The sequence below is a fragment of the Narcine bancroftii genome, chromosome 5 (genome assembly GCF_036971445.1).
Source record: "Narcine bancroftii isolate sNarBan1 chromosome 5, sNarBan1.hap1, whole genome shotgun sequence".
NCBI lineage: Eukaryota > Metazoa > Chordata > Chondrichthyes > Torpediniformes > Narcinidae > Narcine > Narcine bancroftii.
In genome coordinates this window covers 137,053,991-137,198,169 of record NC_091473.1, presented here as the reverse complement: position 1 = coordinate 137,198,169, position 144,179 = coordinate 137,053,991, and the positions used below count along the sequence as shown (strand labels likewise).

The 144,179-nt window shown below is 46.5% G+C and overlaps 1 protein-coding gene and 1 long non-coding RNA gene across 13 annotated transcripts; both read right to left on the bottom strand.

Moving 5' to 3' along the window:
- Positions 1-27,728: 27,728 nt before the first annotated feature.
- LOC138764004 (uncharacterized) lies at positions 27,729-43,067 on the bottom strand. Its single transcript, XR_011357957.1, has 4 exons — positions 42,975-43,067; positions 40,671-40,753; positions 36,161-36,258; positions 27,729-28,026 (listed from the first exon to the last, which is right to left on the bottom strand). It is a non-coding gene; the product is annotated as an uncharacterized lncRNA (long non-coding RNA).
- A 43,527-nt stretch (positions 43,068-86,594) lies between these two features.
- Positions 86,595-143,890, bottom strand: LOC138763999 (glycogen synthase kinase-3 beta-like). 12 transcript variants are annotated; one of them, XR_011357948.1, is made up of 5 exons: positions 143,426-143,883; positions 141,132-141,214; positions 136,621-136,718; positions 114,161-114,243; positions 101,213-101,480 (listed from the first exon to the last, which is right to left on the bottom strand). XR_011357948.1 is itself a non-coding variant. In XM_069939160.1 (5 exons), exons 1-2 carry the CDS (start codon positions 143,720-143,722, stop codon positions 141,164-141,166), a joined length of 348 nt encoding a protein of 115 aa, XP_069795261.1. In that variant the 5' UTR covers positions 143,723-143,890; the 3' UTR covers positions 120,921-121,691; positions 124,592-124,907; positions 136,621-136,718; positions 141,132-141,163. The 12 variants fall into 12 exon arrangements, 5 of the variants coding, with proteins under 5 accessions (XP_069795263.1, XP_069795261.1, XP_069795260.1 ...); XR_011357947.1 differs by lacking the exon at positions 101,213-101,480 and adding an exon at positions 109,717-112,210 and having other exon boundaries at positions 143,426-143,889; XM_069939160.1 differs by lacking the exons at positions 101,213-101,480; positions 114,161-114,243 and adding exons at positions 120,921-121,691; positions 124,592-124,907 and having other exon boundaries at positions 143,426-143,890.
- Positions 143,891-144,179: the final 289 nt, after the last annotated feature.

The window sequence follows — 144,179 nt, the reverse complement described above, 5'->3', positions numbered from 1 at the left end:
GTAGGAGAAAGGGATTAATCAAGAGAGCAAAAATAAATTACGAAAGTAAGCTTGTGGCAAATATAAAAACCGACAGCAAAAGCTTTTATAAATATGTCAAGAGGAAAAGATTGGTGAAATCCAGAGTAGGTCCTTTAAAGTCGGAATCAGGGGAATATATAATGGGGAATAAGGAAATGGCAGACCAATTAAATTCTTACTTTATTTCTGTTTTTACAAGAGACGATACAAATAACCTCCCAAGGATGTTGGGAAACATAGAGACTAATGCAAGGGAGGAACTGAAAGAAATCAGTATCTCTAAGGACATGGTCTTGGGGAAATTGATGGGATTGAACGCAGATAAATCCCAAGGGCCTGATAATCTGCATCCAAGAGAACTTAAGGAAGTGGACATTCAGATAGCAGATGCTTTAAGAATTATTTTCCAGAACTCGATAGACTCAGGATCAGTACCCATGGATTGGAGGGTAGCTAATGTTACCCAACTATTTAAAAAGGGGGGTAGAGAAAAAGCAGGGAATTATAGGGTGGTGAGCCTGACATCAGTAGAGGGCAAAATGATGGAATCCTTTATTAAGGATGTAATAGGGGAGCATATGACTAGCAGAGAAGGGATCGGACGGAGTCAACATGGATTTACAAAAGGTAAATCGTGCTTGACAAATCTATTGGAAATCTTTCAGATGGTGACAGGTAAAATAAATGGGGGAGAGCCAGTGGATGTGGTGTACCTGGACTTCCAAAAGGCCTTCGATAAGGTCCCGCATAAACCACTGGCTTCTAAAATCAAGGCTCATGGGATTGGGGGCAAAGTATTGATGTGGATTGAGAACTGTCTGGCAGGTAGAAGACAGAGAGTTGGGATAAATGGCTCGTTTTCTGAGTGGCAGGCGGTGACCAGTGGGGTGCCACAGGGATCTGTACTGGGACCCCATCTGTTCACAGTTTACATTAATGATCTAGATGAGGGGATTGGATGTAATATCTCCAAATTTGCAGATGACACTAAGCTAGGAGGGGTTGTGTGCACGGAAGAGGGGGTCAGGAAGCTCCAGTGTGATTTGGATAAATTGAGGGACTGGGCAGATCCATGGAAAATGCGCTACAATGTGGATAAATGTGAGGTTATCCACTTTGGTAATACAAACCGGAGGGCAGATTACTATTTGAATGGCAATAGATTAAGAGATGGGGAAGTGCAGAGAGACCTAGGGGTACTTGTACACCAGTATCCGAATGCGAGCATGCAGGTAGAGCAGGTGGTTAAAAAGGCAAATGGTATTTTGTCCTCCATATCAAGAGGGTTTTAACATAGGAACAAGGATACCTTACTGTATCTGTACAGGGCCTTGGTGAGACCACACCTGGAGTATTGTGTGCAGTTTTGGTCACCTTATCCAAGGAAGGAAGTTCTTGCAATGGAGGGAGTGCAGAGGCGATTCACCAGGCTGATACCTGGAATGGCAGGAATGACTTATGAGGAAAGATTCTGCGAATTGGGATTGTACTTGCTGAAGTTTACAAGATTGAGAGGGGATCTCATAGAGACATATAAAATTCTGGCAGGACTGGACAGAATGGATGCTGATGGGATGTTTCCAAGGATGGGAAAATCCAGAACCCGTGGCCATGGTTTAAGGATAATACGCAAACCATTTAGGACCGAGATGAGGAGGAATTTCTTGACCCAGAGGGTGGTGAATCTGTGGAATTCATTGCCACAGAGGGCAGTGGAGGCAGGTTCATTAAATATATTTAAGAGGGAATTAGATCTATTTCTTCAGTATGTGTTTTAAAGGTTATGGAGAGAAGGCGGGGATGGGGTACTGAACTTTAAGATCAGCCATGATCTCGTTGAATGGTGGAGCAGGCTCGAAGGGTCGAATGACCTACTCCTGCTCCGATGTTTCTATGTTTCTATCCTAACATTTCCCTCCCCCTTCCACATGTATTCACCAAGCACTTCACTTGTCCCTTCCCACATATATCCACCAATCAGCTCTCTCACCCTCTCCCACCTTCTGCTGCGGGTCTCATCTGGACGGGCAGGTCTGGGCGTAGGGTAGGGTGAGGTTGGGTCTGACCCACCCCCACCACTCCTGACTCAACATTGCTTACCTTGATCATCTCCACCAGCTGCTCCACCCCACTGTCCCTGGGGAAGATGAGCTGTCCCAATAACAGCTCAGCCAACACACAGCCAGCTGAATAGATATCTGCAAGAGAGGGAAGGCCTGGCGTTAATGTCACAGGGTGTCGAGGGACGTGAGAGACAGTGAAGTTGAGTGTGGGGACTGTCCAATTGAATAACCCGGGGTCAGACACAGGGTGAATGAAGCTCCATCTGCACCGTCATATCACACACTCTGAGGCACCTCAACCTCCCTTGCCATTGTACCTCTCCCTCCCTCTCCGTAGTCCTTCTTACCCTATATAACCATATAACCATATAACCCCTTACAGCACAGAACAGGCCAGTTCAGCCCTACTAGTCCATGCCATGACAAATCCCCACCCTCCTAGTCCCACTGACCAGAGCCCGGTCCATACCCCTCCAGTCCTCTCCTATCCATGTAACTATCTAGTCTTTCCTTTATGTAACCAATGATCCCGCCTCGACCACGTCTATCGGAAGCTCATTCCACATCCCCACAACCCTCTGCGTAAAGAAATTTCCCCTCATGTTCCCCTTATAATTTTCCCCCTTCAATCGTAAACCATGCCCTCTCGTTTGAATCTCCCCCACTCTTAATTGAAAACGCCTATCCACGTTTACTCTGTCTGTCCCTTTTAAAATCTTTTTTTTTTTGAAATTTATTTATAGTATCTCCAAACATTCATTTCAAATTGACTTAGTATAATATTACATAATAGATACTAAATAATTTTCAAATTTTCACCCCTCCCCCCCCCCACCCTACCTCCCCTAACCTCTTAGGAAACCACCTTGTGGTGGTTAATTCCCAAAAACCCAAATGGGTGCGGTTTAACCACAAGTGGCCTATGACTCTCGGGGGCAGATGTACCACTCCCTCCCCCCCCACTAGGCAGACAAAATACACGTATAAACCGAAAAATCATCAATTCTTATATCCATAAAACCCCGGTCTATCAATTTAACCAATCTTATTCATAAACTCTTTTTTTTGAAAATCCAAACTTGATATTAAATTTTGCACCCTTTCCACCCTCCCAACACTAAGTTAAACATTGTTTACAATCAATAAAACCTTTTTTTTTAATTTTTTTTTCAAGTCTTCCTGAATTTCATCCACTGAATTAAAACACCTCTGAACATCCCAGTTCAACACCGAATCTTCCATTCATCTCAGTCTCAAGTTGAATTTGTAGCTTACTTTCAAAAAAAGTTTTTTCTAATCTTTTAAAATTTCCTTGAACATAATTCCTTCGGTCTTGATCTTCTAAAGCATCAATGTTATTCATAAGTTCTTTCTTCTATGTTTCCCAATTTAATATCAAATTTTCCACTTTGTCAATCTGCTCAATGTTAAGTTGAAATTATTGTTTATTTTCAAGAAAAACTTATTCAAAATTTTTAACTCTTCTTGGACATTGCTCCTTCGACTTTAATTTTATAAATCATCATTCTTGTTCATAGTTTCTTTCTACTGAGTTTCCAAATTTAATAAAGTTTCTGTTTTTTCCAATATTGTCAATATTAAACTGATCTTGTTGTTTAGTTTAAAAAAAAACCTTTTCAAAACTATTAAAATCTGTTTGCAATGTATGCATACACACAGATAATAAATTCACTCTTCCAATATTCCATCCAAAAAAAAAATCACTGATAAACCTTATTGCAGGTCAAGGAGTTCCATATATATGTTTATCTTCAGAAAATATTTCAAATATTTCAAATCAACATTCATCGCCATCTTTCAAAAAGGATTCCGAAATCAACTTTAATAAGTTCTGTTCTTGAGAAAGTTCCAGCACCAACTCCGGCTCTGTCTGGGGAAATAGGTCAAATTTCTTCCAAAGTCTCCCCCAATCTTAATTGAAATAGCCTATCCACGTTTACTCTGTCTGTCCCTTTTAAAAACTTAAACATCTCTATCAAGTCTCCTCTCAATCTTCTACACTCCAGAGAAAAAAGCCCCAGTCTGCATAACCCTTCCCTGTAACTCAAACCTTGAAATCCTGTCAACATTCTTGTGAACCTTCTCTGCACTCTCTCTATTTTCTTTATATCTTTCCTATAATTTAGTGACCAAAACTGTACACAGTACTCCAAATTTGGCCTCACCAATGCCTTGTACAATTTCATCATAACCTCTCTACTCTTGAATTCAATACTCCGATTTATGAAGGCCAACATTCCAAATGCCTTCGTCACCACACCATCTAACTGAGTATCAGCCATGAGGGTACTATTTACCATCACTCCTAAATGCCTTTGTTGCTCTGCACATCTCAATAGCCTCCCATTTAATGCATATGACCTATTTAGGTTTGCTTCCACTCTCTGGCACCTCTATCTCTGGCACCTCTCTCATCCTCCCGCTCTCTGACACCTCTCCCCTCTTTCTCTGGCATATCCCTCATCCCTCTCTATGTCACATCTCTCCCTCGGATAACTCTGCCTCAATCTATCTCTTCCCACCTTGGATGAAGCTTTCTCTATTTTACATGAGAACACTCAACACGCACCCCTCCCTCCCTATTTGGGACATCACCATCTCAGTCATCATGGGATACTCTCTCCATCTCAATCTCTATGCCCAACACCCCCCAACCCGTGACATCAACTTCTTCCCTACGGGATAACCCTCTGTCTCTGTGCTGGACAGTTCTGCCTTTTTGCCTCAAGTGACAGGGCTGCCTTCCTAAAGTCTGGTTTATTACTCACCTATATTTGAGATGTCGTCAGGAGCTCTAAAGATGAGCTCTGGTGCTCGATAATACTGGGGCCAATCAAATCTATGTGGTGGAAAGCAGGGGTGGATCAACCGAAAATAGCACCTATGGCAGTGGTGGCCATCCTCTTGCAAGAGCAGGGCTTGATGGTGGCCATATTTTCTGTAGAGAACGAGAGGAAAGACTGAGCGTTTGTGTTCTTTGTACCTTTGATAGTGCCCCCATCCCCACCCATCCAGTGCCGGCCAAGTCATCCCACCCCCCCAACAACACACCGGCAAACTGTCGGGATTCCATGCCTGGGGGTCGATGAGGGATCAAAAGTTCCATGAAGGGGTTGATGGTCTAAAAAATTTGGGGATGTCCTTGAGACACACCAAGAGTCATAGCCTCCAGTCAGAGAGCCAGTCATCCACAACCACCCTCTGGTTTCTCCCACAAAGCTAATGCTGAAACCAATCTACGCATCACCAGAAATACCAAGCAACTGAACCTTCCTCCCATGTGGGAACATCTTAAATGCTTTACTCAAGTCCATGTAGACAAGTCTTTTCTTCATCAATGTTCCTAGTATGTGCACAAAGCAGTGTTGGCTGGTCCTTATTTGTGCCTAACTGTCAAAATACTTCTATATCCAATCTCTTAGAGCACCTTCTAATGACTTGTTTACTCCTGATATTAGGCTCACCGGCCTTTCATTTCCTAGGTTATTTTTGGAGCCTCTTTTTAAACAACGGGACAAGATGAGCTCCCCTCCAATCCTCCGGCACCTCACCTGTGGCTCAGGATGTTATTATATATATCTGCCAGGGCGTTTGCAATTTCTGCCCCAGCCTCCCTCAAATTCCAAGGCAACTAGGGATTTATCCCCCTTTATTCACTTTAAGACTACAAGCACTTCCTCCTCTTTATCTAGGTTCCCTGACCTCACTGCTTATATGCCTCGCTCCCCTAGACTCTGTGCCAGTTTCCTGAATAAAAAGAGATTTAAGAAAAATCTAGAAGATCTCCCCCATCTCTTGTAGCTTCATACATAAGTGATCACACAGATATACAAGAGGACCAATTTTGTCCCTCCAGATTTCCCTATTAATTTGGTCCTGCATTTTTTAATCCTCCTCTCAAGATCCTCATTTGCTCCTTGTTGCCTGTACCAGCTGTACACCACTCTCTTCTTTGGAAAATCAAGGTTCCCTCTGCGTCCTAATTTTGCCTTTAATCTTCACATGCAGACCTTGTGTTTCCACTTTGAAAGCCTCCCACTGACTGAACTCATTTGCCTGAGAACAACCTGTCCCAATCCATGCTTTCTAGACCCTTTCTCATTTCCTCAAACTTTCCCTTTCTCCAATTTAGAATCGCAACCCGAAGACCAGACCAATCCTTCTCACTGGAACCAAAATATTCCCCTCCATATATATATGTCCCGTCTTGTCTTGTTTGACAATAGGTGGTCCAGTACTGCATTCTCTCTGGTTGGTACCTCTATATATCGATTGAAAAACTTTCCTGGACACATTTGACAGACTCCAAGCCATCAGTCCAGGTCAATATGTGGAAAGTTCAAATCTACTATTCCACCCTTATGTTTGGAGCATAGGAACATAGGAAGTAGGAACAGGAGTAGGCCAAAAATGGCCCATCGATCCTGCTCCACCATTCAATACGATCATGGCTGATCCAATTTATGACCCAACTCCACCTACCTGCCTTCTCCCCATATCCCCTAATTCCTCTATCATGTAAAAATTTATCTTGCTGAATTTTAAATATGTTTAATGAGGCAGCCTCAATCACTTCCCTGGTTAGAGCATTCCAAACATTCACTGCACTCTGGGAAAAACTATTTTTCCTCATCTCTGTGCTAAATCTACTCCCCCGAATCTTGAGGCTGTGTCCTCTCGTTTTAGTTTCCCCGGCCAGCTCAAAAAACCTTCCTACATCTATCCTATCCATACCATTCATAATCCTATATGTTTCTATAAGATCTCCTCTCATTCTTCTGAACTCGAGCGAAAACAATCCTCGACGATTTAATCTTTCCTGCAACTCTCTGCTATTTTCTCCAGATTTGCTCCTCTAATTCTCATTTACTGATGGGCAGTCTATAATACAAGCCCATGAGTGTGGTTATCCCTTTCCCGTTTAACAATTCCACCCACAGAGCCTCAATAGACAAGCCCGAGGGTCTGTCCTGTCTGAGCACTGCAATAATATTTCATCTGATGTAACGCCACTCCTCTCCCTTTCATTCCTCTCCCTCTATCACATCGGAAACCACTGAAACGTCGTGCTGCCAGTACTGGGCTTCCTCCCACCAAGCCTTACTAATGGCTACAGTTTCTAAATTCCATGTGCCAATCCATGCTCTAAACATCTGCCTTTCTGACAATACCCCTTTCAGTGAAATAGATACACCTGAGAACATTTCCACCAGATACAACCGTTTGATTTCTGAATTGACACAGTCTGGACATCATCTTTCCCTCCTCCACTCCCCTATCTGCTCTGTCAGTCTGGTTCCAATCTCCTTGCAAATCTAGATTAAACATCACCCATCCCCCACCCCACCAGAGGAACACTAGCAAATCTTCCTGCAAGAATAATCATCTCCCTTAACTTCAGATTAACCGTCCATCAGAACAGGTTCCAACCTCCCTGGAAGACCGCGTCAAATTTGAAACTGGGTTTTGTGGCACCATTAATAGCCCCGGGCGGGCTAACTAGGCCAGTCTGGTCACACTGTGTCTTGAGCAGGATTGCTCGCCAAGAGGTGGTACGGTTAGTGTTGCGGTAAGTGCAATGGTGTTACAGAGCCAGCGACCGGGGTATGAATTCAGCACTGTCTCCCTGGCTTTACGTGGGTTTCCATCAGCTGCATAGTTACCTCCCACCCTTCAAAAACACATTAGGGGTGTAGGTCAACTGGGTGTAATTTGGTTGCAGGGGTTTACTTGATGAAAGGACCTGTGTGCATGCTGCATCTCTAAATTTAAATTTCAGGCTGTCCCATTTCTGAAAAACTGTTCTTCCCCCTCACCTTGAATCTTTGGCCCTGCAAGAACTTCGTGATGGTTATCAGCTCTCCACCATCCACCAGCCAGGCCTGGTACACCACACCGAAAGACCCACTGCCGATAATTTAAACATCTGCGTAGGGCACCTCCTTGATCCAGTGTGGCCACTACTCTTGTGGCCTTATTGCTATCCCCTGTGGGGCAGTTGCAGTAGCATTTACACACCCAGAGAGCACAGAACTGGCCATTTGTCCAAGATGGTGTCTATCCATCCCTCGAACTTTCTTCCAAACATCACCTCAATGTCAGAATTGATCCTCTGGTGGTTCGTTCCTGACTCTATTTTTTTTAAAATTTTATTGAAGAATTTTACAAAACCAAAATATATATAATCTAAAACTAACCCCTACTACCCCCCTCCTCCCCCATCCCCCCTACACCCTCCACACTTCGGAGCTTTTTTAAAACACAGTAAGACCGATTATGACAGGTTGCCGGATGGTGTGCTATGTTTTTACACCTTTTATCAGAAATAAAACTTTTATTTAACATCTAAACACATACGTTCCAAATACACTGTTGGGTAAGTCTCCAAAAATTGTGAAGGAAACCAAATTGGCAAAAAGAATAATTGAGTTGATGGGGGGTTTAAATTTGGTTGAAATATGGCGACGGATGAATCCCACTGAGAAGGATTATTCTTTTTATGTAGCTCGTCATGAGTCATCCTCAAGAATAGATTTTTTTGGGAATCAGCTCATTTTCAGGGTAAGATTGAACAAGCTGAGTACAAGAGTAGGATTTTATCAGTCCATTCATTGTTCTTAATTAAATGTAATGTTGCCGAGATGGTGGGAATTAACTATGGTTGGAGATTTAATGAGATGTTGCTACAAAGGCCTGAATTTATTTTGTATGTAAAAGATCAGATTAAGATTTTTCAGAAACAAATGCGGGATCAGTTCACAGTAAATTTACGTTATGGGGTTCTTTAAAAGGATTCTTACCGGGTCAAATTATTAGTTACACAGCAAAAGTGAAGAAGCAGCATAAAGCAGAACTTCAAGATTTAGAAAAAGAAATTGCAGTATTGGAGAAGATATTTCAGAAAGATGCAGCAAAAGAAAACAAGATACAGTTATCGACATCGAAGCTTCAATTATCATACACAGCAAACTATCATTATGAAGAACGACTTATCCTTTCCAAATGAATACATGATTGAATTTTGTTCTGCCTTCTTTGTATACTCAGTTCAACATCATTTTTCCAAGTGAACGCGAGACATTTTCTAGCGACTGCCAACCGTGGACGTATAAATGCAATTTGAGGTTTCTCCAATCGTAAACCTGTCATTATCGTATTCATATATCGCAATAAACATACCCATGGGTCGACATATAGATCTATTTTGAATAAACCTCTCAAAAAGTTAATTTTTTGTTCCCAAAAGAGCCTAACTTTTGTACATTCCCATACTGAATCTAAGGAAGTACCTGTCTTTTCACCAAACCGAAAACACCAATCTGACAGACTAAATCCATCTATTTCCAATTTTTCAGGACTTTAATATAACTGATGCAAAACATTATCATAAACCAAACTATATTGAACATTTATTAACTTCATAAAACTATCAAGACACTTATCAGATCACTCCTCCACAGATATAGGCACATAGAAGCATATATGTTTTAAATATATCCACATTGGTCATTTTTTCTTGTAGTAACATACATTTCTGAAACAAATCCCTTTTTGCCCTTATCAACAATAAATTTCTCAAATTTCAATTGACCAGGCAATACTAACTCTCATCAAAAACATTCTAACAAATAAATCTTGTACTTGATAATATGCATGTAAAGTGTTTGTGATACACCAAACTTCTCTCTAAGTAGAACCATCTCCCTTGGGGGCACAGGGTTCACAGCCATTCCTTTTGTCCACAACCCTCCTTCTCCAAGAGGGTCAGGTCACCCCTCATTCTCCAGCATGCTCCAAGTGAGATAGAACACTCTGAATTCCTCCCCAACTCCAAAAGCTCAGCAGGACTGAGACCTTCCACAACACAAACGAGACTTCGTCCCTGAAGACATCTCATGGAGTGGAAGGAGCCCCTTGCTTCATTGCTAAACGCTGTTGAGTCGCCACACCAGCAACGCTTTCCAGGACCTTGATCTGGGATTGTTGGTAGTGGGAGGTGGGAAAAGATGGAACAGGTTCTATAATCCGGTGTTGTGGGGTGTGGAAGGGCGATTCTGTCTCACAGTGGGAGAGATCGCATTCTGGGGTGAGGGGAGAGCTCTTTACCATTCCTGTTGGAAGGGCTACTTTCCCTCCCACTCCCGAGAGGGTGTTAAATGTGGCCTCCATTCTCTCTGGCCACACCGGGTGAAAGATGGTGCTGGAGGAGGCTCTGTCCCAGTAGTGGAGCCGGTGACAGGATCTTTATCTCACCCATGGGCCCTGGGCGCTTCCAAACACAACGCCGTTGCTCAGAAAGGGTCCCTGGGATGTTCCCTCATGCGGGCCTCATTGCCCTTCCAGGAGAGACATCCTACTTGTGCAGCTCTGCCCTGGTGCAGGTCAGCGATGGCAACACAGCAGGAGTTGCCCCACTCTGTGACATCATCTCCCCATCTGCGTCACCTCCCCTCTTTGTGACACCACTAGTGTAATGATATCGCCCCAAACCGTGCATCTTGGCACCTCACAGTTCGGTGGGCAGCAACCTCCTTTGAAGAAGACCGCAGAGCCCACCTCACTGACAAAAGACAAAGGAGAAAAAACCCAACCCCAACCAACCAATTTTCCCCTGCAACCGCTGCAACCGTGTCTGCCTGTCCCGCATCGGACTTGTCAGCCACAAATGAGCCTGCAGCTGACGTGGGCATTACCCGTCCATAAATCTTCGTCTGCAAAGCCAAGCCAAAGAGAAGAGATGGAAAAATATTAAAATGGATTTGATTAAATGGAAGGATCTTCCATCAACATTAATGTGTTGAGTAAATTGTATTAAAATGAATACTTTTCTTCGTATTCTATTCTTATTTCAGTCAATTCCATGTTCACTTTCAAATGGTTTATTTTCAGGATTTGAATAAGGTGGTGAGGAAAGTTTTATGAAAGGGAAAATTAGCTCGAGTGGCCTGACAGAAATTGACCTGGAAATATGAACTAGGTAGACTCCAGTTGCCTCATTTTCAAAAGTATTATGAAGCTGCACAGTTGAAGTTTGTTCGTGGAATGATGGATATTAATCAGCCTCCTAGTCGGGCCAAGGTGGAGTTAGCCTGCATTTCTGAATTTGATGTACACCAGTTTATATACAAGTGGAATTTGAATTTATTGCAGGGATAAGATCTGCCAGTATTAAAGATATGGGTTAAAAGAAATGATGTTATAGGAAGAACGGGTAAATTATCAATTCAAACTCCGTTACATCAGCTTATTCCTTTTTCAATGTTTCATAGGTATTTAAAGATATTGTATTTTCAGGGCATAAAAGTGATTCAGGATTGTTTTGAAGAGGGACAGTTTCTTTCTATAAATCAACTGAGGGAGAAATTTGGGACACCAGTAAATCCTTTATTTGTGTATTACCAACTTAGAGGTTTGATAAGAGATCATTATGGAAAGCAGATGAGTTTACCTAAGTTAATGTAATTTGAATCTTTGATTTCCTTTATACCAAAGAGAGGTTTTATTTCAAATATGTATCAATTGATACAGGAAACTATGGAAAACCCGAATTTGGAGAAATCTAGAAATAAATGGGAAAGCGATTTAACTTCTGCTATACCTCAAGAGGATTGGGAGGTTATAAGTCATGAAGCGATAACTAAACTGACTAAGGTAAGATATGGTTTGGTTAATTATAATTTTTTTGCACCAGTTATACTGGACTCCTGAGAAATTGAAAAACTACGGATTTAGTCATTCAGATTGTTTAGAAGTGGGTCAAGTTCTGGAACTTTTTTGCATGCAGTTTGGTCTTGAGATAGAGTACAAGCATTTTGGGAAAAGTTAGGTTGGTTTTGGAGAAATTATTGAAAATTAAATTACCATTGGATCCAGAGATTTTCTGTTGGGTGATATGGTTTGTTTGACTGGCTTAGGGTTGGATAAGTTTCAAATAGCATTTGTACGTTTGCCGTTATCTGTGCCACAAAAATGTGTAGCAATTACTTGGAAAGCCAATGCAGAGATTAATATAGTGGGTTGGAAGAATGAATTAAGATCTTGTATTTATATGGAGAAAATAACAATTTACATCATAATTTCTCTATTTTTGTTAAAATGTGATCATTCTATTTCGAATATATTTCTGTGCAAGAAATCAGAAGGGTTTGGAAATATCTTAAAATAGTGTATAGGTTTTATGTTTTTTGGCTCACATTGAGGGGGCTGGCTGAACGGGGGGGAAGGGGGGTTTACGAGATGTACAAAAACCATTTTTCCTGTTGCTATTGATTTTATCTTGTTCTTAAAAGTTTTTTTTTAAAGATGAGCTGAGACCTCCACTCAATCACCATGTTTGGACAACTGTGGGCACAAAAGTGCAGAGATGCTTAGTTCACCGCCTGCCCATTTACCCACGAGGCATGAACATCATCGTGAGAAGCGTGTTAGGGTTACCATACTCATCGCATGCAAAGAGGGATCCAGTTTGCTCCTCCGTCTTTTTGTATGGGGGGGCAAGCGCACGTGCATCATGCGTGCGGCCAGGGCAACGCACAAACACATCCAAGAAGCTGCAACTTAACAAATAATTAGCCTGTACCTGTGGACATGGGCATGCAAGATGACAAAAACAAAAGGTCAGGGCTCTAACTCACCAGAACTTGTGGTCAACAACCACTTGGAGAACTACAGAGTGTCACCCTTTGGATTGTAGGAGGCCGTTGGGTCCATGCTGGGTGTAATATTGGGAATATGTGACCCATCAATGGCGCCGGCACACATTGGGAAGCACCTTTCTGCAAAGCCATCAATTGTATCCTGGAGGTGAGTTCCACTTGGCAGGGAGATTAAATGCTTACCGAGGACACACTTCCAGGATCCTGTCACCTGCCGTACCACCATGCACAAAGTGCTGACACCTATGCCGAAGATGGCACTGATGGATCAATACTCACAAGACGTTGCATACCACCTAAGAGCCACAGCCAGTCGAATTCCCTGCTCCAATAGATGCTGCGCATCTGGTCTATGTGGATGCAGATAAGGTTCGATGAGCTTCAGCATGTTGTTGGTGCCACGCGTCATACGGAAATGTCTCATCCACTCGTCATTGTCAAATTTGGTGAGAATGTTACTCCAGAATCCAGACCCCTGAGATCTGTGCAACCACCATTAAGACCGATTTGTTATCACGGCTAATTGACTGAAAAGCAGCATTCGCCTCCGTCTGCGGCACCTAAACTTTACAAGCCTTTCCACCTCGAACTACCGCACTCTGGCCTACAATCCTTGCAGGGAAAATCCACTAATCTCACTTATGCGCTGTTCAGACCACATGGATCTGAGAAGAACCTCAACGTATTTCATGGTCTCAATGAAGCACATCTCGTCCTGGACAATGACACAGGCTGCCAACATCCCTATAAGCATTTCTCTTCTCTCCACCATGATCCTCATCTTATGTTCCTTCCAGCTTCAGCCACGACGCACTGCAAATGATGTCAAGGCAGCGTGGGTGTGACTAGGTCACAGTCAACAGGAGCCAGCATTTGCTTGGACACAGATCTCCATTTGCCTGCATATTCAGGTGACAGAAAGGCATCTTCTCCGTGGCCACCTGAAAGTCCCAGCTGCACCCCCCCAGCCGTGTCTCCCAGCGCATTATATGCGTCCATGCACCTGAAAGATGCTATAGGAATTTTCTCCTGCCACCTGCTAGTCTCGTCCTCACACGTGAGCAGATAAGTAGATACCTGAGATTGAGGAAGTAGGCCTTCCAAGCCACAAGGTGCACGTGCTGGAATTGGGTATCCAAAACAGCAAAGTCCCCCAGCTCGAATTTCAGGTGCATGAAGACTTTAGAGCATTGATCCAGCAAGCAGGTTCTTGCACAGAAAACAACATTCCGTTTAACATGAAGCCAGGTAAAATGTTCCTTAACTAGTTTGATTGATGCTCTTCTACCAAGTAGAAAGATAGTGAAGAGATCATTCTCCCACACAAATGGCCGAGGCCTTGTTGTGGAAATCAAAATCACAGACCAACCTTTCACTGGATTCATCCAGGGTCACATCATGAAGATGGAGACCAGAGTTGATCTGGTGACACTGGATAAGATCGGAATCAATGCACCGTGCATGAGCCATGGCAGTAAAATCAATGGCAGTAAATGTATGTAATGTCGCACCTGGATAGGACACTAGCCACAGCATTCACTTCTCCTCAGAGGTGCTGTATGTCCGATGAAAATTGTAGGATGAAGTCCAAGTGACGAATCTCTCTGGGCAAGTAGAGATGTGTGCTTCTTCTTGCAGTATGTGTAAGAGGCTGGTGGTCTGTATAAATGGTAAAAGGATGACCTTCCAATAAAAACCTGAAATAATGGATTGGAGATTGCGCTTCGTGAGAGACTTACAAAGAAACTTATTTCTAAATTGGATCTTCTACTTCAGGAGGAATCTCCAAACCAGATTTGAATAAATCAGAAGATGGGAATTGGATTTGGGAACTGATATTGGTCCTTTTTGCTGGTCTGACATTTCTTGGGACAGTAAGATGTATATATGTATATATCATGGGTCCTCTACCGGCACCACCTACGGCTCCTAGAACGCTTCCACCAGCGTTGTCTCCGCTCCATCCTCAACATCCATTGGAGCGCTTACACCCCTAACGTCGAAGTACTCGAGATGGCAGAGGTCGACAGCATCGAGTCCACGCTGCTGAAGATCCAGCTGCGCTGGATGGGTCACGTCTCCAGAATGGAGGACCATCGCCTTCCCAAGATCGTGTTATATGGCGAGCTCTCCACTGGCCACCGTGACAGAGGTGCACCAAAGAAAAGGTACAAGGACTGCCTAAAGAAATCTCTTGGTGCCTGCCACATTGACCACCGCCAGTGGGCTGATTACGCCTCAAACCGTGCATCTTGGCGCCTCACAGTTTGGCGGGCAGCAACCTCCTTTGAAGAAGACCGCAGAGCCCACCTCACTGACAAAAGGCAAAGGAGGAAAAACCCAACACCCAACCCCAACCAACCAATTTTCCCTTGCAACCGCTGCAATCGTGTCTGCCTGTCCCGCATCGGACTTGTCAGCCACAAACGAGCCTGCAGCTGACGTGGACTTTTTACCCCCTCCATAAATCTTCGTCCGCGAAGCCAAGCCAAAGAAAGAAGATGTATATAATTAAAGTATTTTTTATAGATTAGTTAATTATGAATTTATTTATCAATTATATTTAATGCCACATAAATTAATTTATTCCACCTTTTTCAAATTTATTTTTCAGATGTGGCACAGAAATTCGTACGTTTATACATTGTACCTGGTCATGTACCAAGGTAACATCAATTTGGAAAGATGTGGGCAAGTTTTTGGAACAACACCTCAGCTTATTCTTTTGGGAAATGTATATGATTCGGAACCCCAATTCAAGTTCTCAAAAAATCAATTATTTTTTGAAAGTTGCACTGGCGGCGGTCAGGAGATGTATAGCAATTACATGGAAATCTGAATCTCGTCTTAAAATTGATTGTTGGAACGAGAAGCAAAATTGTATTCCCTTAGAAAAGGTGACTTATAATATAGAAGTGGGAATGAAACATAATTAAAGATATGGAAAACATATTTAGAAAGTATGGGTTTGGATAGCTAATGTTTTCTCTTCTACACCCCACCTTTTCTTTAATATTAATGGTTGATCCTTATCGTGTTGCTTTAATTCTACTATTTTATTAATATACTGTCTTTCTTTTTGGGAGGGTAGGGGATGGAGGGGGGTATTTATTATAGTCGATTTGCACATATAATCTATATTCATTTTTCTTGTCTACGTTTTTTCTCTTCTCACTTTTATGTACAGTACAACCTTTTATTTTTTATTCTATTTTAATAATTATAAGTATTAATTCAATTTGATTCTATTATTATATTGCACTGTATACAAAGCTATAAATATATATTTTTCAAAAACTGAAATGTTTCACTTCAAGATCGATAGCTAAGAGTCTTCGCACAAACATATTATAATTTGCCTGAGTCGGTGAGAGCTTGGCTGAAAAAAGACACCAGAGACTCCAAATGCTCTCAGCCTCATCGTTCTAACACTGATCCCACAACACTAACAGATGCATCTGTGGTGAGAGAGCAAGGTATTGGGCTTCTGATGTACGAGGATAATGGAATTGTAAGAACAGTTTTCACATCATGGAAAGCAGACATAGCATTGTCTCCCAAAGTTAAGGCCATTTTTGGAAATGGACATCAGATCACTTTAGTAGTTCAGAAAGAGGTCATAGGGATACTGCGGCATTCACCAGGAAACAACAATAAAAATTCTTCATGCCAAAAAGAAATCACAACTGACCAAACGTAACAGGTGTAGGAAATTCTCAAATTCCACTCACTTTCGATTCATCAGGAAAAATACCATGTTGCGTAACTCTATGTCCCAACAATAGAAGATCAGCAGGCCTCAAAACACTTGACTGGGATTGATCACGATGCCAAATTCCTCAAACCTCTGGAACCATGAGAAAAGGTGGCACTGGTGCTCCTCTTCATCCACACTTGCAACCAGAATCTCCTCGATGAAATCAACCACCAATAAAACCCAAGGCCAGTGAGTCCGTGGTCCATGAACTGCCGGAATGTCTGAACTGCATTCCATAGACCGAATGGTATTCTCAGAAACTCAAACATGCCGAAAGGCGTCATCACTACAGTCTTCGTGACATCAGAAACCTCAAATGGAATCTAATAGTGAGCACGTACTCGATCTATTGTGTCAAATACATATTTGCCATTGAGGTTTGCTGAGAAGTCTCGGTAATTGGGAATAGGGTATCAGTCAGGCACGGTCAAATTGTTCAGGGCAGGATAATCACTGCAAATTTGCCAATCCTCAGTGTTTAGCCAGAACCATATGCAATGGTGAAAGCCAGCAGTTGTCAGATCTGTAAACTATGCCCATCTCATGCAATTCCAAATGTACGATTTTAAGATAATCCGGTGGTACAACGAGCTCCCGTCTCGTATACCCTGGGACTCTATATGGTAGCTTATTGCATGTCTGTATGGCAATACGATGGCGTCACTAGGCGAGGGAAACACTTGAGCAAGGCTTGCAAAGGGCAGAAGCCAGGTTGAAGGCTTGTCAGGTGGCAGATGATATTGGAGGGACAACAAATGCAGCTCACATGCATTCAAAAACTGCAGTCCACAAAACAGTGATTTTTTAAAATACATCAATGAAACATGAGAGAAGAAATCCATTCCCAAAATGGAATTTGCCACATTTACAACTAAAAACCACCAAAACAGTTTGTGAGACTGAAATGAAACACGAGTGACCTCTGGCCACGTTCTCTGACCACAAGGACAGGCCATTTGGCAAACAATGTCTGTGGTGACCAGGAAGCTCATTTCAATTCATTCCATCTGTCAGCACATGGTCCACACACATCATCCGTTCCCTGCTTGTTCATGTGCCCAACCAAATGACTCTTAAATCGTGGTGATTGCATCTCCTTTCACCACTGTCCTGGCAGCTTGGTCCAGACCCCCACCGCATTGTGTAAAATCTTGCCTCACTTCTCTCCTTTCCCCCTCTCATGTTCAATCTAGGCATCGTCGTATTTTTACATTTCCCACGGGGGTGGGGGAAGAAGAAATCTACCCTCTCTGGGACTACAATAATTTTTTAAGTTTCAACCAGGTCATTTCTCAGCCGCCAATGCTCCAGAGAAAACTTTCCACATTTGTCCAACCTCTCCTCAGAGCCAATACTCCAACCCAAGCAACACCCTGACAAACTCCTTTAGTAACCCAGCAACCAGAATTGCATGAAATACTCAAAATGTGGTCTAACCACATTTATACTTTAAGCCCTGCTCAATAAAGAATACTTTCTTTAACACCATACACTTGTGTTGCCACTTTCAAGGAGCTAAGGCTTACACCGCAAGGTCCCTCTTTGCAACACTACAGCAAGTCCTCTCAAAGTGCAAGACACTTGTCCAGATTAAACTCCATCTGCCATTTCTCTGCCCACATTTTTTAGTTATCTGGTTTGCAATGGAGAATACGAGGGGATGTGGGTGAATCAGCAGGAGATAGAATGAAACATGGGGGGGTGGGGTGGGCAGGTTACCATTGAGTCATAGGACTACACAAATGAAATAAGAGATGGTTCCTCTGGATTTGACCTCACCCGGACAGTGGAGGAGGCAATGGAATGGAACTTAAAGCAGCTTGTGACCATGAGGCAAGAGGGCCATGGTGATCAAATGGTGCTCAGCCAATCTGTCATTAACTCTGAATTGGATTTACTGCCATAGAGGAGGATACTTGAAGAGCACGGACATGGTCAGTGGAGATGAATGTGAAACTTACCCTGCAAGATAATGGTTCTTTATGCCCCTGGATGGTGGTGACTGATGCATGTTGCAGGGAAAAAATGCCCAGGAATGGAGAGGAAGGTGTGAGGAGAGATGAGCAAACTAGAAAGTCTGGATGAAAGCAGACCCTGACAAAAACAGAAAGTAGGGAGGGGATGATGTAACTCCATCGTGTTGTGGTTGGCCAAAATGATCAAGTTAATGGCTACAACACATGCTATGGATTGCATGTGGTAATGAGGAGTCTGTAATTTGTTGAAAGATCTCACTGCTAAATTCATCACCAATGAGTAGGAAAGCAGCTTCAGTCTAGTCTCCCTCTCAGAAAGATTTAGTTCATAAACAAAACAACCTTTCAACAGGGACAGGGGAAAAAGGGCTCTTCATTTTGTCTTACATTCAACATACTTTGAAGTTCCCCACTGTAAATGACTCCAAATTCAATTCTGGTGGAAGAGTAGGAGCCAAGGCCTTGCCAAATCAGATGAGCCTTATTCTGGGTATCTACTTCGACTTTCACACCATTAAATGCAAGCCCCAGTTATTGATTCCCAACCATTTTCTATACTTACCCTTATCCTGCAACAAATACAAATTATAATTTTGCAACCACCCCACCTGAAATTGAAACAAACAACAGCTAATTTTTCCATGTATAAATTACATATAAAATAATTTCCCCACATTTTAACTTCACTGTGGCCATTCATGGATAACTTCTGACATCAGGAAACTGCACCAGCCATTATTGACTCTTCTCCAATGTTACTGGCAGACATGAGATCATATTTAACACGCACAATATTTCTTTTCTCACTGACCAGAACTCTCAAGCACAGTGTAAAAATGAGAAAAGCTCAAGTCAACCACGAGATACGAACTCCCGTCCGCAATGTTGCTGAGCGCATTTGTTACAATATTGAAGTGTTTACGACAGATATTCACAGTCAAGCAATAACAGAAATAACAGAATATTACAGCATATTAGAAGCCCTTTGGCCCATGATGTTGTGCCAACCAAGATATTTCTACCAAAAAAACCAATTCTCTTTCATACAAGTATGCCCAAGAGTCTCTTAAATGCCCCTTATGTGATATCTGCTTGGATAATGACCTTGGGCCTGTTCAAAGTAGGACATGGCTTCTACCAGCAGGAGTTTCTATTTGAGGAAAATACTGATAGATGGCTGACCATATACGTTTCCTAAAAATTAATACCCTCTCCCTCTCTACAACACATTCAGCCCCGTGGCATCTTCCTGCGTTGCATTACTAGGATCACCAAAGACCGGACCCATTTCCCATGTCTCCTTGCAATGCCAATATGGCAGCTGCCATTGAGAACTGACCAATCACATTTTAATTCTGCAGGCAAGATGAAAATCATCCTGACATCCTGCTTCAAAATAAGGCTAAACAAACCTTCCCCATTTTGTAACTTCATTTTTAATTCGATTCCCATGGCACATTAACAAAAAATGTCCCATCCATTTGCTCACCAAATGAAGAGCAAAATCATGATGCCTGATATTGAAATCCCATAACCTTCTATGTTACACAGATAATCAAGGAAGTCTTCTGTCATAAAAGTGAATGAAACCTTGAAAATATTACCCCCTCACAAACACTGAGATTGGGGCGGGCTGAGCCACCGCGACCAAACAGTCTGAACCACCACAAAACGCGGTCAGTCCAACAGGACACAGGCTCCCCTTCACTGCAAAGAAGGAGCCAGCTATGTGCAGGGTAAAGAGCCCTTCACTTCCGCCTTGCAATGACGTCACTTCTGGAAGTTGGGAGGATAAGTCACCAGAAGTGGGCAGGCCAGCGAGCACACACGGGGAATTCAAACAAATAAAGCCAGTCTTTGTTTGACAGTCAGCTTGTGTGGACGTCTCTTTATTTGGGAGCGATGCCACTGCGGACGCTACAGTATGATGGATGAAATTCTTACTTGATGTGACCACACAGGTGCGCAAGTTACATCAATCTCAATAGAAAAAATGACCAGAAATCTTTACTATGTATTGTCAACACCGAAGTCCCTGTCGTTTTCAAGGCATTCTGACAAGTAACTTAGAAACATTACATTTTAAACACATGATATGTCAGGAGAAGAAGAATTGTTCAAGGAACACAAGTTTAAAAAATGACATCTAACTTTATTAAGAATGGAATACAACAACAGGAAAAACTGATTGAATCAGACTAATTCTATGAGCATTGTCGAGCAGAGAAAAATGGATTAGTTTTCCATCCCTTACGAAGCTCCCCCATTACCATTGAAGGTACTACCTGTCTTACGACCGTAATTAATGATGAAAGATCAGTTATATCTCAAAATGGGCGCAAGTTCGAATTTTGTCCCTGTGTGTGGAGCACTGAAGTTTTAGAGCAGATTTTTAAAATCAAATGTTGTATTTGACATAGCTTAACAGGGATACAGGGCACGTCAGAAACAAAATGTGCGTATTTACTTTGTTAGTCAGTGTCTCGAGGTCAATAGGCTGGGTGCAGCCGTCTTGATTCCTGTGCACATGCACCAATCTTCTGTTTGTGCTTGCACACTGGGTTCGCCGATTGGAACCCGTCACACATGTGCCAACAGATGGAGAGCGGGATTTTAACTAACAAAGTAAGTATCGCACCTTTTAGCTGACGTGCCCTGTATCCCTGTTAGAGTTTGTCAAAAACACTGTCAATTTTGTATTTTTTCTTCAATATATTGATAAAAATTTGGTCGAATATGCGGATTCACGCAAGTCGCATAGGGCGCAAGTCGGGGATTCCCTGTCATTGCTTTGGAGCAAAGGAAACTGTGGTACCAAACCAATAGAGTAGATGTTATAGGCCTAGCGAAAAGGAAGAGAGAGTGACTACAAACTCAATCTATTGAATGAATCAGTGGGAGAAAAGAATGGGAAGCAATTCAAGGCAAAACTCTTCATCAGAGAACAGGGTGGGAGGCCTGAGGCAGGGACTCTCACAGAATTGGCAAACCAGGCCAGGGTAAGACACAACAGACAGAGTCAGAAGGAGTAAAAATAAGGCCTAGTGATTGGAGTTAATAATGAAAAGGACTGGAGAAACCCAGCAGTTCCAACAGCACCCATAGTCGGCCAAGATATACGAGCAATGTTTTGGGCTAAGTTATGAACAATTGCTGGCAAGCACCGGAATTAAAAAGGTGGGGACAGGAGGGCAGGGGAAGGGGAGGGAGGGAAGCACAGCTGGACATGGATAATAGGGCAGGACTGAAAAGCTGTGAATCGATGAGGGGACAGGTGGGGGTCTGTGAATGCAGAGCTGGATGAAAGAAGTCAAGAGGGATAGGGAAAGAGAGAGACACAGGGTGGGGACTGTTCGAAAGGAGACATGGGGTTAGACAAAGAGAAAGCAGCAGTGAGATGACAAAGGGAGGCAGAGATAAAAGGTCAAGTGGGTAAGTGTGTGAAAAGGATGGTGTGGGTGGATAGAAGAACAAAGGCAACCTGTATGAGAATCTGACAAGTGGAGGTGAGAATGGGAGTAGAAAGAGAGAATAGGTCGAAAGTGAATCCCTGGCGGACTGTTACCTGGCACAGATCAGGCTTCCACTTTATGACAAGTCACTAGAAAATCTTTCATGTCCTCTTTGGGGTCTCCTCAAGAAGAACATTTGATGTATTATCACTGTTGCAACAAACAAAATATCACTGTCCCCTCCGCCTTGCCTGGCCCCCGTCCCCTCCCCTCCCCCACCCCCTCTCTCTTGCCAAGCCCCCTTCCACTCACCGTCCCCCTAGTCCCACTCCCCTCCCCCTACTCTTTGCACGGCTCCCCTCCCTCCCTCCATCTTTCACATCCCCCCCGGCCTTCTCCCTGCCCTTTCCCGGCCCCTCATCCCCTCCCCCAGCTCATCGTCCCCTCCCCGTCCCTTGCTCCTCCCCTTCCCCTCTTCTCCTTCCCCTAACGTGCCCCCACCCCTGGATCCTGCCTCTCCCCGTACCTTGAGCACTCCTACCCTTGAACCCCGCCCACCCGGCTCCCCGTAGACTCCCTCCCATTAACCGGCCATCCTCTCCACCCTCCCTCCCCGGCCCCTCCCCTCACCCTGCCCGTCCCCTCCCCTCCCTCTACCCGGCCCCTCCCACACCCCCTACCCGGCCCCTCCCACTCCCCTTTCCAGGTCCCTCCCCCTGCTCGGCCCCTCACCTTGCCCCGCCCCTCCCCATCCCCGTACCCTCATGACCAATCCAATCGCCGCCTCACTGAGTCAACCCATTGGCTCGCGCCACTGAACCAACCAATCAGCAAGTGAGGGAACTCACAGGTTCACCCAATGAGAAGCTCCAGTCAGAAAACAGAGGCTGGCGAAGGAGACCCTTCAGCCCTTCCACCTCAACTACCCCAACAACTCAATCCCATTCTGGTGAAACTCAGTTTCTCTTTATCTGAGCTCCAGGATTCCTCTGATATTAAGAAATACATTGAACTCCAACTGCAAGTGAGACTCTTGATTCTCTCACTTTGTTCCTTTTTATCACCACTTTCCATTTCATGTCCTCTATTTTTGTTCAAGTCTCTGCATCGAAGTTCCATGCATTTGTCCCCTCCACAAATGTGGACGGCAATAAACTCATCACAAGTCCATGGAACCCAATTTCAAACCTCCCGGATGGAGAATCCCAAGGATATTACATTTTCATTCAAGACATTCCTTAAAGTCGAAGCAGCCGAGAGGTGATTTGGAAATTGGGACACTTAGTTCCCGGTTCCTTTGCATTATCATCACTGGATCTGTGTTGGATTTGTCCTTTCTGGTTTCAAATTGATCAATAATATGTTTAAAAACGACCAGAGGTTCATCCACATGACCACGAGGGGCCGAGAGCATCAAAGGGGACTCCCTCCTGCTCTCCGCCCGCCCAAATATCAATGTGATCTACCGGGATCGTTGTCAAAATCGCCGAGGACCCCTTCCACCCGGCCAACAACATCTCCAGTTGTTCCCCTCGGGCAAGAGATCCAAGAATATCAGAGCCGGTACAAGCAGCCCCAGAAACAGGGCAGGGAGAATGTTAAACGATTGATGAATTGTTCAAATACACCACGATTTTACTATTTATTCAACAACACTGAGTTATTCTTCTGGATGGACCTCACCTGCATCATTTGTCTGTCTGTGTGTCGATCTGGTTGTGTTTTTACATGGGCTTCCCCCAAGATCGCGGTTTCATCGGGTTGTACTTGTGCAATCAAATGGTAATAAATTACCCCAGCCCCAAGAATGGATTTTATTCACAAATTATTTACAAAGAGGAAGACTGTTCCAAGATTTTTCACCTCCTCGTGTTGCATCCATACATTCCCTTCACTGCACGTTGCTGCAGAGGGACTCTGTTTAGCTTCATTGCCACAACCTTGTGGTTCCAATGTGATTTTCCTGCCTGAACCATGCAGATTTGGTCTGGGTGGATCATCTACCCTAAAGTAGACTTGACTCGATTGGTAAACGCCTTGGACAGGATTTTATACTTGGCTTTTAATTATGATATGGGTCTCCAACTCCAGATACCCTCCTTAAGACAAGGGTAATGATGTCCTTCCACATGGTCTGACATGCTGCCTGCCAGAAGCAAAGCATTGTAGAATTCCTGACCCACCCACTCCCAGATATGAACAACATAGCCAGTCTCCCCGAGCTGGGGGTGTCTGTACTGCTCCTCATCTCCTGCAATTGGGGCTTTCTTCTCCACCAGCCCCACAAGACAACCCAGACTCCTGGACAGAAGGCAGAGTTATGGAGAGATCACGGGTAGCTTGAGAAGGGTGGAGTCTATCCAGGAGCCCAATAACAGCAGGGAACCCAAGTGGAAGGGGGAGAAAGTGCATTCGATGGTGTGCCAGCAGGACGTTGCTGAGGGTGTGGATTCCCTCGGGCTCTGAGGAGAGAAGGTGCTGGTCGTTCCAATGGTTTAGGTGAGGCCAGGGCCCAAATGCGAAGGGGCGCAGGTCATCAAGGGCAGATCTAACAGTTGACTGGAAGTGTTGTGGGGATACTGAGGGCTGGTAGAGGAGCATAAGGAGGAGGCAGTTGTGTTTTGACAAGGGAGTGCTGAGGGAGAGGCCACATAGTTGGGACTTCGAAGCAATGCGCCTCTGATTGTCTGCAGGGATGGGACCTGTCAATAAAACTGCAGACATTAAGGACACAACGTCTTTGTCCCAGGATCATCAGGAAGGAGATATGGAGGAACAAAATCAGGACTGCCAGGCAGGGAAATAACTACTTCCCACAGGCTATGAGATGGAAAATGCAATGTGAGTTGGATGGGTCCGAAGAATGAAAAGGTGTCTTTACAAAAATGAAACCATTTTATTAATTTAATGACAATGGTAGAGAATAAAAGAGACAAGATGTCTGCCAAGCAGCAAACTTTGAAGGCACTTCCTGAAACGGAGACATTGAAATCACACGGATGGTTCTGGCCAGAATGAGGACGCCTTCTTCTGGAAGGAGGTGAGGTGAAGCAGGGGTAATGGGGAAGGCAGTCAGGGAATGGGCACAGGGAAGGGGAAGGTGGAGAAGAGGGCTTAGGGAGGGGGAGGAGTGCTTTTTGCGTGGTTGGGGAAGGGTTTGGGGATGGTGTTGGGGAGGGTAGTGAGAGGGGAGAGGAGGCGGTTGGGGAGGGGAGGGGAGGGGAGGGTATGGGGAGGGGGAAGGGGAGAGGGGAGGGGAGTGGAGGGGAGGGGGAGGAGGTGGGTGAGGGGGAGGGGATGGGGAGAGGGGAGTGGAAGGGGAGGGGGAGGGGGAGGGGGGAGGGGCGGGGGAGGGGCGGGGGCGGGGCGGGGGGGGGCGGGGGCGGGGCGGGGGCGGGGCGGGGCGGGGAGGGGCGGGGCGGGGCGGGGAGGGGAGGGGGCGCGGGGAGGGGCGGGGCGGGGAGGGGGCGCGGGGAGGGGGCGCGGGGAGGGGGCGCGGGGAGGGGGCGCGGGGAGGGGGCGCGGGGAGGGGGCGCGGGGAGGGGGCGCGGGGAGGGGGCGCGGGGAGGGGGCGCGGGGAGGGGGCGCGGGGAGGGGGCGCGGGGAGGGGGCGCGGGGAGGGGGCGCGGGGAGGGGGCGCGGGGAGGGGGCGCGGGGAGGGGGCGCGGGGAGGGGGCGCGGGGAGGGGGCGCGGGGAGGGGGCGCGGGGAGGGGGCGCGGGGAGGGGGCGCGGGGAGGGGGCGCGGGGAGGGGGCGCGGGGAGGGGGCGCGGGGAGGGGGCGCGGGGAGGGGGCGCGGGGAGGGGGCGCGGGGAGGGGGCGCGGGGAGGGGGCGCGGGGAGGGGGCGCGGGGAGGGGGCGCGGGGAGGGGGCGCGGGGAGGGGGCGCGGGGAGGGGGCGCGGGGAGGGGGCGCGGGGAGGGGGCGCGGGGAGGGGGCGCGGGGAGGGGGCGCGGGGAGGGGGCGCGGGGAGGGGGCGCGGGGAGGGGGCGCGGGGAGGGGGCGCGGGGAGGGGGCGCGGGGAGGGGGCGCGGGGAGGGGGCGCGGGGAGGGGGCGCGGGGAGGGGGCGCGGGGCGGGGCGGGCGGGGAGGGGCGGGCGGGGAGGGGCGGGGAGGGGCGGGGCGGGCGGGGAGGGGCGGGGAGGGGCGGGGAGGGGCGGGGAGGGGCGGGGAGGGGCGGGGAGGGGCGGGGTGGGGCGGGGTGGGGCGGGGAGGGGCGGGGAGGGGCGGGGAGGGGCGGGGAGGGGCGGGGAGGGGCGGGGAGGGGCGGGGAGGGGCGGGGAGGGGCGGGGAGGGGCGGGGAGGGGCGGAGGGGAGGGGGCGCGGGGAGGGGGCGCGGGGAGGGGGCGCGGGGAGGGGGCGCGGGGAGGGGGCGCGGGGAGGGGGCGCGGGGAGGGGGCGCGGGGAGGGGGCGCGGGGAGGGGGGCGCGGGGAGGGGGCGCGGGGAGGGGGCGCGGGGAGGGGGCGCGGGGAGGGGGGCGGGCGGGGCGGGGCGGGAGGGGCGGGGCGGGGAGGGGCGGGGCGGGGAGGGGCGGGGCGGGGAGGGGCGGGGCGGGGAGGGGAGGGGAGGGGCGGGGAGGGGCGGGGAGGGGCGGGGAGGGGCGGGGAGGGGCGGGGAGGGGCGGGGAGGGGCGGGGAGGGGCGGGGAGGGGCGGGGAGGGGCGGGGAGGGGCGGGGAGGGGCGGGGAGGGGCGGGGAGGGGCGGGGAGGGGCGGGGAGGGGCGGGGAGGGGCGGGGAGGGGCGGGGAGGGGCGGGGAGGGGAGGGGCGGGGAGGGGCGGGGAGGGGCGGGGAGGGGCGGGGAGGGGCGTGGAGGGGCGTGGAGGGGCGTGGAGGGGCGTGGAGGGGCGGGGAGGGGCGGGGAGGGGCGGGGAGGGGAGGGGAGGGGAGGGGAGAGGAGGGGAGGAGGGGAGGGGAGGAGGGGAGGAGGGGAGGAGGGGAGGAGGGGAGGAGGGGAGGGGAGGAGGGGAGGAGGGGAGGGGAGGAGGGGAGGGGAGGAGGGGAGGGGAGGAGGGGAGGAGGGGAGGGGCGGAGGGGAGGGGGCGCGGGGAGGGGGCGCGGGGAGGGGGCGCGGGGAGGGGGCGCGGGGAGGGGGCGCGGGGAGGGGGCGCGGGGAGGGGGCGCGGGGAGGGGGCGCGGGGAGGGGGCGCGGGGAGGGGGCGCGGGGAGGTGGCGCGGGGAGGGGGCGCGGGGAGGGGGCGCGGGGAGGGGGCGCGGGGAGGGGGCGCGGGGAGGGGGCGCGGGGAGGGGGCGCGGGGAGGGGGCGCGGGGAGGGGGCGCGGGGAGGGGGCGCGGGGAGGGGGCGCGGGGAGGGGGGCGGGCGGGGCGGGGCGGGCGGGGCGGGGCGGGGCGGGGCGGGGCGGGGAGGGGCGGGGAGGGGAGGGGAGGGGCGGGGAGGGGCGGGGAGGGGCGGGGAGGGGCGGGGAGGGGCGGGGAGGGGCGGGGAGGGGCGGGGAGGGGCGGGGAGGGGCGGGGAGGGGCGGGGAGGGGCGGGGAGGGGCGGGGAGGGGCGGGGAGGGGCGGGGAGGGGAGGGGCGGGGAGGGGCGGGGAGGGGCGGGGAGGGGCGTGGAGGGGCGTGGAGGGGCGGGGAGGGGCGGGGAGGGGCGGGGAGGGGCGGGGAGGGGCGGGGAGGGGCGGGGAGGGGAGGGGAGGGGAGGGGAGGGGAGAGGAGGGGAGAGGAGGGGAGGAGGGGAGGAGGGGAGGGGAGGAGGGGAGGAGGGGAGGAGGGGAGGAGGGGAGGGGAGGAGGGGAGGGGAGGAGGGGAGGGGAGGAGGGGAGGGGAGGAGGGGAGGAGGGGAGGGGAGGAGGGGTGGGGAGGATGGGAGGGGAGGAGGGGAGGAGGGGAGGGGTGGAGGGGAGGGGAGGAGGGGAGGGGAGGGAGTAGAGGGGCTAGGGCAGGGGATAGGTTAAGTGGAAGGGGGAAAGGCAAGGGGAAGTGTAAGGGGAATGGTTGAAAATGGGGTGCTTGCTCGTGGAAGGGGAAGGAGGAGGGATTCAGGCCGTCATGGGATTGTCCATCCCTCTTCACTGCAAGGCCAGATGGTTGTAGACACCTGGCTCGTCTCCATAGTTTGCTCCTTCTCCTGGGAAGAGAAGCATGTGTTAATGACGAACTGTTTCCTGGACCTGACCACGTTGACTGAGGAGGATCCAAATCACTCCCCCCAATCCCCACACTTCAGCCTTTCCATTTCCACTCCTTTTGATCTGGTGTGTGTGAGTAACCCACGATCTTGTCTCTTCTTCTCAGGCTCCCCATCATCCAAAACCTTGTTCACCACTTCATGGCAGCAAGGTGTTGGACAAATCACGGACTAGTTGAGCCCCTTCAGCTGTTCCATCCGAACCTACCCCACAACAATATAACTCTTCCTTCCCTCACATGAATTTATATTCACGTACCTATCTTCGAGTCTTTTCAATATCCCTATTGTACCAGTTTTGACCATCACCACTTCAACGCATTCCAGGGACCCACTACACTGTTAAAAAAACATATCGCTCTCGTCTCCGCTAAACGTTTCTCCTCTCATCTTATTTAGGAGTCCTCTGGTATTCTTGCCCCAGAATAAATGTGTTGGTTGTCAACCCAATCTGTACCTCTCATCATCTCGTGGGCCTCTACTTCACTCACCTCTCATCCTTCTTTGGTGTCCAGAGAAATGCCCTAACTCTGCTAACCTTGCCTCATCAGACCTTTTCCAATCCAGCCACCATCCTTGTAAATCTCCTCTGCACTCTCTCCAAAGCTTCCACGTCCATCCTGTCATGAGGCAACCAGGAATGCACGCAACAGCCCAGTGTGGTCTGACTCAAGATTTAGAGTTCTGCAACTTTACTTCTCCGTTCTTGAACTCAATTCCCCTGATTAATGAAGGCCAGCACTCAATACTCCTCCTTAACTAACCTATCAATTTGCGCAGCAACCTTGGGAGATCTATGGAGATGGACCTTAACATTTCTCTGATCTGCCACACTGTTAATAATGCTGCCATTAACCACGAACTCTGCCCTCAAGTACAACCTTCAAAAGTGCATCACTTCACATTTCTCCAGATTGATCACCATCTGCCAATTCTCTATGACAACGTTCTACATTGTCCACAACACCACTACCTTTGATTCATCCGCTGATGTCCTCACCCTTCCACGCCCATCGACATTCATAAAAAAAAAACACACAGCAGGGGTCCCAGGACACTGGAGCATTGGCCTCCAGGCATCATATGTTGCATATCATCATATAACCATTTATGGAGTGGAAACAGGCCATGTTCCATCTACTACTACTCTCTCCTTTCTGCAGGCAAATGAATTCTGAATCCAAACAACCAAGGCTCCATGGATTCCATGCCTCAGGACGTACTGAATAAGGCCACTGTGGTGACCTAGCCCAAAACCTCAAAAAAATCCACGTGTAGCACCCTTTTACCTTCCTCAATTTCCTTCATCACCTCCTTGGAAAACTCAATCATGAACATGGGGCGAGCCCTAGGACTGCGGTGTGGAGGCTTCCCTAAACAAGGAAGGCACTGTTCAATGGAGGAGTAACAAGCCTCCACTCATTCTCCAGCCCTGGCCCACACAAAGACAGGAGTGGGGTTCCATTCACAGTCCAGTGACCCATCATCCATCTCAGCCATGTTAACGGCTCCACTCACCAGAAAGTCCCGGACCCTCCAAACTCTCCCTCTTTCCCTTTCCACTGCCCATCACACCCACCGCGCCCTCCTCCAGTCAGAGAGAAACTTTCGCTGTCCTGACCATCTCCCGCTTGCTTCCACCGATCCCCTCATAACCCCACCTTCTCCACCACCAGCATCCACCAATCACCTGCCAATGCCATCTCACCCGCCTCCTGTATCAACCAATCACCTGCCAGTCCCCTTTCCCTGTATCCGCAAATATCTAGACTGATATATCTAGGAACCAACTCGGGAGCAGGCCATTTTAGATTGGGTATTATGCAATGATAAGGGGATAATCAACACTCTAGTTGTGCGAGGCCCTTTGGGTAGGAGTGATCACAATATGATCGAATTCTCACTCGACATGGAGAGTGATGAAATTAAAACCGAGACTAAGGTCCTGAATTTAACTAAAGAGAATTATGATGGTATGAGACGGGAGTTGAGTAAGATTGATTTCGTGGTTTATGGGGGAGTTGACTGTGGATAGGCGATGGACAGCATTCACAGATCTAATCGAGAAATTGCAAAAATCGTTTATACCGGTTTGGCATAAAAATAAACCAAAAAAGGTGACTCTATATAACCACTTACAGCACAGAACAGGCCAGTTCAGCCCTACTAGTCAAGGCCTTAGCAAATCCCCACCCTCCTAGTCCCAGTGACCAGCACCCGGTCCATACCCCTCTAGTCCCCTCCTATTCATGTAACGCCAGTCTTTCCTTAAACGTAACCAATGATCCCGCCTCAACCACGTCTGTCGGAAGCTCATTCCACATCCCCACCACCCTTTGTATAATGAAATTTCCCCACATGTTCCCCTTAAAATTTTCCCCCTTCAATCTTCAACCATGCCCTCTCGTTTGAATCTCCCCCACTCTTAATTGAAAAAGCCTATCCACGTTTACTCTGTCTGTCCCTTTTAAAATCTTAAACACCTCTATCAAGTCCCCTCTCAATCTTCTACGCTCCAAAGAAAAAAGCCCCAGTCTGCAATACCTTTCCCTGTAACTCAAACCCTGAAATCCTGTCAACATTCTCGTGAACCTTCTCTGCACTCTCTCTATTTTGTTTATATATCTCCTATAATTTAGTGACCAAAACTGTACATAGTACTCCAAATTTGGCCTCAACAATGCCTTGTACAATTTCATCATAACCTCCCTACTCTTGAATTCAATACTCAAATTTATGAAGGCCAACATTCCAAATGCCTTCTTCACCACACCATCCACCTGAGTATCAGCCTTGAGGTTACTATTTACCAGAACTCCTAAATCCCTTTGTTGCTCTGCACGCCTCAATTGTCGACCATTCAATGTATATGACCTATTTAAATTTGCCTTTCCAAAATGCAGCACCTCACATTTATCTGTATTAAATTCCATCAGCCATTTCTCAGCCCACACCTCCAGCCTTCCTAAATCACCTTTTAATCTACGGTAATCCACCTCACTGTCCACAACACCACCGACCGTTGTGTCATCCGCAAACTTGCTTATCCAATTCTCCACCCCTACATCCAGATCGTTAATATATTTAACAAATAATAGTGGACCCAGGACCGAACCCTGAGGAACTCCACTAGTCACCGGCCTCAAATTGGACAAACAATTTTCTACCACGACTCTTTGACACCTCCCATCCAACCATTGCTGAATCCATTTCACTTCCACCTTATTTATACCTAATGCCTCTACCTTTTTTCCTAACCTCCTGTGGGGAACTTTGTCAAAAGCTTTACTAAAGTCCAAATAGACAACATCCACAGCTTTCCCTTCATCAACCATTTTTGTAACCCCCTCGAAGAACTCAAAATGTTTTGTCAAGCATGATCTACCCCTGACAAAACCATGCTGATTACTCCCTCGCAATCCCTGAACCTCCAAATAATTGTAAATACCATCGCTCAGAACACTTTCCATCAACTTGCCCACCACAGATGTCAGACTCACAGGCCTAGAATTCCCAGGTTTACATTTAGACCCTTTCTTAAACAGCGGAACAACATGCACCACCCTCCAATCCTTTGGCACCACCCCCGTGGCCAGTGACATCCTAAATATCTCTGTTAATGGCCCCACTAACCGTCCACTAGTCTCCCTGAGTGTCCTAGGGAATATTTTGTCCGGTCCAGGAGATTTATCCACCTTTATCTTTTTTAACACAGCCATCAATACCTCCTCGGTTATCCTTATATGCTTCATGACCTCCCCACGATTCTTCTTTACTTCAACTGGTTCAACATTTTTTTCCTGAGTGAATACCGAGGCAAAGAAATCATTCAAAATTTGCCCCATTTCCTCTGACTTCTCACTCAGCCTACCCTCGCTATCTACAAGGGGACCAATTTTATCCCTCACTAATCTTTTACTTTTAATGTACTTATAGAAACCCTTTGAATTTATTTTTACTCTGTCAGCCAAAACCTCTTCATGCCTTTTTTTGGCCTTCTAATTTCTTTCTTAAGATTCCTTCTACACTCCTTGTAGTCCTCCTTCAACTTCTCAGCTCCCTGCTCTTTATACCTCTTGTACACCTCCCTTTTTCTCCTAACCAAATTTCCAATATTCCTCGAAAACCAAGCCTCCCTCTGACTTCCAGCCTTTCCTTTGATCCACACTGTAAAATAACTACGCTGTACCCTCAAAATTTCTTACTTGTATATCCTCCATTTTTCATTTACATCCATACCTGAAAATATCCTGTCCTGCTCAATACGCCCCAAATCCCTTCTTATTCCTTCAAAATTTGCTCTTTTCCAATCCAGAACCTCAACTGATCTATCACATCTAAAACAAATGTATCCAGGAATATTAAGATGCCAGTTGCAATATCGTGACCCCAAGTATCTGTCCATGCTCTCAGCTCATCTACCTTGTTCACTATGCTTCTTGCATTAAAATATATGCATCTCAGAGAATGACCCTCACATATTTTCTCTTTTTTACCTTCTACCCTAATCTCCATCCTACCTTTCTTATCTTTTTTATTCCTAGCTAGGTGGCCATACTCCCTGGACACTGCTCTCACACTCTGTTCCCGACCCCCCTGCCAAACTAGTTTAAACCTTCCCCCACAGCTCTAGCAAATCTGCTTGCCAGCACATTGGTCCCCCTCCAGTTCAAGTGGAGTCCGTCCCTCTTGTAACAGTTCCGACATTCCCCAGAAGAGATCCCAATGATCCAGAAATCTTATCCCTTTCACCCTGCATCATCTCTTTAGCAACGCATTCAACCTCCACATCCTCCTATTTCTACCCTCACTAGCTTGTGGCACGGGCAGCAATCCAGAGATTACTACCTTGGAGGTCCTGTTTTTTAACTTCCTACCTAATTCCACATAATCCTGGTTCAGGACCTCATCCCCACTTCTAACTAAGTCATTGGTCCCCACATGGACCATGACTTCTGGCTGTTCTCCTTCCCCTTGCAGAATGCAATGTACTCGATCAGAGATATCCCTGACCCTGGCACCAGGGAGGCAACAAACCAACCTGGATCCCCGATCTCATCCCACAAACCTTCTATCTGTCCCTCTGACTAATGAATCCCCAAGTACAAGAATCCTATCCTTATCCTTCTTTCCGATCTGAACCTCAGGGGCAGCCCCTGTGCCAGCGACCTGACACCCACGAATCGTCCCTGATAGGCTGTTCAACCCAGCAGTATCCAAAGCCAAATACATGTTGCTGAGGGGCACTTCCACAGGGGTACTCTGCACTGGCGCTCTCCCTCCTTTCCTCACAGTCACCCAATTCCCTGACTCCTGCCTTCTAGGGGTGACTGTCTCCCTGTAACTCCTCTCTATCACTGCCTCTGCTTCCCTTATGATCCTCAGTTCATCCATTTGCAGCTCAAGCTCCCGAACACGGTCACTCATTATATACAATAGGATGCACCTTTTGCAGATGAAGTCATCAGGAACAGCTGTGCAGTCTCTGATTTCCCACATCCCACAATTGGAACACTTAACTACCCCAACTGACTCCATTTCCTCCTTTCTTACCATAACACCCTTGACTAATAAGTTACTTCTTAGCCCCTACTCACCGAAGTCCCTCAAGCCAAAGTCCCTACTCCTTCACTGGGCCACTCCTCGAGCCAAAGTCCCCACTCCTTCACTGGGCCACTCACTCACTTCGACGCTCCACGCTGGCAGCTCCCTCCTTTTCTACTCCTTTTATTAGCCCCTTACCAATTAACCCCAATTAACTCCCGGCTCCTCCTCCTGCTCCTCCTCTCACCTGACACCAGGCACTGACTCACTGTCTCCTCCGACCCCAAGTCTGACCTGACCGTGGATAACAAGGGAAATTGGAGACAGTATTAGGTCCAAAGAGAGAGCATATCCATTGGCCAAAAAAATTACCACAGCCAAACAGTGGGAGCAGTTCAAGATGCATCAAAGGAGGACAAAGGGATTAATCAAGAGAGCAAAAATAAATTACGAAAGTAAGCTTGCAGCAAATATAAAAACCGACTGCAAAAGCTTTTATAAATATGTCAAGAGGAAAAGATTGGTGAAATCCAGAGTAGGTCCTTTGCAGTCGGAATCAGGGAATATCTAATGGGGAATAAGGAAATGGCAGACCAATTAAAATCTTACTTTAGTTCTATTTTTACAAGAGAGGATACAAATAACCTCCCAAGGATGTTGGGAAGCATAGAGAATAATGCAAGTGAGGAACTGAAAGAAATCAGTATCTCTAAGGACATGGTCTTGGGGAAATTGATGGGACTGAACGCAGATAAATCCCAAGGGCCCGATAATCTACATCCTAGGGTACTTAAGGAAGTGAACATTCAGATAGCAGATGCTTTAAGAATTATTTTCCAGAACTCAATAGACTCAGGATCAGTACCCATGGATTGGAGGGTAGCTAATGTTACCCAACTATTTAAAAATTGGAATAGAGAAAACGCAGGGAATTATAGGGCTGTGAGCCTGACATCAGTAGTGGGCAAAATGATGGAATCCATTATTAAGGATGTAATAGCGGAGCATATGACTAGCAGAGAAGGGATCGGACGGAGTCAACATGGATTTACAAAAGGTAAATCGCGCTAAACAAATCTATTGGAAATCTTCGAGATTGTGACAGGTAAAATAAATGGGGGAGAGCCAGTGGATGTGGTCTACCTGGACTTCCAAAAGGCCTTCGATAAGGTCCCGCATAAACCACTGGCTTCCAAAATCAAGGCTCATGGGATTGGGGGCAAAGTATTGATGTGGTTGAGAACTGTCTGGCAGGTAGAAGACAGAGAGTTGGGATAAATGGCTCGTTTTCTGAGTGGCAGGCGGTGACCACTGGGGTGCCACGGGGATCTGTACTGGGACCCCAGCTGTTCACAATTTACATTAATGATTCAGATAAGGGGATTGGATGTAATATCTCCAAATTTGCAGATGACACTAAGCTAGGAGGGGTTGTGTGCACGGAAGAGGGGGTCAGGAAGCTCCAGTGTTATTTGGATAAATTGAGGGACTGGGCAGATCCATGGCAAATGCACTACAATGTGGATAAATGTGAGGTGATCCACTTTGGTGATACAAACCGCAGGGCAGATTACTATTTGAATGGCAATAGATTAAGAGATGGGGAAGTGCAGAGAGACCTAGGGGTACTTGTACACCAGTCTCTGAAGGCGAGCATGCAAGTACAGCAGGCAGTTAAAAAGGCAAATGCTATGTTGGCCTTCATATAAAGAGTGTTTGAGTATAGGAACAAGGATACCTTACTGCAGCTGTACAGGGCCTTGGTGAGACCCCACCTGGAGTATTGTGTGCAGTTTTGGTCACCTTATCTAAGGAAAGAAGTTCTTGCAATGGAGGGAGTGCAGAGGCGATTCACCAGGCTGATACCTGGAATGGCAGGAATGACTTATGAGGAAAGATTGCGCAAATTGGGATTGTACTCGCTGGAGTTTAGAAGATTGAGAGGGGATCTCATAGAGACATATAAAATTCTGGCAGGACAGGACAGAATGGATGCAGATTGGATGTTTCCAAGGATGGGAAAATCCAGAACCCGGGGCCATGTTTTGAGGATAATAGGCAAACCATTTAGGGCCGAGATGAGGACGAATTTCTTTACCCAAAGGGTGGTGAATCTGTGGAATTCATTGCCACCCAGGGCAGTAGAGGCAGGTTCATTAAATATATTTAAGAGGGAATTAGATCTATTTCTTCAGTATAAGTGTATTAAAGGTTACAAAGAGAAGGCGGGGACGGGGTACTGAACTTAAAGATCAGCCATGATTTTGTTGAATGGCGGAGCAGGCTCGAAGGGTCGAATGACCTACTCCTGCTCCGATGTTTCTATGTTTCTATCCTGACAGTTCCCTTCCCCTTCCACCTGTCTTCACCAAGCACCTCGCTTTTCTTTTCCCACATATATCCACCAATCAGCTCTCTCACCCTCTCCCACCTTCTGCTGCAGGTCTCATCTGGACGGGCAGGACTGGGTGAAGGGTAGGGTGAGGTTGGGTCTGACCCACCCCACCACTCCTGACTCAACATTGCTTACCTTGATCATCTTCACCAGCTGCTCCACCCCACTGTCCCTGGGGAAGATGAGCTGTCCCAATAACAGCTCAGCCAACACACAGCCAGCTGAATAGATATCTGCAAGAGAGGGAAGGCCTGGAGTCAATGTCACAGGGTACCGAGGTTCGTGAGAGATGGTGGAGTTGAGTGTGGGTACTGTCCCATTGAACAACCCGGCGTCAGACACAGGGTGAAGCTCTGAGATGTGCAGAGCAACAAAGACAGTACCCCGCTTCCGCATGCTCTCCGTAATCTTCAATACCCTTATACATAAGAAATAGATCTAATTCCCTCTTAAATATATTTAATGACACACTCTGAGGCACCTCACCCTCCCTCTCCCTCGTACTTCTTACCCTATATAACCATATAACCACTTACAACACAGAACAGGCCAGTTCGGCCCTACTAGTCCATGCCGTAGCAAATCCCCACCCTCCTAGTCCCACTGACCAGCATCCGGTCCATACCCCTCCAGTCCTCTCCTATCCATGTAATGATCCAGTCTTTCCTTAAACGTAACCAATGATCCCGCCTCAACCACGTCTATAGGAAGCTCATTCCACATCCCCACAACCCTCTGCGTAAAGAATTTTCCACTCATGTTCCCCGTATAATTATCCTTCAATCTTAAACCGTCCTCGAGTTTGAATCTCCCACTTTCTTAATTGAAAAAGCCTATCCACATTTACTCTGTCTGTCCCTTTTAAAATCTTAAACACCTCTATGAAGTCGCCCCTCAATCTTCTACGCTCCAGAGACAAAAGCCCCAGTTTGCACAACCTTTCCCTGTAAATCAAACCTTGAAATCCTGTCAACATTCTCATGAACCTTCTCTGCACTCTCTCTATTTTGTTTATATCTTTCCTATAATTTGGTGACCAAAACTGTACACAGTACTCCAAATTTGGCCTCACCAATGCCTTGTACAATTTCACCATAACCTCCCTACTCTTGAATTCAATACTCCAATTTATGAAGGCCAACATTCCAAATGACTTCTTCACCACACCATCTACCTGAATATCAGCCTTTGAGGGTACTATTTACCATAACTCCTAAATCCCTTTGTTGCTCTGCACGCCTCAATTGTCGACCATTCAATGTATATGACCTATTTAAATTTGCCTTTCCAAAATGCAGCACCTCACATTTATCTGATTTAAATTCCATCAGCCATTTCTCAGCCCACACCTCCAGCCTTCCTAAATCACCTTTTAATCTACGGTAATCTACCTCACTGTCCACAACACCACCGACCTTTGTGTCATCCGCAAACTTGCTTATCCAATTCTCCACCCCTACATCCAGATCGTTTATATATATAACAAATAATAGTGGACCCAGGATAGAACCCTGAGGAACTCCACTAGTCACCGGCCTCCAATTGGACAAACAATTTTCTACCACGACTCTCTGACACCTCCCATCCAACCATTGCTGAATCCATTTCACTACCACCTTCTTTATACTTTATGCCTCTACCTTTCTTCCTAACCTCCTGTGGGGAACTTTTTCAAAAGCTTTACTAAAGTCCAAATAGACAACATCCACAACTTTCCCTTCATCAAACTTTTCTGTAACCCCCTCGAAGAACTCAAAATGTTTTGTCAAGCATGATCTACCCCTGACAAAACCATGCTGATTACTCCCTATCAATCCCTGTACCTCCAAAAATTTGTAAATACCATCCCTCAGAACACTTTCCATCAACTTGCCCATCACAGACGTCAGACATACAGGCCTATAATTCCTAGGTTTGCATTTGGACCCTTTCTTAAACAGAGGAACAACATGCGCCACCCTCCAATCCTTTGGCACCACCCCCGTGGCCAGTGACATCCTAAATATCTCTGTTAATGGCCCCACTAACCGTCCACTAGCCTCACTGAGTGTCCTAGGGAATATTTTGTCCGGTCCGGGAGATTTATCCACCTTTATCTTTTTTAACACAGCCATCACTACCTCCTCGGTTATCCATATATGCTTCATGACGACCCCACTATTCTTCTTAACTTCAACTGGTTCAACATTTTTTTCCTGAGTGAATACCGAGGCAAAGAAATCATTCAAAATTTCCCCCATTTCCTCTGACTTCTCACTCAGCCTACTCTCGCTATCTACAAGGGGACCAATTTTATCCCTCACTAATCTTTTACTTTTAATGTACTTATAGAAACCCTTTGGATTTATTTTTACTCTGTCAGCCAAAACCTCTTCATGCCTTTTTTTGGCCTTTCTAATTTTTTTCTTAAGATTCCTTCTACACTCCTTGTAGTCCTCCTTCAACTTCTCAGCTCCCTGCTCTTTATACCTCTTGTACACCTCCCTTTTTCTCCTAACCAAATTTCCAATATTCCTCAAAAACCAAGCCTCCCTATGACTTCCAGCCTTTCCTTTGATCCACACTGGGACATAACTACTCTGTACCCTCAAAATTTCTTATTTGAATATCCTCCATTTTTCATTAACATCCTTACCTGAAAATATCCTGTCCCACTCAATACTCCCCAAATCCCTTCTTATTCCTTCGAAATTTGCTCTTTTCCAATCCAGAACCTCAACTGATCTATCACATCTAAAACAAATGTATCCAGGAATATTAAGGTGCCAGTTGCAATATCATGACCCCAAGTATCTGTCCATGCTCTCAGCTCATCTACCTTGTTCACTTTGCTTCTTGCATTAAAATATATGCATCTCAGAGAATGACCCTCACATATATTCTCTTTTTTACATTCTACCCTTATCTCCATCCTACCTTTCTTATCTTTTTTATTCCTATCTAGGAGGCCATACTCCCTGGACACTGCTTTCACACTCTGTACCCCACCCCCCTGCCAAACTAGTTTAAACCATCCCCCACAGCTCTAGCAAATCTGCTTGCCAGCACATTGGTCCCCCTGCAGTTCAAGTGGAGTCCGTCCCTCTTTTACAGGTCGGACCTTCCCCAGAAGAGATCCCAATGATCCAGAAATCTTATCCCTTGCCCCCTGCACAATCTCATTAGCCACGCATTCATCCTCCACATCCTCCTATTTCTACCCTCACTAGCTCGTGGCACGGGCAGCAATCCAGAAATTACTACCTTGGAGGTCCTGTTTTTTAACTTCCTACCAAATTCTACATAATCCTGTTTCAGGACCTCATCCCCACTTTTAAGTAAGTCATAGGTCCCCACATGGACCACGACTTCCGGCTGTTCTCCTTCCCCTTGCAGAATGCAATGTACTCGATCAGAGATATCCCTGACCCTGGCACCAGGGAGGCAACATACCAACCTGGATCCCCGATCTCATCCCACAAACCTTCTATCTGTCCCTCTGACTAATGAATCCCCAACTACAAGAATCCTATCCTTATCCTTCTTTCCCTTCTGAATCTCAGGGGAAGCCCAGTGTCAGACACCTGACCCCCACGACTCGTCCCTGATAAGCTGTTCCCCACAGCAGTATCCAAAGCCAAATACATGTTGCTGAGGGGCAATTCCACAGGGGTACTCTGCACTGGCGCCCTCCCTCCTTTCCTCACAGACACCCAATTCCCTGACTCCTGCCTTCTAGGGGTGACTGTCTCCCTGTAACTCCTCTCTATCACTGCCTCTTCTTCCCTTATGATCCTCAGTTCATCCATTTGCAGCTCAAGCTCCCCAACACGGTCACTCATGATATACAATTGGATGCACCTTTTGCACATGTAGTCATCAGGAACAGCTGTGCAGTCTCTGATTTCCAACATCCCACAATTGGAGCACTTAACTACCCCAACTGACTCCATTTCCTCCTTTCTTACTATAATACCCTTGACTAATAAGTTCCTTCTTAGACCCTGCTCACCGAAGTCCCTCGAGCCAAAGTCCCTACTCCTTCACTGGGCCACTCCTCAAGCCAAAGTCCCCACTCCTTCACTGGGCCACTCCTCGAGCCAAAGTCCCCACTCCTTCACTGGGCCACTCCTCGAGCCAAAGTCCCCACTCCTTCACTGGGCCGCTCCACGAGCCAAAGTCCCCATTCCTTCACTGGGCCACTCCTTGAGCCAAAGTCCCCACTCCTTCACTGGGCCACTCGTCGAGCCAAATTCCCCACTCCTTCACTGGGCCACTCCTCGAGCCAAAGTCCCCACTCCTTCACTGGGCCACTCCTCGAGCCAAAGTCCCCACTCCTTCACTGGGCCACTCCTCGAGCCAAAGTCCCCACTCATTCACTGGGCCACTCCTCGAGCCAAAGTCCCCACTCCTTCACTGGGCCACTCCTCGAGCCAAAGTCCCCACTCCTTCACTGGGCCACTCACTCACTTCGACGCTCCACGCTGGCCGCTCCCTCCTTTTCTACTCCTTTTATTAGCCCCTTACCAATTAACCCCAATTAACTCCAAGCTCCTCCTTCTCCTCCTCTCACCCGACACCAGGCACTGACTCACTGTCTCCTCCAAACCCGAGTCTGACCTGCCTGAGCCCAAGTCCCGGTAAGTGCAGCTTTTATTTGACTCACCCTCTGATTCTGTCTCTTGGCTCCTCCTCCTCTCACCTGACACCAGGCACTGACTCACTGTCTCCTCCGACCCCAAGTCTGACCTGACCGCGGATAACAAGGGAAATTGGAGACAATATTAGGTCCAAAGAGAGAGCATATCAATTGGCCAAAAAAATTACCACAACCGAAGACTGGGATCAGTTCCAGATGCATCAAAGGAGGACAAAGGGATTAATCAAGAGAGCAAAAATAAATTACGAATGGAAGCTTGCGGAAAATATAAAAACCGACTGCAAAAGCTTTTATAAATATGTCAAGAGGAAAAGATTGTGAAATCCAGAGTAGGTCCTTTGCAGTCGGAATCAGGGAATATCTAATGGGGAATTAGGAAATGGCAGACCAATTAAAATCTTACTTTAGTTCTGTTTTTACAAGAGAGGATACAAATAACCTCCCAAGGATGTTGGGAAACATAGAGACTAATGCAAGGGAGTAACTGAAAGAAATCAGTATATCTAAGGACATGGTCTTGGGGAAATTGATGGGATTGAAGGCCCATAAATCCCAAGGGCCTGATAATCTACATCTTAGGGTACTTAAGGAAGTGGCCATTCAGATAGCAGATGCTTTAAGAATTATTTTCCAGAACTCGATAGACTCAGGATCAGTACCCATGAATTGGAGGGTCGCTAATGTTACCCCACTATTTAAAAATTGGGGTAGAGAAAAAGCGGGGAATTATATGCGGGTGAGCCTGACATCAGTAGTGGGCAAAATGATGGAATCCATTATTAAGGATGAAATAGCGGAGCATATGACTAGCAGAGAAGGGAATGGAGGGAGTCAACATGGATTTACAAAAGGTAAATCGTGCTTGACAAATCTATTGGAAATCTTTCAGATGGTGACAGGTAAAATAAATGGGGGAGAGCCAGGGGATGTGGTCTACCGGGACTTCCAAAGGCCTTCGATAAGGTCCCGCATAAACAACTGGCTTCCAAAATCAAGGCTCATGGGATTGGGGGCAAAGTATTGATGTGGATTGAGAACTGTCTGGCAGGTAGAAGACAGAGAGTTGGGATAAATGGCTCGTTTTCTGAGTGGAACCACGGAGACCAGTGGGGTGCCACAGGGATCTGTGCTGGGACCCCATCTGTTCACAATTTACATTAATTATCTGGATGAGGGGATTGGATGTAATATCTCCAAATTTGCAGATGACACTAAGCTAGGAGGGGTTGTGTGCACGGAAGAGGGGGTGAGGAAGCTCCAGTGTGATTTGGATAAATTGAGGGACTGGGCAGATCCATGGCAAATGCACTACAATGTGGTTAAATGTGAGGTTATCCACTTTGGTAATACAAACCGGAGGGCAGATTACTATTTGAATGGCAATAGATTAAGAGATGGGGAAGTGCAGAGAGACCTAGGGGCACTTGTACACCAGTCTCTGAAGGCGAGCATGCAGGTAGTGCAGGCGGTTAAAAAGGCAAATGGTATTATGTCCTTCATATAAAGAGTGTTTGAGTATAGGAACAAGGATAACTTACTGCAGCTGTACAGGGCCTTGGTGAGACCCCACCTGGAGTATTGTGTGCAGTTTTGGTCACCTTATCTAAGGAAGGAAGTTCTTGCAATGGAGGGAGTGCAGAGGCGATTCACCAGGGTGATACCTGGAATGGCAGGAATGACTTATGAGGAAAGATTGCGCAAATTGGGATTGTACTCGCTGGAGTTTAGAAGATTGACAGGGGATCTCATAGAGACGTATAAAATTCTGGCAGGACTGGACAGAATGGATGCAGATGGGATGTTCCCAAGGATGGGAAAATCCAGAACCCGGGGCCATGGTTTGAGGATAATTGGCAAACCATTTAGGAACTTCTTGACCCAGAGGGTGGTGAATCTGTGGAATTCATTGCAACAGAGGGCAGTGGAGGTAGGTTCATTAAATATATTTAAGAGGGAATTACATCTATTTCTTAAGTATAAGGTTATTAAAGGTTACGGAGAGAAGGCGGGGACGTGGCACTGAATTTAAGATCAGACATGATTTCGTTGAATGGCAGAGCAGGCTCGAAGGGTCGAATGACCTACTCCTGCTCCTATGTTTCTATATTTCTATCCTGACAGTTCCCTCACCCTTCCACCTGTATTCACCAAGCACCTCGCATGTCACTTCCCACATATATCCACCAATCAGCTCTCTCACCCTCTCCCACCTTCTGCTGCGGGTCTCATCTGGACGGGCAGGACTGGGTGTAGGGTAGGGTGAGGTTGGGTCTGACCCACCCCCAGCACTCCTGATTCAACATTGCTTACCTTGGTCGTCTGCACCAGCTGCTCCACCCCACTGTCCCTGGGGAAGATTAGCTGTCCCAATAACAGCTCAGCCAACACACAGCCAGCTGAATAGATATCTGCAAGAGAGGGAAGGCCTGGAGTCAATGTCACAGGGTGCCGAGGGACGTGAGAGATGGTGTAGTTGAGTGTGGGGACTGTCCAATTGAACAACCCGGGGGGGTGAGACACAGGGTGAAGCTCCCTCTGCACCGTCATATGCACATCACCCTCCCTTGCCCTGGTACCTCTCCCTCCCTCTCCATAGTCCTTCATACCCTATATAACCATATAACCCCTTACAGCACAGAACAGGCCAGTTCAGCACTACTAGTCCATGCCATAACAAATCCCCACCCTCCTAGTCCCACTGAGCAGCGCCTGGTCCATACCCCTACAATCCTCTCCTATCCATGTAACTCTCTAGACTTTCCTTAAATGTAACCAATGATCCAGCACCAACTCCGGCTCTGTCTGGGGAAATAGGTCAAATTTCTTCCAAAGTCTCCCCCAATCTTAATTGAAATAGCCTATCCACGTTTACTCTGTCTGTCCCTTTTAAAAACTTAAACACCTCTATCAAGTCCCCTCTCAATCTTATACACTCCAGAGAATAAAGCCCCAGTCTGCATAACCTTTCCCTGTAACTCAGACCCTGAAATCCTGTCAACATTCTCGTGAACCTTCTCTGCACTCTCTCTATTTTGTTTATTTCTTTCCTATAATTTTGTGACCAAAATTGTACACAGTACTCCAAATTTGGCCTTACCAATGCCTTGTACAATTTCATCATAACCTCCCTACTCTTGAATTCAATACTCCGATTTATGAAGGCCAACATTCCAAATGCCTTCGTCACCACACCTTCTATCTGAGTATCAGCCCTGAGGGTACTATTTACCATCACTCCTAAATCCCTTTGTTGCTCTGCACATCTCAATAGCCTACCATTTAATGTATTTGACCTATTTAGATTTGCTTCCACTCTCTGGCACCTCTATCTCTGGCACCTCTCTCATCCTCCACCTCTCTGGCACCTCTTTCTCTGGCATATCCCTCATCCCTCTCTATGTCACATCTCTCCCTCGGATAACTCTGCCTCAATCTATCTCTTTCCACCTTGGATGAAGCTTTCTCTATTTTACATGAGTACACTCAACACGCACCCCTCCCTCCCTATTTGGGACATCACCATCTCAGTCATCATGGGATACTCTCTCCATCTCAATCTCTATGCCCAACACCCCCCAACCCGTGACATCAACTTCTTCCCTACGGGATAACCCTCTCTCTCTGTGCTGGACAGTTCTGCCTTTTTGCCTCAAGTGACAGGGCTGCCTTCCTAAACTCTGGTTTATTACTCACCGATATTCGAGATGTCGTCAGGAGCTCTAAAGATGAGCTCTGGTGCTCGATAATACTGGGGCCAATCAAATCTATGTGGTGGAAAGCAGGGGTGGATCAATCGAAAATAGCACCTATGGCAGTGGTGGCCATCCTCTTGCAAGAGCAGGGCTTGATGGTGGCCATATTATCTATACAGATCGAGAGGAAATACTGAGCGTTTGTGTTCTTTGTACCTTTGATAGTGCCCCCACCCCCACACATCCAGTGCCGGCCAAGTCATCCCACCCCCCCAACAACACACCGTTAAACTGTCGGAAATCCATGCCTGGGGGTCGATGAGGGATCAAACGTTCCATGAAGGGGTTGATGGTCTAAAAAATTTGGGGATGTCCTTGAGACACACCAAGAGTCATAGCCTCCAGTCAGAGAGCCAGTCATCCACAACCACCCTCTGGTTTCTCCCACAAAGATAATGCTGAAACCAATTTACGCATCACCTGAAATACCAAGCAACTGAACCTTCCTCCCATGTGGGAACATCTTAAATGCTTTACTCAAGTCCATGTAGACAAGTCTTTTCTTCATCAATGTTCCTAGTATGTGCACAAAGCCGTGTTGGCTGGTCCTTATTTGTCCCTAACTGTCAAAATACTTCTATATCCAATCTCTTAGAGCACCTTCTAATGACTTGTTTACTCCTGATTTTAGGCTCACCGGCCTATCATTTCCTAGGTTATTTTTGGAGCCTCTTTTTAAACAACGGGACAAGATGAGCTCCCCTCCAATCCTCTGGCACCTCACCTGTGGCTAAGGATGTTATTATATCTATCTGCCAGGGCGTTTGCAATTTCTGCCCCAGCCTCCCTCAAATTCCAAGGCAACTGGGGATTTATCCCCCTTTATTCACTTTAATACTACAAGCACTTCCTCCTCTTTATCTAGGTTCCCTGACCTCACTGCTTATATGCCTCGCTCCCCTAGACTCTGTGCCAGTTTCCTGAATAAAAAGAGATTTAAGAAAAATCTAGAAGATCTCCCCCATCTCTTGTAGCTTCATACATAAGTGATCACACTGATCTACAAGAGGACCAATTTTGTCCCTCCAGATTTCCCTATTAATTTGGTCCTGCATTTTTTAATCCTCCTCTCAAGATCCTCATTTGCTCCTTGTTGCCTGTACCAGCTGTACACCACTCTCTTCTTTGGAAAATCAAGGTTCCCTCTGCGTCGTAACTTTGCCTTTAATCTTCACATGCAGACCTTGTGTTTCCACTTTGAAAGCCTCCCACTGACTGAACTCATTTGCCTGAGAACAACCTGTCCCAATCCATGCATTCTAGACCCTTTCTCATTTCCTCAAACTTTCGCTTTCTCCAATTTAGAATCTCAACCCGAAGACCAGACCAATCCATCTCCATAATAAACTTGAAACAAATGGCCTGATCATCACTGGACCCAAAATATTCCCCTCCATATATATATGTCCCGTCTTGTCTTGTTTGACAATAGGTGATCCAGTACTGCATTCTCTCTGGTTGGTACCTCTATATATCGATTGAAAAACTTTCCTGGACACATTTGACAGACTCCAAGCCATCAGTCCCAGTCAATATGTGGAAAGTTCAAATCTACTATTCCACCCTTATGTTTGGAGCATAGGAACATAGTAAGTAGGAACAGGAGTAGGCCAAAAATGGCCCATCAATCCTGCTCCACCATTCAATACGATCATGGCTGATCCAATTTATGACCCAACTCCACCTACCTGCCTTCTCCCCATATCCCCTAATTCCTCTATCATTTAAAAATTTATCTACCTGAATTTTAAATATCTTTAATGAGGCAGCCTCAACCACTTCCCTGGTTAGAGCATTCCAAACATGCACTGCACTCTGGGAAAAACTATTTTTCCTCATCTCTGTGCTAAATCTACTCCCCCGAATCTTGAGGCTGTGTTCTCTCATTTTAGTTTCCCCAGCCAGCTCAAAAAACCTTCCTACATCTATCCTATCCATACCCTTCATAATCCTAAATGTTTCTATAAGATCTCCTCTCATTCTTCTGAACTCGAGCGAAAACAATCCTCGACGATTTAATCTTTCCTGCAACTCTCTGCTATTTTCTCCAGATTTGCTCCTCTAATTCTCATTTACTGATGGGCAGTCTATAATACAAGCCCATGAGTGTGGTTATCCCTTTCCCATTTAACAATTCCACCCACAGAGCCTCAATAGACAAGCCCGAGGGTCTGTCCTGTCTGAGCACTGCAATAATATTTCATCTGATGTAACGCCACTCCTCTCCCTTTCATTCCTCTCCCTCTATCACATCGGAAACCACTGAAACGTCGTGCTGCCAGTACTGGGCTTCCTCCCACCAAGCCTTACTAATGGCTACAGTTTCAAAATTCTATGTGCCAATCCATGCTCTAAACATCTGCCTTTCTGACAATACCCCTTTCAGTGAAACAGATACACCTGAGAACATTTCCACCAGATACAACCGTTTGATTTCTGAATTGACACAGTCTGGACATCATCTTTTCCCTCCTCCACTCCCCTATCTGCTCTGTTTGTCTGGTTCCAATCTCCTTGCAAATCTAGATTAAACATCACCCAACCCCCACCCCACCAGAGGAACACTAGCAAATCTTCCTGCAAGAATAATCATCTCCCTTAACTTCAGATTAACCGTCCATCAGAACAGGTTCCAACTTCCCTGGAAGACCGCGTCAAATTTGAAACTGGGGTTAGTGGCACCATTAATAGCCCCGGGTGGGCGAACTAGGCTAGTCTGGTCACACTGTGTCTTGGTGCAGGATCGTTCGCCAAGAGGTGGCACGGTTAGTGTTGCGGTAAGTGCAATGGTGTTACAGAGCCAATGATCGGGGTATGAATCCAGCACTGTCTCCCTGGCTTTACGTGGGTTTCCATCAGCTGCATAGTTACTTCCCACCCTTCAAAAACACATCAGGGGGGTAGGTCAATTGGGTGTAATTTGGTCGCAGGGGTTTATTTGATGAAAGGACCTGTGTTCATGCTGCATGTCTAAATTTAAATTTCAGGCTGTCCCATTGCTGAAAAACTGTTCTTCCCCCTCACCTTGAATCTTTTGCCCTGCAAGACCTTCGTGATGTTTATTAGCTCTCCACCACCCACCAGCCAGGCCTCGTACACCACACCGAAAGACCCACTGCCGATAATTTAAACATCTGCGTAGGGCACCTCCTTGATCCAGTGTGGCCACCACTCTTGTGGCCTTGTTGCTATCTCCTGTGGGGCAGTTGCAGTAGCATTTACACACCCAGAGAGCACAGAACTGGCCATTTGTCCAACATGGTGTCTATCCTTCCCTCGAACTTTCTTCCAAACATCACCTCAATGTCAGAATTCCTCCTCTTGTGGTTCGTTCCAGACTCTATTTTTTTTTAAATTTTATTGAATAATTTTACAAAACCAAAATATATATAATCTAAAACTAACCCATACTACCCCCCTCCTCCCCCATCCCCCCTAAACCCTCCCCCCTTCGGAGCTTTTTTAAAACACAGTAAGACCGATTATGACAGGTTGCTGGATGGTGTGCTATGTTTTTACACCTTTCATCAGAAATAAAACTTTTATTTAACATCTAAACACATACGTTCCAAATACACTGTTGGATAAGTCTCCAAAAATTGTGAAGGAAACCAAATTGGCAAAAAGAATAATTGAGTTGATGGGGGGGTTTAAATTTGGTTGAAATATGGCGACGGATGAATCCGACTGAGAAGGATTATTCTTTTATGTAGCTCGTCATGAGTCATTCTCAAGAATAGATTTTTTTGGGAATCAGCTCATTTGCAGGTTAGGATTGAACAAGCTGAGTACAAGAGTAGGATTTTATCAGTCCATTCATTGTTCTTAATTAAATGTAATGTTGCCGAGATGGCGGGAATTAACTATCGTTGGAGATTTAATGAGATGTTGCTACAAAGGCCTGAATTTATTTTGTATGTAAAAGATCAGATTAAGATTTTTCAGAAACAAACGCGGGATCAGTTCACAGTAAATTTACGTTATGGGGTTCTTTAAAAGGATTCTTACCGGGTCAAATTATTAGTTACACAGCAAAAGTGAAGAAGCAGCATAAAGCAGAACTTCATGATTTAGAAAAAGAAATTGCAGTATTGGAGAAGATATTTCAGAAAGATGCAGCAAAAGAAAACAAGATACAGTTATCGACATCGAAGCTTCAATTATCATACACAGCAAACTATCATTATGAAGAACGACTTATCCTTTCCAAATGAATACATGATTGAATTTTTTTCTGCCATCTTTGTATACTCAGTTCAACATCATTTTTCCAAGTGACAGCGAGACATTTTCGACCTACTGCCAACCGTGGACGTATAAATGCAATTTGAGGTTTCTCCAATCGTAAACCTGTCATTATCGTATTCATGTATCCCAATAAACATACCCATGGGTTGACATACAGATCTATTTTGAATAAACCTCACAAAAAGTTAATTATTTGTTCCCAAAAGAGCCTAACTTTTGTACATTCCCATACTGAATCTAAGGAAGTACCTGTCTTTTCACCAAACCGAAAACACCAATCTGACACACTAAATCCAACTATTTCCAATTTTTCAGGAGTTTTATATAACTGATGCAAAAAGTTATCATAAACCAAACTATATTGAACATTAATTAACTTCATAACACTATCAAGACACATATCAGACCACTCCTCCACAGATATAGGCATATAGAAGCATATATGTTTTAAATATATCCACATTGGTCATTTTTTCTTGTAGTAACATACATTTCTGAAACAAATCCCTTTTTGCCCTTATCAACAATAAATTTCTCAAATTTCAATTGACCAGGCAATACTTACTCTCATCAAAAACATTCTAACAAATAAATCTTGTACTTGATAATATGCATGTAAAGTGTTTGTGATACACCAAACTTCTCTCTAAGTAGAACCATCTCCCTGTGGGGGACAGGGTTCACAGCCATTCCTTTTGTCCACAACCCTCCTTCTCCAAGAGGGTCAGGTCACCCCTCATTCTCCAGCATGCTCCAAGGGAGATAGAACACTCTGAATTCCTCCCCAACTCCAAAAGCTCAGCAGGACTGAAACCTTCCACAACACAAACGAGACTTCGTCCCCCAAGACATCTCATGGAGTGGAAGGAGCCCCTTGCTTCATCGCTAAACGCTGTTGAGTCGCCACATCAGCAACGCTTTCCAGGACCTTGATCTGGGATTGTTGGTGGTGGGATGGGGCGGGTGGGGGAGGTGGGAAAAGATAGAACAGGTTCTATAATCCGGTGTTGTGGGGTGTGGACGGGCGATTCTGTCTCACAGTGGGAGAGATCGCATTCTGGGGTGAGGGGAGAGCTCTTTACCATTCCTGTTGGAAGGGCTACCTTCCCTCCCACTCCCGAAAACTGCTCTCCCAAGATACCTCACCCGCGCCCCACGCCAATTCCTCGATCCTTTTTTCATCTCTCACCCAATACCACACTCCCAGTTCCTCAGTGCCTTCCATCCCCTCCAACCCCAGCTCTCCAGCTCAACCCTACTTCTGATCCAATCTCCCTCCGCCTGTGGTGCACCCCCATATTTTCGTTCTGCCCTCCACATAACCTCCACTGCTACAGACCACATCCCTGCATCCCTGCCCAAGCCACTGATCTCTCGCACCTGCCTAGAAAGCGCCTTGCATTCAGGATGGAGAGAGGGTGTTAAATGTGGCCTCCATTCTCTCTGGCCACACCAGGTGATGTATGGTGCTGGAGGAGGCTCTGTCCCAGTAGTGGAGCCGGTGACAGGATCTTTATCTCACCCATGGGCCTTGGGCGCTTCCAAACACAACGCCGTTGCTCAGAAAGGGTCCCTGGGATGTTCCCTCATGCGGGCCTCATTGCCCTTCCAGGAGAGACATCCTACTTGTGCTGCTCTGCCCTGGTGCAGCTCAGCTATGGCAACACAGCAGCAGTTGCCCCACTCTGTGACATCATCTCCCCATCTGTGTCACCTCCCCTCTTTGTGACACCACTAGTGTAATGGCCAGGGACATTCAGCTATTTCAATCCTCCTCAATTTTCCCAAGCGAGGGCTGTGGAGGGGGGTGGGGAGGGTGTCGTTCAACTTGTATAAATTACTTGAGTTGTTATCTCTTCTACCTCCTTGATATTTGATTCCATTTTGAGGACATTTTAGTTGACTATTTTATTGACATTGCCTGTAATCTCCCTTCATAAGTGACATGATTTTGTATTTATCCCAATTGATCTTATACCCAAAGATCTCCCCATTGTACTCCAGAGTGGAGCGCAACTTGGGCAACGAGTGTGTCAGGTCTGTCAGAACATCTCAGCAAATAAATTGGATTGATGCTCTTCCTGCCCTGTTCTGAATATTTTAATGACTGAATCCTGGCAAATGGCCACGGCTGATGCCCCCATGGCTCACAAAAACTGCGCTGGAGATAGCGGGAAACCCTGCCTGCATGATCTTTTCAGAGGGAAGGCTCAAGTAATTTGTCCATTGGTCACAAATTTAGCAATGGGCGCACGGTGAAACGCCCTTATCCAATGTATAAAAGTTGGCCGCAGCCCCAATTTTCCCAGCACTTAAATAATTCTCCCACTCTAACTAGTGTGAGAAACACAGCTCACTGATTAAATAATTTTGAAGTCAATAGGTGAAGCGATATAACCTTTGTATTCAACGTTCTTCCAAGAGCGGGTCTCGTTCAGAAAGGCACACACACTGCTATTCAACAACCTTTTTTTCTACATTTCTTTCTGTTAATAACCACTTAGTTTAATTGGTTAGTTCACTGAGTAATTGATAAGTTAGTTTAACATATCAAAAGATGTTCCTCTTCTTGTATTAAAGCCCGACCTAGTTTCCATCTCCTACTCCCCTTATTTCACTACCCCCTACCTTTATTTATTCTCATCCTTATCTGGTATGATGCCCAGTTCTTTCGCAATGTTTTTGGTATCATTTTGGCTTTCTCTGCAATTTTTTGCAGGAAGTGACCTTCCTTGGTAATCTAGCAGACCGCCCCCCCACCCCCGCCCTCCCCTTAAGGTACGCATCGGCTTTCTCTGGGCAACCATATTAACTCTGCAGAAACAGGCCTTTGGCTACTTTCCACAATCCCGCCTCCTCCTTTTCTATTTATTCTACTGTTTCTTCATCACTGGAGATAGAACCATAAAATGCCTCCAATTTGGATAACATCATCCCACGAGTCTCTTGCATTTTCTAAAGATTTCACTCTCAAGTCAATACAGATTATCCCGTGTTGACCCATTTGTTTAATAATTGCAGTTTCCATAAGCCGCTGTGTAAGCCCGTGCACACAGGGCATATATAATACATTATCCCACACCAGTTAGTACTCCTACCACCACTATTAAGGAGGGCAGTATGGAGACGTTTACTCCCTCCCATTTTCCAAAGTACAACTCCAGCCACCCAGTTAGTGAGGTGTCCACTCCTGAACTTTCAGCCAACCCCTCAGCCAGGGAGGAGAGGCCCTGCTACACTTTTGTAATAGTTCCATCTGGGCTGGATCGTGTGGGATAAAAGTACAGCAATTTCCACTTAGCATTACACAGTCTCCTCCTTTCTCTGCTCACACCAAATCTAGCGCTATTCTGTTTTCACAAGCCACGCGACTGGTGGCATCCAATTGATCAGTGATCCCCTTTACAGCATCCAGGATATAATTTATAAACCATTGTTGATTGTAGTAAATATAGTTTATCCAGTCCACGTTTTTTTATTAATAGTTTCCCACCAAAAGATAGTTAACTCAAACTCTGCTGCTATGTGACTGCGTGCGTTAAATTTATTAGGTACTCCCCTTGGCACCCCAATTGAATCAATATACATTTGGTTACATAAAGACGTTCCCAGGAACTCCCTCTTACTTCTCTTTATCCCTATTACCTTCTCCCATTCAAATTTCAAGGTGAAGGGTATGGCCAATTGAATGATTGCTCAGGTACCCTTCCAGTTGGGAGGAAGAATCAGTCTAAGGATCCTCCCTCTCCATAATCACCATAGATCCATTCAGGGTACATTCAAGGCTGAGTAGTGGCCTCCCCTCTCCTCTGTCACACCTCGTACCTTTATACATATTGTAGATTTCCTACATTCCTCGTGAACTGTCTTCCTTTTGTCTAGAAGTTCAGGCTGTGTGATTTCCTGACACAGCCGACAATGCCGCGGAATCCGGACATGCTTCTTCAGAGCAGGAGGGAAATCAGGGACAGAAATTTACAGGACTGGTTACCCCAGGCCATTTTATCCTGATACAAGGCCATCGTTCACCTCATTCCTTGTTTGTCTTTATCCCAACCCAGTGGAAATGGAATCAGCTGCCCTGTAAGTGCATGCATAGCAATTGCTCTTTTTTAAACCCTTCACTGTATATTTTACCTATTCTACCCAGACATTTGTATCGCCATAACTTGTCTCAATCGTCTGTCTAAGGTCCTCTACCTCCACTATCTTTACTACATTCAGATCATTGGATGGAGTATAGGGTTTCTCGCTGGGCATTATTGTGAAGGTACGATCAGTTGGATGAGTCTTGGATCCTTCTACGATTATTCTAAATCAACACGCCAACGGGTCCTTTTCCCTGATGTTTATCCCCATTCCAAATTGATTTCTCATCTAACCCCTTTCGAGTAGGTTTTTTCCATTCATTTCCTCAATCCCTGAGGTACGTTTAATGGACATATAGATAGGATACACTCTTTGTTCCTGCAGTTAATGGCAAAGGTCCTCTCCAGATTGATATCCGACATTTTACTACCAGATCTTGTACTAGGCGTCCAGCACCGGGTCTGGGTGGTCCACCATGCATCACACCAATAGGGACAGTGTCTATTAAGACACATATGTTTCTCCTGAACATGATGTCATCTCTGACTCTCAACCCCACCACATTTTATTAAGCTACAAGCATGACATTGAATCACCTGCAGTTTAGAACTCTCGGGGCTGGTCATGGTTAACTTTACTGGCCCTGAAGGCGTGAGAGTGGATTCTAATCCTCTCCCTATTGGGGTATGAATCTCATTGGACTCACCCTAGTACTTCTTACACAATATAACCATATAACCACTTACAGCACAGAACAGGCCAGTTCGGCCCTATTAGTCCATGCCGTAGCCAATCCCCACCCTCCTAGTCCCACTGACCAGCACCCGGTCCATACCCCTCCAGTCCTCTCCTATCCATGTAATGATCCAGTCTTTCCTTAAACGTAACCAATGATCCTGCCTCAACCACGTCTGTTGGAAGCTCATTCCACATCCCCACCACCCTCTGCGTAAAGAAATTTCACCTCATGTTCCCCTTATAATTTTCCCCCTTCAATCTTAAACCATGTCCTCGAGTTTGAATCTCCTCCTTTCTTAATTGAAAAAGCCTATCCACATTTACTCTGACTGTCCCTTTTAAAATCTTAAACACCTCTAACAAGTCCCCTCTCAATCTTCTACGCTCCAGAGAAAAAAGCCCCATTCTGCACAACCTTTCCCTCTAATTCAAACATTGAAATCCTGTCAAATTTCTCGTGAACCTTCTCTGCACTCTCTCTATTTTGTTTATATATCTCCTATAATTTGGTGACCAAAACTGTACATAGTACTCCAAATTTGGCCTCACCAATGCCTTGTACAATTTCATCATAACCTCCCTACTCCTGAATTCAATACTCAAATTTATGAAGGCCAACATTCCAAATGCCTTCTTCACCACACCATCCACCTGAGTATCAGCCTTGAGGTTACTATTTACCAGAACTCCTAAATCCCTTTGTTGCTCTGCACGCCTCAATTGTCGACCATTCAATGTATATGACCAATTTAAATTTGCCTTTCAAAAATGCAGCACCTCACATTTATCTGTATTAAATTACATCAGCCATTTCTCAGCCCACACCTCCAGCCTTCCTAAATCACCTTTTAATCTACGGTAATCTACCTCACTGTCCACAACACCACCGACCGTTGTGTCATCCGCAAACTTGCTTATCCAATTCTCCACCCCTACATCCAGATCGTTAATATATATAACAAATAATAGTGGACCCAGGACCGAACCATGAGGAACTCCACTTGTCACCGGCCTCAAATTGGACAAACAATTTTCTACAACGACTCTTTGACACCTCCCATCCAACCATTGCTGAATCCATTTCACTTCCACCTTATTTGTACCTAATGCCTCTACCTTTTTTCCTAACCTCCTGTGGGGAACTTTGTCAAAAGCTTTACTAATGTCCAAATAGACAACATCCACAGCTTTCCCTTCATCAACCTTTTTTGTAACCCCCTCGAAGAACTCAAAATGTTTTGTCAAGCATGATCTACCCCTGACAAAACCATGCTGATTACTCCCTCGCAATCCCTGAACCTCCAAATAATTGTAAATACCATCCCTCAGAACACTTTCCATCAACTTGCACACCACAGATGTCAGACTCACAGGCCTAGAATTCCCAGGTTTACATTTAGACCCTTTCTTAAACAGCGGAACAACATGCGCCACCCTCCAATCCTTTGGCAGCACCCCGGTGGCCAGTGACATCCTAAATAACTCTGTTAATGGCCCCACTAACCGTCCACTAGCCTCCCTGAGTGTCCTAGGGAATATTTTGTCTGGTCCAGGAGATTTATCCACCTTCATCATTTTTAACACAGCCATCACTACCTCCTCGGTTATGCTTATATGCTTCATGACCTCCCCACGATTCTTCTTTACTTCAACTGGTTCAACATTTTTTTCCTGAGTGAATACCGAGGCAAAGAAATCATTCAAAATTTGCCCCATTTCCTCTGACTTCTCACTAAGCCTACCCTCGCTATCTACAAGGGGACCAATTTTATCCCTCACTAATCTTTTACTTTTAATGTACTTATAGAAACCCTTTGAATTTATTTTTACTCTGTCAGCCAAAACCTCTTCATGCCTTTTTTTGGCCTTTCTAATTTCTTTCTTAAGATTCCTTCTACACTCCTTGTAGTCCTCCTTCAACTTCTCAGCTCCCTGCTCTTTATACCTCTTGTACACCTCCCTTTTTCTCCTAACCAAATTTCCAATATTCCTCGAAAACCAAGCCTTCCTCTGACTTCCAGCCTTTCCTTTGATCCACACTGTGACATAACTACGCTGTACCCTCAAAATTTCTTATTTGTATATCCTCCATTTTTCATTTACATCCTTACCTGAAAATATCCCGTCCCGCTCAATACTCACCAAATCCCTTCTTATTCCTTCGAAATTTGCTCTTTACCAATCCAGAACCTCAACTGATCTATCACATCTAAAACAAATGTATCCAGGAATATTAAGATGCCAGTTGCAATATCGTGACCCCAAGTATCTGTCCATGCTCTCAGCTCATCTACCTTGTTCACTATGCTTCTTGCATTAAAATATATGCATCTCAGAGAATGACCCTCACATATATTCTCTTTTTTACCTTCTACCCTAATCTCCATCCTACCTTTCTTATCTTTTTTATTCCTAGCTAGGTGGCCATACTCCCTGGACACTGCTCTCACACTCTGTTCCCGACCCCCCTGCCAAACTAGTTTAAACCTTCCCCCACAGCTCTAGCAAATCTGCTTGCCAGCACGTTGGTCCCCTCCAGTTCAAGTGGAGTCCGTCCCTCTTGTAACAGGTCCGACATTCCCCAGAAGAGATCCCAATGATCCAGAAATCTTATCCCTTGCACCCTGCATCATCTCTTTAGCCACGCATTCAACCTCCACATCCTCCTATTTCTACCCTCACTAGCTCGTGGCACGGGCAGCAATCCAGAGATTACTACCTTGGAGGTCCTGTTTTTTAACTTCCTACCTAATTCCACATAATCCTGGTTCAGGACCACATCCCCACTTCTAACTAAGTCATTGGTCCCCACATGGACCACGACTTCTGGCTGTTCTCCTTCCCCTTGCAGAATGCAATGTACTCGATCAGAGATATCCCTGACCCGGGCACCAGGGAGGCAACATACCAACCTGGATCCCCGATCTCATCCCACAAACCTTCTATCTGTCCCTCTGACTAATGAATCCCCAACTACAAGAATCCTATCCTTATCCTTCTTTCCGATCTGAACCTCAGGGGCAGCCCCTGTGCCAGCGACCTGACCCCCACGAATCGTCCCTGATAGGCTGTTCAACCCAGCAGTATCCAAAGCCAAATACATGTTGCTGAGGGGCACATCCACAGGGGTACTCTGCACTGGCGCTCTCCCTCCTTTCCTAACAGTCACCCAATTCCCTGACTCCTGCCTTCTAGTGGTGACTGTCTCCCTGTAACTCCTCTCTATCACTGCCTCTGCTTCCCTTACGATCCTCAGTTCATCCATTTGCAGCTCAAGCTCCCGAACACGGTCACTCATTATATACAATTGGATGCACCTTTTGCACATGTAGTCATCAGGAACAGCTGTACAGTCTCTGATTTCCCACATCCCACAAATGGAGCACTTAACTACCCCAACTGACTCCATTTCCTCCTTTCTTACTATAACACCCTTGACTAATAAGTTCCTTCTTAGCCCCTGCTCACCGAAGTCCCTCGAGCCAAAGTCCCTACTCCTTCACTGGGCCACTCCTCGAGCCAAAGTCCCCACTCCTTCACTGAGCCACTCCTCGAGCCAAAGTCCCCACTCCTTCACTGGGCCACTCACTCACTTCGACGCTCCACGCTGGCAGCTCCCTCCTTTTCTACTCCTTTTATTAGCCCCTTACCAATTAACCCCAATTAACTCCCGGCTCCTCCTCCTCCTCCTCTCACCTGACACCAGGCACTGACTCACTGTCTCCTCCGACCCCAAGTCTGACCTGACCGTGGATAACAAGGGAAATTGGAGACAGTATTAGGTTCAAAGAGAGAGCATATCCATTGGCCAAAAAAATTACCACAGCCAAACAGTGGGAGCCGTTCAAGATGCCTCAAAGGAGGACAAAGGGATTAATCAAGAGAGCAAAAATAAATTACGAAAGTAAGCTTGCGGCAAATATAAAAACCGACTGCAAAAGCTTTTATAAATATGTCAAGAGGAAAAGATTGGTGAAATCCAGAGTAGGTCCTTTGCAGTCGGAATCAGGGAATATCTAATGGGGAATAAGGAAATGGCAGACCAATTAAAATCTTACTTTAGATCTGTTTTTACAAGAGAGGATACAAATAACCTCCCAAGGATGTTGGGAAACATTGAGACTAATGCAAGGGAGGAACTGAAAGAAATCAGTATCTCTAAGGACATGGTCTTGGGGAAATTGATGGGATTGAACGCAAATAAATCCCAAGGGCCCGATAATCTACATCCTAGGGTACTTAAGGAAGTGAACATTCAGATAGCAGATGCTTTAAGAATTATTTTCCAGAACTCAATAGACTCAGGAGCAGTACCCATGGATTGGAGGGTAGCTAATGTTACCCAACTATTTAAAAATTGGAATAGAGAAAAAGCAGGGAATTATAGGGCTGTGAGCCTGACATCAGTAGTGGGCAAAATGATGGAATCCATTATTAAGGATGTAATAGCGGAGCATATGACTAGCAGAGAAGGGATCGGAGGGAGTCAACATGGATTTACAAAAGGTAAATCGCGCTAAACAAATCTATTGGAAATCTTCGAGATTGTGACAGGTAAAATAAATGGGGGAGAGCCAGTGGATGTGGTCTACCTGGACTTCCAAAAGGCCTTCGGTAAGGTTCCACATAAACCACTGGCTTCCAAAATCAAGGCTCATGGGATTGGGGGCAAAGTATTGATGTGGTTGAGAACTGTCTGACAGGTAGAAGACAGAGAGTTGGGATAAATGGCTCGTTTCCTGAGTGGCAGGCAGTGACCAGTGGGGTGCCACGGGGATCTGTAATGGGACCCCAGCTGTTCACAATTTACATTAATGATTCAGATAAGGGGATTGGATGTAATATCTCCAAATTTGCAGATGACACTAAGCTAGGAGGGGTTGTGTGCACAGAAGAGGGGGTCAGGAAGCTCCAGTGTGATTTGGATAAATTGAGGGACTGGGCAGATCCATGGCAAATGCACTACAATGTGGATAAATGTGAGGTGATCCACTTTGGTGATACAAACCGCAGGGCAGATTACTATTTGAATGGCAATAGATTAAGAGATGGGGAAGTGCAGAGAGACCTAGGGGTACTTGTACACCAGTCTCTGAAGGCGAGCATGCAAGTACAGCAGGCAGTTAAAAAGGCAAATGCTATGTTGGCCTTCATATAAAGAGTGTTTGAGTATAGGAACAAGGATACCTTACAGCAGCTGTACAAGGCCTTGGTGAGACCCCACCTGGAGTATTGTGTGCAGTTTTGGTCACCTTATCTAAGGAAGGAAGTTCTTGCAATGGAGGGAGTGCAGTGTCGATTCAACAGGCTGATACCTGGAATGGCAGGAATGACTTATGAGGAAAGATTGGACAAATTGAGATTGTACTCGCTGGAGTTTAGAAGATTGGGATGGGATCTCAAAGAGACATATAAAATTCTGGCAGGACTGGACAGAATGGATGCAGATTGGATGTTTCCAAGGATGGGAAAATCCAGAACCCGGGGCCATGGTTTGAGGATAATAGGCAAACCATTTAGGACCGAGATGAGGACGAATTTCTTTACCCAGAGGGTGGTGAATCTGTGGAATTCATTGCCACCCAGGGCAGTAGAGGCAGGTTCATTAAATATATTTAAGAGGGAATTAGATCTATTTCTTCAGTATAAGTGTATTAAAGGTTACGAAGAGAAGGCGGGGACGGGGTACTGAACTTAAAGATCAGCCATGATTTTGTTGAATGGCGGAGCAGGCTCGAAGGGTCGAATGACCTACTCCTGCTCCGATGTTTCTATGTTTCTATCCTGACAGTTCCCTCCCCCTTCCACCTGTATTCACCAAGCACCTCGCTTTTCCTTTCCCACATATATCCTCCAATCAGCTCTCTCACCCTCTCCCACCTTCTGCTGCAGGTCTCATCTGGACAGGCAGGACTGGGTGAAGGGTAGGGTGAGGTTTGGTCTGACCCACCCCACCACTCCTGACTCAACGTTGCTTACCTTGATCATCATCACCAGCTGCTCCACCCCACTGTCCCTGGGGAAGCTGAGCTGTCCCAATAACAGCTCAGCCAACACACAGCCAGCTGAATAGATATCTGCAAGAGAGGGAAGGCCTGGAGTCAATGTCACAGGGTACCGAGGGACGTGAGAGACGGTGGAGTTGAGTGTGTGTACTGTCCCATTGAACAACCCTGGGTCAGACACAGGGTGAAGCTCTGAGATGTGCTGAGCAACAAAGACTGTACCCCGCTTCCACATGCTCTCTGTAACCTTCAATACCCTTATACTTAAGAAATAGATCTAATTCCCTCTTAAATATATTTAATGACACACTCTGAGGCACCTCACCCTCCCTCTCCCTAGTACTTCTTACCCTATATAACCATATAACCACTTACAACACAGAACAGGCCAGTTCGGCCCTACTAGTCCATGCCGTAGCAAATCCCCATGCTCCTAGTCCCACTGACCAGCACCCGGTCCATACCCCTCCAGTCCTCTCCTATCCATGTAATGATCCAGTCTTTCCTTAAACGTAACCAATGATCCCGCCTCAACCACGTCTATCGGAAGTTCATTCCACATCCCCACCACCCTCTGCGTAAAGAAATGTCCACTCATGTTCCCCTTATAATTTTCCCCCTTCAATCTTAAACCGTCCTCGAGTTTGAATCTCCCCCTTTCTTAATTGAAAAAGCCGATCCACATTTACTCTGTCTGTCCCCTTTAAAATTTTAAACACCTCTATGAAGTCGCCCCTCAATCTTCTACGCTCCAGAGACAAAAGCCCCAGTTTGCACAACCTTTCCCTGTAAATCAAACCTTGAAATCCTGTCAACATTCTCATGAACCTTCTCTGCACTCTCTCTATTTTCTTTATATCTTTCCTATAATTTGGTGACCAAAACTGTACACAGTACTCCATATTTGGCCTCACCACTGCCTTGTACAATTTCATCATAACCTCCCTGCTCTTGAATTCAATACTCCAATTTATGAAGGCCAACATTCCAAATCCCTTCTTCACCACACCATCTACCTGAGTATCAGCCTTGAGGGTACTATTTACCATAACTCCTAAATCCCTTTGTTGCTCTGCACGTCTCAATTGTCGAACATTCAATGTATATGACCTATTTAAATTTGCCTTTCCAAAATGCAGCACCTCACATTTATCTGTATTAAATTCCATCAGCCATTTCTCAGCCCACACCTCCAGCCTTCCGAAATCACCTTTTGATCTACGGTAATCTACCTCACTGTCCACAACACCACCGACCGTTGTGTCATCCGCAAACTTGCTTATCCAATTGTCAACCCCTACATCCAGATCGTTTATATATATAACAAATAATAGTGGACCCAGGACAGAACCCTTAGGAACTCCACTAGGTACAGGCCTCCAATTGGACAAACAATTTTCTACCACGACTCTCTGACACCTCCCATCCAACCATTGCTGAATCCATTTCACTACCACCTTATTTATACTTTATGCCTCTACCTTTCTTCCTAACCTCCTGTGGGGAACTTTTTCAAAAGCTTTACTAAAGTCCAAATAGACAACATCCACAACTTTCCCTTCATCAAACTTTTCTGTAACCCCCTCGAAGAACTCAAAATGTTTTGTCAAGCATGATCTACCCCTGACAAAACCATGCTGATTACTCCCTATCAATCCCTGTACCTCCAAAAATTTGTAAATACCATCCCTCAGAACACTTTCCATCAACTTGCCCATCACAGACGTCAGACATACAGGCCTATAATTCCTAGGTTTGCATTTGGACCCTTTCTTAAACAGAGGAACAACATGCACCACCCTCCAATCCTTTGGCACCACCCCCGTGGCCAGTGACATCCTAAATATCTCTGTTAATGGCCCCACTAAGCGTCCACTAGCCTCACTGAGTGTCCTAGGGAATATTTTGTCCGGTCCGGGAGATTTATCCACCTTTATCTTTTTTAACACAGCCATCACTACCTCCTCGGTTATCCATATATGCTTCATGACGACCCCACTATTCTTCTTAACTTCAACTGGTTCAACATTTTTTTCCTGAGTGAATACCGAGGCAAAGAAATCATTCAAAATTTCCCCCATTTCCTCTGACTTCTCACTCAGCCTACTCTCGCTATCTACAAGGGGACCAATTTTATCCCTCACTAATCTTTTACTTTTAATGTACTTATAGAAACCCTTTGGATTTATTTTTACTCTGTCAGCCAAAACCTCTTCATGCATTTTTTTGGCCTTTCTAATTTTTTTCTTAAGATTCCTTCTACACTCCTTGTAGTCCTCCTTCAACTTCTCAGCTCCCTGCTCTTTATACCTCTTGTACACCTCCCTTTTTCTCCTAACCAAATTTCCAATATTCCTCAAAAACCAAGCCTCCCTATGACTTCCAGCCTTTCCTTTGATCCACACTGGGACATAACTACTCTGTACCCTCAAAATTTCTTATTTGAATATCCTCCATTTTTCATTAACATCCTTACCTGAAAATATCCTGTCCCACTCAATACTCACCAAATCCCTTCTTATTCCTTCGAAATTTGCTCTTTTCCAATCCAGAACCTCAACTGATCTATCACATCTAAAACAAATGTATCCAGGAATATTAAGGTGCCAGTTGCAATATCATGACCCCAAGTATCTGTCCATGCTCTCAGCTCATCTACCTTGTTCACTTTGCTTCTTGCATTAAAATATATGCATCTCAGAGAATGACCCTCACATATATTCTCTTTTTTACATTCTACCCTTATCTCCATCCTACCTTTCTTATCTTTTTTATTCCTATCTAGGGGGCCATACTCCCTGGACACTGCTTTCACACTCTGTTCCCCACCCCCCTGCCAAACTAGTTTAAACCATCCCCCACAGCTCTAGCAAATCTGCTTGCCAGCACATTGGTCCCCCTGCAGTTCAAGTGGAGTCCGTCCCTCTTTTACAGGTCCGACCTTCCCCAGAAGAGATCCCAATGATCCAGAAATCTTATCCCTTGCCCCCTGCACAATCTCATTAGCCACGCATTCATCGTCCACATCCTCCTATTTCTACCCTCACTAGCTCGTGGCACGGGCAGCAATCCAGACATTACGACCTTGGAGATCCTGTTTTTTAACTTCCTACCAAATTCTACATAATCCTGTTTCAGGACCACATCCCCACTTTTAACTAAGTCATAGGTCCCCACATGGACCACGACTTCTGGCTGTTCTCCTTCCCCTTGCAGAATTCTATGTTGTCGATAAGAGATATCCCTGACCCTGGCACCAGGGAGGCAACATACCAACCTGGATCCCCGATCTCATCCCACAAACCTTCTATCTGTCCCTCTGACTAATGAATCCCCAACTACAAGAATCCTATCCTTATCCTTCTTTCACTTCTGAATCTCAGGGGAAGCCCCTGTGTCAGACACCTGACCCCCACGACTCGTCCCTGATAAGCTGTTCCCCCCAGCAGTATGCAAAGCCAAATAAATGTTGCTGAGGGGCAATTCCACAGGGGTACTCTGCACTAGCGCTCTCCCTCCTTTCCTCACAGTCACCCAATTCCCTGACTCCTGCCTTCTAGGGGTGACTGTCTCCCTGAAACTCCTCTCTATCATGCCTTTGCTTCCCTTATGATCCTCAGTTCATCCATTTGCAGCTCAAGCTCCCCAACACGGTCACTCATTATATACAATTGGATGCACCTTTTGCACATGTAGTCGTCAGGAACAGCTGTGCAGTCTCTGATTTCCAACATCCCACAATTGGAGCACTTAACTACCCCAACTGACTCCATTTCCTCCTTTCTTACTATAATACCCTTGACTAATAAGTTCCTTCTTAGCCCCTGCTCACCGAAGTCCCTCGAGCCAAAGTCCCTACTCCTTCACTGGGCAATTCCTCGAGCCAAAGTCCCCACTCCTTCACTGGGCCACTCCTCGAGCCAAAGTCCCCACTCCTTCACTGGGCCGCTCCTCGAGCCAAAGTCCCCATTCCTTCACTGGGCCACTCCTCGAGCCAAAGTCCCCACTCCTTCACTGGGCCGCTCCTTGAGCCAAAGTCCCCACTCCTTCACTGGGCCACTCCTCGAGCCAAAGTCCCCACTCCTTCACTGGGCCACTCCTCGAGCCAAAATCCACACTCCTTCACTGGGCCACTCCTCGAGCCAAAGTCTCCACTCCTTCACTGGGCCACTCCTCGAGCCAAAGTCCCCACTCCTTCACTGGGACACTCCTCGAGCCAAAGTCCCTACTCCTTCACTGGGCCACTCCTCGAGCCAAAGTCCCCACTCCTTCACTGGGCCACTCCTCGAGCCAAAGTCCCCACTCCTTCACTGGGCCACTCCTCGAGCCAAAGTCCCCACTCCTTCACTGGGCCACTCCTCGAGCCAAAGTCCCCACTCCTTCACTGGGCCACTCCTCGAGCCAAAGTCCCCACTCCTTCACTGGGCCATTCACTCACTTCGACGCTCCACGCTGGCCGCTCCCTCCTTTTCTTCTCCTTTTATTAGCCCCTTACCAATTAACCCCAATTAACTCCAAGCTCCTCCTTCTCCTCCTCTCACCCGACACCAGGCACTGACTCACTGTCTCCTCCAACCCCGAGTCGGACCTGCCTGAGCCCAAGTCCCGGTAAGTGCAGCTTTTATTTGACTCACCCTCTAATTCTGTCTCTTGGCTCCTCCTCCTCTCACCTGACACCAGGCACTGACTCACTGTCTCCTCCGACCCCAAGTCTGACCTGACCGTGGATAAGAAGGGAAATTGGACACAGTATTAGGTCCAAAGAGAGAGCATATCAATTGGCCAAAAAAATTACCTCAACTGAAGACTGGGATCAGTTCAAGATGCATCAAAGGAGGACAAAGGGATTAATCAAGAGAGCAAAAATAAATTATGAATGGAAGCTTGCGGAAAATATAAAAACCGACTGCAAAAGCTTTTACAAATATGTCAAGAGGAAAAGATTGGTGAAATCCAGAGTAGGTCCTTTGCAGTCGGAATCAGGGGAATATATAATTGGGAATAAGGAAATGGCAGACCAATTAAATTCTTAATTTAGTTCTGTTTTTACAAGAGACGATACAAATAACCTCCCAAGGATGTTGGGAAACATAGAGACTAATGCAAGGGAGGAACTGAAAGAAATCAGTATATCTAAGGACATGGTCTTGGGGAAATTGATGGGATTGAAGGCCAATAAATCCCAAGGGCCTGATAATCTACATCTTAGGGTACTTAAGGAAGTGGCCATTCAGATAGCAGATGCTTTAAGAATTATTTTCCAGAACTCGATAGACTCAGGATCAGTACCCATGAATTGGAGGGTAGCTAATGTTACCCCACTATTTAAAAATTGGGGTAGAGAAAAAGCGGGGAATTATATGCCGGTGAGCCTGACATCAGTAGTGGGCAAAATGATGGAATCCATTATTAAGGATGTAATAGCGGAGCATATGACTAGCAGAGAAGGGATCGGAGGGAGTCAACATGGATTTACAAAAGGTAAATCGTGCTTGACAAATCTATTGGAATTCTTTGAGATGGTGACAGGTAAAATAAATGGGGGAGAGCCAGGGGATGTGGTCTACCGGGACTTCCAAAATTCCTTCGATAAGTTCCCACATAAATGACTGGCTTCCAAAATCAAGGCTCATGCGATTGGGGGCAAAGTATTGATGTGGATTGAGAACTGTCTGGCAGGTAGAAGACAGAGAGTTGGAATAAATGGCTCGTTTTCTGAGTGGCAGGCGGAGACCAGTGGGGTTCCACAGGGATCTGTACTGGAACCCCAGCTGTTCACAATTTACATTAATGATCAGGATGAGGGGATTGGATGTAATATCTCCAAATTTACAGATGACATTAAGCTAGGAGGGGTTGTGTGCACGGAAGAGGGAGTCAGGAAGCTCCAGTGTGATTTGGATAAATTGAGGGACTGGGCAGATCCATGGCAAATGCACTACAATGTGGATAAATGTGAGGTGATCCACTTTGGTGATACAAACCGCAGGGCAGATTACTATTTGAATGGCAATAGATTAAGAGATGGGGAAGTGCAGAGAGACCTAGGGGCACTTGTACACCAGTCTCTGAAGGCGAGCATGCAGGTAGTGCAGGCGGTTAAAAAGGCAAATGGTATTTTGTCCTTCATATAAAGAGTGTTTGAGTATAGGAACAAGGATACCTTACTTTAGCTGTACAGGGCCTTGGTGAGACCCCACCTGGAGTATTGTGTGCACTTTTGGTCACCTTATCTAAGGAAGGAAGTTCTTGCAATGGAGGGAGTGCAGAGGTGATTCACCAGGCTGATACCTGGAATGGCAGGAATGACTTATGAGGAAAGATTGCGCAAATTGGGATTGTACTCGCTGGAGTTTAGAAGATTGAGAGGGGATCTCATAGAGACGTATAAAATTCTGGCAGGACTGGACAGAATGGATGCAGATGGGATGTTCCCAAGGATGGGAAAATCCAGAACCCGGGGCCATGGTTTGAGGATAATTGGCAAACCATTTAGGAATTTCTTGTCCCAGAGGGTCGTGAATCTGTGGAATTCATTGCCACAGAGGGCAGTGGAGGCAGGTTCATTAAATATATTTAAGAGGGAATTCGATCTATTTCTTAAGTATAAGGTTATTAAAGGTTACAGAGAGAAGGCGGGGACGTGGCACTGAATTTAAGATCAGCCATGATTTCGTTGAATGGCGGAGCAGGCTTGAAGGGGCAAATGACCTACTCCTGCTCCTATGTTTCTATGTTTCTATCCTGACAGTTCCCTCACCCTTCCACCTGTATACACCAAGCACCTCGCATGTCACTTCCCACATATATCCACCAATCAGCTCTCTCACCCTCTCCCACCTTCTGCTGCGGGTCTCATCTGGACTGGCAGGTCTGGGTGTAGGGTAGGGTGAGGTTGGGTCTGACCCACCCCCACCACTCCTGACTCAACATTGCTTACCTTGGTCGTCTGCACCAGCTGCTCCACCCCACTGTCCCTGGGGAAGATGAGCTGTCCCAATAACAGCTCAGCCAACACACAGCCAGCTGAATAGATATCTGCAAGAGAGGGAAGGCCTGGCGTTAATGTCACAGGGTGTCGAGGGACGTGAGAGACAGTGAAGTTGAGTGTGGGGACTGTCCAATTGAACAACCCGGGGGGGTGAGACACAGTGTGAAGCTCCCTCTGCACCGTCATATCACACACTCTGATGCACATCACCCTCCCTTGCCCTGGTACCTCTCCATCCCTCTCCATAGTCCTTCATACCCTATATAACCATATAACCATATAACCCCTTACAGCACAGAACAGGCCAGTTCAGCACTACTAGTCCATGCCATAACAAATCCCCACCCTCCTAGTCCCACTGAGCAGCGCCTGGTCCATACCCCTACAATCCTCTCCTATCCATGTAACTATCTAGTCTTTCCTTAAATGTAACCAATGATCCCGCCTCGACCACGTCTGCCGGAAGCTCATTCCACGTCCCCACCACCCTCTGCGTAAAGAAATTTCCCCTCATGTTCCCCTTATAATTTTCCCCCTTCAATCTTGAACCATGCCCTCTCGTTTGAATCTCCCCCACTCTTAATTGAAAAAGCCTATCCACGTTTACTGTGTGTCCCTTTTAAAATCTTAAACACCTCTATCAAGTCCCCTCTCAATCTTATACACTCCAGAGAATAAAGCCCCAGTCTGCATAACCTTTCCCTGTAACTCAGACCCTGAAATCCTGTCAACATTCTCGTGAACCTTCTCTGCACTCTCTCTATTTTGTTTATTTCTTTCCTATAATTTTGTGACCAAAACTGTACACAGTACTCCAAATTTGGCCTCACCAATGCCTTGTACAATTTCATCATAACCTCCCTACTCTTGAATTCAATACTCCGATTTATGAAGGCCAACATTCCAAATGCCTTCGTCACCACACCATCTAACTGTGTATCAGCCCTGAGGGTACTATTTACCATCACTCCTAAATGCCTTTGTTGCTCTGCACATCTCAGTAGCCTCCCATTTAATGCATATGACCTATTTAGGTATGCTTCCACTCTCTGGCACCTCTATCTCTGGCACCTCTGTCATCCTCTCGCTCTCTGACACCTCTCCCTTCTTTCTCTGGCATATCCCTCATCCCTCTCTATGTCACATCTCTCCCTCGGATAACTCTGCCTCAATCTATCTCTTTCCACCTTGGATGAAGCTTTCTCTATTTTACATGAGAACACTCAACACGCACCCCTCCCTCCCTATTTGGGACATCACCATCTCAGTCATCATGGGATACTCTCTCCATCTCAATCTCTATGCCCAACACCCCCCAACCCGTGACATCAACTTCATACCTACGGGAAAAACCTCACTCTCTGTGCTGGACAGTTCTATCTTTTTGCCTCAAGTGACAGGGCTGCCTTCCTAAAGTCTGGTTTATTACTCACCGATATTCGAGATGTCGTCAGGAGCTCTAAAGATGAGCTCTGGTGCTCGATAATACTGGGGCCAATCAAATCTATGTGGTGGAAAGCAGGGGTGGATCAATCGAAAATAGCACCTATGGCAGTGGTGGCCATCCTCTTGCAAGAGCAGGGCTTGATGGTGGCCATATTATCTATACAGATCGAGAGGAAATACTGAGCGTTTGTGTTCTTTGTACCTTTGATAGTGCCCCCACGCCCACCCATCCAGTGCCGGCCAAGTCATCCCACCCCCTCCACAACACAACGTTAAACTGTCGGAAATCCATGCCTGGGGGTCGATGAGGGATCAAACGTTCCATGAAGGGGTTGATGGTCTAAAAAATTTGGGGATGTCCTTGAGACACACCAAGAGTCATAGCCTCCAGTCAGAGAGCCAGTCATCCACAACCACACTCTGGTTTCTCCCACAAAGATAATGCTGAAACCAATTTACGCATCACCAGAAATACCAAGCAACTGAAACTTCCTCCCATGTGGGAACATCTTAAAGGCTTTACTCAAGTCCATGTAGATAAGTCTTTTCTTCATCAATGTTCCTAGTATGTGCACAAAGCCTTGTTGGCTGGTCCTTATTTGTCCCTAACTGTCAAAATACTTCTATATCCAATCTCTTAGAGCACCTTCTAATGACTTGTTTACTCCTGATATTAGGCTCACCGGCCTATCATTTCCTAGGTTATATTTGGAGCCTCTTTTTAAACAACGGGACAAATGAGCTCCCCTCCAATCCTCCGGCACCTCACCGGTGGCTAAGGATGTTATTATATCTATCTGCCAGGGCGTTTGCAATTTCTGCAACAGCCTCCCTCAAATTCCAAGGGAACTGGGGATTTATCCCCCTTGATTCACTTTAAGACTACAAGCACTTCCTCCTCTTTATCTAGGTTCCCTGACCTCACTGCTTATATGCCTCGCTCCCCTAGACTCCGTGCCAGTTTCCTGAATAAAAAGAGATTTAAGAAAAATCTAGAAGATCTCCCCCATCTCTTCTAGCTTCATACATAAGTGATCACTCTGATCTACAAGAGGACCAATTTTGTCCCTCCAGATTTCCCTATTAATTTGGTCCTGCATTTTTTAATCCTCCTCTCAAGATCCTCATTTGCTCCTTGTTGCCTGTACCAGCTGTACACCACTCTCTTCTTTGGAAAATCAAGGTTCCCTCTGCGTCCTAACTTTGCCTTTAATCTTCACATGCAGACCTTGTGTTTCCACTTTGAAAGCCTCCCACTGACTGAACTCATTTGCCTGAGAACAACCTGTCCCAATCCATGCTTTCTAGACCCTTTCTCATTTCCTCAAACTTGCCCTTTCTCCAACTGAGAATCTCAGCCTGAAGACCAGACCAATCCTTCTCCATAATAAACTTGAAACAAATGGACTTATCATCACTGGACCCAAAATATTCCCCTCCATATATATATGTCCCGTCTTGTCTTGTTTGACAATAGGTGATCCAGTACTGCATTCTCTCTGGTTGGTACCTCTATATATCGATTGAAAAACTTTCCTGGACACATTTGACAGAGTCCAAGCCATCAGTCCCAGTCAATATGTGGAAAGTTCAAATCTACTATTCCACCCTTATGTTTGGAACACAGGAACATAGGAAGTAGGAACAGGAGTAGGCCAAAAATGGCCCATCGATCCTGCTCCACCATTCAATACGATCATGGCTGATCTAATTGATGACCCAACTCCACCTACCTGCCTTTTCCCCATATCCCCTAATTCCTCTATCATTTAAAAATTTATCTACCTGAATTTTAAATATCTTTAATGAGGCAGCCTCAACCACTTCCCTGGTTAGAGCATTCCAAACATGCACTGCACTCTGGGAAAAACTATTTTTCCTCATCTCTGTGCTAAATCTACTCCCCCGAATCTTGAGGCTGTGTTCTCTCATTTTAGTTTCCCCGGCCAGCTCAAAAACCTTCCTACATCTATCCTATCCATACCCTTCATAATCCTAAATGTTTCTATAAGATCTCCTCTCATTCTTCTGAACTCGAGCGAAAACAATCCTCGACGATTTAATCTTTCCTGCAACTCTCTGCTATTTTCTCCAGATTTGCTCCTCTAATTCTCATTTACTGATGGGCAGTCTATAATACAAGCCCATGAATGTGGTTATCCCTTTCCCATTTAACAATTCCACCCACAGAGCCTCAATAGACAAGCCCGAGGGTCTGTCCTGTCTGAGCACTGCAATAATATTTCACCTGATAAAACGCCACTCCTCTCCCTTTCATTCCTCTCCCTCTATCACATCGGAAACCACTGAAACGTCGTGCTGCCAGTACTGGGCTTCCTCCCACCAAGCCATATTAATGGCTACAGTTTCAAAATTCTATGTGCTAATCCATGCTCTAAACATCTGCCTTTCTGACACTACCCCTTTCAGTGAAACAGATACACCTGAGAACATTTCCACCAGATACAACCGTTTGATTTCTGAATTGACACAGTCTGGACATCATCTTTCCCTCCTCCACTCTCCTATCTGCTCTGTTTGTCTGGTTCCAATCTCCTTGCAAATCTAGATTAAACATCACCCATCCCCCACCCGACCAGAGGAACACTAGCAAATCTTCCTGCAAGAATAATCATCTCCCTTAACTTCAGATTAACCGTCCATCAGAACAGGTTCCAACTTCCCTGGAAGACCGCGTCAAATTTGAAACTGGGGTTAGTGGCACCATTAATAGCCCCGGGTGGGCGAACTAGGCTAGTCTGGTCACACTGTGTCTTGGTGCAGGATCGCTCGCCAAGAGGTGGCACGGTTAGTGTTGCGGTAAGTGCAATGGTGTTACAGAGCCAGCGACCGGGGTATGAATCCAGCACTGTCTCCCTGGCTTTACGTGGGTTTCCATCAGCTGCATAGTTACCTCCCACCCTTCAAAAACACATCAGGGGTGTAGTTCAATTGGGTGTAATTTGGTCGCAGGGGTTTATTTGATGAAAGGACCTGTGTTCATGCTGCATGTCTAAATTTAAATTTCAGGCTGTCCCATTGCTGAAAAACTGTTCTTCCCCCTCACCTTGAATCTTTTGCCCTGCAAGACCTTCGTGATGGTTATTAGCTCTACACCACCCACCAGCCAGGCCTCGTACACCACACCGAAAGACCCACTGCCGATAATTTAAACATCTGCGTAGGGCACCTCCTTGATCCAGTGTGGCCACCACCCTTGGGGCCTTGTTGCTATCTCCTGTGGGGCAGTTTCAGTAGCATTTACACACCCAGAGAGCACAGAACTGGCCATTTGTCCAACATGGTGTCTATCCTTCCCTCGAACTTTCTTCCAAACATCACCTCAATGTCAGAATTCATCCTCTGGTGGTTCGTTCCAGACTCTTATTTTTTTTTAAATTTTATTGAAGAATTTTACAAAACCAAAATATATATAATCTAAAACTAACCCCTACTACCCCCCTCCTCCCCCGTCCCCCCTACACCCTCCCCCCTTCGGAGCTTTTTTAAAACACAGTAAGACCGATTATGACAGGTTGCTGGATGGTGTGCTATGTTTTTACACCTTTCATCAGAAATAAAACTTTTATTTAACATCTAAACACATACGTTCCAAATACACTGTTGGATAAGTCTCCAAAAATTGTGAAGGAAACCAAATTGGCAAAAAGAATAATTGAGTTGATGGGGGGGTTTAAATTTGGTTGAAAAATGGCGACGGATGAATCCGACTGAGAAGGATTATTCTTTTTATGTAGCTCGTCATGAGTCATTCTCAAGAATAGATTTTTTTGGGAATCAGCTCATTTGCAGGGTAGGATTTAACAAGCTGAGTACAAGAGTAGGATTTTATCAGTCCATTCATTGTTCTTAATTAAATGTAATGTTGCCGAGATGGCGGGAATTAACTATCGTTGGAGATTTAATGAGATGTTGCTACAAAGGCCTGAATTTATTTTGTATGTAAAAGATCAGATTAAGATTTTTCAGAAACAAATGCGGGATCAGTTCACAGTAAATTTACGTTATGGGGTTCTTTAAAAGGATTCTTACAGGGTCAAATTATTAGTTACACAGCAAAAGTGAAGAAGCAGCATAAAGCAGAACTTCAAGATTTAGAAAAAGAAATTGCAGTATTGGAGAAGATATTTCAGAAAGATGCAGCAAAAGAAAACAAGATACAGTTATCGACATCGAAGCTTCAATTATCATACACAGCAAACTATCATTATGAAGAACGACTTATCCTTTCCAAATGAATACATGATTGAATTTTGTTCTGCCATCTTTGTATACTCAGTTCAACATCATTTTTCCAAGTGACAGCGAGACATTTTCGACCTACTGCCAACCGTGGACGTATAAATGCAATTTGAGGTTTCTCCAATCGTAAACCTGTCATTATCGTATTCATGTATCCCAATAAACATACCCATGGGTTGACATACAGATCTATTTTGAATAAACCTCACAAAAAGTTAATTATTTGTTCCCAAAAGAGCCTAACTTTTGTACATTCCCATACTGAATCTAAGGAAGTACCTGTCTTTTCACCAAACCGAAAACACCAATCTGACACACTAAATCCAACTATTTCCAATTTTTCAGGAGTTTTATATAACTGATGCAAAAAGTTATCATAAACCAAACTATATTGAACATTAATTAACTTCATAACACTATCAAGACACATATCAGACCACTCCTCCACAGATATAGGCATATAGAAGCATATATGTTTTAAATACATTGGTCATTTTTTTTTGTAGTAACATACATTTCTGAAACAAATCCCTTTTTGCCTTATCAACAATAAATTTCTCAAATTTCAATTGACCAGGCAATACTTACTCTCATCAAAAACATTCTAACAAATAAATCTTGTACTTGATAATATGCATGTAAAGTGTTTGTGATACACCAAACTTCTCTCTAAGTAGAACCATCTCCCTGGGGGGGACAGGGTTCACAGCCATTCCTTTTGTCCACAACCCTCCTTCTCCAAGAGGGTCAGGTCACCCCTCATTCTCCAGCATGCTCCAAGGGAGATAGAACACTCTGAATTCCTCCCCAACTCCAAAAGCTCAGCAGGACTGAGACCTTCCTCAACACAAACGAGAGTTCGTCCCCCAAGACATCTCATGGAGTGGAAGGAGCCCCTTGCTTCATCGCTAAACGCTGTTGAGTCGCCACACCAGCAACGCTTTCCAGGACCTTGATCTGGGATTGTTGGTGGTGGGATGGGGGGTTGGGGAGGTGGGAAAAGATGGAACAGGTTCTATAATCCGGTGTTGTGGGGTGTGGAAGGGCGATCTGTCTCACAGTAGGAGAGATCGCATTCTGGGGTGAGGGGAGAGCTCTTTACCATTCCTTTTGGAAGGGCTACCTTCCCTCCCACTCCCGAAAACTGCTCTCCCAAGATACCTCACCCGCGCCCCACGCCAATTCCTCGATCCTTTTTTCATCTCTCACCCAATACCACACTCCCGGTTCCTCAGTGCCTTCCATTCCCTCCAACCCCAGCTCTCCAGCTCAACCCTACTTCTGATCCAACCTCCCTCCGCCTGTGGTGCACCCCCATATTTTCGTTCCGCCCTCCACATAACCTCCACTGCTACAGACCACATCCCTGCAACCCTGCCCAAGCCACTGCTCTCTCGCACCTGCCTAGAAAGCGCCTTGCATTCAGGATGGAGAGAGGGTGTTAAATGTGGCCTCCATTCTCTCTGGCCACACCGGGTGATGTATGGTGCTGGAGGAGGCTCTGTCCCAGTAGTGGAGCCGGTGACAGGATCTTTATCTCACCCATGGGCCCTGGGCGCTTCCAAACACAACGCCGTTGCTCGGAAAGGGTCCCTGGGATGTTCCCTCATGCGGGCCTCATTGCCCTTCCAGGAGAGACATCCTACTTGTGCTGCTCGGCCCTGGTGCAGCTCAGCTATGGCAACACAGCAGCAGTTGCCCCACTCTGTGACATCATCTCCCCATCTGTGTCACCTCCCCTATTTATGACACCACTAGTGTAATGGCCAGGGACATTCAGCTATTTCAATCCTCCTCAATTTTCCCAAGCGAGGGCTGGGGAGGGGGTTGGGGGGGGGGGTAGTTCAACTTGTATAAATTACTTGAGTTGTTATCTCTTCTACCTCCTTGATATTTGATTCCATTTTGAGGACATTTTAGTTGACTATTTTATTGACATTGCCTGTAATCTCCCTTCTTAAGTGACATGATTTGTATTTATCCCAATTGATCTTATACCCAAAGATCTCCCCATTGTCCTCCAGAGTGGAGCGCAACTTGGGCAACGAGTGTGTCAGGTCTGTCAGATCTGTCAGAACATCTCAGCAAATAAATTGGATTGATGCTCTTCCTGCCCTGTTATGAATATTTTAATGACTGAATCCTGGCAAATGGCCACGGCTGATGGCCCCATGGCTCACAAAAACTGCGCTGGAGATAGCGGGAAACCCTGCCTGCATGATCTTTTCAGTGGGAAGGCTCAAGTAATTTGTCCATTGGTCACAAATTTAGCCTTGGGCGCACGGTGAAACACCCTTATCCAATGTATAAAAGTTGGCCGCAGCCCCAATTTTCCCAGCACTTAAATAATTCTCCCACTCTAACTAGTGTGAGAAACACAGCTCACTGATTAAATAATTTTGAAGTCAATAGGTGAAGCGATATAACCTTTGTATTCAACGTTCTTCCAAGAGCGGGTCTCGTTCAGAAAGGCACACACACTGCTATTCAACAACCTTTTTTTCTACATTTCTTTCTGTTAATAACCACTCCTCCGTTAGTTTAATTGGTTAGTTCACTGAGTAATTGATAAGTTCGTTTAACATATCAAAAGATGTTCCTCTTCTTGTATTAAAGCCTGACCTAGTTTCCATCTCCTACTCCCCTTATTTCACTACCCCTACCTTTATTTATTCTCATCCTTATCTGGTATGATGCCCAGTTCTTTCGCAATGTTTTTGGTATCATTTTGGCTTTCTCTGCAATTTTTTGCAGGAAGTGACCTTCCTTGGTAATGTAGCTGACTGCCCCCCCACCCCCGACCTCCCCTTAAGGTACACATCGGCTTTCTCTGGGCAACCATATTAACTCTGCAGAAACAGGCCTTTGGCTACTTTCCACAATCCCGCCTCCTCCTTTTCTATTTATTCTATTGTTTCTTCATCACTGGAGATAGAACCATAAAATGCCTCCAATTTGGATAACATCATCCCACGAGTCTCTTCCATTTTCTAAAGCTTTCACTCTCAAGTCAATACAGATTATCCCGTGTTGACCCATTTGTTTAATAATTGCAGTTTCCATAAGCCGCTGTGTAAGCCCGTGCACACAGGGCATATATAATACATTATCCCACACCAGTTAGTACTCCTACCACCACTATTAAGGAGGGCAGTATGGAGACGCTTACTCCCTCCCATTTTCCAAAGTACAACTCCAGCCACCCAGTTAGTGAGGTGTCCACTCCTGAACTTTCGGCCAACGCCTCAGCCAGGGTGGAGAGGCCCTGCTACACTTTTGTAATAGTTCCATCTGGGCTGGATCGTGTGGGATAAAAGTACAGCAATTTCCACTTAGCATTACACAGTCTCCTCCTCTCTCTGCTCACACCAAATCTAGCGCTATTCTGTTTTCACAAGCCACGCGACTAGTGGCATCCAATTGATCAGTGATCCCCTTTACAGCATCGAGGATATAATTTATAAACCATTGTTGATTGTGGTAAATATAGTTTATCCAGTCCACGTTTTTTTATTGATAGTTTCCCACCAAAAGATAGTTAACTCAAACTCTGCTGCTATCTGATTGCGTGCGTTAAATTTATTAGGTACTCCCCTTGGCACCCCAATTGAATCAATATAAATTTGGTTACATAAAGACATTCCCAGGAACTCCCTCTTACTTCTCTTTATCCCTATTACCTTCTCCCATTCAAATTTCAAGGTGAAGGGTATGGCCAATTGAATGATTGCACAGGTACCCTTCCAGTTGGGAGGAAGAATCAGTCTAAGGATCCTCCCTCTCCACAATCACCATAGATCCATTCAAGGTACATTCAAGGCTGAGTAGTGGCCTCCCCTCTCCTCTGTCACATCTCGTACCTTGAAACATATTTTAGATTTCCTACATTCCTCGTGAACTGTCTTCCTTTTGTCTAGAAGTTCAGGCTGTGTGATTTCCTGACACAGCCGAGAATGCCGCGGAATCCGGACATCCTTCTTCAGAGCAGGAGGGAAATCAGGGACAGAAATTTACAAGACTGGTTACCCCAGGCCATTTTATCCTGATACAAGGCCATCGTTCACCTCATTCCTTGTTTGTCTTTATCCCAACCCAGTGGAAATGGAATCACCTGTCCTATAAGTGCATGCATAGCTATTTCTCTTTTTTAAACCCTTCACTGTATATTTTACCTATTCTACCCAGACATTTGTATCGCCATAACTTGTCTCAATCGTCTGTCTAAGGTCCTCTACCTCCACTATATTTACTAATTTCAGATCATTGGATGGAGTATAGGGTTTCTCGCTGGGCATTATTGTGAAGGTACGATCAGTTGGATGAGTCTTGGATCCTTCTGCGATTATTCTAAATCAACACGCCAACGGGTCCTTTCCCCTGATGTTTATCCCCATTCCAAATTGATTTCTCATCTACCCCTTTCGAGTAGGTTTTTTCCATTCATTTCCTCAATCCTTGAGGTACGTTTAATGGTCATATAGATAGGATTACACTCTTTGTTCCTGCAGTTAATGGCAAAGGTCCTCTCCAGATTGATATCCGACATTTTACTACCAGATCTTGTACTAGGCGTCCAGCACCGGGTCTGGGTGGTCCACCATGCATCACACCAATAGGGACAGTGTCTATTAAGACACATATGTTTCTCCTGAACACTATGTCATCTCTGACTCTCAACCCCACCACATTTTATTAAGCTACAAGCATGACATTGAATCACCTGCAGTTTAGAACTCTCGGGGATGGTCATGGAGAACTTTACTGGCCCTGAAGGCTTGAGGGAGGATTCTAATCCTCTCCCTATTGGGGTATGAATCTCATTGGACCCACCCTAGTACTTCTTACCCTATATAACCATATAACCACTTACAGCACAGAACAGGCCAGTTCGGCCCTACTAGTCCATGCCGTAGCAAATCCCCACCCTCCTAGTCCCACTGACCAGCACCCGGTCCATACGCCTCCAGTCCTCTCCTATCCATGTAATGATCCAGTGTTTCCTTAAACGTAACTAATGATCCCGTCTCAACCACGTCTGTTGGAAGCTCATTCCACATCCCCACCACCCTCTGCGTAAAGAAATTTCACCTCATGTTCCCCTTATAATTTTCCCCCTTCAATCTTAAACCATGTCCTCGAGTTTGAATCTCCTCCTTTCTTAATTGAAAAAGCCTATCCACATTTATTCTGTCTGTCCCTTTTAAAATCTTAAACACCTCTAACAAGTCCCCTCTCAATCTTCTACACTCCAGAGAAAAAAGCCCCATTCTGCACAACCTTTCCCTCAAATTCAAACATTGAAATCCTGTCAAATTTCTCGTGAACGTTCTCTGCACTCTCTCTATTTTGTTTATATATCTCCTATAATTTGGTGACCAAAACTGTACACAGTACTCCAAATTTGGCCTCACCAATGCCTTGTACAATTTCACCATAACCTCCCTACTCTTGAATTCAATACTCCAATTTATGAAGGCCAACATTCCAAATGCCTTCTTCACCACACCATCCACCTGAGTATCAGCCTTGAGGGTACTATTTACCATAACTCCTAAATCCCTTTGTTGCTCTGCACGCCTAAATTGTCTACCATTCAATGTATATGACCTATTTAAATTTGCCTTTCCAAAATGCAGCACCTCACATTTATCTGTATTAAATTCCATCAGCCATTTCTCAGCCCACACCTCCAGCCTTCCGAAATCACCTTTTAATCTACGGTAATCTACCTCACTGTCCACAACACCACCGACCTTTGTGTCATCTGCAAACTTGCTTATCCAATTCTCCACCCCTACATCCAGATCGTTAATATATATAACAAATAATAGTGGACCCAGGACCGAACCCTGAGGAACCGCACTAGTCACCGGCCTCCAATTGGACAAACAATTTTCTACCACGACTCTCTGACACCTCCCATCCAACCATTGCTGAATCCATTTCACCACAACCTTAATTATACCTAATGCCTCTACCTTTCTTCCTAACCTCCTGTGGGGAACATTTTCAAAAGCTTTACTAAAGTCCAAATAGACAACATCCACAACTTTCCCTTCATCAAACTTTTCTGAAACCCCCTCGAAGAACTCAAAATGTTTTGTCAAGCATGATCTACCCATGACAAAACCATGCTGATTACTCCCTATCAATCACTGTACCTCCAAAAATATGTAAATAGCATCCCTCAGAACACTTTCCATCAACTTGCCCACCACAGACGTCAGACTTACAGGCCTAAAATACCTAGGTTTGCATTTGGACCCATTCTTAAACAGAGGAACAACATGCGCCACCCTCCAATCTTTTGGCACCACCCTCGTGGCCAGTGACATCCTAAATATCTCTGTTAAAGGCCCCACTAACCGTCCACTAGCCTCCCTGAGTGTCCTAGGGAATATTTTGTCCGGTCCAGGAGATTTATCCACCTTTATCTTTTTTAACACAGCCATCACTACCTCCTCGGTTATCCTTATATGCTTCATGACCTCACCACGATTCTTCTTTACTTCAACTGGTTCAACATTTTTTTCCTTAGTGAATAGTGAGGCAAATAAATCATTCAAAATTTGCCCCATTTCCTCTGACTTCTCACTCAGCCTACCCTCGCTATCTACAAGGGGACCAATTTTATCCCTCACTAATCTTTTACTTTTAATGTACTTTTAGAAACCCTTTGGATTTATTTTTACTCTGTCAGCCAAAGCCTCTTCATGCCTTTTTTTGTCCTTTCTAATTTCTTTCTTAAGATTCCTTCTACACTCCTTGTAGTCCTCCTTCAACTTCTCAGCTCCCTGCTCTTTATACCTCTTGTACACCTCCCTTTTTCTCCTGACCAAATTTCCAATATTCCTCGAAAACCAAGCCTCCATATGACTTCCAGCCTTTCCTTTGATCCACACTGGGACATAACTACTCTGTACCCTCAAAATTTATTTTTTGAATATCCTCCATTTTTCATTAACACCCTTACCTGAAAATATCCTGTCCCACTCAATACTCCCCAAATCCCTTCTTATTCCTTCGAAATTTGCTTTTTTCCAATCCAGAACCTCAACTTTAGGCCTCTCCTTGCTCTTCCCTAAAATTACCCTAAAACTTACAGAATTATGATCACTAGACCCAATTGGATCTCCAACATTAATGTCCGCCTCCTGACCTCGCTCGTTCCCAAACAGGAGATCCAGTATTACACCATCCCAAGTCGATTTTTCTACTAACTGATTTAGAAAACATTCCTGAACACATTTAACGAACTTCAGCCCATCCAGCCCTCTAACTGTATGGGTATCCCAATCAATGTGTGGGAAGTTTAAATCTCCCATGATCACTACCTTATGATTTTCACACATATACGTTATCTCCCGACAAATTTGTTCCTCTAATTTTCTTCGCCCATTTGGTGGTGTGTAATACACCCCTATTAGCACCCTCTTGCATCCTCCACCCCTCAATTCCACCCAAACAGCCTCACTGGTCGATCCCTCCATACCATCCTGCCACCTCACGGCAGTAATGTCCTCCTTAACAAGCAGAGCAACTCCTCCTCCTTTTTAACCCCCTGATCTATCACATCTAAAACAAAAGTATCCTGGAATATTAAGTGGCCAGTCCTGCCCCTCCTGCAGCCAGAACACACTAATTGCCACAATATCGTGACCCCAAGTATACGTCCATGCTCTCAGCTCATCTACCTTGTTCACTATGCTTCTTGCATTAAAATATATGTATCTCAGAGAATGACCCTCACATATATTCTCTATTTTACCTTCTACCCTTATCTCCATCCTACCTTTCTTATCTTTTTTATTCCTATCTAGGTGGCCATACTCCCTGGACACTGCTCTCACACTCTGTTCCCCACCCCCATGCCAAACTAGTTTAAACCTTCCCCCACAGCTCAATCAAAACTGTTTGCCAGCACATTGGTCCCCCTCCAGTTCAAGTGCAGTCCGTCCCTCTTGTACAGGTCCGACTTTCCCCAGAAGAGATCCCAATGATCCAGAAATCTTATCCCTTGCCCCCTGCACCATCTCATTAGCCACGCATTCATCCTCCACATCCTCCTATTTCTACCCTCACTAGCTCGTGGCACGGGCAGCAATCCAGAGATTACTACCTTGGAGGTCCTGTTTTTTAACTTCCTACCAAATTCCACATAAACCTGGTTCAGGACCTCATCCCCACTTCTAACTAAGTCATTCGTCCCCACATGGACCACGACTTCTGGCTGTTCTCCTTCCCCTTGCAGAATGCTATGTACTCGATCAGAGATATCCCTGACCCTGGCACCAGGGAGGCAACATACCAACCTGGATCCCCGATCTCATCCCACAAACCTTCTATCTGTCCCTCTGATTAAATGAATCCCCAACTACAAGAATCCTATCCTTATCCTTCTTTCCCTTCTGAACCTCAGGGGAAGCCACTGTGCCAGATACCTGACCCCCACGACTCGTCCCTGATAAGCTTTTCCCCCCAGCAGTATCCAAAGCCAAATACATGTTGCTGAGGGGCACTTCCACAGGGGTACTCTGCACTGGCACTCTCCCTCCTTTCCTCACAGTCACCCAATTCCCTAACTCCTGCCTTCTAGGGGTGACTGTCTCCCTGTAACTCCTCTCTATCACTGCCTCTGCTTCCCTTATGATCCTCAGTTCATCCATTTGCAGCTCAAGTTCCCCAACACGGTCACTCATTATATACAATTGGATGTACCTTTTGCAGATGTAGTCGTCAGGAACAGCTGTGCAGTCTCTGATTTCCAACATCCCACAATTGGAGCACTTAACTACCCCAACTGACTCCATTTCCTCCGTTCTTACTATAATACCCTTGACTAATAAGTTCCTTCTTAGCCCCTGCTAACCGAAGTCCCTCAAGCCAAAGTCCCCACTCCTTCACTGGGCTACTCCTCTAGCCAATGTCCCCACTCCTTCACTGGGCCACTCCTCGAGCCAAAGTCCCCACTCCTTCACTGGGCCACTCCTCGAGCCAAAGTCCCCACTCCTTCACTGGGCCATTCCTCGAGCCAAAGTCCCCACTCCTTCACTGGGCCACTCCTCGAGCCAAAGTCCCCACTCCTTCACTGGGCCACTCCTCGAGCCAAAGTCCCCACTCCTTCACTGGTCCACTCACTCACTTCGACGGTCCACGCAGGCCGCTCCCTTCTTTTCTACTCCTTTTATTAGCCCCTTACCAATTAACCCCAATTTACTCCCATCTCCTCCTTCTCCTCCTCTCACCCGACACCAGGCACTGACTCACTGTCTCCTCCAACCCCGACTTTGACCTGCCTGAGCCCAAGTCCCGGTAAGTACAGCTTTTATTTGACTTACTCTCTGATTCTGTCTCTTGGCTCCTCCTCCTCTCACCCGACACCAGGCACTGACTCACTGTCTCCTCCGACCCCAAGTCTGACCTGACCTTGGATAACAATGGAAATTAGAGACAGTATTAGGTCCAAAGAGAGAGCATGTCAATTGGCCAAAAAAATTACCACAACCGAAGACTGGAAGCAGTTCAAGATGCATCAAAGTAGGACAAAGGGATTAATCAAGAGAGCAAAAATAAATTACGAAAGTAAGCTTGTGGCAAATATAAAAACCGACAGCAAAAGCTTTTATAAATATGTCAAGAGGAAAAGATTGGTGAAATCCAGAGTAGGTCCTTTACAGTCGGAATCAGGGGAATATATAATGGGGAATAAGGAAATGGCAGACCAATTAATTCTTACTTTATTTCTGTTTTTACAAGAGACGATACAAATAACCTCCCAAGGATGTTGGGAAACATAGAGACTAATGCAAGGGAGGAACTGAAAGAAATCAGTATCTCTAAGGACATGGTCTTGGGGAAATTGATGGGATTGAACGCAGATAAATCCCAAGGGCCTGATAATCTGCATCCTAGAGTACTTAAGGAAGTGGACATTCAGATAGCAGATGCTTTAAGAATTATTTTCCAGAACTCGATAGACTCAGGATCAGTACCCATGGATTGGAGGGTAGCTAATGTTACCCAACTATTTAAAAAGGGGGGTAGAGAAAAAGCAGGGAATTATAGGGTGGTGAGCCTGACATCAGTAGAGGGCAAAATGATGGAATGCTTTATTAAGGATGTAATAGGGGAGCATATGACTAGCAGAGAAGGGATCGGACGGAGTCAACATGGATATACAAAAGGTAAATCGTGCTTGACAAATCTATTGGAAATCTTTCAGATGGTGACAGGTAAAATAAATGGGGGAGAGCCAGTGGATGTGGTCTACCTGGACTTCCAAAAGGCCTTCGATAAGGTCCCGCATAAACCACTGGCTTCTAAAATCAAGGCTCATGGGATTGGGGGCAAAGTATTGATGTGGATTGAGAACTGTCTGGCAGGTAGAAGACAGAGAGTTGGGATAAATGGCTCGTTTTCTGAGTGGCAGGCGGTGACCAGTGGGGTGCCACAGGGATCTGTACTGGGACTCCATCTGTTCACAGTTTACATTAATGATCTAGATGAGGGGATTGGATGTAATATCTCCAAATTTGCAGATGACACTAAGCTAGGAGGGGTTGTGTGCACGGAAGAGGGGGTCAGGAAGCTCCAGTGTCATTTGGATAAATTGAGGGACTGGGCAGATCCATGGAAAATGCACTACAATGTGGATAAATGTGAGGTTATCCACTTTGGTAATACAAACCGGAGGGCAGATTACTATTTGAATGGCAATAGATTAAGAGATAGGGAAGTGCAGAGAGACCTAGGGGTACTTGTACACCAGTATCCGAATGCGAGCATGCAGGTAGAGCAGGCGGTTAAAAAGGCAAATGGTATTTTGTCCTCCATATCAAGAGGGTTTTAACATAGGAACAAGGATACCTTACTGCAGCTGTACAGGGCCTTGGTGAGAGTATTGTGTGCAGTTTTGGTCACCTTATCCAAGGAAGGAAGTTCTTGCAATGGAGGGAGTGCAGAGGCGATTCACCAGGCTGATACCTGGAATGGCAGGAATGACTTATGAGGAAAGATTCTGCGAATTGGGATTGTACTTGCTGAAGTTTACAAGATTGAGAGGGGATCTCATAGAGACGTATAAAATTCTGGCAGGACTGGACAGAATGGATGCTGATGGGATGTTTCCAAGGATGGGAAAATCCAGAACCCGTGGCCATGGTTTAAGGATATTAGGCAAACCATTTAGGACCGAGATGAGGAGGAATTTCTTGACCCAGAGGGTGGTGAATCTGTGGAATTCATTGCCACAGAGGGCAGTGGAGGCAGGTTCATTAAATATATTTAAGAGGGAATTAGATCTATTTCTTCAGTATGTGTTTTAAAGGTTATGGAGAGAAGGCGGGGATGGGGTACTGAACTTTAAGATCAGCCATGATCTCGTTGAATGGTGGAGCAGGCTCGAAGGGTCGAATGACCTACTCCTGCTCCGATGTTTCTATGTTTCTATCCTAACATTTCCCTCCCCCTTCCACATGTATTCACCAAGCACTTCACTTGTCCCTTCCCACATATATCCACCAATCAGCTCTCTCACCCTCTCCCACCTTCTGCTGCGGGTCTCATCTGGACGGGCAGGTCTGGGCGTAGAGTAGGGTGAGGTTGGGTCTGACCCACCCCCACCACTCCTGACTCAACATTGCTTACCTTGATCATCTCCACCAGCTGCTCCACCCCACTGTCCCTGGGGAAGATGAGCTGTCCCAATAACAGCTCAGCCAACACACAGCCAGCTGAATAGATATCTGCAAGAGAGGGAAGGCCTGGCATTAATGTCACAGGGTGTCGAGGGACGTGAGAGACAGTGAAGTTGAGTGTGGGGACTGTCCAATTGAACAACCCGGGGTCAGACACAGGGTGAATGAAGCTCCATCTGCACCGTCATATCACACACTCTGAGGCACCTCAACCTCCCTTGCCATTGTACCTCTCCCTCCCTCTCCGTAGTCCTTCTTACCCTATATAACCATATAACCATGTAACCCCTTACAGCACAGAACAGGCCAGTTCAGCCCTACTAGTCCATGCCATAACAAATCCCCACCCTCCTAGTCCCACTGACCAGAGCCCGGTCCATACCCCTCCAGTCCTCTCCTATCCATGTAACTATCTAGTCTTTCCTTTATGTAACCAATGATCCCGCCTCGACCACGTCTATCGGAAGCTCATTCCACATCCCCACAACACTCTGCGTAAAGAAATTTCCCCTCATGTTCCCCTTATAATTTTCCCCCTTCAATCGTAAACCATGCCCTCTCGTTTGAATCTCCCCCACTCTTAATTGAAAACGCCTATCCACGTTTACTCTGTCTGTCCCTTTTAAAATCTTTTTTTTTTTTGAAATTTATTTATAGTATCTCCAAACATTCATTTCAAATTGACTTAGTATAATATTACATAATAGATACTAAATAATTTTCAAATTTTCACCCCCCCCCCCCCTACCTCCCCTAACCTCTTAGGAAACCACCTTGTGGTGGTTAATTCCCAAAAACCCAAATGGGTGCGGTTTAACCACAAGTGGCCTATGACTCTCGGGGGCAGATGTACCACTCCCTCCCCCCCACTAGGCAGACAAAATACACGTATAAACCGAAAAATCATCAATTCTTATATCCATAAAACCCCGGTCTATCAATTTAACCAATCTTATTCATAAACTCTTTTTTTTGAAAATCCAAACTTGATATTAAATTTTGCACCCTTTCCACCCTCCCAACACTAAGTTAAACATTGTTTACAATCAATAAAACCTTTTTTTTTAATTTTTTTTTCAAGTCTTCCTGAATTTCATCCACTGAATTAAAACACCTCTGAACATCCCAGTTCAACACCGAATCTTCCATTCATCTCAGTCTCAAGTTGAATTTGTAGCTTACTTTCAAAAAAAGTTTTTTCAAATCTTTTAAAATTTTCTTGAACATAATTCCTTCGGTCTTGATCTTCTAAAGCATCAATGTTATTCATAAGTTCTTTCTTCTATGTTTCCCAATCTAATATCAAATTTTCCACTTTGTCAATCTTCTCAATGTTAAGTTGAAATTATTGTTTATTTTCAAGAAAAACTTATTCAAAATTTTTAACTCTTCTTGGACATTGCTCCTTCGACTTTAATTTTATAAATCATCATTCTTGTTCATAGTTTCTTTCTACTGAGTTTCCAAATTTAATAAAGTTTCTGTTTTTTCCAATATTGTCAATATTAAACTGATCTTGTTGTTTAGTTTAAAAAAAAACCTTTTCAAAACTATTAAAATCTGTTTGCAATGTATGCATACACACAGATAATAAATTCACTCTTCCAATATTCCATCCAAAAAAAAAATCACTGATAAACCTTATTGCAGGTCAAGGAGTTCCATATATATGTTTATCTTCAGAAAATATTTCAAATATTTCAAATCAACATTCGTCGCCATCTTTCAAAAAGGATTCCGAAATCAACTTTAATAAGTTCTGTTCTTGAGAAAGTTCCAGCACCAACTCCGGCTCTGTCTGGGGAAATAGGTCAAATTTCTTCCAAAGTCTCCCCCAATCTTAATTGAAATAGCCTATCCACGTTTACTCTGTTTGTCCCTTTTAAAAACTTAAACATCTCTATCAAGTCTCCTCTCAATCTTCTACACTCCAGAGAAAAAAGCCCCAGTCTGCATAACCTTTCCCTGTAACTCAAACCTTGAAATCCTGTCAACATTCTTGTGAACCTTCTCTGCACTCTTTCTATTTTCTTTATATCTTTCCTATAATTTAGTGACCAAAACTGTACACAGTACTCCAAATTTGGCCTCACCAATGCCTTGTACAATTTCATCATAACCTCTCTACTCTTGAATTCAATACTCCGATTTATGAAGGCCAACATTCCAAATGCCTTCGTCACCACACCATCTAACTGAGTATCAGCCATGAGGGTACTATTTACCATCACTCCTAAATGCCTTTGTTGCTCTGCACATCTCAATAGCCTCCCATTTAATGCATATGACCTATTTAGGTTTGCTTCCACTCTCTGGCACCTCTATCTCTGGCACCTCTCTCATCCTCCCGCTCTCTGACACCTCTCCCCTCTTTCTCTGGCATATCCCTCATCCCTCTCTATGTCACATCTCTCCCTCGGATAACTCTGCCTCAATCTATCTCTTCCCACCTTGGATGAAGCTTTCTCTATTTTACATGAGAACACTCAACACGCACCCCTCCCTCCCTATTTGGGACATCACCATCTCAGTCATCATGGGATACTCTCTCCATCTCAATCTCTATGCCCAACACCCCCCAACCCGTGACATCAACTTCTTCCCTACGGGATAACCCTCTGTCTCTGTGCTGGACAGTTCTGCCATTTTGCCTCAAGTGACAGGGCTGCCTTCCTAAAGTCTGGTTTATTACTCACCGATATTTGAGATGTCGTCAGGAGCTCTAAAGATGAGCTCTGGTGCTCGATAATACTGGGGCCAATCAAATCTATGTGGTGGAAAGCAGGGGTGGATCAACCGAAAATAGCACCTATGGCAGTGGTGGCCATCCTCTTGCAAGAGCAGGGCTTGATGGTGGCCATATTTTCTGTAGAGAACGAGAGGAAAGACTGAGCGTTTGTGTTCTTTGTACCTTTGATAGTGCCCCCATCCCCACCCATCCAGTGCCGGCCAAGTCATCCCACCCCCCCAACAACACACCGTCAAACTGTCGGGATTCCATGCCTGGGGGTCGATGAGGGATCAAAAGTTCCATGAAGGGGTTGATGGTCTAAAAAATTTGGGGATGTCCTTGAGACACACCAAGAGTCATAGCCTCCAGTCAGAGAGCCAGTCATCCACAACCACCCTCTGGTTTCTCCCACAAAGCTAATGCTGAAACCAATCTACGCATCACCAGAAATACCAAGCAACTGAACCTTCCTCCCATGTGGGAACATCTTAAATGCTTTACTCAAGTCCATGTAGACAAGTCTTTTCTTCATCAATGTTCCTAGTATGTGCACAAAGCCGTGTTGGCTGGTCCTTATTTGTCCCTAACTGTCAAAATACTTCTATATCCAATCTCTTAGAGCACCTTCTAATGACTTGTTTACTCCTGATATTAGGCTCACCGGCCTATCATTTCCTAGGTTATTTTTGGAGCCTCTTTTTAAACAACGGGACAAGATGAGCTCCCCTCCAATCCTCCGGCACCTCACCTGTGGCTAAGGATGTTATTATATATATCTGCCAGGGCGTTTGCAATTTCTGCCCCAGCCTCCCTCAAATTCCAAGGCAACTGGGGATTTATCCCCCTTTATTCACTTTAAGACTACAAGCACTTCCTCCTCTTTATCTAGGTTCCCTGACCTCACTGCTTATATGCCTCGCTCCCCTAGACTCTGTGCCAGTTTCCTGAATAAAAAGAGATTTAAGAAAAATCTAGAAGATCTCCCCCATCTCTTGTAGCTTCATACATAAGTGATCACACTGATATACAAGAGGACCAATTTTGTCCCTCCAGATTTCCCTATTAATTTGGTCCTGCATTTTTTAATCCTCCTCTCAAGATCCTCATTTGCTCCTTGTTGCCTGTACCAGCTGTACACCACTCTCTTCTTTGGAAAATCAAGGTTCCTCTGCGTCCTAATTTTGCCTTTAATCTTCACATGCAGACCTTGTGTTTCCACTTTGAAAGCCTCCCACTGACTGAACTCATTTGCCTGAGAACAACCTGTCCCAATCCATGCTTTCTATACCCTTTCTCATTTCCTCAAACTTGCCCTTTCTCCAACTGAGAATCTCAGCCTGAAGACCAGACCAATCCTTCTCCACAATAAACTTGAAACAAATCGCCTTATCATCACTGACCCCAAAATATTCCCCCCCATATACATATGTCCCCTGTCTTGTCTTGTTTGACAATAGGTGATCCAGTATTGCATTCTCTCTGGTTGGTACCTCTATATATCGATTGAAAAAACTTTCCTGGACACATTTGACAGACTCCAAGCCTTTCAGTCCCAGTCAATATGTGGAATGTTAAAATCTACTATTCCACACTTATATTTGGAACATAGGAATATAGGAAATAGGAACACCTACGGCTCCTAGAACGCTTCCACCAGCGTTGTCTCCGCTCCATCCTCAACATCCATTGGAGTGCTTACACCCCTAACGTCGAAGTACTCGAGATGGCAGAGGTCGACAGCATCGAGTCCACGCTGCTAAAGATCCAGCTGCGCTGGATGGGTCACGTCTCCAGAATGGAGGACCATCGCCTTCCCAAGATCGTGTTATATGGCGAGCTCTCCACTGGCCACCGTGACAGAGGTGCACCAAAGAAAAGGTACAAGGACTGCCTAAAGAAATCTCTTGGTGCCTGCCACATTGACCACCGCCAGTGTGCTGATAACGCCTCAAACCGTGCATCTTGGCGCCACACAGTTTGGCGGGCAGCAACCTCCTTTGAAGAAGACCGCAGAGCCCACCTCACTGACAAAAGACAAAGGAGGAAAAACCCAACACCCAACCCCAACCAACCAATTTTCCCTTGCAACCGCTGCAATCGTGTCTGCCTGTCCCGCATCGGACTTGTCAGCCACAAACCAGCCTGCAGCTGACGTGGAATTTTTACCCCCTCCATAAATCTTCGTCCGCGAAGCCAAGCCAAAGAAAGAAGATGTATATAATTAAAGTTTTTTTTATAGATTAGTTAATTATGAATTTATTTATCAATTATATTTAATGCCACATAAATTAATTTATTCCACCTTTTTCAAATTTATTTTTCAGATGTGGCACAGAAATTCGTACGTTTATACATTGTACCTGGTCATGTACCAAGGTAACATCAATTTGGAAAGATGTGGGCAAGTTTTTGGAACAACACCTCAGCTTATTCTTTTGGGAAATGTATATGATTCGGAACCCCAATTCAAGTTCTCAAAAAATCAATTATTTTTTGAAAGTTGCACTGGCGGCGGTTAGGAGATGTATAGCAATTACATGGAAATCTGAATCTCGTCTTAAAATTGATTGTTGGAACGAGAAGCAAAATTGTATTCCCTTAGAAAAGGTGACTTATAATATAGAAGTGGGAATGAAACATAATTAAAGATATGGAAAACATATTTAGAAAGTATGGGTTTGGATAGCTAATGTTTTCTCTTCTACACCCCACCTTTTCTTTAATATTAATGGTTGATCCTTATCGTGTTGCTTTAATTCTACTATTTTATTAATATACTGTCTTTCTTTTTGGGAGGGTAGGGGATGGAGGGGGGTATTTATTATAGTCGATTTGCACAATAATCTATATTCATTTTTCTTGTCTACGTTTTTTCTCTTCTCACTTTTATGTACAGTACAACCTTTTATTTTTTATTCTATTTTAATAATTATAAGTATTAATTCAATTTGATTCTATTATTATATTGCACTGTATACAAAGCTATAAATATATATTTTTCAAAAACTGAAATGTTTCACTGCAAGATCGATAGCTAAGAGTCTTCGCACAAACATATTATAATTTGCCTGAGTCGGTGAGAGCTTGGCTGAAAAAAGACACCAGAGACTCCAAATGCTCTCAGCCTCATCGTTCTAACAGATCCCACAACACTAACAGATGCATCTGTGGTGAGAGAGCAAGGTATTGGGCTTCTGATGTACGAGGATAATGGAATTGTAAGAACAGTTTTCACATCATGGAAAGCAGACATAGCATTGTCTCCCAAAGTTAAGGCCATTTTTGGAAACGGACATCAGATCACTTTAATAGTTCAGAAAGAGGTCATAGGGATACTGCGGCATTCACCAGGAAACAACAATAAAAATTCATCATGCCAAAAAGAAATCACAACTGACCAAACGTAACAGGTGTAGGAAATTCTCAAATTCCACTCACTTTCGATTCATCAGGAAAAATACCATGTTGCGTAACTCTATGTCCCAACAATAGAAGATCAGCAGGCCTCAAAACACTTGACTGGGATTGATCACGATGCGAAATTCCTCAAACCTCTGGAACCATGAGAAAAGGTGGCACTGGTGCTCCTCTTCATCCACACTTGCAACCAGAACCTCCTCGATGAAATCAACCACCAATAAAACCCCAAGGCCAGTGAGTCCGTGGTCCATGAACTGCCGGAATGTCTGAACTGCATTCCATAGACCGAATGGTATTCTCAGAAACTCAAACATGCCGAAAGGCGTCATCACTACAGTCTTCGTGACATCAGAAACCTCAAATGGAATCTAATAGTAAGCACGTACTCGATCTATTTTGGCAAATACATATTTGCCGTTGATTTTGCTGAGAAGTCTTGGTAATTGGGAATAGGGTATCAGTCAGGCACGGTCAAATTGTTCAGGGCAGGATAATCACTGCAAATTTGCCAATCCTCAGTGTTTAGCCAGAACCATATGCAATGGTGAAAGCCAGCAGTTGTCAGATCTGTAAACTATGCCCATCTCATGCAATTCCAAATGTACGATTTTAAGATAATCCGGTGGTACAACGAGCTCCCGTCTCGTATACCCTGGGACTCTATATGGTAGCTTATTGCATGTCTGTATGGCAATACGATGGCGTCACTAGGCGAGGGAAACACTTGAGCAAGGCTTGCAAAGGGCAGAAGCCAGGTTGAAGGCTTGTCAGGTGGCAGATGATATTGGAGGGACAACAAATGCAGCTCACATGCATTCAAAAACTGCAGTCCACAAAACAGTGATTTTTTAAAATACATCAATGAAACATGAGAGAAGAAATCCATTCCCAAAATGGAATTTGCCACATTTACAACTAAAAACCACCAAAACAGTTTGTGAGACTGAAATGAAACACGAGTGACCTCTGGCCACGTTCTCTGACCACAAGGACAGGCCATTTGGCAAACAATGTCTGTGGTGACCAGGAAGCTCATTTCAATTCATTCCATCTGTCAGCACATGGTCCACACACATCATCCGTTCCCTGCTTGTTCATGTGCCCAACCAAATGACTCTTAAATCGTGGTGATTGCATCTCCTTTCACCACTGTCCTGGCAGCTTGGTCCAGACCCCCACCGCATTGTGTAAAATCTTGCCTCACTTCTCTCCTTTCCCCCTCTCATGTTCAATCTAGGCATCGTCGTATTTTTACATTTCCCACGGGGGTGGGGGAAGAAGAAATCTACCCTCTCTGGGACTACAATAATTTTTTAAGTTTCAACCAGGTCATTTCTCAGCCGCCAATGCTCCAGAGAAAACTTTCCAAATTTGTCCAACCTCTCCTCAGAGCCAATGCTCCAACCCAAGCAACACCCTGACAAACTCCTTTAGTAACCCAGCAACAAGAATTGCATGAAATACTCAAAATGTGGTCTAACCACATTTATACTTTAAGCCCTGCTCAATAAAGAATACTTTCTTTAACACCGTACACTTGTGTTGCCACTTTCAAGGAGCTAAGGCTTACACCGCAAGGTCCCTCTTTGCAACACTACAGCAAGTCCTCTCAAAGTGCAAGACACTTGTCCAGATTAAACTCCATCTGCCATTTCTCTGCCCACATTTTTTAGTTATCTGGTTTGCAATGGAGAATACGAGGGGATGTGGGTGAATCAGCAGGAGATAGAATGAAACATGGGGGGGTGGGGTGGGCAGGTTACCATTGAGTCATAGGACTACACAAATGAAATAAGAGATGGTTCCTCTGGATTTGACCTCACCCGGACAGTGGAGGAGGCAATGGAATGGAACTTAAAGCAGCTTGTGACCATGAGCCAAGATGGCCATGGTGATCAAATGGTGCTCAGCCAATCTGTCATTAACTCTGAATTGGATTTACTGCCATAGAGGAGGATACTTGAAGAGCACGGACATGGTCAGTGGAGATGAATGTGAAACTCTACCCTGCAAGATAATGGTTCTTTATGCCCCTGGATGGTGGTGACTGATGCAGGTTGCAGGGAAAAAATGCCCAAGAATGGAGAGGAAGGTGTGAGGAGAGATGAGCAAACTAGAAAGTCTGGATGAAAGCAGACCCTGACAAAAAGAGAAAGTGGGGAGGGGATGATGTAACTCCATCGTGTTGTGGTTGGCCGAAATGATCAAGTTAATGGCTACAACACATGCTAGGGATTGCATGTGGTAATGAGGAGTCTGTAATTTGTTGAAAGATCTCACTGCTAAATTCATCACCAATGAGTAGGAAAGCAGCTTCAGTCTAGTCTCCCTCTCAGAAAGATTTAGTTCATAAACAAAACAACCTTTCAACAGGGACAGGGGCAAAAGGGCTCTTCATTTTGTCTTACATTCAACATACTTTGAAGTTCCCCACTGTAAATGACTCCAAATTCAATTCTGGTGGAAGAGTAGGAGCCAAGGCCTTGCCAAATCAGATGAGCCTTATTCTGGGTATCTACTTCGACTTTCACACCATTAAATGCAAGCCCCAGTTATTGATTCCCAACCATTTTCTATACTTACCCTTATCCTGCAACAAATACAAATTATAATTTTGCAACCACCCCACCTGAAATTGAAACAAACAACAGCTAATTTTTCCATGTATAAATTACATATAAAATAATTTCCCCACATTTTAACTTCACTGTGGCCATTCATGGATAACTTCTGACATCAGGAAACTGCACCAGCCATTATTGACTCTTCTCCAATGTTACTGGCAGACATGAGATCATATTTAACACGCACAATATTTCTTTTCTCACTGACCAGAACTCTCAAGCACAGTGTAAAAATGAGAAAAACTCAAGTCAACCACGAGATACGAACTCCCGTCCGCAATGTTGCTGAGCGCATTTGTTACAATATTGAAGTGTTTACGACAGATATTCACAGTCAAGCAATAACAGAAATAACAGAATATTACAGCATATTAGAAGCCCTTTGGCCCATGATGTTGTGCCAACCAAGATATTTCTACCAAAAAAACCAATTCTCTTTCATACAAGTATGCCCAAGAGTCTCTTAAATGCCCCTTACGTGATATCTGCTTGGATAATGACCTTGGGCCTGTTCAAAGTAGGACATGGCTTCTACCAGCAGGAGTTTCTATTTGAGGAAAATACTGATAGATGGCTGACCATATACGTTTCCTAAAAATTAATACCCTCTCCCTCTCTACAACACATTCAGCCCCGTGGCATCTTCCTGCGTTGCATTACTAGGATCACCAAAGACCGGACCCATTTCCCATGTCTCCTTGCAATGCTAATATGGCAGCTGCCATTGAGAACTGACCAATCACATTTTAATTCTGCAGGCAAGATGAAAATCATCCTGACATCCTGCTTCAAAATAAGGCTAAACAAACCTTCCCCATTTTGTAACTTCATTTTTAATTCGATTCCCATGGCACATTAACAAAAAATGTCCCATCCATTTGCTCACCAAATGAAGAGCAAAATCATGATGCCTGATATTGAAATCCCATAACCTTCAATGTTACACAGATAATCAAGGAAGTCTTCTGTCATAAAAGTGAATGAAACCTTGAAAATATTACCCCCTCACAAACACTGAGATTGGGGCGGGCTGAGCCACCGCGAGCAAACAGTCTGAACCACCACAAAACGCGGTCAGTCCAACAGGACACAGGCTCCCCTTCACTGCAAAGAAGGAGCCAGCTATGTGCGGGGTAAAGAGCCCTTCACTTCCGCCTTGCAATGACGTCACTTCTGGAAGTTGGGAGGATAAGTCACCAGAAGTGGGCAGGCCAGCGAGCACACACGGGGAATTCAAACAAATAAAGCCAGTCTTTGTTTGACAGTCAGCTTGTGTGGACGTCTCTTTATTTGGGAGCGATGCCGCTGCGGACGCTACAGTATGATGGATGAAATTCTTACTTGATGTGACCACACAGGTGCGCAAGTTACATCAATCTCAATAGAAAAAATGACCAGAAATGCCAGAGGTAATAAATTCAAAAGGATTGGTGAAATCTTTACTATGTATTGTCAACACCGAAGTCCCTGTCGTTTTCAAGGCATTCTGACAAGTAACTTAGAAACATTACATTTTAAACACATGATATGTCAGGAGAAGAAGAATTGTTCAAGGAACACAAGTTTAAAAAATGACATCTAACTTTATTAAGAATGGAATACAACAACAGGAAAAACTGATTGAATCAGACAAATTCTATGAGCATTGTCGAGCAGAGAAAAATGGATTAGTTTTCCATCCCTTACGAAGCTCCCCCATTACCATTGAAGGTACTACCTGTCTTACGACCGTAATTGATACTGAAAGATCAGTTATATCTCAAAATGGGCGCAAGTTCGAATTTTGTCCCTGTGTGTGGAGCACTGAAGTTTTAGAGCAGATTTTTAAAATCAAATGTTGTATTTGACATAGCTTAACAGGGATACAGGGCACGTCAGAAACAAAATGTGCGTATTTACTTTGTTAGTCAGTGTCTCGAGGTCAATAGGCTGGGTGCAGCCGTCTTGATTCCTGTGCACATGCACCAATCTTCTGTTGGTGCTTGCACACTGGGTTCGCCGATTGGAACCCGTCACACATGTGCCAACAGATGGAGAGCGGGATTTTAACTAACAAAGTAAGTATCGCACCTTTTAGCTGACGTGCCCTGTATCCCTGTTAGAGTTTGTCAAAAACACTGTCAATTTTGTATTTTTTCTTCAATATATTGATAAAAATTTGGTCGAATATGCGGATTCACGCAAGTCGCATAGGGCGCAAGTCGGGGAGTCCCTGTCATTGCTTTGGAGCAAAGGAAACTGTGGTACCAAACCAATAGAGTAGATGTTATAGGCCTAGCGAAAAGGAAGAGAGAGTGACAACAAACTCAATCTATTGAATGAATCAGTGGGAGAAAAGAATGGGAAGCAATTCAAGGCAAAACTCTTCATCAGAGAACAGGGTGGGAGGCCTGAGGCAGGGACTCTCACAGAATTGGCAAACCAGGCCAGGGTAAGACACAACAGACAGAGTCAGAAGGAGTAAAAATAAGGCCTAGTGATTGGAGTTAATAATGAAAAGGACTGGAGAAACCCAGCAGTTCCAACAGCACCCATAGTCGGCCAAGATATACGAGCAATGTTTTGGGCTAAGTTATGAACAATTGCTGGCAAGCACCGGAATTAAAAAGGTGGGGACAGGAGGGCAGGGGAAGGGGAGGGAGGGAAGCACAGCTGGACATGGATAATAGGGCAGGACTGAAAAGCTGTGAATCGATGAGGGGACAGGTGGGGGTCTGTGAATGCAGAGCTGGATGAAAGAAGTCAAGAGGGATAGGGAAAGAGAGAGACACAGGGTGGGGACTGTTCGAAAGGAGACATGGGGTTAGACAAAGAGAAAGCAGCAGTGAGATGACAAAGGGAGGCAGAGATAAAAGGTCAAGTGGGTAAGTGTGTGAATAGGATGGTGTGGGTGGATAGAAGAACAAAGGCAACCTGTATGAGAATCTGACAAGTGGAGGTGAGAATGGGAGTAGAAAGAGAGAATAGGTCGAAAGTGAATCCCTGGCGGACTGTTACCTGGCACAGATCAGGCTTCCACTTTATGACAAGTCACTAGAAAATCTTTCATGTCCTCTTTGGGGTCTCCTCAAGAAGAACATTTGATGTATTATCACTGTTGCAACAAACAAAATATCACTGTCCCCTCCGCCTTGCCTGGCCCCCGTCCCCTCCCCTCCCCCACCCCCTCTCTCTTGCCAAGCCCCCTTCCACTCACCGTCCCCCTAGTCCCACTCCCCTCCCCCTACTCTTTGCACGGCTCCCCTCCCTCCCTCCATCTTTCACATCCCCCCCGGCCTTCTCCCTGCCCTTTCCCGGCCCCTCATCCCCTCCCCCAGCTCATCGTCCCCTCCCCGTCCCTTGCTCCTCCCCTTCCCCTCTTCTCCTTCCCCTAACGTGCCCCCACCCCTGGATCCTGCCTCTCCCCGTACCTTGAGCACTCCTACCCTTGAACCCCGCCCACCCGGCTCCCCGTAGACTCCCTCCCATTAACCGGCCATCCTCTCCACCCTCCCTCCCCGGCCCCTCCCCTCACCCTGCCCGTCCCCTCCCCTCCCTCTACCCGGCCCCTCCCACACCCCCTACCCGGCCCCTCCCACTCCCCTTTCCAGGTCCCTCCCCCTGCTCGGCCCCTCACCTTGCCCCGCCCCTCCCCATCCCCGTACCCTCATGACCAATCCAATCGCCGCCTCACTGAGTCAACCCATTGGCTCGCGCCACTGAACCAACCAATCAGCAAGTGAGGGAACTCACAGGTTCACCCAATGAGAAGCTCCAGTCAGAAAACAGAGGCTGGCGAAGGAGACCCTTCAGCCCTTCCACCTCAACTACCCCAACAACTCAATCCCATTCTGGTGAAACTCAGTTTCTCTTTATCTGAGCTCCAGGATTCCTCTGATATTAAGAAATACATTGAACTCCAACTGCAAGTGAGACTCTTGATTCTCTCACTTTGTTCCTTTTTATCACCACTTTCCATTTCATGTCCTCTACTTTTGTTCAAGTCTCTGCATCGAAGTTCCATGCATTTGTCCCCTCCACAAATGTGGACGGCAATAAACTCATCACAAGTCCATGGAACCCAATTTCAAACCTCCCGGATGGAGAATCCCAAGGATATTACATTTTCATTCAAGACATTCCTTAAAGTCGAAGCAGCCGAGAGGTGATTTGGAAATTGGGACACTTAGTTCCCGGTTCCTTTGCATTATCATCACTGGATCTGTGTTGGATTTGTCCTTTCTGGTTTCAAATTGATCAATAATATGTTTAAAAACGACCAGAGGTTCATCCACATGACCACGAGGGGCCGAGAGCAACAAAGGGGACTCCCTCCTGCTCTCCGCCCGCCCAAATATCAATGTGATCTACCGGGATCGTTGTCAAAATCGCCGAGGACCCCTTCCACCCGGCCAACAACATCTCCAGTTGTTCCCCTCGGGCAAGAGATCCAAGAATATCAGAGCCGGTACAAGCAGCCCCAGGAACAGGGCAGGGAGAATGTTAAACGATTGATGAATTGTTCAGACAAATACACCACGATTTTACTATTTATTCAACAACACTGAGTTATTCTTCTGGATGGACCTCACCTGCATCATTTGTCTGTCTGTGTGTCGATCTGGTTGTGTTTTTACATGGGCTTCCCCCAAGATCGCGGTTTCATCGGGTTGTACTTGTGCAATCAAATGGTAATAAATTACCCCAGCCCCAAGAATGGATTTTATTCACAAATTATTTACAAAGAGGAAGACTGTTCCAAGATTTTTCACCTCCTCGTGTTGCATCCATACATTCCCTTCACTGCACGTTGCTGCATAGGGACTCTGTTTAGCTTCATTGCCACAACCTTGTGGTTCCAATGTGATTTTCCTGCCTGAACCATGCAGATTTGGTCTGGGTGGATCATCTACCCTAAAGTAGACTTGACTCGATTGGTAAACGCCTTGGACAGGATTTTATACTTGGCTTTTAATTATGATATGGGTCTCCAACTCCAGATACCCTCCTTAAGACAAGGGTAATGATGTCCTTCCACATGGTCTGACATGCTGCCTGCCAGAAGCAAAGCATTGTAGAATTCCTGACCCACCCACTCCCAGATATGAACAACATAGCCAGTCTCCCCGAGCTGGGGGTGTCTGTACTGCTCCTCATCTCCTGCAATTGGGGCTTTCTTCTCCACCAGCCCCACAAGACAACCCAGACTGCTGGACAGAAGGCAGAGTTATGGAGAGATCACGGGTAGCTTGAGAAGGGTGGAGTCTATCCAGGAGCCCAATAACAGCAGGGAACCCAAGTGGAAGGGGGAGAAAGTGCATTCGATGGTGTGCCAGCAGGACGTTGCTGAGGGTGTGGATTCCCTCGGGCTCTGAGGAGAGAAGGTGCTGGTCGTTCCAATGGTTTAGGTGAGGCCAGGGCCCAAATGCGAAGGGGCGCAGGTCATCAAGGGCAGATCTAACAGTTGACTGGAAGTGTTGTGGGGATACTGAGGGCTGGTAGAGGAGCATAAGGAGGAGGCAGTTGTGTTTTGACAAGGGAGTGCTGAGGGAGAGGCCACATAGTTGGGACTTCGAAGCAATGCGCCTCTGATTGTCTGCAGGGATGGGACCTGTCAATAAAACTGCAGACATTAAGGACACAACGTCTTTGTCCCAGGATCATCAGGAAGGAGATATGGAGGAACAAAATCAGGACTGCCAGGCAGGGAAATAACTACTTCCCACAGGCTATGAGATGGAAAATGCAACGTGAGTTGGATGGGTCCGAAGAATGAAAAGGTGTCTTTACAAAAATGAAACCATTTTATTAATTTAATGACAATGGTAGAGAATAAAAGAGACAAGATGTCTGCCAAGCAGCGAACTTTGAAGGCACTTCCTGAAACGGAGACATTGAAATCACACGGATGGTTCTGGCCAGAATGAGGACGCCTTCTTCTGGAAGGAGGTGAGGTGAAGCAGGGGTAATGGGGAAGGCAGTCAGGGAATGGGCACAGGGAAGGGGAAGGTGGAGAAGAGGGCTTAGGGAGGGGGAGGAGTGCTTTTTGCGTGGTTGGGGAAGGGTTTGGGGATGGTGTTGGGGAGGGTAGTGAGAGGGGAGAGGAGGCGGTTGGGGAGGGGAGGGGAGGGGAGGGATGGGGAGGGGGAAGGGGAGAGGGGAGGGGAGTGGAGGGGAGGGGGAGGAGGTGGGTGAGGGGGAGGGGATGGGGAGAGGGGAGTGGAAGGGGAGGGGGAGGGGGAGGGGGGAGGGGCGGGGGGGGGGGCGGGGGCGCGCGGGGCGGGGCGGGGGCGGGGCGGGGGCGCGGGGCGGGGGCGCGGGGCGGGGGCGCGGGGCGGGGGCGCGGGGCGGGGGCGCGGGGCGGGGGCGCGGGGCGGGGGCGCGGGCGGGGGCGCGGGGCGGGGGCGCGGGGCGGGGGCGCGGGGCGGGGGCGCGGGGCGGGGGCGCGGGGCGGGGGCGCGGGGCGGGGGCGCGGGGCGGGGGCGCGGGGCGGGGGCGCGGGGCGGGGGCGCGGGGCGGGGGCGCGGGGCGGGGGGCGCGGGGCGGGGGCGCGGGGCGGGGGCGCGGGGAGGGGGCGCGGGGAGGGGGCGCGGGGAGGGGGCGCGGGGAGGGGGCGCGGGGAGGGGCGCGGGGAGGGGGCGCGGGGAGGGGGCGGGGAGGGGGCGGGGTGGGGGCGCGGGGAGGGGGCGCGGGGAGGGGGCGCGGGGAGGGGGCGCGGGGAGGGGGCGCGGGGAGGGGGCGCGGGGAGGGGGCGCGGGGAGGGGGCGCGGGGAGGGGGCGCGGGGAGGGGGCGCGGGGAGGGGGCGCGGGGAGGGGGGCGCGGGGAGGGGGCGCGGGGAGGGGGCGCGGGGAGGGGGCGCGGGGAGGGGGCGCGGGGAGGGGGCGCGGGGAGGGGGCGCGGGGAGGGGGCGGGGAGGGGGCGGGGTGGGGGCGCGGGGAGGGGGCGCGGGGAGGGGGCGCGGGGAGGGGGCGCGGGGAGGGGGCGCGGGGAGGGGGCGCGGGGAGGGGGCGCGGGGAGGGGGCGCGGGGAGGGGGCGCGGGGAGGGGGCGCGGGGAGGGGGCGCGGGGAGGGGGCGCGGGGAGGGGGCGCGGGGAGGGGGCGCGGGGAGGGGGCGCGGGGAGGGGGGCGCGGGGAGGGGGCGCGGGGAGGGGGCGCGGGGAGGGGGCGCGGGGAGGGGGCGCGGGGAGGGGGCGCGGGGAGGGGGCGCGGGGAGGGGGCGCGGGGAGGGGGCGCGGGGAGGGGCGCGGGGAGGGGGCGCGGGGAGGGGGGCGCGGGCGAGGGGGGCGCGGGGAGGGGGCGCGGGAGGGGCGGGGAGGGGCGGGGAGGGGCGGGGAGGGGCGGGGAGGGGCGGGGAGGGGGCGGGGAGGGGGGCGGGGAGGGGGGCGGGGAGGGGGCGCGGGGAGGGGGCGCGGGGAGGGGCGCGGGGAGGGGGCGCGGGGAGGGGGCGCGGGGAGGGGGCGCGGGGAGGGGGCGCGGGGAGGGGGCGCGGGGAGGGGGCGCGGGGAGGGGGCGCGGGGAGGGGGCGCGGGGAGGGGGCGCGGGGAGGGGGCGCGGGGAGGGGGCGCGGGGAGGGGGCGCGGGGAGGGGGCGCGGGGAGGGGGCGCGGGGAGGGGGCGCGGGGAGGGGGCGCGGGGAGGGGGCGCGGGGAGGGGGCGCGGGGAGGGGGCGCGGGGAGGGGGCGCGGGGAGGGGGCGCGGGGAGGGGGCGCGGGGAGGGGGCGCGGGGAGGGGGCGCGGGGAGGGGGCGCGGGGAGGGGGGCGCGGGGAGGGGGCGCGGGAGGGGGCGCGGGGAGGGGGCGCGGGGAGGGGGCGCGGGGAGGGGGCGCGGGGAGGGGGCGCGGGGAGGGGGCGCGGGGAGGGGGCGCGGGGAGGGGGCGCGGGGAGGGGGCGCGGGGAGGGGGCGGGGAGGGGCGGGGAGGGGCGGGGAGGGGCGGGGAGGGGCGGGGAGGGGCGGGGAGGGGGCGGGGAGGGGGCGGGGAGGGGGCGCGGGGAGGGGGCGCGGGGAGGGGGCGCGGGGAGGGGGCGCGGGGAGGGGGCGCGGGGAGGGGGCGCGGGGAGGGGGCGCGGGGAGGGGGCGCGGGGAGGGGGCGCGGGGAGGGGCGCGGGGAGGGGGCGCGGGGAGGGGGCGCGGGGAGGGGGCGCGGGGAGGGGGCGCGGGGAGGGGGCGCGGGGAGGGGGCGCGGGGAGGGGGCGCGGGGAGGGGGCGCGGGGAGGGGGCGCGGGGAGGGGGCGCGGGGAGGGGGCGCGGGGAGGGGGCGCGGGGAGGGGGCGCGGGGAGGGGGCGCGGGGAGGGGGGCGCGGGAGGGGGCGCGGGGAGGGGGCGCGGGGAGGGGGCGCGGGGAGGGGGCGCGGGGAGGGGGCGCGGGGAGGGGCGCGGGGAGGGGGCGCGGGGAGGGGGCGCGGGGAGGGGGCGCGGGGAGGGGGCGCGGGGAGGGGGCGCGGGGAGGGGCGCGGGGAGGGGGCGCGGGGAGGGGCGGGGAGGGGCGGGGAGAGGAGGGGAGAGGAGGGGAGGAGGGGAGGAGGGGAGGAGGGGAGGAGGGGAGGGGAGGGGAGGAGGGGAGGGGAGGGGAGGAGGGGAGGGGAGGAGGGGAGGGGAGGAGGGGAGGGGAGGGGAGGAGGGGAGGGGAGGGAGTAGAGGGGCTAGGGCAGGGGATAGGTTAAGTGGAAGGGGGAAAGGCAAGGGGAAGTGTAAGGGGAATGGTTGAAAATGGGGTGCTTGCTCGTGGAAGGGGAAGGAGGAGGGGTTCAGGCCGTCATGGGATTGTCCATCCCTCTTCACTGCAAGGCCAGATGGTTGTAGACACCTGGCTCGTCTCCATAGTTTGCTCCTTCTCCTGGGAAGAGAAGCATGTGTTAATGACGAACTGTTTCCTGGACCTGACCACGTTGACTGAGGAGGATCCAAATCACTCCCCCCAATCCCCACACTTCAGCCTTTCCATTTCCACTCCTTTTGATCTGGTGTGTGTGAGTAACCCACGATCTTGTCTCTTCTTCTCAGGCTCACCATCATCCAAAACCTTGTTCACCACTTCATGGCAGCAAGGTGTTGGACAAATCACGGACTAGTTGAGCCCCTTCAGCTGTTCCATCCGAACCTACCCCACAACAATATAACCCTTCCTTCCCTCACATGAATTTATATTCACGTACCTATCTTCGAGTCTTTTCAATATCCCTATTGTACCAGTTTTGACCATCACCACTTCAACGCATTCCAGGGACCCACTACACTGTTAAAAAAACATATCGCTCTCGTCTCCGCTAAACGTTTCTCCTCTAATCTTATTTAGGAGTCCTCTGGTATTCTTGCCCCAGAATAAATGTGTTGGTTGTCAACCCAATCTGTACCTCTCATCATCTCGTGGGCCTCTATTTCACTCACCTCTCATCCTTCTTTGGTGTCCAGAGAAAAGCCCGAACTCTGCTAACCTTGCCTCATCAGACCTTTTCCAATCCAGCCACCATCCTTGTAAATCTCCTCTGCACTCTCTCCAAAGCTTCCACGTCCATCCTGTCATGAGGCAACCAGGAATGCACGCAACAGCCCAGTGTGGTCTGACTCAAGATTTAGAGTTCTGCAACTTTACTTCTCCGTTCTTGAACTCAATTCCCCTGATTAATGAAGGCCAGCACTCAATACTCCTCCTTAACTAACCTATCAATTTGCGCAGCAACCTTGGGAGATCTATGGAGATGAACCTTAACATTTCTCTGATCTGCCACACTGTTAATAATGCTGCCATTAACCACGAACTCTGCCCTCAAGTACAACCTTCAAAAGTGCATCACTTCACATTTCTCCAGATTGATCACCATCTGCCAATTCTCTATGACAACGTTCTACATTGTCCACAACACCACTACCTTTGATTCATCCGCTGATGTCCTCACCCTTCCACGCCCATCGACATTCATAAAAAAAAACACACAGCAGGGGTCCCAGGACACTGGAGCATTGGCCTCCAGGCATCATATGTTGCATATCATCATATAACCATTTATGGAGTGGAAACAGGCCATGTTCCATCTACTACTACTCTCTCCTTTCTGCAGGCAAATGAATTCTGAATCCAAACAACCAAGGCTCCATGGATTCCATGCCTCAGGACGTACTGAATAAGGCCACTGTGGTGACCTAGCCCAAAACCTCAAAAAAATCCACGTGTAGCACCCTTTTACCTTCCTCAATTTCCTTCATCACCTCCTTGGAAAACTCAATCATGAACATGGGGCGAGCCCTAGGACTGCGGTGTGGAGGCTTCCCTAAACAAGGAAGGCACTGTTCAATGGAGGAGTAACAAGCCTCCACTCATTCTCCAGCCCTGGCCCACACAAAGACAGGAGTGGGGTTCCATTCACAGTCCAGTGACCCATCATCCATCTCAGCCATGTTAACGGCTCCACTCACCAGAAAGTCCCGGACCCTCCAAACTCTCCCTCTTTCCCTTTCCACTGCCCATCACACCCACCGCGCCCTCCTCCAGTCAGAGAGAAACTTTCGCTGTCCTGACCATCTCCCGCTTGCTTCCACCGATCCCCTCATAACCCCCCCTTCTCCACCACCAGCATCCTCCAATCACCTGCCAATGCCATCTCACCCGCCTCCTGTATCAACCAATCACCTGCCAGTCCCCTTTCCCTGTATCCGCAAATATCTAGACTGATATATCTAGGAACCAACTCGGGAGCAGGCCATTTTAGATTGGGTATTATGCAATGATAAGGGGATAATCAACACTCTAGTTGTGCGAGGCCCTTTGGGTAGGAGTGATCACAATATGATCGAATTCTCACTCGACATGGAGAGTGATGAAATTAAAACCGAGACTATGGTCCTGAATTTAAATAAAGGGAATTATGATGGTATGAGACGGGAGTTGAGTAAGATTGATTTCGTGGTTTATGGGGGAGTTGACTGTGGATAGGCGATGGACAGCATTCACAGATCTAATCGAGAAATTGCAAAAATCGTTTATACCGGTTTGGCATAAAAATAAACCAAAAAAGGTGACTCTATATAACCACTTACAGCACAGAACAGGCCAGTTCAGCCCTACTAGTCAAGGCCTTAGCAAATCCCCACCCTCCTAGTCCCAGTGACCAGCACCCGGTCCATACCCCTCTAGTCCCCTCCTATTCATGTAACGATCCAGTCTTTCCTTAAACGTGACCAATGATCCCGCCTCAACCACGTCTGTCGGAAGCTCATTCCACATCCCCACCACCCTTTGCATAATGAAATTTCCCCACATGTTCCCCTTAAAATTTTCCCCCTTCAATCTTCAACCATGCCCTCTCGTTTGAATCTCCCCCACTCTTAATTGAAAAAGCCTATCCACGTTTACTCTGTCTGTCCCTTTTAAAATCTTAAACACCTCTATCAAGTCCCCTCTCAATCTTCTACGCTCCAAAGAAAAAAGCCCCAGTCTGCAATACCTTTCCCTGTAACTCAAACCCTGAAATCCTGTCAACATTCTCGTGAACCTTCTCTGCACTCTCTCTATTTTGTTTATATAACTCCTATAATTTCGTGACCAAAACTGTACATAGTACTCCAAATTTGGCCTCACCAATGCCTTGTACAATTTCATCATAACCTCCCTACTCTTGAATTCAATACTCAAATTTATGAAGGCCAACATTCCAAATGCCTTCTTCACCACACCATCCACCTGAGTATCAGCCTTGAGGTTACTATTTACCAGAACTCCTAAATCCCTTTGTTGCTCTGCAAGCCTCAATTGTCGACCATTCAATGTATATGACCTATTTAAATTTGCCTTTCCAAAATGCAGCACCTCACATTTATCTGTATTAAATTCCATCAGCCATTTCTCAGCCCACACCTCCAGCCTTCCTAAATCACCTTTTAATCTACGGTAATCCACCTCACTGTCCACAACACCACCGACCGTTGTGTCATCCGCAAACTTGCTTATCCAATTCTCCACCCCTACATCCAGATCGTTAATATATATAACAAATAATAGTGGACACAGGACCGAACCCTGAGGAACTCCACTAGTCACCGGCCTCAAATTGGACAAACAATTTTCTACCACGACTCTTTGACACCTCCCATCCAACCATTGCTGAATCCATTTCACTTCCACCTTATTTATACCTAATGCCTCTACCTTTTTTCCTAACCTCCTGTGGGGAACTTTGTCAAAAGCTTTACTAAAGTCCAAATAGACAACATCCACAGCTTTCCCTTCATCAACCATTTTTGTAACCCCCTCGAAGAACTCAAAATGTTTTGTCAAGCATGATCTACCCCTGACAAAACCATGCTGATTACTCCCTCGCAATCCCTGAACCTCCAAATAATTGTAAATACCATCGCTCAGAACACTTTCCATCAACTTGCCCACCACAGATGTCAGACTCACAGGCCTAGAATTCCCAGGTTTACATTTAGACCCTTTCTTAAACAGCGGAACAACATGCACCACCCTCCAATCCTTTGGCACCACCCCCGTGGCCAGTGACATCCTAAATATCTCTGTTAATGGCCCCACTAACCGTCCACTAGTCTCCCTGAGTGTCCTAGGGAATATTTTGTCCGGTCCAGGAGATTTATCCACCTTTATCTTTTTTAACACAACCATCAATACCTACTCGGTTATCCTTATAAGCTTCATGACCTCCCCACGATTCTTCTTTACTTCAACTGGTTCAACATTTTTTTCCTGAGTGAATACCGAGGCAAAGAAATCATTCAAAATTTGCCCCATTTCCTCTGACTTCTCACTCAGCCTACCCTCGCTATCTACAAGGGGACCAATTTTATCCCTCACTAATCTTTTACTTTTAATGTACTTATAGAAACCCTTTGAATTTATTTTTACTCTGTCAGCCAAAACCTCTTCATGCCTTTTTTTGGCCTTCTAATTTCTTTCTTAAGATTCCTTCTACACTCCTTGTAGTCCTCCTTCAACTTCTCAGCTCCCTGCTCTTTATACCTCTTGTACACCTCCCTTTTTCTCCTAACCAAATTTCCAATATTCCTCGAAAACCAAGCCTCCCTCTGACTTCCAGCCTTTCCTTTGATCCACACTGTAAAATAACTACGCTGTACCCTCAAAATTTCTTATTTGTATATCCTCCATTTTTCATTTACATCCATACCTGAAAATATCCTGTCCTGCTCAATACGCCCAATATCCCTTCTTATTCCTTCGAAATTTGCTCTTTTCCAATCCAGAACCTCAACTGATCTATCACATCTAAAACAAATGTATCCAGGAATATTAAGATGCCAGTTGCAATATCGTGACCCCAAGTATCTGTCCATGCTCTCAGCTCATCTACCTTGTTCACTATGCTTCTTGCATTAAAATATATGCATCTCAGAGAATGACCCTCACATATATTCTCTTTTTTACCTTCTACCCTAATCTCCATCCTACCTTTCTTATCTTTTTTATTCCTAGCTAGGTGGCCATACTCCCTGGACACTGCTCTCACACTCTGTTCCCGACCCCCCTGCCAAACTCGTTTAAACCTTCCCCCACAGCTCTAGCAAATCTGCTTGCCAGCACATTGGTCCCCCTCCAGTTCAAGTGGAGTCCGTCCCTCTTGTAACAGTTCCGACATTCCCCAGAAGAGATCCCAATGATCCAGAAATCTTATCCCTTTCACCCTGCATCATCTCTTTAGCCACGCATTCAACCTCCACATCCTCCTATTTCTACCCTCACTAGCTTGTGGCACGGGCAGCAATCCAGAGATTACTACCTTGGAGGTCCTGTTTTTTAACTTCCTACCTAATTCCACATAATCCTGGTTCAGGACCTCATCCCCACTTCTAACTAAGTCATTGTTCCCCACATGGACCACGACTTCTGGCTGTTCTCCTTCCCCTTGCAGAATGCAATGTACTCGATCAGAGATATCCCTGACCCTGGCACCAGGGAGGCAACATACCAACCTGGATCCCCGATCTCATCCCACAAACCTTCTATCTGTCCCTCTGACTATTGAATCCCCAACTACAAGAATCCTATCCTTATCCTTCTTTCCGATCTGAACCTCAGGGGCAGCCCCTGTGCCAGCGACCTGACACCCACGAATCATCCCTGATAGGCTGTTCAACCCAGCAGTATCCAAAGCCAAATACATGTTGCTGAGGGGCACTTCCACAGGGGTACTCTGCACTGGCGCTCTCCCTCCTTTCCTCACAGTCACCCAATTCCCTGACTCCTGCCTTCTAGGGGTGACTGTCTCCCTGTAACTCCTCTCTATCACTGCCTCTGCTTCCCTTATGATCCTCAGTTCATCCATTTGCAGCTCAAGCTCCCGAACACGGTCACTCATTATATACAATAGGATGCACCTTTTGCAGATGAAGTCATCAGGAACAGCTGTGCAGTCTCTGATTTCCAACATCCCACAATTGGAACACTTAACTACCCCAACTGACTCCATTTCCTCCTTTCTTACTATAACACCCTTGACTAATAAGTTACTTCTTAGCCCCTGCTCACCGAAGTCCCTCGAGCCAAAGTCCCTACTCCTTCACTGGGCCACTCCTCGAGCCAAAGTCCCCACTCCTTCACTGGGCCACTCACTCACTTCGACGCTCCACGCTGGCAGCTCCCTCCTTTTCTACTCCTTTTATTAGCCCCTTACCAATTAACCCCAATTAACTCCCGGCTCCTCCTCCTCCTCCTCTCACCTGACACCAGGCACTGACTCACTGTCTCCTCCGACCCCAAGTCTGACCTGACCGTGGATAACAAGGGAAATTGGAGACAGTATTAGGTCCAAAGAGAGAGCATATCCATTGGCCAAAAAAATTACCACAGCCAAACAGTGGGAGCAGTTCAAGATGCATCAAAGGAGGACAAAGGGATTAATCAAGAGAGCAAAAATAAATTACGAAAGTAAGCTTGCAGCAAATATAAAAACCGACTGCAAAAGCTTTTATAAATATGTCAAGAGGAAAAGATTGGTGAAATCCAGAGTAGGTCCTTTGCAGTCGGAATCAGGGAATATCTAATGGGGAATAAGGAAATGGCAGACCAATTAAAATCTTACTTTAGTTCTATTTTTACAAGAGAGGATACAAATAACCTCCCAAGGATGTTGGGAAACATAGAGACTAATGCAAGTGAGGAACTGAAAGAAATCAGTATCTCTAAGGACATGGCCTTGGGGAAATTGATGGGACTGAACGCAGATAAATCCCAAGGGCCCGATAATCTACATCCTAGGGTACTTAAGGAAGTGAACATTCAGATAGCAGATGCTTTAAGAATTATTTTCCAGAACTCAATAGACTCAGGATCAGTACCCATGGATTGGAGGGTAGCTAATGTTACCCAACTATTTAAAAATTGGAATAGAGAAAACGCAGGGAATTATAGGGCTGTGAGCCTGACATCAGTAGTGGGCAAAATGATGGAATCCATTATTAAGGATGTAATAGCGGAGCATATGACTAGCAGAGAAGGGATCGGACGGAGTCAACATGGACTTACAAAAGGTAAATCGCGCTAAACAAATCTATTGGAAATCTTCGAGATTGTGACAGGTAAAATAAATGGGGGAGAGCCAGTGGATGTGGTCTACCTGGACTTCCAAAAGGCCTTCGATAAGGTCCCGCATAAACCACTGGCTTCCAAAATCAAGGCTCATGGGATTGGGGGCAAAGTATTGATGTGGTTGTGAACTGTCTGGCAGGTAGAAGACAGAGAGTTGGGATAAATGGCTCGTTTTCTGAGTGGCAGGCGGTGACCAGTGGGGTGCCACGGGGATCTGTACTGGGACCCCAGCTGTTCACAATTTACATTAATGATTCAGATAAGGGGATTGGATGTAATATCTCCAAATTTGCAGATGACACTAAGCTAGGAGGGGTTGTGTGCACGGAAGAGGAGGTCAGGAAGCTCCAGTGTTATTTGGATAAATTGAGGGACTGGGCAGATCCATGGCAAATGCACTACAATGTGGATAAATGTGAGGTGATCCACTTTGGTGATACAAACCGCAGGGCAGATTACTATTTGAATGGCAATAGATTAAGAGATGGGGAAGTGCAGAGAGACCTAGGGGTACTTGTACACCAGTCTCTGAAGGCGAGCATGCAAGTACAGCAGGCAGTTAAAAAGGCAAATGCTATGTTGGCCTTCATATAAAGAGTGTTTGAGTATAGGAACAAGGATACCTTACTGCAGCTGTACAGGGCCTTGGTGAGACCCCACCTGGAGTATTGTGTGCAGTTTTGGTCACCTTATCTAAGGAAGGAAGTTCTTGCAATGGAGGGAGTGCAGAGGCGATTCACCAGGCTGATACCTGGAATGGCAGGAATGACTTATGAGGAAAGATTGCGCAAATTGGGATTGTACTCGCTGGAGTTTAGAAGATTGAGAGGGGATCTCATAGAGACATATAAAATTCTGGCAGGACAGGACAGAATGGATGCAGATTGGATGTTTCCAAGGATGGGAAAATCCAGAACCCGGGGCCATGTTTTGAGGATAATAGGCAAACCATTTAGGGCCGAGATGAGGACGAATTTCTTTACCCAAAGGGTGGTGAATCTGTGGAATTCATTGCCACCCAGGGCAGTAGAGGCAGGTTCATTAAATATATTTAAGAGGGAATTAGATCTATTTCTTCAGTATAAGTGTATTAAAGGTTACGAAGAGAAGGCGGGGACGGGGTACTGAACTTAAAGATCAGCCATGATTTTGTTGAATGGCGGAGCAGGCTCGAAGGGTCGAATGACCTACTCCTGCTCCGATGTTTCTATGTTTCTATCCTGACAGTTCCCTTCCCCTTCCACCTGTCTTCACCAAGCACCTCGCTTTTCCTTTCCAACATATATCCACCAATCAGCTCTCTCACCCTCTCCCACCTTCTGCTGCAGGTCTCATCTGGACGGGCAGGACTTGGTGAAGGGTAGGGTGAGGTTGGGTCTGACCCACCCCACCACTCCTGACTCAACATTGCTTACCTTGATCATCTTCACCAGCTGCTCCACCCCACTGTCCCTGGGGAAGATGAGCTGTCCCAATAACAGCTCAGCCAACACACAGCCAGCTGAATAGATATCTGCAAGAGAGGGAAGGCCTGGAGTCAATGTCACAGGGTACCGAGGTTCGTGAGAGATGGTGGAGTTGAGTGTGGGTACTGTCCCATTGAACAACCCGGGGTCAGACACAGGGTGAAGCTCTGAGATGTGCAGAGCAACAAAGACAGTACCCCGCTTCCGCATGCTCTCCGTAACCTTCAATACCCTTATACATAAGAAATAGATCTAATTCCCTCTTAAATATATTTAATGACACACTCTGAGGCACCTCACCCTCCCTCTCCCTAGTACTTCTTACCCTATATAACCATATAACCACTTACAACACAGAACAGGCCAGTTCGGCCCTACTAGTCCATGCCGTAGCAAATCCCCACCCTCCTAGTCCCACTGACCAGCATCCGGTCCATACCCCTCCAGTCCTCTCCTATCCATGTAATGATCCAGTCTTTCCTTAAACGTAACCAATGATCCCGCCTCAACCACGTCTATAGGAAGCTCATTCCACATCCCCACAACCCTCTGCGTAAAGAATTTTCCACTCATGTTCCCCGTATAATTATCCTTCAATCTTAAACCGTCCTCGAGTTTGAATCTCCCACTTTCTTAATTGAAAAAGCCTATCCACATTTACTCTGTCTGTCCCTTTTAAAATCTTAAACACCTCTATGAAGTCGCCCCTCAATCTTCTACGCTCCAGAGACCAAAGCCCCAGTTTGCACAACCTTTCCCTGTAAATCAAACCTTGAAATCCTGTCAACATTCTCATGAACCTTCTCTGCACTCTCTCTATTTTGTTTATATCTTTCCTATAATTTGGTGACCAAAACTGTACACAGTACTCCAAATTTGGCCTCACCAATGCCTTGTACAATTTCACCATAACCTCCCTACTCTTGAATTCAATACTCCAATTTATGAAGGCCAACATTCCAAATGACTTCTTCACCACACCATCTACCTGAATATCAGCCTTTGAGGGTACTATTTACCATAACTCCTAAATCCCTTTGTTGCTCTGCACGCCTCAATTGTCGACCATTCAATGTATATGACCTATTTAAATTTGCCTTTCCAAAATGCAGCACCTCACATTTATCTGATTTAAATTCCATCAGCCATTTCTCAGCCCACACCTCCAGCCTTCCTAAATCACCTTTTAATCTACGGTAATCTACCTCACTGTCCACAACACCACCGACCTTTGTGTCATCCGCAAACTTGCTTATCCAATTCTCCACCCCTACATCCAGATCGTTTATATATATAACAAATAATAGTGGACCCAGGATAGAACCCTGAGGAACTCCACTAGTCACCGGCCTCCAATTGGACAAACAATTTTCTACCACGACTCTCTGACACCTCCCATCCAACCATTGCTGAATCCATTTCACTACCACCTTCTTTATACTTTATGCCTCTACCTTTCTTCCTAACCTCCTGTGGGGAACTTTTTCAAAAGCTTTACTAAAGTCCAAATAGACAACATCCACAACTTTCCCTTCATCAAACTTTTCTGTAACCCCCTCGAAGAACTCAAAATGTTTTGTCAAGCATGATCTACCCCTGACAAAACCATGCTGATTACTCCCTATCAATCCCTGTACCTCCAAAAATTTGTAAATACCATCCCTCAGAACACTTTCCATCAACTTGCCCATCACAGACGTCAGACATACAGGCCTATAATTCCAAGGTTTGCATTTGGACCCTTTCTTAAACAGAGGAACAACATGCGCCACCCTCCAATCCTTTGGCACCACCCCCGTGGCCAGTGACATCCTAAATATCTCTGTTAATGGCCCCACTAACCGTCCACTAGCCTCACTGAGTGTCCTAGGGAATATTTTGTCCGGTCCGGGAGATTTATCCACCTTTATCTTTTTTAACACAGCCATCACTACCTCCTCGGTTATCCATATATGCTTCATGACGACCCCACTATTCTTCTTAACTTCAACTGGTTCAACATTTTTTTCCTGAGTGAATACCGAGGCAAAGAAATCATTCAAAATTTTCCCCATTTCCTCTGACTTGTCACTCAGCCTACTCTCGCTATCTACAAGGGGACCAATTTTATCCCTCACTAATCTTTTACTTTTAATGTACTTATAGAAACCCTTTGGATTTATTTTTACTCTGTCAGCCAAAACCTCTTCATGCCTTTTTTTGGCCTTTCTAATTTTTTTCTTAAGGTTCCTTCTACACTCCTTGTAGTCCTCCTTCAACTTCTCAGCTCCCTGCTCTTTATACCTCTTGTACACCTCCCTTTTTCTCCTAACCAAATTTCCAATATTCCTCAAAAACCAAGCCTCCCTATGACTTCCAGCCTTTCCTTTGATCCACACTGGGACATAACTACTCTGTACCCTCAAAATTTCTTATTTGAATATCCTCCATTTTTCATTAACATCCTTACCTGAAAATATCCTGTCCCACTCAATACTCCCCAAATCCCTTCTTATTCCTTCGAAATTTGCTCTTTTCCAATCCAGAACCTCAACTGATCTATCACATCTAAAACAAATGTATCCAGGAATATTAAGGTGCCAGTTGCAATATCATGACCCCAAGTATCTGTCCATGCTCTCAGCTCATCTACCTTGTTCACTTTGCTTCTTGCATTAAAATATATGCATCTCAGAGAATGACCCTCACATATATTCTCTTTTTTACATTCTACCCTTATCTCCATCCTACCTTTCTTATCTTTTTTATTCCTATCTAGGGGGCCATACTCCCTGGACACTGCTTTCACACTCTGTTCCCCACCCCCCTGCCAAACTAGTTTAAAACCATCCCCCACAGCTCTAGCAAATCTGCTTGCCAGCACATTGGTCCCCCTGCAGTTCAAGTGGAGTCCGTCCCTCTTTTACAGGTCTGACCTTCCCCAGAAGAGATCCCAATGATCCAGAAATCTTATCCCTTGCCCCCTGCACAATCTCATTAGCCACGCATTCATCGTCCACATCCTCCTATTTCTACCCTCACTAGCTCGTGGCACGGGCAGCAATCCAGACATTACGACCTTGGAGATCCTGTTTTTTAACTTCCTACCAAATTCTACATAATCCTGTTTCAGGACCACATCCCCACTTTTAACTAAGTCATAGGTCCCCACATGGACCACGACTTCTGGCTGTTCTCCTTCCCCTTGCAGAATTCTATGTTGTCGATAAGAGATATCCCTGACCCTGGCACCAGGGAGGCAACATACCAACCTGGATCCCCGATCTCATCCCACAAACCTTCTATCTGTCCCTCTGACTAATGAATCCCCAACTACAAGAATCCTATCCTTATCCTTCTTTCACTTCTGAATCTCAGGGGAAGCCCCTGTGTCAGACACCTGACCCCCATGACTCGTCCCTGATAAGCTGTTCCCCCCAGCAGTATCCAAAGCCAAATAAATGTTGCTGAAGGGCAATTCCACAGGGGTACTCTGCACTAGCGCTCTCCCTCCTTTCCTCACAGTCACCCAATTCCCTGACTCCTGCCTTCTAGGGGTGACTGTCTCCCTGAAACTCCTCTCTATCATGCCTTTGCTTCCCTTATGATCCTCAGTTCATCCATTTGCAGCTCAAGCTCCCCAACACGGTCACTCATTATATACAATTGGATGCACCTTTTGCACATGTAGTCGTCAGGAACAGCTGTGCAGTCTCTGATTTCCAACATCCCACAATTGGAGCACTTAACTACCCCAACTGACTCCATTTCCTCCGTTCTTACTATAATACCCTTGACTAATAAGTTCCTTCTTAGCCCCTGCTCACCGAAGTCCCTCAAGCCAAAGTCCCCACTCCTTCACTGGGCTACTCCTCTAGCCAATGTCCCCACTCCTTCACTGGGCCACTCCTCGAGCCAAAGTCCCCACTCCTTCACTGGGCCACTCCTCGAGCCAAAGTCCCCACTCCTTCACTGGGCCACTCCTCGAGCCAAAGTCCCCACTCCTTCACTGGGCCGCTCCTTGAGCCAAAGTCCCCACTCCTTCACTGGGCCACTCCTCGAGCCAAAGTCCCCACTCCTTCACTGGGACACTCCTCGAGCCAAAGTCCCTACTCCTTCACTGGGCCACTCCTCGAGCCAAAGTCCCCACTCCTTCACTGGGCCACTCCTCGAGCCAAAGTCCCCACTCCTTCACTGGGCCACTCCTCGAGCCAAAGTCCCCACTCCTTCACTGGGCCACTCCTCGAGCCAAAGTCCCCACTCCTTCACTGGGCCACTCGTCGAGCCAAAGTCCCCACTCCTTCACTGGGCCATTCACTCACTTCGACGCTCCACGCTGGCCGCTCCCTCCTTTTCTACTCCTTTTATTAGCCCCTTACCAATTAACCCCAATTAACTCCAAGCTCCTCCTTCTCCTCCTCTCACCCGACACAAGGCACTGACTCACTGTTTCCTCCAACCCCGAGTCGGACCTGCCTGAGCCCAAGTCCCGGTAAGTGCAGCTTTTATTTGACTCACCCTCTAATTCTGTCTCTTGGCTCCTCCTCCTCTCACCTGACACCAGGCACTGACTCACTGTCTCCTCCGACCCCAAGTCTGACCTGACCGTGGATAAGAAGGGAAATTGGAGACAGTATTAGGTCCAAAGAGAGAGCATATCAATTGGCCAAAAAAATTACCTCAACTGAAGACTGGGATCAGTTCAAGATGCATCAAAGGAGGACAAAGGGATTAATCAAGAGAGCAAAAATAAATTATGAATGGAAGCTAGCGGAAAATGTAAAAACCGACTGCAAAAGCTTTTATAAATATGTCAAGAGGAAAAGATTGGTGAAATCCAGAGTAGGTCCTTTGCAGTCGGAATCAGGGGAATATATAATTGGGAATAAGGAAATGGCAGACCAATTAAATTCTTAATTTAGTTCTGTTTTTACAAGAGACGATACAAATAACCTCCCAAGGATGTTGGGAAACATAGAGACTAATGCAAGGGAGGAACTGAAAGAAATCAGTATATCTAAGGACATGGTCTTGGGGAAATTGATGGGATTGAAGGCCAATAAATCCCAAGGTCCTTATAATCTACATCTTAGGGTACTTAAGGAAGTGGCCATTCAGATAGCAGATGCTTTAAGAATTATTTTCCAGAACTCAATAGACTCAGGATCAGTACCCATGAATTGGAGGGTAGCTAATGTTACCCCACTATTTAAAAATTGGGGTAGAGAAAAAGCGGGGAATTATATGCCGGTGAGCCTGACATCAGTAGTGGGCAAAATGATGGAATCCATTATTAAGGATGTAATAGCGGAGCATATGACTAGCAGAGAAGGGATCGGAGGGAGTCAACATGGATTTACAAAAGGTAAATCGTGCTTGACAAATCTATTGGAATTCTTTGAGATGGTGACAGGTAAAATAAATGGGGGAGAGCCAGGGGATGTGGTCTACCGGGACTTCCAAAATTCCTTCGATAAGTTCCCACATAAATGACTGGCTTCCAAAATCAAGGCTCATGCGATTGGGGGCAAAGTATTGATGTGGATTGAGAACTGTCTGGCAGGTAGAAGACAGAGAGTTGGAATAAATGGCTCGTTTTCTGAGTGGCAGGCGGAGACCAGTGGGGTTCCACAGGGATCTGTACTGGAAACCCAGCTGTTCACAATTTACATTAATGATCAGGATGAGGGGATTGGATGTAATATCTCCAAATTTACAGATGACATTAAGCTAGGAGGGGTTGTGTGCACGGAAGAGGGAGTCAGGAAGCTCCAGTGTGATTTGGATAAATTGAGGGACTGGGCAGATCCATGGCAAATGCACTACAATGTGGATAAATGTGAGGTGATCCACTTTGGTGATACAAACCGCAGGGCAGATTACTATTTGAATGGCAATAGATTAAGAGATGGGGAAGTGCAGAGAGACCTAGGGGCACTTGTACACCAGTCTCTGAAGGCGAGCATGCAGGTAGTGCAGGCGGTTAAAAAGGCAAATGGTATTTTGTCCTTCATATAAAGAGTGTTTGAGTATAGGAACAAGGATACCTTACGTTAGCTGTACAGGGCCTTGGTGAGACCCCACCTGGAGTATTGTGTGCACTTTTGGTCACCTTATCTAAGGAAGGAAGTTCTTGCAATGGAGGGAGTGCAGAGGTGATTCACCAGGCTGATACCTGGAATGGCAGGAATGACGTATGAGGAAAGATTGCGCAAATTGGGATTGTACTCGCTGGAGTTTAGAAGATTGAGAGGGGATCTCATAGAGACATATAAAATTCTGGCAGGACTGGACAGAATGGATGCAGATGGGATGTTCCCAAGGATGGGAAAATCCAGAACCCGGGGCCATGTTTTGAGGATAATAGGCAAACCATTTAGGGCCGAGATGAGGACGAATTTCTTTACCCAAAGGGTGGTGAATCTGTGGAATTCATTGCCACCCAGGGCAGTAGAGGCAGGTTCATTAAATATATTTAAGAGGGAATTAGATCTATTTCTTCAGTATAAGTGTATTAAAGGTTACGAAGAGAAGGCGGGGACGGGGTACTGAACTTAAAGATCAGCCATGATTTTGTTGAATGGCGGAGCAGGCTCGAAGGGTCGAATGACCTACTCCTGCTCCGATGTTTCTATGTTTCTATCCTGACAGTTCCCTTCCCCTTCCACCTGTCTTCACCAAGCACCTCGCTTTTCCTTTCCCTCATATATCCACCAATCAGCTCTCTCACCCTCTCCCACCTTCTGCTGCAGGTCTCATCTGGACGGGCAGGACTGGGTGAAGGGTAGGGTGAGGTTGGGTCTGACCCACCCCACCACTCCTGACTCAACATTGCTTACCTTGATCATCTTCACCAGCTGCTCCACCCCACTGTCCCTGGGGAAGATGAGCTGTCCCAATAACAGCTCAGCCAACACACAGCCAGCTGAATAGATATCTGCAAGAGAGGGAAGGCCTGGAGTCAATGTCACAGGGTACCGAGGTTCGTGAGAGATGGTGGAGTTGAGTGTGGGTACTGTCCCATTGAACAACCCGGGGTCAGACACAGGGTGAAGCTCTGAGATGTGCAGAGCAACAAAGACAGTACCCCGCTTCCGCATGCTCTCCGTAACCTTCAATACCCTTATACATAAGAAATAGATCTAATTCCCTCTTAAATATATTTAATGACACACTCTGAGGCACCTCACCCTCCCTCTCCCTAGTACTTCTTACCCTATATAACCATATAACCACTTACAACACAGAACAGGCCAGTTCGGCCCTACTAGTCCATGCCGTAGCAAATCCCCACCCTCCTAGTCCCACTGACCAGCATCCGGTCCATACCCCTCCAGTCCTCTCCTATCCATGTAATGATCCAGTCTTTCCTTAAACGTAACCAATGATCCCGCCTCAACCACGTCTATAGGAAGCTCATTCCACATCCCCACAACCCTCTGCGTAAAGAATTTTCCACTCATGTTCCCCGTATAATTATCCTTCAATCTTAAACCGTCCTCGAGTTTGAATCTCCCACTTTCTTAATTGAAAAAGCCTATCCACATTTACTCTGTCTGTCCCTTTTAAAATCTTAAACACCTCTATGAAGTCGCCCCTCAATCTTCTACGCTCCAGAGACAAAAGCCCCAGTTTGCACAACCTTTCCCTGTAAATCAAACCTTGAAATCCTGTCAACATTCTCATGAACCTTCTCTGCACTCTCTCTATTTTGTTTATATCTTTCCTATAATTTGGTGACCAAAACTGTACACAGTACTCCAAATTTGGCCTCACCAATGCCTTGTACAATTTCACCATAACCTCCCTACTCTTGAATTCAATACTCCAATTTATGAAGGCCAACATTCCAAATGACTTCTTCACCACACCATCTACCTGAATATCAGCCTTTGAGGGTACTATTTACCATAACTCTAAATCCCTTTGTTGCTCTGCACGCCTCAATTGTCGACCATTCAATGTATATGACCTATTTAAATTTGCCTTTCCAAAATGCAGCACCTCACATTTATCTGATTTAAATTCCATCAGCCATTTCTCAGCCCACACCTCCAGCCTTCCTAAATCACCTTTTAATCTACGGTAATCTACCTCACTGTCCACAACACCACCGACCTTTGTGTCATCCGCAAACTTGCTTATACAATTCTCCACCCCTACATCCAGATCGTTTATATATATAACAAATAATAGTGGACCCAGGATAGAACCCTGAGCGACTCCACTAGTCACCGGCCTCCAATTGGACAAACAATTTTCTACCACGACTCTCTGACACCTCCCATCCAACCATTGCTGAATCCATTTCACTACCACCTTCTTTATACTTTATGCCTCTACCTTTCTTCCTAACCTCCTGTGGGGAACTTTTTCAAAAGCTTTACTAAAGTCCAAATAGACAACATCCACAACTTTCCCTTCATCAAACTTTTCTGTAACCCCCTCGAAGAACTCAAAATGTTTTGTCAAGCATGATCTACCCCTGACAAAACCATGCTGATTACTCCCTATCAATCCCTGTACCTCCAAAAATTTGTAAATACCATCCCTCAGAACACTTTCCATCAACTTGCCCATCACAGACGTCAGACATACAGGCCTATAATTCCTAGGTTTGCATTTGGACCCTTTCTTAAACAGAGGAACAACATGCGCCACCCTCCAATCCTTTGGCACCACCCCCGTGGCCAGTGACATCCTAAATATCTCTGTTAATGGCCCCACTAACCGTCCACTAGCCTCACTGAGTGTCCTAGGGAATATTTTGTCCGGTCCGGGAGATTTATCCACCTTTATCTTTTTTAACACAGCCATCACTACCTCCTCGGTTATCCATATATGCTTCATGACGACCCCACTATTCTTCTTAACTTCAACTGGTTCAACATTTTTTTCCTGAGTGAATACCGAGGCAAAGAAATCATTCAAAATTTCCCCCATTTCCTCTGACTTCTCACTCAGCCTACTCTCGCTATCTACAAGGGGACCAATTTTATCCCTCACTAATCTTTTACTTTTAATGTACTTATAGAAACCCTTTGGATTTATTTTTACTCTGTCAGCCAAAACCTCTTCATGCCTTTTTTTGGCCTTTCTAATTTTTTTCTTAAGATTCCTTCTACACTCCTTGTAGTCCTCCTTCAACTTCTCAGCTCCCTGCTCTTTATACCTCTTGTACACCTCCCTTTTTCTCCTAACCAAATTTCCAATATTCCTCAAAAACCAAGCCTCCCTATGACTTCCAGCCTTTCCTTTGATCCACACTGGGACATAACTACTCTGTACCCTCAAAATTTCTTATTTGAATATCCTCCATTTTTCATTAACATCCTTACCTGAAAATATCCTGTCCCACTCAATACTCCCCAAATCCCTTCTTATTCCTTCGAAATTTGCTCTTTTCCAATCCAGAACCTCAACTGATCTATCACATCTAAAACAAATGTATCCAGGAATATTAAGGTGCCAGTTGCAATATCATGACCCCAAGTATCTGTCCATGCTCTCAGCTCATCTACCTTGTTCACTTTGCTTCTTGCATTAAAATATATGCATCTCAGAGAATGACCCTCACATATATTCTCTTTTTTACATTCTACCCTTATCTCCATCCTACCTTTCTTATCTTTTTTATTCCTATCTAGGAGGCCATACTCCCTGGACACTGCTTTCACACTCTGTTCCCCACCCCCCTGCCAAACTAGTTTAAACCATCCCCCACAGCTCTAGCAAATCTGCTTGCCAGCACATTGGTCCCCCTGCAGTTCAAGTGGAGTCCGTCCCTCTTTTACAGGTCCGACCTTCCCCAGAAGAGATCCCAATGATCCAGAAATCTTATCCCTTGCCCCCTGCACAATCTCATTAGCCACGCATTCATCGTCCACATCCTCCTATTTCTACCCTCACTAGCTCGTGGCACGGGCAGCAATCCAGAAATTACTACCTTGGAGGTCCTGTTTTTTAACTTCCTACCAAATTCTACATAATCCTGTTTCAGGACCACATCCCCACTTTTAACTAAGTCATAGGTCCCCACATGGACCACGACTTCCGGCTGTTCTCCTTCCCCTTGCAGAATGCAATGTACTCGATCAGAGATATCCCTGACCCTGGCACCAGGGAGGCAACATACCAACCTGGATCCCCGATCTCATCCCACAAACCTTCTATCTGTCCCTCTGACTAATGAGGGACAACACATTGTTGCCATTCATCGTTGAATGGCAGAGCAGGCTCGAAGGGTCGAATGACCTACTCCTGCTCCTATGTTTCTATATTTCTATCCTGACAGTTCCCTCACCCTTCCACCTGTATTCACCAAGCACCTCGCATGTCACTTCCCACATATATCCACCAATCAGCTCTCTCACCCTCTCCCACCTTCTGCTGCGGGTCTCATCTGGACGGGCAGGTCTGGGTGTAGGGTAGGGTGAGGTTGGGTCTGACCCACCCCCAGCACTCCTGATTCAACATTGCTTACCTTGGTCGTCTGCACCAGCTGCTCCACCCCACTGTCCCTGGGGAAGATTAGCTGTCCCAATAACAGCTCAGCCAACACACAGCCAGCTGAATAGATATCTGCAAGAGAGGGAAGGCCTGGAGTCAATGTCACAGGGTGCCGAGGGACGTGAGAGATGGTGTAGTTGAGTGTGGGGACTGTCCAATTGAACAACCCGGGGGGGTGAGACACAGGGTGAAGCTCCCTCTGCACCGTCATATCACACACTCTAATGCACATCACCCTCCCTTGCCCTGGTACCTCTCCCTCCCTCTCCATAGTCCTTCATACCCTATATAACCATATAACCCCTTACAGCACAGAACAGGCCAGTTCAGCACTACTAGTCCATGCCATAACAAATCCCCACCCTCCTAGTCCCACTGAGCAGCGCCTGGTCCATACCCCTACAATCCTCTCCTATCCATGTAACTATCTAGACTTTCCTTAAATGTAACCAATGATCCAGCACCAACTCCGGCTCTGTCTGGGGAAATAGGTCAAATTTCTTCCAAAGTCTCCCCCAATCTTAATTGAAATAGCCTATCCACGTTTACTCTGTCTGTCCCTTTTAAAAACTTAAACACCTCTATCAAGTCCCCTCTCAATCTTATACACTCCAGAGAATAAAGCCCCAGTCTGCATAACCTTTCCCTGTAACTCAGACCCTGAAATCCTGTCAACATTCTCGTGAACCTTCTCTGCACTCTCTCTATTTTGTTTATTTCTTTCCTATAATTTTGTGACCAAAATTGTACACAGTACTCCAAATATGGCCTTACCAATGCCTTGTACAATTTCATCATAACCTCCCTACTCTTGAATTCAATACTCCGATTTATGAAGGCCAACATTCCAAATGCCTTCGTCACCACACCTTCTATCTGAGTATCAGCCCTGAGGGTACTATTTACCATCACTCCTAAATCCCTTTGTTGCTCTGCACATCTCAATAGCCTACCATTTAATGTATTTGACCTATTTAGATTTGCTTCCACTCTCTGGCACCTCTATCTCTGGCACCTCTCTCATCCTCCACCTCTCTGGCACCTCTTTCTCTGGCATATCCCTCATCCCTCTCTATGTCACATCTCTCCCTCGGATAACTCTGCCTCAATCTATCTCTTTCCACCTTGGATGAAGCTTTCTCTATTTTACATGAGTACACTCAACACGCACCCCTCCCTCCCTATTTGGGACATCACCATCTCAGTCATCATGGGATACTCTCTCCATCTCAATCTCTATGCCCAACACCCCCCAACCCGTGACATCAACTTCTTCCCTACGGGATAACCCTCTCTCTCTGTGCTGGACAGTTCTGCCTTTTTGCCTCAAGTGACAGGGCTGCCTTCCTAAACTCTGGTTTATTACTCACCGATATTCGAGATGTCGTCAGGAGCTCTAAAGATGAGCTCTGGTGCTCGATAATACTGGGGCCAATCAAATCTATGTGGTGGAAAGCAGGGGTGGATCAATCGAAAATAGCACCTATGGCAGTGGTGGCCATCCTCTTGCAAGAGCAGGGCTTGATGGTGGCCATATTATCTATACAGATCGAGAGGAAATACTGAGCGTTTGTGTTCTTTGTACCTTTGATAGTGCCCCCACCCCCACACATCCAGTGCCGGCCAAGTCATCCCACCCCCCCAACAACACACCGTTAAACTGTCGGAAATCCATGCCTGGGGGTCGATGAGGGATCAAACGTTCCATGAAGGGGTTGATGGTCTAAAAAATTTGGGGATGTCCTTGAGACACACCAAGAGTCATAGCCTCCAGTCAGAGAGCCAGTCATCCACAACCACCCTCTGGTTTCTCCCACAAAGATAATGCTGAAACCAATTTACGCATCACCTGAAATACCAAGCAACTGAACCTTCCTCCCATGTGGGAACATCTTAAATGCTTTACTCAAGTCCATGTAGACAAGTCTTTTCTTCATCAATGTTCCTAGTATGTGCACAAAGCCGTGTTGGCTGGTCCTTATTTGTCCCTAACTGTCAAAATACTTCTATATCCAATCTCTTAGAGCACCTTCTAATGACTTGTTTACTCCTGATTTTAGGCTCACCGGCCTATCATTTCCTAGGTTATTTTTGGAGCCTCTTTTTAAACAACGGGACAAGATGAGCTCCCCTCCAATCCTCTGGCACCTCACCTGTGGCTAAGGATGTTATTATATCTATCTGCCAGGGCGTTTGCAATTTCTGCCCCAGCCTCCCTCAAATTCCAAGGCAACTGGGGATTTATCCCCCTTTATTCACTTTAATACTACAAGCACTTCCTCCTCTTTATCTAGGTTCCCTGACCTCACTGCTCCCCTAGACTCTGTGCCAGTTTCCTGAATAAAAAGAGATTTAAGAAAAATCTAGAAGATCTCCCCCATCTCTTGTAGCTTCATACATAAGTGATCACACTGATCTACAAGAGGACCAATTTTGTCCCTCCAGATTTCCCTATTAATTTGGTCCTGCATTTTTTAATCCTCCTCTCAAGATCCTCATTTGCTCCTTGTTGCCTGTACCAGCTGTACACCACTCTCTTCTTTGGAAAATCAAGGTTCCCTCTGCGTCCTAACTTTGCCTTTAATCTTCACATGCAGACCTTGTGTTTCCACTTTGAAAGCCTCCCACTGACTGAACTCATTTGCCTGAGAACAACCTGTCCCAATCCATGCATTCTAGACCCTTTCTCATTTCCTCAAACTTTCGCTTTCTCCAATTTAGAATCTCAACCCGAAGACCAGACCAATCCATCTCCATAATAAACTTGAAACAAATGGCCTGATCATCACTGGACCCAAAATATTCCCCTCCATATATATATGTCCCGTCTTGTCTTGTTTGACAATAGGTGATCCAGTACTGCATTCTCTCTGGTTGGTACCTCTATATATCGATTGAAAAACTTTCCTGGACACATTTGACAGACTCCAAGCCATCAGTCCCAGTCAATATGTGGAAAGTTCAAATCTACTATTCCACCCTTATGTTTGGAGCATAGGAACATAGTAAGTAGGAACAGGAGTAGGCCAAAAATGGCCCATCAATCCTGCTCCACCATTCAATACGATCATGGCTGATCCAATTTATGACCCAACTCCACCTACCTGCCTTCTCCCCATATCCCCTAATTCCTCTATCATTTAAAAATTTATCTACCTGAATTTTAAATATCTTTAATGAGGCAGCCTCAACCACTTCCCTGGTTAGAGCATTCCAAACATGCACTGCACTCTGGGAAAAACTATTTTTCCTCATCTCTGTGCTAAATCTACTCCCCCGAATCTTGAGGCTGTGTTCTCTCATTTTAGTTTCCCCAGCCAGCTCAAAAAACCTTCCTACATCTATCCTATCCATATCCTTCATAATCCTAAATGTTTCTATAAGATCTCCTCTCATTCTTCTGAACTCGAGCGAAAACAATCCTCGACGATTTAATCTTTCCTGCAACTCTCTGCTATTTTCTCCAGATTTGCTCCTCTAATTCTCATTTACTGATGGGCAGTCTATAATACAAGCCCATGAGTGTGGTTATCCCTTTCCCATTTAACAATTCCACCCACAGAGCCTCAATAGACAAGCCCGAGGGTCTGTCCTGTCTGAGCACTGCAATAATATTTCATCTGATGTAACGCCACTCCTCTCCCTTTCATTCCTCTCCCTCTATCACATCGGAAACCACTGAAACGTCGTGCTGCCAGTACTGGGCTTCCTCCCACCAAGCCTTACTAATGGCTACAGTTTCAAAATTCTATGTGCCAATCCATGCTCTAAACATCTGCCTTTCTGACAATACCCCTTTCAGTGAAACAGATACACCTGAGAACATTTCCACCAGATACAACCGTTTGATTTCTGAATTGACACAGTCTGGACATCATCTTTTCCCTCCTCCACTCCCCTATCTGCTCTGTTTGTCTGGTTCCAATCTCCTTGCAAATCTAGATTAAACATCACCCAACCCCCACCCCACCAGAGGAACACTAGCAAATCTTCCTGCAAGAATAATCATCTCCCTTAACTTCAGATTAACCGTCCATCAGAACAGGTTCCAACTTCCCTGGAAGACCGCGTCAAATTTGAAACTGGGGTTAGTGGCACCATTAATAGCCCCGGGTGGGCGAACTAGGCTAGTCTGGTCACACTGTGTCTTGGTGCAGGATCGTTCGCCAAGAGGTGGCACGGTTAGTGTTGCGGTAAGTGCAATGGTGTTACAGAGCCAATGATCGGGGTATGAATCCAGCACTGTCTCCCTGGCTTTACGTGGGTTTCCATCAGCTGCATAGTTACTTCCCACCCTTCAAAAACACATCAGGGGGGTAGGTCAATTGGGTGTAATTTGGTCGCAGGGGTTTATTTGATGAAAGGACCTGTGTTCATGCTGCATGTCTAAATTTAAATTTCAGGCTGTCCCATTGCTGAAAAACTGTTCTTCCCCCTCACCTTGAATCTTTTGCCCTGCAAGACCTTCGTGATGTTTATTAGCTCTCCACCACCCACCAGCCAGGCCTCGTACACCACACCGAAAGACCCACTGCCGATAATTTAAACATCTGCGTAGGGCACCTCCTTGATCCAGTGTGGCCACCACTCTTGTGGCCTTGTTGCTATCTCCTGTGGGGCAGTTGCAGTAGCATTTACACACCCAGAGAGCACAGAACTGGCCATTTGTCCAACATGGTGTCTATCCTTCCCTCGAACTTTCTTCCAAACATCACCTCAATGTCAGAATTCCTCCTCTTGTGGTTCGTTCCAGACTCTATTTTTTTTTAAATTTTATTGAATAATTTTACAAAACCAAAATATATATAATCTAAAACTAACCCATACTACCCCCCTCCTCCCCCATCCCACCTAAACCCTCCCCCCTTCGGAGCTTTTTTAAAACACAGTAAGACCGATTATGACAGGTTGCTGGATGGTGTGCTATGTTTTTACACCTTTCATCAGAAATAAAACTTTTATTTAACATCTAAACACATACGTTCCAAATACACTGTTGGATAAGTCTCCAAAAATTGTGAAGGAAACCAAATTGGCAAAAAGAATAATTGAGTTGATGGGGGGGTTTAAATTTGGTTGAAATATGGCGACGGATGAATCCGACTGAGAAGGATTATTCTTTTATGTAGCTCGTCATGAGTCATTCTCAAGAATAGATTTTTTTGGGAATCAGCTCATTTGCAGGTTAGGATTGAACAAGCTGAGTACAAGAGTAGGATTTTATCAGTCCATTCATTGTTCTTAATTAAATGTAATGTTGCCGAGATGGCGGGAATTAACTATCGTTGGAGATTTAATGAGATGTTGCTACAAAGGCCTGAATTTATTTTGTATGTAAAAGATCAGATTAAGATTTTTCAGAAACAAACGCGGGATCAGTTCACAGTAAATTTACGTTATGGGGTTCTTTAAAAGGATTCTTACCGGGTCAAATTATTAGTTACACAGCAAAAGTGAAGAAGCAGCATAAAGCAGAACTTCATGATTTAGAAAAAGAAATTGCAGTATTGGAGAAGATATTTCAGAAAGATGCAGCAAAAGAAAACAAGATACAGTTATCGACATCGAAGCTTCAATTATCATGCACAGCAAACTATCATTATGAAGAACGACTTATCCTTTCCAAATGAATACATGATTGAATTTTTTTCTGCCATCTTTGTATACTCAGTTCAACATCATTTTTCCAAGTGACAGCGAGACATTTTCGACCTACTGCCAACCGTGGACGTATAAATGCAATTTGAGGTTTCTCCAATCGTAAACCTGTCATTATCGTATTCATGTATCCCAATAAACATACCCATGGGTTGACATACAGATCTATTTTGAATAAACCTCACAAAAAGTTAATTATTTGTTCCCAAAAGAGCCTAACTTTTGTACATCCCCATACTGAATCTAAGGAAGTACCTGTCTTTTCACCAAACCGAAAACACCAATCTGACACACTAAATCCAACTATTTCCAATTTTTCAGGAGTTTTATATAACTGATGCAAAAAGTTATCATAAACCAAACTATATTGAACATTAATTAACTTCATAACACTATCAAGACACATATCAGACAACTCCTCCACAGATATAGGCATATAGAAGCATATATGTTTTAAATATATCCACATTGGTCATTTTTTCTTGTAGTAACATACATTTCTGAAACAAATCCCTTTTTGCCCTTATCAACAATAAATTTCTCAAATTTCAATTGACCAGGCAATACTTACTCTCATCAAAAACATTCTAACAAATAAATCTTGTACTTGATAATATGCATGTAAAGTGTTTGTGATACACCAAACTTCTCTCTAAGTAGAACCATCTCCCTGTGGGGGACAGGGTTCACAGCCATTCCTTTTGTCCACAACCCTCCTTCTCCAAGAGGGTCAGGTCACCCCTCATTCTCCAGCATGCTCCAAGGGAGATAGAACACTCTGAATTCCTCCCCAACTCCAAAAGCTCAGCAGGACTGAAACCTTCCACAACACAAACGAGACTTCGTCCCCCAAGACATCTCATGGAGTGGAAGGAGCCCCTTGCTTCATCGCTAAACGCTGTTGAGTCGCCACATCAGCAACGCTTTCCAGGACCTTGATCTGGGATTGTTGGTGGTGGGATGGGGCGGGTGGGGGAGGTGGGAAAAGATAGAACAGGTTCTATAATCCGGTGTTGTGGGGTGTGGACGGGCGATTCTGTCTCACAGTGGGAGAGATCGCATTCTGGGGTGAGGGGAGAGCTCTTTACCATTCCTGTTGGAAGGGCTACCTTCCCTCCCACTCCCGAAAACTGCTCTCCCAAGATACCTCACCCGCGCCCCACGCCAATTCCTCAATCCTTTTTTCATCTCTCACCCAATACCACACTCCCAGTTCCTCAGTGCCTTCCATCCCCTCCAACCCCAGCTCTCCAGCTCAACCCTACTTCTGATCCAATCTCCCTCCGCCTGTGGTGCACCCCCATATTTTCGTTCTGCCCTCCACATAACCTCCACTGCTACAGACCACATCCCTGCATCCCTGCCCAAGCCACTGATCTCTCGCACCTGCCTAGAAAGCGCCTTGCATTCAGGATGGAGAGAGGGTGTTAAATGTGGCCTCCATTCTCTCTGGCCACACCAGGTGATGTATGGTGCTGGAGGAGGCTCTGTCCCAGTAGTGGAGCCGGTGACAGGATCTTTATCTCACCCATGGGCCTTGGGCGCTTCCAAACACAACGCCGTTGCTCAGAAAGGATCCCTGGGATGTTCCCTCATGCGGGCCTCATTGCCCTTCCAGGAGAGACATCCTACTTGTGCTGCTCTGCCCTGGTGCAGCTCAGCTATGGCAACACAGCAGCAGTTGCCCCACTCTGTGACATCATCTCCCCATCTGTGTCACCTCCCCTCTTTGTGACACCACTAGTGTAATGGCCAGGGACATTCAGCTATTTCAATCCTCCTCAATTTTCCCAAGCGAGGGCTGTGGAGGGGGGTGGGGAGGGTGTCGTTCAACTTGTATAAATTACTTGAGTTGTTATCTCTTCTACCTCCTTGATATTTGATTCCATTTTGAGGACATTTTAGTTGACTATTTTATTGACATTGCCTGTAATCTCCCTTCATAAGTGACATGATTTTGTATTTATCCCAATTGATCTTATACCCAAAGATCTCCCCATTGTACTCCAGAGTGGAGCGCAACTTGGGCAACGAGTGTGTCAGGTCTGTCAGAACATCTCAGCAAATAAATTGGATTGATGCTCTTCCTGCCCTGTTCTGAATATTTTAATGACTGAATCCTGGCAAATGGCCACGGCTGATGCCCCCATGGCTCACAAAAACTGCGCTGGAGATAGCGGGAAACCCTGCCTGCATGATCTTTTCAGAGGGAAGGCTCAAGTAATTTGTCCATTGGTCACAAATTTAGCAATGGGCGCACGGTGAAACGCCCTTATCCAATGTATAAAAGTTGGCCGCAGCCCCAATTTTCCCAGCACTTAAATAATTCTCCCACTCTAACTAGTGTGAGAAACACAGCTCACTGATTAAATAATTTTGAAGTCAATAGGTGAAGCGATATAACCTTTGTATTCAACGTTCTTCCAAGAGCGGGTCTCGTTCAGAAAGGCACACACACTGCTATTCAACAACCTTTTTTTCTACATTTCTTTCTGTTAATAACCACTCCTCCGTTAGTTTAATTGGTTAGTTCACTGAGTAATTGATAAGTTAGTTTAACATATCAAAAGATGTTCCTCTTCTTGTATTAAAGCCCGACCTAGTTTCCATCTCCTACTCCCCTTATTTCACTACCCCCTACCTTTATTTATTCTCATCCTTATCTGGTATGATGCCCAGTTCTTTCGCAATGTTTTTGGTATCATTTTGGCTTTCTCTGCAATTTTTTGCAGGAAGTGACCTTCCTTGGTAATCTAGCAGACCGCCCCCCCACCCCCGCCCTCCCCTTAAGGTACGCATCGGCTTTCTCTGGGCAACCATATTAACTCTGCAGAAACAGGCCTTTGGCTACTTTCCACAATCCCGCCTCCTCCTTTTCTATTTATTCTACTGTTTCTTCATCACTGGAGATAGAACCATAAAATGCCTCCAATTTGGATAACATCATCCCACGAGTCTCGTGCATTTTCTAAAGCTTTCACTCTCAAGTCAATACAGATTATCCCGTGTTGACCCATTTGTTTAATGATTGCAGTTTCCATAAGCCGCTGTGTAAGCCCGTGCACACAGGGCATATATAATACATTATCCCACACCAGTTAGTACTCCTACCACCACTATTAAGGAGGGCAGTATGGAGACGTTTACTCCCTCCCATTTTCCAAAGTACAACTCCAGCCACCCAGTTAGTGAGGTGTCCACTCCTGAACTTTCAGCCAACCCCTCAGCCAGGGAGGAGAGGCCCTGCTACACTTTTGTAATAGTTCCATCTGGGCTGGATCGTGTGGGATAAAAGTACAGCAATTTCCACTTAGCATTACACAGTCTCCTCCTTTCTCTGCTCACACCAAATCTAGCGCTATTCTGTTTTCACAAGCCACGCGACTGGTGGCATCCAATTGATCAGTGATCCCCTTTACAGCATCCAGGATATAATTTATAAACCATTGTTGATTGTAGTAAATATAGTTTATCCAGTCCACGTTTTTTTATTAATAGTTTCCCACCAAAAGATAGTTAACTCAAACTCTGCTGCTATGTGACTGCGTGCGTTAAATTTATTAGGTACTCCCCTTGGCACCCCAATTGAATCAATATACATTTGGTTACATAAAGACGTTCCCAGGAACTCCCTCTTACTTCTCTTTATCCCTATTACCTTCTCCCATTCAAATTTCAAGGTGAAGGGTATGGCCAATTGAATGATTGCTCAGGTACCCTTCCAGTTGGGAGGAAGAATCAGTCTAAGGATCCTCCCTCTCCATAATCACCATAGATCCATTCAGGGTACATTCAAGGCTGAGTAGTGGCCTCCCCTCTCCTCTGTCACACCTCGTACCTTTATACATATTGTAGATTTCCTACATTCCTCGTGAACTGTCTTCCTTTTGTCTAGAAGTTCAGGCTGTGTGATTTCCTGACACAGCCGACAATGCCGCGGAATCCGGACATGCTTCTTCAGAGCAGGAGGGAAATCAGGGACAGAAATTTACAGGACTGGTTACCCCAGGCCATTTTGTCCTGATACAAGGCCATCGTTCACCTCATTCCTTGTTTGTCTTTATCCCAACCCAGTGGAAATGGAATCAGCTGCCCTGTAAGTGCATGCATAGCAATTGCTCTTTTTTAAACCCTTCACTGTATATTTTACCTATTCTACCCAGACATTTGTATCGCCATAACTTGTCTCAATCGTCTGTCTAAGGTCCTCTACCTCCACTATCTTTACTACATTCAGATCATTGGATGGAGTATAGGGTTTCTCGCTGGGCATTATTGTGAAGGTACGATCAGTTGGATGAGTCTTGGATCCTTCTACGATTATTCTAAATCAACACGCCAACGGGTCCTTTTCCCTGATGTTTATCCCCATTCCAAATTGATTTCTCATCTAACCCCTTTCGAGTAGGTTTTTTCCATTCATTTCCTCAATCCCTGAGGTACGTTTAATGGACATATAGATAGGATACACTCTTTGTTCCTGCAGTTAATGGCAAAGGTCCTCTCCAGATTGATATCCGACATTTTACTACCAGATCTTGTACTAGGCGTCCAGCACCGGGTCTGGGTGGTCCACCATGCATCACACCAATAGGGACAGTGTCTATTAAGACACATATGTTTCTCCTGAACATGATGTCATCTCTGACTCTCAACCCCACCACATTTTATTAAGCTACAAGCATGACATTGAATCACCTGCAGTTTAGAACTCTCGGGGCTGGTCATGGTTAACTTTACTGGCCCTGAAGGCGTGAGAGTGGATTCTAATCCTCTCCCTATTGGGGTATGAATCTCATTGGACTCACCCTAGTACTTCTTACACTATATAACCATATAACCACTTACAGCACAGAACAGGCCAGTTCGGCCCTATTAGTCCATGCCGTAGCCAATCCCCACCCTCCTAGTCCCACTGACCAGCACCCGGTCCATACCCCTCCAGTCCTCTCCTATCCATGTAATGATCCAGTCTTTCCTTAAACGTAACCAATGATCCTGCCTCAACCACGTCTGTTGGAAGCTCATTCCACATCCCCACCACCCTCTGCGTAAAGAAATTTCACCTCATGTTCCCCTTATAATTTTCCCCCTTCAATCTTAAACCATGTCCTCGAGTTTGAATCTCCTCCTTTCTTAATTGAAAAAGCCTATCCACATTTACTCTGACTGTCCCTTTTAAAATCTTAAACACCTCTAACAAGTCCCCTCTCAATCTTCTACGCTCCAGAGAAAAAAGCCCCATTCTGCACAACCTTTCCCTCTAATTCAAACATTGAAATCCTGTCAAATTTCTCGTGAACCTTCTCTGCACTCTCTCTATTTTGTTTATATATCTCCTATAATTTGGTGACCAAAACTGTACATAGTACTCCAAATTTGGCCTCACCAATGCCTTGTACAATTTCATCATAACCTCCCAACTCCTGAATTCAATACTCAAATTTATGAAGGCCAACATTCCAAATGCCTTCTTCACCACACCATCCACCTGAGTATCAGCCTTGAGGTTACTATTTACCAGAACTCCTAAATCCCTTTGTTGCTCTGCACGCCTCAATTGTCGACCATTCAATGTATATGACCAATTTAAATTTGCCTTTCAAAAATGCAGCACCTCACATTTATCTGTATTAAATTACATCAGCCATTTCTCAGCCCACACCTCCAGCCTTCCTAAATCACCTTTTAATCTACGGTAATCTACCTCAGTGTCCACAACACCACCGACCGTTGTGTCATCCGCAAACTTGCTTATCCAATTCTCCACCCCTACATCCAGATCGTTAATATATATAACAAATAATAGTGGACCCAGGACCGAACCATGAGGAACTCCACTTGTCACCGGCCTCAAATTGGACAAACAATTTTCTACAACGACTCTTTGACACCTCCCATCCAACCATTGCTGAATCCATTTCACTTCCACCATATTTATACCTAATGCCTCTACCTTTTTTCCTAACCTCCTGTGGGGAACTTTGTCAAAAGCTTTACTAATGTCCAAATAGACAACATCCACAGCTTTCCCTTCATCAACCTTTTTTGTAACCCCCTCGAAGAACTCAAAATGTTTTGTCAAGCATGATCTACCCCTGACAAAACCATGCTGATTACTCCCTCGCAATCCCTGAACCTCCAAATAATTGTAAATACCATCCCTCAGAACACTTTCCATCAACTTGCACACCACAGATGTCAGACTCACAGGCCTAGAATTCCCAGGTTTACATTTAGACCCTTTCTTAAACAGCGGAACAACATGCGCCACCCTCCAATCCTTTGGCAGCACCCCGGTGGCCAGTGACATCCTAAATAACTCTGTTAATGGCCCCACTAACCGTCCACTAGCCTCCCTGAGTGTCCTAGGGAATATTTTGTCTGGTCCAGGAGATTTATCCACCTTCATCATTTTTAACACAGCCATCACTACCTCCTCGGTTATGCTTATATGCTTCATGACCTCCCCACGATTCTTCTTTACTTCAACTGGTTCAACATTTTTTTCCTGAGTGAATACCGAGGCAAAGAAATCATTCAAAATTTGCCCCATTTCCTCTGACTTCTCACTAAGCCTACCCTCGCTATCTACAAGGGGACCAATTTTATCCCTCACTAATCTTTTACTTTTAATGTACTTATAGAAACCCTTTGAATTTATTTTTACTCTGTCAGCCAAAACCTCTTCATGCCTTTTTTTGGCCTTTCTAATTTCTTTCTTAAGATTCCTTCTACACTCCTTGTAGTCCTCCTTCAACTTCTCAGCTCCCTGCTCTTTATACCTCTTGTACACCTCCCTTTTTCTCCTAACCAAATTTCCAATATTCCTCGAAAACCAAGCCTTCCTCTGACTTCCAGCCTTTCCTTTGATCCACACTGTGACATAACTACGCTGTACCCTCAAAATTTCTTATTTGTATATCCTCCATTTTTCATTTACATCCTTACCTGAAAATATCCCGTCCCGCTCAATACTCACCAAATCCCTTCTTATTCCTTCGAAATTTGCTCTTTACCAATCCAGAACCTCAACTGATCTATCACATCTAAAACAAATGTATCCAGGAATATTAAGATGCCAGTTGCAATATCGTGACCCCAAGTATCTGTCCATGCTCTCAGCTCATCTACCTTGTTCACTATGCTTCTTGCATTAAAATATATGCATCTCAGAGAATGACCCTCACATATATTCTCTTTTTTACCTTCTACCCTAATCTCCATCCTACCTTTCTTATCTTTTTTATTCCTAGCTAGGTGGCCATACTCCCTGGACACTGCTCTCACACTCTGTTCCCGACCCCCCTGCCAAACTAGTTTAAACCTTCCCACACAGCTCTAGCAAATCTGCTTGCCAGCACGTTGGTCCCCTCCAGTTCAAGTGGAGTCCGTCCCTCTTGTAACAGGTCCGACATTCCCCAGAAGAGATCCCAATGATCCAGAAATCTTATCCCTTGCACCCTGCATCATCTCTTTAGCCACGCATTCAACCTCCACATCCTCCTATTTCTACCCTCACTAGCTCGTGGCACGGGCAGCAATCCAGAGATTACTACCTTGGAGGTCCTGTTTTTTAACTTCCTACCTAATTCCACATAATCCTGGTTCAGGACCACATCCCCACTTCTAACTAAGTCATTTGTCCCCACATGGACCACGACTTCTGGCTGTTCTCCTTCCCCTTGCAGAATGCAATGTACTCGATCAGAGATATCCCTGACCCTGGCACCAGGGAGGCAACATACCAACCTGGATCCCCGATCTCATCCCACAAACCTTCTATCTGTCCCTCTGACTAATGAATCCCCAACTACAAGAATCCTATCCTTATCCTTCTTTCCGATCTGAACCTCAGGGGCAGCCCCTGTGCCAGCGACCTGACCCCCACGAATCGTCCCTGATAGGCTGTTCAACCCAGCAGTATCCAAAGCCAAATACATGTTGCTGAGGGGCACATCCACAGGGGTACTCTGCACTGGCGCTCTCCCTCCTTTCCTAACAGTCACCCAATTCCCTGACTCCTGCCTTCTAGTGGTGACTGTCTCCCTGTAACTCCTCTCTATCACTGCCTCTGCTTCCCTTACGATCCTCAGTTCATCCATTTGCAGCTCAAGCTCCTGAACACGGTCACTCATTATATACAATTGGATGCACCTTTTGCACATGTAGTCATCAGGAACAGCTGTACAGTCTCTGATTTCCCACATCCCACAAATGGAGCACTTAACTACCCCAACTGACTCCATTTCCTCCTTTCTTACTATAACACCCTTGACTAATAAGTTCCTTCTTAGCCCCTGCTCACCGAAGTCCCTCGAGCCAAAGTCCCTACTCCTTCACTGGGCCACTCCTCGAGCCAAAGTCCCCACTCCTTCACTGAGCCACTCCTCGAGCCAAAGTCCCCACTCCTTCACTGGGCCACTCACTCACTTCGACGCTCCACGCTGGCAGCTCCCTCCTTTTCTACTCCTTTTATTAGCCCCTTACCAATTAACCCCAATTAACTCCCGGCTCCTCCTCCTCCTCCTCTCACCTGACACCAGGCACTGACTCACTGTCTCCTCCGACCCCAAGTCTGACCTGACCGTGGATAACAAGGGAAATTGGAGACAGTATTAGGTTCAAAGAGAGAGCATATCCATTGGCCAAAAAAATTACCACAGCCAAACAGTGGGAGCCGTTCTAGATGCCTCAAAGGAGGACAAAGGGATTAATCAAGAGAGCAAAAATAAATTACGAAAGTAAGCTTGCGGCAAATATAAAAACCGACTGCAAAAGCTTTTATAAATATGTCAAGAGGAAAAGATTGGTGAAATCCAGAGTAGGTCCTTTGCAGTCGGAATCAGGGAATATCTAATGGGGAATAAGGAAATGGCAGACCAATTAAAATCTTACTTTAGTTCTGTTTTTACAAGAGAGGATACAAATAACCTCCCAAGGATGTTGGGAAACATTGAGACTAATGCAAGGGAGGAACTGAAAGAAATCAGTATCTCTAAGGACATGGTCTTGGGGAAATTGATGGGATTGAACGCAAATAAATCCCAAGGGCCCGATAATCTACATCCTAGGGTACTTAAGGAAGTGAACATTCAGATAGCAGATGCTTTAAGAATTATTTTCCAGAACTCAATAGACTCAGGATCAGTACCCATGGATTGGAGGGTAGCTAATGTTACCCAACTATTTAAAAATTGGAATAGAGAAAAAGCAGGGAATTATAGGGCTGTGAGCCTGACATCAGTAGTGGGCAAAATGATGGAATCCATTATTAAGGATGTAATAGCGGAGCATATGACTAGCAGAGAAGGGATCGGAGGGAGTCAACATGGATTTACAAAAGGTAAATCGCGCTAAACAAATCTATTGGAAATCTTCGAGATTGTGACAGGTAAAATAAATGGGGGAGAGCCAGTGGATGTGGTCTACCTGGACTTCCAAAAGGCCTTCGGTAAGGTTCCACATAAACCACTGGCTTCCAAAATCAAGGCTCATGGGATTGGGGGCAAAGTATTGATGTGGTTGAGAACTGTCTGACAGGTAGAAGACAGAGAGTTGGGATAAATGGCTCGTTTCCTGAGTGGCAGGCAGTGACCAGTGGGGTGCCACGGGGTTCTGTAATGGGACCCCAGCTGTTCACAATTTACATTAATGATTCAGATAAGGGGATTGGATGTAATATCTCCAAATTTGCAGATGACACTAAGCTAGGAGGGGTTGTGTGCACAGAAGAGGGGGTCAGGAAGCTCCAGTGTGATTTGGATAAATTGAGGGACTGGGCAGATCCATGGCAAATGCACTACAATGTGGATAAATGTGAGGTGATCCACTTTGGTGATACAAACCGCAGGGCAGATTACTATTTGAATGGCAATAGATTAAGAGATGGGGAAGTGCAGAGAGACCTAGGGGTACTTGTACACCAGTCTCTGAAGGCGAGCATGCAAGTACAGCAGGCAGTTAAAAAGGCAAATGCTATGTTGGCCTTCATATAAAGAGTGTTTGAGTATAGGAACAAGGATACCTTACAGCAGCTGTACAGGGCCTTGGTGAGACCCCACCTGGAGTATTGTGTGCAGTTTTGGTCACCTTATCTAAGGAAGCAAGTTCTTGCAATGGAGGGAGTGCAGTGTCGATTCAACAGGCTGATACCTGGAATGGCAGGAATGACTTATGAGGAAAGATTGGACAAAATGAGATTGTACTCGCTGGAGTTTAGAAGATTGGGATGGGATCTCAAAGAGACATATAAAATTCTGGCAGGACTGGACAGAATGGATGCAGATTGGATGTTTCCAAGGATGGGAAAATCCAGAACCCGGGGCCATGGTTTGAGGATAATAGGCAAACCATTTAGGACCGAGATGAGGACGAATTTCTTTACCCAGAGGGTGGTGAATCTGTGGAATTCATTGCCACCCAGGGCAGTAGAGGCAGGTTCATTAAATATATTTAAGAGGGAATTAGATCTATTTCTTCAGTATAAGTGTATTAAAGGTTACGAAGAGAAGGTGGGGACGGGGTACTGAACTTAAAGATCAGCCATGATTTTGTTGAATGGCGGAGCAGGCTCGAAGGGTCGAATGACCTACTCCTGCTCCGATGTTTCTATCCTGACAGTTCCCTCCCCCTTCCACCTGTATTCACCAAGCACCTCGCTTTTCCTTTCCCACATATATCCACCAATCAGCTCTCTCACCCTCTCCCACCTTCTGCTGCAGGTCTCATCTGGACAGGCAGGACTGGGTGAAGGGTAGGGTGAGGTTTGGTCTGACCCACCCCACCACTCCTGACTCAACGTTGCTTACCTTGATCATCATCACCAGCTGCTCCACCCCACTGTCCCTGGGGAAGCTGAGCTGTCCCAATAACAGCTCAGCCAACACACAGCCAGCTGAATAGATATCTGCAAGAGAGGGAAGGCCTGGAGTCAATGTCACAGGGTACCGAGGGACGTGAGAGACGGTGGAGTTGAGTGTGTGTACTGTCCCATTGAACAACCCTGGGTCAGACACAGGGTGAAGCTCTGAGATGTGCTGAGCAACAAAGACTGTACCCCGCTTCCACATGCTCTCTGTAACCTTCAATACCCTTATACTGAAGAAATAGATCTAATTCCCTCTTAAATATATTTAATGACACACTCTGAGGCACCTCACCCTCCCTCTCCCTAGTACTTCTTACCCTATATAACCATATAACCACTTACAACACAGAACAGGCCAGTTCGGCCCTACTAGTCCATGCCGTAGCAAATCCCCATGCTCCTAGTCCCACTGACCAGCACCCGGTCCATACCCCTCCAGTCCTCTCCTATCCATGTAATGATCCAGTCTTTCCTTAAACGTAACCAATGATCCCGCCTCAACCACGTCTATCGGAAGTTCATTCCACATCCCCACCACCCTCTGCGTAAAGAAATGTCCACTCATGTTCCCCTTATAATTTTCCCCCTTCAATCTTAAACCGTCCTCGAGTTTGAATCTCCCCCTTTCTTAATTGAAAAAGCCGATCCAAATTTACTCTGTCTGTCCCCTTTAAAATTTTAAACACCTCTATGAAGTCGCCCCTCAATCTTCTACGCTCCAGAGACAAAAGCCCCAGTTTGCACAACCTTTCCCTGTAAATCAAACCTTGAAATCCTGTCAACATTCTCATGAACCTTCTCTGCACTCTCTCTATTTTCTTTATATCTTTCCTATAATTTGGTGACCAAAACTGTACACAGTACTCCAAATTTGGCCTCACCACTGCCTTGTACAATTTCATCATAACCTCCCTGCTCTTGAATTCAATACTCCAATTTATGAAGGCCAACATTCCAAATCCCTTCTTCACCACACCATCTACCTGAGTATCAGCCTTGAGGGTACTATTTACCATAACTCCTAAATCCCTTTGTTGCTCTGCACGTCTCAATTGTCGAACATTCAATGTATATGACCTATTTAAATTTGCCTTTCCAAAATGCAGCACCTCACATTTATCTGTATTAAATTCCATCAGCTATTTCTCAGCCCACACCTCCAGCCTTCCGAAATCACCTTTTGATCTACGGTAATCTACCTCACTGTCCACAACACCACCGACCGTTGTGTCATCCGCAAACTTGCTTATCCAATTTCCACCCCTACATCCAGATCGTTTATATATATAACAAATAATAGTGGACCCAGGACAGAACCCTTAGGAACTCCACTAGGTACAGGCCTCCAATTGGACAAACAATTTTCTACCACGACTCTCTGACACCTCCCATCCAACCATTGCTGAATCCATTTCACTACCACCTTATTTATACTTTATGCCTCTACCTTTCTTCCTAACCTCCTGTGGGGAACTTTTTCAAAAGCTTTACTAAAGTCCAAATAGACAACATCCACAACTTTCCCTTCATCAAACTTTTCTGTAACCCCCTCGAAGAACTCAAAATGTTTTGTCAAGCATGATCTACCCCTGACAAAACCATGCTGATTACTCCCTATCAATCCCTGTACCTCCAAAAATTTGTAAATACCATCCCTCAGAACACTTTCCATCAACTTGCCCATCACAGACGTCAGACATACAGGCCTATAATTCCCAGGTTTGCATTTGGACCCTTTCTTAAACAGAGGAACAACATGCGCCACCCTCCAATCCTTTGGCACCACCCCCGTGGCCAGTGACATCCTAAATATCTCTGTTAATGGCCCCACTAACCGTCCACTAGCCTCACTGAGTGTCCTAGGGAATATTTTGTCCGGTCCGGGAGATTTATCCACCTTTATCTTTTTTAACACAGCCATCACTACCTCCTCGGTTATCCATATATGCTTCATGACGACCCCACTATTCTTCTTAACTTCAACTGGTTCAACATTTTTTTCCTGAGTGAATACCGAGGCAAAGAAATCATTCAAAATTTCCCCCATTTCCTCTGACTTCTCACTCAGCCTACTCTCGCTATCTACAAGGGGACCAATTTTATCCCTCACTAATCTTTTACTTTTAATGTACTTATAGAAACCCTTTGGATTTATTTTTACTCTGTCAGCCAAAACCTCTTCATGCCTTTTTTTGGCCTTTCTAATTTTTTTCTTAAGATTCCTTCTACACTCCTTGTAGTCCTCCTTCAACTTCTCAGCTCCCTGCTCTTTATACCTCTTGTACACCTCCCTTTTTCTCCTAACCAAATTTCCAATATTCCTCAAAAACCAAGTCTCCCTATGACTTCCAGCCTTTCCTTTGATCCACACTGGGACATAACTACTCTGTACCCTCAAAATTTCTTATTTGAATATCCTCCATTTTTCATTAACATCCTTACCTGAAAATATCCTGTCCCACTCAATACTCCCCAAATCCCTTCTTATTCCTTCGAAATTTGCTCTTTTCCAATCCAGAACCTCAACTGATCTATCACATCTAAAACAAATGTATCCAGGAATATTAAGGTGCCAGTTGCAATATCATGACCCCAAGTATCTGTCCATGCTCTCAGCTCATCTACCTTGTTCACTTTGCTTCTTGCATTAAAATATATGCATCTCAGAGAATGACCCTCACATATATTCTCTTTTTTACATTCTACCCTTAACTCCATCCTACCTTTCTTATCTTTTTTATTCCTATCTAGGGGGCCATACTCCCTGGACACTGCTTTCACACTCTGTTCCCCACCCCCCTGCCAAACTAGTTTAAACCATCCCCCACAGCTCTAGCAAATCTGCTTGCCAGCACATTGGTCCCCCTGCAGTTCAAGTGGAGTCCGTCCCTCTTTTACAGGTCCGACCTTCCCCAGAAGAGATCCCAATGATCCAGAAATCTTATCCCTTGCCCCCTGCACAATCTCATTAGCCACGCATTCATCCTCCACATCCTCCTATTTCTACCCTCACAAGCTCGTGGCACGGGCAGCAATCCAGAAATTACTACCTTGGAGGTCCTGTTTTTTAACTTCCTACCAAATTCTACATAATCCTGTTTCAGGACCTCATCCCCACTTTTAAGTAAGTCATAGGTCCCCACATGGACCACGACTTCCGGCTGTTCTCCTTCCCCTTGCAGAATGCAATGTACTCGATCAGAGATATCCCTGACCCTGGCACCAGGGAGGCAACATACCAACCTGGATCCCCGATCTCATCCCACAAACCTTCTATCTGTCCCTCTGACTAATGAATCCCCAACTACAAGAATCCTATCCTTATCCTTCTTTCCCTTCTGAATCTCAGGGGAAGCCCAGTGTCAGACACCTGACCCCCACGACTCGTCCCTGATAAGCTGTTCCCCACAGCAGTATCCAAAGCCAAATACATGTTGCTGAGGGGCAATTCCACAGGGGTACTCTGCACTGGCGCCCTCCCTCCTTTCCTCACAGACACCCAATTCCCTGACTCCTGCCTTCTAGGGGTGACTGTCTCCCTGTAACTCCACTCTATCACTGCCTCTGCTTCCCTTATGATCCTCAGTTCATCCATTTGCAGCTCAAGCTCCCCAACACGGTCACTCATGATATACAATTGGATGCACCTTTTGCACATGTAGTCGTCAGGTACAGCTGTGCAGTCTCTGATTTCCAACATCCCACAATTGCAGCACTTAACTACCCCAACTGACTCCATTTCCTCCTTTCTTACTATAATACCCTTGACTAATAAGTTCCTTCTTAGACCCTGCTCACCGAAGTCCCTCGAGCCAAAGTCCCTACTCCTTCACTGGGCCACTCCTCGAGCCAAAGTCCCCACTCCTTCACTGGGCCACTCCTCGAGCCAAAGTCCCCACTCCTTCACTGGGCCACTCCTCGAGCCAAAGTCCCCACTCCTTCACTGGGCCGCTCCTCGAGCCAAAGTCCCCATTCCTTCACTGGGCCACTCCTTGAGCCAAAGTCCCCACTCCTTCACTGGGCCACTCGTCGAGCCAAAGTCCCCACTCCTTCACTGGGCCACTCCTCGAGCCAAAGTCCCCACTCCTTCATTGGGCCACTCCTCGAGCCAAAGTCCCCACTCCTTCACTGAGCCACTCCTCGAGCCAAAGTCCCCACTCATTCACTGGGCCACTCCTCGAGCCAAAGTCCCCACTCCTTCACTGGGCCACTCCTCGAGCCAAAGTCCCCACTCCTTCACTGGGCCACTCACTCACTTCGACGCTCCACGCTGGCCGCTCCCTCCTTTTCTACTCCTTTTATTAGCCCCTTACCAATTAACCCCAATTAACTCCAAGCTCCTCCTTCTCCTCCTCTCACCCGACACCAGGCACTGACTCACTGTCTCCTCCAAACCCGAGTCTGACCTGCCTGAGCCCAAGTCCCGGTAAGTGCAGCTTTTATTTGACTCACCCTCTGATTCTGTCTCTTGGCTCCTCCTCCTCTCACCTGACACCAGGCACTGACTCACTGTCTCCTCCGACCCCAAGTCTGACCTGACCGCGGATAACAAGGGAAATTGGAGACAATATTAGGTCCAAAGAGAGAGCATATCAATTGGCCAAAAAAATTACCACAACCGAAGACTGGGATCAGTTCCAGATGCATCAAAGGAGGACAAAGGGATTAATCAAGAGAGCAAAAATAAATTACGAATGGAAGCTTGCGGAAAATATAAAAACCGACTGCAAAAGCTTTTATAAATATGTCAAGAGGAAAAGATTGTGAAATCCAGAGTAGGTCCTTTGCAGTCGGAATCAGGGAATATCTAATGGGGAATTAGGAAATGGCAGACCAATTAAAATCTTACTTTAGTTCTGTTTTTACAAGAGAGGATACAAATAACCTCCCAAGGATGTTGGGAAACATAGAGACTAATGCAAGGGAGTAACTGAAAGAAATCAGTATATCTAAGGACATGGTCTTGGGGAAATTGATGGGATTGAAGGCCCATAAATCCCAAGGGCCTGATAATCTACATCTTAGGGTACTTAAGGAAGTGGCCATTCAGATAGCAGATGCTTTAAGAATTATTTTCCAGAACTCGATAGACTCAGGATCAGTACCCATGAATTGGAGGGTCGCTAATGTTACCCCACTATTTAAAAATTGGGGTAGAGAAAAAGCGGGGAATTATATGCGGGTGAGCCTGACATCAGTAGTGGGCAAAATGATGGAATCCATTATTAAGGATGAAATAGCGGAGCATATGACTAGCAGAGAAGGGAATGGAGGGAGTCAACATGGATTTACAAAAGGTAAATCGTGCTTGACAAATCTATTGGAATTCTTTGAGATGGTGACAGGTAAAATAAATGGGGGAGAGCCAGGGGATGTGGTCTACCGGGACTTCCAAAAGTCCTTCGATAAGGTCCCACATAAATGACTGGCTTCCAAAATCAAGGCTCATGGGATTGGGGGCAAAGTATTGATGTGGATTGAGAACTGTCTGGCAGGTAGAAGACAGAGAGTTGGGATAAATGGCTCGTTTTCTGAGTGGAAGACGGAGACCAGTGGGGTGCCACAGGGATCTGTGCTGGGACCCCATCTGTTCACAATTTACATTAATTATCTGGATGAGGGGATTGGATGTAATATCTCCAAATTTGCAGATGACACTAAGCTAGGAGGGGTTGTGTGCACGGAAGAGGGGGTCAGGAAGCTCCAGTGTGATTTGGATAAATTGAGGGACTGGGCAGATCCATGGCAAATGCACTACAATGTGGTTAAATGTGAGGTTATCCACTTTGGTAATACAAACCGGAGGGCAGATTACTATTTGAATGGCAATAGATTAAGAGATGGGGAAGTGCAGAGAGACCTAGGGGCACTTGTACACCAGTCTCTGAAGGCGAGCATGCAGGTAGTGCAGGCGGTTAAAAAGGCAAATGGTATTTTGTCCTTCATATAAAGAGTGTTTGAGTATAGGAACAAGGATACCTTACTGCAGCTGTACAGGGCCTTGGTGAGACCCCACCTGGAGTATTGTGTGCACTTTTGGTCACCTTATCTAAGGAAGGAAGTGCTTGCAATGGAGGGAGTGCAGAGGCGATTCACCAGGGTGATACCTGGAATGGCAGGAATGACTTATGAGGAAAGATTGCGCAAATTGGGATTGTACTCGCTGGAGTTTAGAAGATTGACAGGGGATCTCATAGAGACGTATAAAATTCTGGCAGGACTGGACAGAATGGATGCAGATGGGATGTTCCCAAGGATGGGAAAATCCAGAACCCGGGGCCATGGTTTGAGGATAATTGGCAAACCATTTAGGAACTTCTTGACCCAGAGGGTGGTGAATCTGTGGAATTCATTGCCACAGAGGGCAGTGGAGGCAGGTTCATTAAATATATTTAAGAGGGAATTACATCTATTTCTTAAGTATAAGGTTATTAAAGGTTACGGAGAGAAGGCGGGGACGTGGCACTGAATTTAAGATCAGACATGATTTCGTTGAATGGCAGAGCAGGCTCGAAGGGTCGAATGACCTACTCCTGCTCCTATGTTTCTATATTTCTATCCTGACAGTTCCCTCACCCTTCCACCTGTATTCACCAAGCACCTCGCATGTCACTTCCCACATATATCCACCAATCAGCTCTCTCACCTTCTGCTGCGGGTCTCATCTGGACGGGCAGGTCTGGGTGTAGGGTAGGGTGAGGTTGGGTCTGACCCACCCCCAGCACTCCTGATTCAACATTGCTTACCTTGGTCGTCTGCACCAGCTGCTCCACCCCACTGTCCCTGGGGAAGATTAGCTGTCCCAATAACAGCTCAGCCAACACACAGCCAGCTGAATAGATATCTGCAAGAGAGGGAAGGCCTGGAGTCAATGTCACAGGGTGCCGAGGGACGTGAGAGATGGTGTAGTTGAGTGTGGGGACTGTCCAATTGAACAACCCGGGGGGGTGAGACACAGGGTGAAGCTCCCTCTGCACCGTCATATCACACACTCTAATGCACATCACCCTCCCTTGCCCTGGTACCTCTCCCTCCCTCTCCATAGTCCTTCATACCCTATATAACCATATAACCCCTTACAGCACAGAACAGGCCAGTTCAGCACTACTAGTCCATGCCATAACAAATCCCCACCCTCCTAGTCCCACTGAGCAGCGCCTGGTCCATACCCCTACAATCCTCTCCTATCCATGTAACTATCTAGACTTTCCTTAAATGTAACCAATGATCCAGCACCAACTCCGGCTCTGTCTGGGGAAATAGGTCAAATTTCTTCCCAAGTCTCCCCCAATCTTAATTGAAATAGCCTATCCACGTTTACTCTGTCTGTCCCTTTTAAAAACTTAAACACCTCTATCAAGTCCCCTCTCAATCTTATACACTCCAGAGAATAAAGCCCCAGTCTGCATAACCTTTCCCTATAACTCAGACCCTGAAATCCTGTCAACATTCTCGTGAACCTTCTCTGCACTCTCTCTATTTTGTTTATTTCTTTCCTAT

Coding starts and splice junctions, on each gene's coding strand:
- LOC138763999 (XM_069939160.1), bottom strand. CDS start 143,722: ATGGAGAGGGAGGGAGAGGTACCAGGGCAAGGGAGGGTGATGTGCATT. Junction 141,215..143,425: donor AGCTGGTGCAGACGACCAAG/GTAAGCAATGTT, acceptor ATCCGCGGTCAG/GTCAGACTTGGGGTCGGAGG.